Source organism: Equus caballus, chromosome 24 (genome assembly GCF_041296265.1).
Source record: "Equus caballus isolate H_3958 breed thoroughbred chromosome 24, TB-T2T, whole genome shotgun sequence".
Taxonomy (NCBI): Eukaryota; Metazoa; Chordata; class Mammalia; order Perissodactyla; family Equidae; genus Equus; species Equus caballus.
In genome coordinates, this window is record NC_091707.1 from 51,366,606 (window position 1) to 51,510,766 (window position 144,161).

The 144,161-nt window shown below is 49.4% G+C and overlaps 1 protein-coding gene across 1 annotated transcript; it reads left to right on the forward strand.

The window, feature by feature from the left end:
* Nucleotides 1-10,748: 10,748 nt before the first annotated feature.
* On the forward strand, nucleotides 10,749-52,751 carry C24H14orf132 (chromosome 24 C14orf132 homolog). The gene is made up of 2 exons (XM_023628344.2): nucleotides 10,749-11,308; nucleotides 46,123-52,751. Exons 1-2 carry the CDS (start codon nucleotides 11,282-11,284, stop codon nucleotides 46,345-46,347), a joined length of 252 nt encoding a protein of 83 aa, XP_023484112.1. The 5' UTR covers nucleotides 10,749-11,281; the 3' UTR covers nucleotides 46,348-52,751.
* Nucleotides 52,752-144,161: the final 91,410 nt, after the last annotated feature.

Here is a 144,161-nt window from a genome sequence, read left to right on the forward strand (position 1 = left end):
TTAGGAACTTTCTCCATCTCTCTTCTCTACTTTCCTTTGGTTAGCTTTGGTAGAAAGATGGCTGCTAGCAACTCCAGATTTACATTCTACCAGCTTAGCAACCTCACAGAAAGAAAGCTTCTCTTTCCAGTCAAAATTCCAGAGCTAACTCTCATTGAACCAACTTGGGATTACATGTCCCCCTCTGAATCAAATTCCCACAGTAGTGGGGTGTAGGATCAACTCCAGATGAGCCACATGGACAGAGAGCTGAGGATGGGGATCATCCAAGGAAAATTGGGGCACTGCCACCAGAAGAGAGAAAATGGATGCTGGAAAGAGACAAACAACACATGTCCACTGTCAGTTTCCAGACATAAATGGCAGCTGTACCTGGTGAGCACAGAGAAAAGGGGAATGAATAATTCTGGAACACCTACTATGTGTCTTTCACCTGCCTCGTTTTTCAACATAAATTTTTGAGCACCTATTATTATAAATAGTAATAACAGCTCATTCTTACAGAGCATTTATTGTTTACTAGGCTTCACACTGTTAATTCATTTAATCCTCACAATTCTACAAGGTGAATCCTAACTATCATCCCCATTTGCAAGAAACTGAAGCACAGAGTGAATGTCGCAGTCAGTCGTAGAGCTGGGCGTTTGGATCAGTTTCCTACAGCTGCTCTAATAAAGAGCCACAAACCAAGTGGCTTAAAACAACAGAAATATATTTATTTTCTTACTGTTCCGGAAGCTAGACGTCTGAAACCAAGGCGTCAGCAGACTCAGTCCTTCCTCGTCTCTCCCCAGGTTTTGCTGGTGGCCAGCAGCCCTCGGCGTTCCTGGGCTTGTAGCTGCATCACTCTGGTCTCCGCCTCCATCGTCACATGGCTGTCTTCTCTCTCTCTGTTTTTCTGTCTCTTTTCCTCTTCTTGTAGGGACAACAATCATATTGGATTATCGCCCACCCTAATGACCTTATTTTAACTTGACTACATCTGCAAGACCCTCCTTTCAAGCAAGGACACTTTCACAGGTCCTGGGTGTTAGCACTTCAACATGTCTTTGGGGGGACACAATTCAACCCATAACAGCATCCAAGCCAGGCCTGGTTCCAGAATCCTTGCTTATCTCTAGCCTCAGATCTAGGAGACAGGCAGTGGGGTCAGAGCAGTGAGGTCGCCAGGCGTGTCCCTTCCAGGAGCTTTCCAGTGTAGGGGCACATGGTCAGCGTGGTAAGCATGCAGGCTCCCATGAGGGTGGGCACTGGGCAGCCCTGGGCAGATCCCTGGAGGAGGGGATGTCTGCATGGAGCCATGAAGGGTGAGGAAGATGCAGGCAGGATGGGACAGGGATAGTGTGTGGGGACGGGGGGGCGGTTACAGGGAGCGTGTTCCAGGCAGAAGGGAACCGGGGGCAAAGGCTGAAGGAGAGAGGCAGCACAGCTTGGCTGGAGTCATTAGACCAGTTCAGCGCGGCCAGAGCAGAGAGGTCAGAGGGAAATGGGCCAGAGGAAGTGAGGAGGCTGGCAGGGCGGAGCTGGGAGGGCGTGGGAGCCACACTGAGATGCTCACACTCTGTCCTGGACGCCACGAGGAGCCATGGGAGGGCAAGAGCAGGCCTCCAATGGAGGTGCTGATTTTAATCAAATCCTTGCTGTCCGTGACATTAGCCATTTTACACAATGCAGAAATCGAGGCTCCCGGAGATCAAGTCAGCTAAGTGGAGGCAGAGGTAGGATGTGGCTGGGGGTCCTGAGGGACACATCTTACTCCCAGGAGTCGGGATACGAGCTGGGAGAGTGGCCAGATCACCAGGCCTGACGCTGAGTTCAAGTCCTGCCCTTCTGCTCATGAGTCACGACTTCGAGGCAGTTGCTTCTCTGAACTGCGACTGTGACATGCAGACCCCGTGCCCTGGCCTGGGCTGCCTCCCAGGGCCACTCTGCGGAGTGACCAAGAGGTAGACACAGAGGGGCTTGGGAGCTACGTGCAGGAAAACAGGAGCGGCCTGGTGACCGCATGATTGCTATCATCGTTGCTGTTGTTGTTGTTGTTTCTGGGAGGTGACTTCAGGCAGCCGCCCAGGCAGGCAAAGCTGGGGGCAGAAGCATCTTCCTGCGTCACAGCGCTGCCGCCCTCCCCAGCAGACCTGCACGTCCCCACCGTTGCTTCCCAATGCAATCAGGACTTTAATTAAAATGAGCTCATCAGACTCTGGAGGCGCAGCCAACAAAGGAAGCAGAAACAGCAATTACTTTCTGGGGACGGTGCCTGGAGCTCTGGAAGTTTCCTACAAAGTAGAGCAAGTGGGGGTGGCCTGGAAGGGTTGAGCTGGGGTTTGGGGAGAGGCAGACACTTCTCCGTGCATGAGAGATGTTAGCAGATGTGTGGCACGGATTTCGGAGGGGGACACAGGATTTCTGAGGCTCAGTGTTCCACACCCCAGCCCCCATCAAGGCCCCTGGTCCCGGCCTGGGACGCTAGGGTGCAGGAGGCTGCCATCCTCCCCAAACAGTGAGACGAGCATGTCTGGGTTTGACATGCCTCTCGGTTTTGTCTACTTGGGAAACTGGGGACTTATTTTGGTTGAAATTGACTCCTGGCTGGAGTACCTCGTCTGTCCCTCTTTCTGCCCACCTGCCCCAAGCCAGCCCATCCCTGAAAGCCACAAAGCATGCCCAGCCCCTCCAGTCCACCTGCCTCCCATCCCAGCATCATGGCTGAGCTTTTTGCTCTGAATTCTCTCTGCCTGGGCTCTTCAATAGAAACAGAACGAGAGCCACTATATGCTATTTAAGATTTTCTAGTAGCCACGTTAAAAAAAACAAACATAAAGAAACAGGTAGAATTGATTTTAATAATTTATTTTATTTAGCCCAATTTATCAAAATACTGTCATTTCAACATGTAATCAATATAAAAATGATTGTGCGTAAAACCCTGCATGTATTTTACGCTTACAGCTCTATTCAGACTGGGCATGTTTCAAGTGCTCCTTAGCTACATGCGGCCGGTGGCTGCCATATTGGATAGCACAGGTCTGGACCATGTTAACGTTTGGTGATGGCCCTGGTACATTTCGCCCCTGTGAACTACCGCCCAGTGAAGGTGTATCCATCCTCCAGGGAGCCTGGCACAGCACCTGGCTCTCGGTGGGAGCTCAGTCACTGTTTTGGAGTGAATGAGTGAGTGTATGAGGGTGCTAGGAGACGTGGGTGTGGCAATGGCCCAGGAATCCTGCTCCAGGGGCCCTGCACCACGGAGGAATCAGTGCGACCGACTGGTGAGCTTCCAGCATCAAGCATTCACTTGTTTTCAGTAACAGCCCCGATGCACGTGCTCCAGCAGAGGACAGCAGGTGAGGTCAGTGAGGGGGCAGAGGGGACTTTTACTTCCTACATCCTCCTACTTAGTTTTATTCCTTTATTTATTCAACCATAATGTTTGTTAGCTCATCGGTCTGTTCATCCAGGAAGCATTCCCACAGCACTGTGTTTAAGCCAGGCGCTGCTAGGCGCTGGTGCGTTTCACGGGTGAATAAGAAACCATCCTACCTCTGGCTCTATGATCCTCTGGTGTCCTCGTTCTAGCAGAACGTGTGTCAGAACTAGAACAAACGTAAACAAATACGTGATCCTTGTGTAAAACTAGCCCCTTCTCTGGGGCTGGCCTGGTGGTGCAGTGGTTAAATTTGCGCACTCAGCTTTGGTGGCCTGGGGTTCACAGGTTCGGATCCCGGGCACAAACCCAGCACTGCTCATCAAGCCACACTGTGAAAGCAATCTCACATGAAATAGAGAAAGACTAGCAAAAATGATAGCTCAGCGACAATCTTCCTCAACAAAAAGAGGAAAATTGGTAACAGATGTTAGCTCAGGGCCAATCTTCCTCCCAAAAAAACCAAACAAACAAAAACTAGCACCTTCTCCTCCCCCCATGGACTTGAACTAACCTTTTTGTCTCCTACCATCAACAGCATACCTACTATGTGTGAGGTGCAGTGCTCGGCACTCTGTCTGCCGTCTCATTCAATCCTCCACTTTTAGAGATGAAAAAGCTCTGGCTCAGAAAGGTTAGGTATCTTGCCTAATGTCACCTAGCTGGCAAGTGGCAGGGCCGAGATGCAAACCCGATTCTTCAGCCTCCCCAAATAGGGAGCTTTGGACCATATGGCAGCTCCCTGTCATCACTGTTGAAGCTCTGCACAGCTCCCTCGACCCTTCTAAGCACGCGGTGCCTGGCACACAGTAGATGCTCAGGAAACACGCACTGAATGGATGAATGGGAACTTGTTGAGTTACAGAATGAATGAAGAAACGAATTCTTCCTCACTTTATAATTACTTGTTCTTGCTTCCAACTAACTAAAACAGAGGTTCCTATGGACAGGAGCCATAGCATACAAGACACGTGGACTCAGAATCAGCTGGATCTGGATTCAAATCCTGACTCTGCCCATATGTGCTGAGTGACCTGAGCAAGTTTCTCAACCTCTGTGAGCCTGTATTTTCTGGGGTTTAGAGGCAACGCATACAAGATGCCACGCCTGTGTGCGGCACAGCGCGGGTGCTCAGTAAACACCTGTTAAATGGAATGGAATAGAATCACGATTTCATTGCAGGGTCCTAGGGAGGCCCAGAGACGAGAAGGCTTAATTTCGGTTGGGAGGAAGGTAAGCCGGTGTCAGTTTCATGCAGGGAGTGTGTACCATGCCAGCGCCGCGGTCCCCTTCTAGATAATCTGATTCAGGAGGAATCTGCCTTTTAACAAGGTCCCCTGGTGATCCGATACTGGTGGTCTAGGGTCATTTCTAAAAAAACACCGAGGGAGATCCGTAGTAAATGCTCAGAAAAAACGTGTCTGGCTGCGAGAGTGGACAGAGCAGGGAGTGCTGGGCCCACGCCTCAAAGGACAGCAGGATTTCCTAGGTATTTTGCTGTCCCTGCTGCTGCCCTCAATTTTCTCTGCCGGCTAAAATGGGGGATGGGTCCTGGGCTGTCTCCACCGCGGTGACGTGCTTTGAATAATTTATCAATCACTCTGTGAGAAGTTCATGAATTCTTAAACCCTTTGAAGGGCCTCCCAGGAAAAGAAAGCATCCACCCCAGGGTCTCTGCGGCCCCCTGCCTGCTCCATCTGGGTCCCAGATGAGGCACAATGACAGAGTCAGGCCTCCTGCTGTGGCCTTCAGGCCAAGAGCCTTTTAAGGAACAGAATGTTCCTCTTCACAGGATCCCAAGTTCTCTGTGTGCATGAATTATGTGTCCAGGACTTGGCACGACAGCAGCCTGGAGATTGTTCCTGGAAGCCAAAGCCGTTAAGTGTCCTGTGCAGAGATGCATCCCTCCCCTGTCCCCACGCCGAGCTGCCAGGACCCAGAGCATGCAGGTGGCCCGAAAGCCGGGATGCTCAGGGCCCGCACAGAATGCCTCTCTCAACAAAAATGAAGAAACATTAGAGAAAAAATAAAATAAGGTGCTTTTTATTTTACGGACAGTTTCCTTAAGCTAGGGAAGGCCTCCTGGGGGAGGTGGCTTTTGAAGTGAAATCTGAACCAACCAAAAGAAGACCTGGAGGAAGAGAGTGGGAAGCAGAAGGAATAGCAACGACTATGTCCCTGCAGGGAAATGCACTTGGCGTGCTCCCGGGACAGACAGAAGCCCCACGTGGCCAGAACACAGTGAACGATAGGGTTAGCGGGTGGAGAGCGGGTATAAGGGAGAAAGAAGACTGCAGGATGACTCCTGGCTGTACTGGCCCTTGTGCGGCCTTTGGGGCAATTAGCAAAGGCACCCCTTCCTCCTCCTCCGGACGGACACAGCCCCTCACCCGAGCACAGGAGTCCATGAGAATGGCTGAATTTTAACTGCCATTCGCCTCTCTGCCAGCCACCCGTGTGCAGTGTGTGCCATGCAAAGTCATCCACGGAGGGCCTGAGTAGAACCAGCATCTGCTTAGTGACAGAGCCAAGAGGAAGGGGGACATCATAGCTCAGCGCTGGCCAGGTTACATTTGAGATGTCATTACCACCCAGGAGAAGTTGCTGAGTAGACAGATGGACGTGCCTGTCTGGAGCTCAGGACAGAGGTCTGGGCGTCCTCACTGGATCCTTACACACCTGGATGAGGTCATCTGGGAGAGCTACAGGGGAGAGTGAAATTTCTAAAGTGAGATGCTTACCGTCAGTGGGTGGGGCCAGCAAGGTGCCTTGGCATCCAAATTTAAGGAGACACTCACTCTGAGGGTCGCACAAATGCAGAGTTGGCACCTGAGAGTGCGTGCCACCTTAAACTTTGCATCTCCTTAAACCTAGCCTTAGTCCTGGGTAATCCACTGGAGAAAGGTTAGTCATTACAACAAACGGTGCTGGCACAATTGGACATCCATTTGGGAAAGAAAAAAAAGAAGGACCTCAGCCTTCACTTCATACCACATATAAAAACAAAAATAGATCATAGACCTAAACATAAAAGCTGTAACTATAAACCTTTGGAGGAAAAAAGGGAGAAAATCTTCATGACATTGAGGTAGGCAAAGATTTCTTAGAGAGGTCACAAAAAGCATGAACCATAAAAGAACAACAACAACAAAAAATCAATGGGATTTTTTCAAAACTGAGAACTTTTCTTTGAAAAACACCATTAAGAAAATGAAAAAAGCCACAGGCAGAGAAAATATTTGCAGTACATATAGCTGCCATAGAACTTGTACCCACAGCACATAAAGAACTCTTACAATTCAATAATAAAAAGACAACTGATCTAATCTTTTTTAATGGGCAAAAGATTGGAACAGATCCTTCACAAAAGAAAATATACAAATGGCCAACAGTAGGCAAGCAAAAGAGATGTTCAACGTCACCAGTTATCAGAGAAATGCAAGTTTAAACCGTAATGAAGTACCACCTCACACCCACTAGGATGGCTAAATTAAAAACAATGAAAATGCCAAGTGTTGGTGAGAATACAAAGCAACTGGAATTCTGAAACACTGCTGGTGGGAAACGAAAATGTACAAACACTCTTTAAAATAGTTCGGCAATTTTTTATAAACATACAACCCAGCAATTCTACTCCCAGGTTTTTATCCAAGAAAATGAAAATAAAATGTCTATACAAAGACTTGTACAGAAATGCTCAGAGGCGCTTTGTTCATAAAAACCAAAAACTTGGAAATAACCCAAATGTCCATCAACAGGAGGACAAATAAACAAACCGTGGTATGTCCATATGTCAGAACGCCATCCAGCAATAAAAATGGAACTAAGGATACATGCAACAATACGGATGATTCTCAGAAACATCACCCTGAAGAAAATAAGGTGGATCGAGTCCCTTCCGTATGCTTCTATCCACAGAAAAATTTAGAAAAGACAAATCTAATCTGCGGTGACAGAAACCTGAACATTGGTTGCATAACCTATAGGATGGAAGCCTGAGGCTGGAGGTGGGGGGTGGGGGTTGACTGCAAAGGGACAAGAGGGAATTTTTAGAGGTGGAATCTTCTGTATCTTGATTGTAATTCTGGTTCCACGGGTGTATATATGTGTCAAAACTCTTCAACCTGTACTGTATATGTGAAACGGGTACATTTATGTAAATTATACATCAATAGAGTCAGTTAAAAATACCTCGGTTCAAGCTTTTGTTGACAACTTTTTAAATCCTCTGGTCCTCCTTGACACACTGAATGTGACCACTAACATACAATGTTTTCTTTCTTTAAGGACATTGTGATGAAATAGTTCTGTCCACTGCCAGGACACGGCAGGCATTAAAAATGGACTCAGGATTGGTGGGTCCACATCTGCCCCTTCTTTTAGAGATGAGAGGACTGGAGCCCAGAGAGGAGAGGCTTGTCGAGGACACACAGCTCAGTGCAGGTATTCACTCAAGGTGTCTCTCAGGGAGGTTTGAGTTTAAAACATAAAAACAGAACAGGCAAACCAACAGACGTCCTCAGCTCGCCGCCTGTTCCATCTCTCTTTTTCTTCAGAGCTGAGTCCTGGGAGAGAGCTGGGCTCTTCCTGAGCAAGGCCAGACCTGCCAGGCGGGGAACTGCACCAGCCATTTGTCTGCTGAGCACCTCCTCGACGAGATGCCCCCTGCAGGAGCACAGTCATCACGAAGCAGCCAGGGGTGCAGAAGAGCCAGCCACCTCGGGCAGGTCTCTCCACCTTCACCATTGTCCTGCCTGCCTCCGGGGGTCCTTGTGAGGAGCAAATGGAAACATGGGGGTCTGCCTCACCACCCATGTTGAACCTCGTTCTAGAAGTTCTGGTCAGTGCAGTAAGGCAAGGCAAGGAAATAAAGAGAAAACAAGTCAGAAAGAAAGAAAGAAAATGATCCATACTTGCAGATGACGTGATTGTCCACACAGAAAATCCCAAGGAATCTACAAAAATATTCCAAGAACTAATAAGTTCTAGGTCACAGGATTCAAGATAGACAAAACAAAACCCATGATATTTCTATATACTTGCAATGGACACCAAAATGAAAAGTTTAATACCATTTACAATCCTTAAAAAAGAAAAGAAAGAAATTCCTAGGTGTGAATTTAACAAACGTGTCCAGGACTGCATGCTGAAAACTACACAACACTGATGAAAAGAATAAAGAAAATCTAAATAAATGGAAAGATTTATTATGCTGTCTTCATGGATTGAAAGACTCACACAGCAAAGATGCAATTTCTCCCCATTTGATACATAAATTTAACATAATCCCAACCTAGTAGAATTGTTTTGTAGATACAGACAAGATTAATATAAAATTTATATAGGAAGGCAAAACACAACTAGAATGGCTAAAATACTTTTGAAAAAGAAGAATAAAAGTGGAGGAATCAGTTTAGCCAGAGTTGTCACATAGCTGGAGCAATCAGCAAAGAGAAGACACATAGATGGATGGGACAGAACAAAGCACCCGGAAATAGACCCACACGACTACGCCCAACTGAGCTTGACAAAGGTGTAAAAGCAATTCAGCGGAGGAAAGACAGTCTTTCCGGCAAATTCATATTTAAGCAAAATATGAATCTCTACCAAAGTCTCGCATCTGATATAAAAATTAACTCCAAAGGAATCATGGATTTAAGTGTAAAACTGAAAACTATAAATATTCCAGAAGAAAACATACGAGAAAGTCTCCAGGATCTAGGGCTGGGCAAAGAGTTCTTAAACTTGACAGCAGACGACAATCCATTAAGGTAAACTGACTTCATCAAAATTTAAAACAGCTCAGGGGGTCAGGCAGGGGGCGAACTCAACCTTCCTCCTCCTTTTTGTTCTCAGTGGGCTGGGTGATGTGCACCCACGTTGGGTTCGGCCAACGGCTTTGCTCAGTCCACCGATTCAAATTCTCATCTCTTCCAGAAACACTCTCATAGACAAATTCAGAAAGAATGTCTAACCATCTATCTGGGCGTCCCATGACCCAGTCAAGTTGACGCCTAAAATTAACCATCTCGGTGACGAAGTCAGAACAGCATCAATACCGGGCCAGATGAACAGCCAATGGAACAGACTAGACCTCCCAGAAACGGACCCACACCCGGATGCACACCTGGCAAATTTGGTGATGCTAATCAACACCAAACAGAAAGGGCGAGACTGGTCAAGAAAGGGCTGGGATAATTGCTTATTCACATGGGAAAAATGAAATTGCTTCCGTAACCCAGACCAAAAAATAATCATTTACAAAAGGGCTGAAATATGAAAAAATTGAAATAAAAAACTACAGGAGATTATCTTTATGGTCTCAAGTTGGGAAAGGATTTCATAAACGAGGGCTAACTGGAAAGGAAAATATTCATAAACTTTGACTAAATTAAAATTAAGAACTCCGGTTCTCGTCTCTTCTTATAAAGACACTAATCCCCTCGAGAGCTCCACCCTCATGACCTCACGACCTCATTACTTCTCAAAGGCCCCACCTCCAAATCCCACTGCAGGATTAGGGTTAGAACACATGAATTTTAAGGGGGACACAAACATGCAGTTCATACCAGTCCGTAAGGCTCTGGTCCCATTCCCACAGCCCCTGCTGGGCTCCCAGCTGCTGGGTGACCTTGAACAGACTCCTCCATCTCTCTGTGCCATAGCTTTCTTGTTCCTGACAAAGTCTGAGAGTCTGGGGGCTGCCTCCTTCACAGGCAGTTTAGGGGCTCATGATGAGCTTGGGTGAGAAGGTGCTGAGAGGGACACCGCCAGGAGGGACCAAGCAATGCTCACCAGACACCCGTCCGAGCACAACCCACACCCTACCAGTAAGACCTCAGAGAAGGGCAAAGCTCCCACCTGCTCTTCCGTGGGCCAGCCACCAAATTTGGGGTGTCTACACACCCATACACACACATAGGACCCTTTCGGCATCTCTGCTGTTCTCCTCATTTTAGCTATGGCATCCAAAAAATGTGAGATACCTGTCTGAGGTAAGGGAAGATTGGAACAAAGCCATAGGGTACCAGTTGTGCAGGTTGCACACTGTGCAATTCTAGAAGGCATCATTCACAGTTTAGTCTCTACGTTATTAGCCATGTTCGAGCTCATATTTATTGAAGACACCCATGCCAGACACATGATCTCATTTCATTCTCAGGTTCTGTTATCTTCATTTCACAGGTGAGGAAGCCCAGGTTCAGAGAGGCACTACCTTGCCCAAGTCGCACAACAGAGCAGAGCTAGGATTTAAACTTCTTGCCCAGCTCCAGAGCCCCCAGCGCAGCGGACTCTGGGCGCACAGCTGGCAAGGAAACGTGGTCACTCTGACCCTGATCCTCAGGCCCCTGAGCAAGGCGTGCCAGCCCCACGAAAGCACCGCTCCCCGCGCCCGGCGGACTCGGCCTAAGGGCATGGGGCAGGCCGCCGACAGCGCTGGACCTGAGTTCCAGGCTGGTTCCTGCACCGCTCGCCACCTCGGGCCTCAGTTTCTCCCTCCGGACGGCTCAGGGACAAGGAAGCTCGCGCTCCGAGGTTCAGCCCACCCTCGGGGGTGGGGCTGGGAGTGGTCACGTGCAGGGGCTCCGGGTCCCTGAGCCGCCCCGCCCCGCCCCGCCTACGGGCCCCACCGCGGTCCGGAGCCGCGAGCGCAGAGGCAGCCGGGGGCGCCGCGCGGGTTCGGAACGCGCCGTCTCGCAGGGGCTGGTGAGGTTGGCGCCGCCGCCGCCGCGGGCGTCCGGGGGTGCGTGCTCGCCGCTCGGCCCGCTCCCAGCCAGCTGTGCAAGCGGCTGGACCGGCAGCAGCAGCAGCGGAGACTCGAGCGCGGGCGGCAGCAGCCGCGGGAGCAGCGACACCATGGATCTGTCCTTTATGGCCGCGCAGGTAACTGGGCACCTTCCCCCAGCCAAGTTTGGGGAGGTTGGGGGCCACGATCTCGCCCTGCCCCGGGGCTGGGCGCGCCAGAAGGGTTCTGGCCGGGCGGTGGCGCCCGCCTGGGATCCACGTCCCGGTCCTTTGTCTGCAGCCGGCATCCCCACCTGGTGCGTGCGTTGGAGGAGGGGAGCGCGGTTCTCCGGGGGTGGGGCAGGCCGTGAGCCTTGAACGCCCCGGGTCGACCTGGTCTCAAGCTGCGAGGGGCCGTGCGAGCCGCCCCTCCCTGGCCATCCCCCACCTGCCGGTGCCCCGGAGCCCTCCAAGGCCGGGCAGCCCAGATCCGTGCAAACCCGGGTGGGCGGGCAACCTCGCTCTTCCCCATTCTTTATCTTCCGGATGCGCCGGGTAACCTGCGACTTTCTGGTGGCCTCGAGTGCTCCCCACCTCACTTTTCTCGCTTTTGTGCGGAGACCACCGCTCCTGCAGCCCGAGGAGGGCGGTGAGACCTGCTTTGTGACCAGCCGCTCGTCGGAGCGCGGCGATCGTTTTCCCCTTTTTTGCTTTGTGCTGAGTCTGTAGCCATCCAGTGCCCGCGCGACCATCGCTCTTCCCTCCACACAAAACATGCTCCCGATGGCAGGGGAAACATGACCTCTCAAAGCGTCGTCTTTGCTCCGGGAGCATCCCCTTGAGTTTTGAGGTTGGGTGATCTTTACGTTTCCGACCCTCAACTCCCTTGAGCCAGAACAAAGGCAAACACACACCCGCTTTCTCGAGCTGTCTGTGGGCTCTGGAGGACCCAGTGCTGGCCCACAGGCTGGCTCCAGGGAAGGGCCCCATTTAGTGTGGCAGAGTAAGTCCCAGTGTACCAGATTCAGACCTTGCACCTTCTATGAGTTGGTTATGTTGGGAACCTAGAGGTAGGAAGGCCACCGAGGTTCCCTCTGTCCCCTTGGTGTGTGGCAGGGGTCCCACTAGCTGCTGTTTAATTTTCCAGGGACTGGAGTTTGAGGGGACGTTTTCCTCTTCCCCCGACTTCATGGTGGTGGTGGCTTGTTTAAAAAGTAGCAGCAAAATCCAGTCTGTATGGACAGCGAGTCTGAGAACAAACGCAGGCATGAAAGGATGCAGAATCCCCAAGCTAGCTCCAAGGGGCCCAGGTCCCAGCTCTTGGCAGCCTCATAACGAGTTTTCTGTAATGTTAATTGCTCCCATGAGCAACGCTGGCCCTTTTTTTTGCCTAGCTTTTCTGTCTCCTATTCCTAAATCCATGTTTATACATATTGTCATGTGGACATCATTTTAGATAGTGGTGACTTTAGCTACATGAAAACTGAGGAGGATTCGCCAGATTTATTTCTAGAGGAGAGAGGCGCTCACACAACCTCTGTCTCTGCTTTCCCTGCTGGATCCCACGGAACAGCTGGCATTTCCTTGGTTACAAAATAAATTGATCACAGTTAAGCCTGGGGCTGGTCGCTGCATCACGAGTTGCTATGGTGACTTGACAAAATAAACACAGAGCTTTTCCGCACCTATAGGCAGAGCCTGCACGGAGATTGGGTTCTTTATTTTTTTGTTTGTTTACAATTCAAGTTTCATGGGGTCAGTTTGTTCCTGTTGGCAGATGTTTGTGCATTGATTACAGGCTCAGTCCTGAGCTAGCCGCAAGGAGCGGAGACATGAAGTGCCGTCAGATGGGGAGAGAGGCTAAGGTTTGCTAAACACCTGCCACATGCCGGACGCCAGGCACTCGCACACGTGATTACAGCCGATCCTTACAAATCTGTGACGTGGGCACCGTCGTGCGCATTTTACAGATCAGGATATCACACTTCAACGAGATTAAATAATTTGTCCAGGACATGCCAATAGTAGGGAGGAGAACTGAGTTTCAAATGTGGGTCTGAGTATTTGCAAAGATGCTGGATTTTCCATCTTATTCTTCACCCTGGAGACACAATATAAAGGACAGAGCGGACATATTTGAAGATGACTCATCTCTTCTTCTCCGCCCGGAAGTGGTCTTACCATGGTCCGTTGTACTGTAATGGATTGCTTTCTGGTGTTGCTCTGTTCCTCTTATCCCCGAAAGGGTGGGAACTTTTACTCCTTTATCTGCAGCATTAGCCGTGCTTGCCTGAAGTGAGGGCTCAGCACGTGCTCTGGGTGTGCAGGGATGGCCAGGTGTGTGTGACCGAGTGCCCGTCCCCACACGTCAGCAGCAGGCAGGTTGGTAGCGAAATGTTAGTGCCTCCACCCGCTTGTTGAGCAAATGTTGAGTACTGCCCTTGTGCCAAGCTCCACGTCAGGCACTGGGACGGGGACACTGCGGGACAGAGTTGAATGGGATATAGATTTTCTTTCTGGGTGCTTACAGAGTATTGGAGAAATGATGAGCCAGGCCATTCCCAGCGAGGGCGACCAAGATGCCTGGCACATGGTAGGTTCTCCACAAGTGTCTGTTGGATGATTGGATGAGGGCGAGACAAGATGGATGTGCGTGAAAAGACGTTAGCAGGAAAAGACAGTGAATTCGAGGTGTCAAGGGCCCTCCCCCCTGAATACTTGTCACCGTCAGGACTTTGAGGATTGGGGTCTGATGGATGAAATGTCACTTCCATTACACTTTCCCAGGAGCTTTTAAGAGTCCTGCTGCCCAGGTCGGACCCCAGACAATCCCCTCAGAGTCCGGGGCTGGGAGCAGCCATCAGGATTTTCTTCTCATCCCCCGCTTTGTCCCAGTGTACGGTGAAGGTCGAGACCCGGAGCTTAAACCCACACTGCAGGGCTGTCTCCCTCCCCTGTCTCTGGATGAAACAGATCCTTGTCTTCCTGGTCCCTTTTAGGTCATCAAAAGTCATGTGGTCACTGAAAGTCACCCGAGTATTGATTTAGCAACTTAAAATAGTGAGGCCCAGAATAACGTAACCTGGAAACTTGCTCCAGAATTGAGGTTCTCCCTCCAGACCACACCTGCCACAGGTGGGAAGCCTGTCATTGGGGTGGGTGCCTTTGTTATTCCCATCCAATAGACGGGGAGGAAATGGGGAGAGAGCCAGAGTGGCTTGGCCAAGATGCAGAGGAGCAGGAGTGGAGCCCCATCTGCTGACCTCAGGGTTCTCCTTCCAGGTCATCGTACCACCTCGCAGAGCAGTCCATGTGAGGGGGGATGGTGGGGACGACCAGGGACCCTCCATGGATCCGCTTCAGGGAATCATTGATCCTTTGAGGTACACAAAATGTTGTGTTTATGTACATTTTAAACAAGTTCTTAAAGAGGTGTATTCATTTCCTAGGACCACCATAACAAATTACCACAAATTGAGGGGCTTAAACAGCAGACATTTCTTCTCTCCCAGTTCTGGAGGCAGGAAGTCCAAGATCGGGGGTCAGCAAGGTCCTGGTCTCCTGCAGGCTCTAGGGGAGAAGCCATTCCACGCCTCTCTCTTAGTTTCACGGCGCTGTCTGCAATACTTGGTGTTCCTTGGCTTGGAGACACACTCCAGTTTCTGCCTCTGTTGTCACTGGTGCTCTCCCTCTGTGTCTCTTGTGTCTCTGCCCTTCTTATAAGGACACCAGTCACATTGGTTAGGGCCCACCCAGATGACCTCGTCTTGACCTGATTGCCTCTGCAGAGATCCTGTTTTCAAACAAGGTCACATTCACAGGCACCAGGAGTTAGGACTTAAATGTATCTTTTCAAGAGACGCAATTTAACCCATTCCAGGGTCTGAAGACCCATAAAGAGTGAGGATCTTGGTTCTTGTGTTAGTGGCCACTGGTCTTAGAGAAGCAGTGGACAGATCAGTTCTCTAAACCTCAGTTTCATCACCTGTGAAATGGGCACAAAATTGCCTTCCTCATGGAACTGTTCATCTAGTCATTCAGCAAACATGCCCAGTGTGCAGACCCTTCTTACACGGAGCCCTGGGGAGGAGGGGGTCACAGCCCCTGCCATGTGATATGTGACAGGGTGGAGGTAAACGGAGGTGCCCTGGGAGCCCAGAGGAGGCACCTCACCCCACTTCAGAGGTCAGGGAAGGCTTCTGGAGGTTTGAATTGAGCTGAGTTTGAAGGATGCGTGGCTGTGGTGTAGACAGAGGAGTGAGGACATTCCAGGCAGAGGGGAGGGCATGTCCAAAGGCTCAAAACAGTGTCTCCTGTTGGGAGTGGGGGTTGCAAGTTGCGGTTCGGTTGGGCTGAGGGGACAGGTGGCAAGGGAGTGGGAGATGAGGCCAGGGAGACTGGGGCCAGGCAGGTGACCTTGTGGAGCAGAACAGGTGGGGTGCGAGGCTGTGGTGACCCAGAGAGCAGGGCCTGGCCTGGGCCCGGCGAGCAGCGGCCTTGAGTCCCAGCACCTCTCTGTGCCATGTAGACACACAGGCCCTGGGCTGCGGGCGCTTCCGGGTCCTCAAGAAAACTGAGCATCCTGATTCTTACGGGCAGTCTGGATTTTCAAATGTTGGCAACTAATTAAAAATTTTTCACGAATGGACCAACCATGGTGTGAGCTGCTTCGATTACTTATTGCTTATTATTTCAGTTCCTTAGTGGCTTAAAGCAATAATTTATTTTGCTCATGATTTTTGGGACCAGAATTTGGGAAGGACAGAGCTGGGCAGTTTGTTTCTGCTCCAGTGGCATCAGCTGGGGCCGCTGGGGCTGGAGTCTAGACATCCAGTGTGGTTTCTTCACATACGTGTCTGCCAACTCCATTCAGCTTGACCGTGCTCTCCACTTGGCATTTCATCCTGCAGACGTTTCTTCAGGCACCTGGGGTATCATCCCAGGATGGTGGTGTCTTCCTGGGTGGCCCTGCTTGCCCCTCGTATAAGCATTCCCAGGTGGAAGCTGCGAAGATTCTTATGAACTAATCTTGGAAGTCCCAGAATGTCACTAACTCCTCATTCTTTTGGTCAAGAAAGTCCTCAGGCCAGCCCAGATTTTAGGGGACAGGAGTCAGGTTCCATCTCTTGATGTGGGGAGCAGCATGCTCATCCAGGATGGAGGGAAGGAGTGGATGGCGGCCATCCTTGGAGACTGGCTATGACCTGGACCAAACTGAACAGGTGTGTGGGCTGGATTCATCCTGGGGCTGCCAGTGCAATGTCTCTAGACTGGACAGGTGCGTGTAGACCGTGACAAAACCTTGTAAACCGCCAAGCCCAGGAGAGAAGTGAATTATTACTAAGAAGGTAGGCCATGATGTTATTAGGTAAAACCATATGAAGTTGCTGACGTTTGACCATTTTTTGACCCACAAAATGATAGTTTCATATTCGTATATAGTTCAGCCTAATATGTGTCACCTGGTAAGAGAGTAAGTTCCTTGAGTTTTGGAGGGAGGAAGAGCTGTGGGATGTGGGATGGGGGGATCACTACTTGCTAGGGAGACCTGAGGAGGCTCCCCCCTCCCCCCCACTCCTCCCCTCAGCCCAGCTCTTAGAACCTCGGCCTTGCTGGTGGGAGGACGTGGCTACATCTGGAACATTGTGTTGACACCGGCTGGGTCTTTCTGGGAGACACGTGTAGTCTAATCATACCTAAGATGTTGCTGCATCCCCCACGAGGCCCAGTTCCCCCACCTCTCCCTGCACCTGGCCGTTGGGAGGCTCACAGTTAATTTGCATTTTAATCATTTTTCATGGAGCCGGGGAAGAAAACACAAAAGACATCTGGTAGTGTTGACGAGGCGGTTTTGTTATCTCTTGAAATGGTGGTAGCTACACTCAAGGCCCCGTGGGGTCATTCTGAAAGAACTGCAAGAAACCAGCAGAAGTTTTCCCTCCCCAGAGGAACACAGTACTGCCCAGAAAAACAGAATTCTAGGGAGTCTGGTGATGTGCTACTTAGAGGATGTTTTCCCCAGCCAGCCACTACTCCTTTTTCGGTAAGGCAAGAATTATCATTAAAATACAAACTGTCTATTATCTCAGATGTTTTTGACCGAAGGGCCTGTCTTGTTGTACTTCAGATTCCCATTTAAAAGATTTAAATATTTTGTTGTTCTCATTAGACTTGCCTCAGGAGAGAATATAGTGTTAGATTTTTGCAGGGGTGTAATGAGCAGTTAAGGAAGAAGTAAAAATCTGTAGTGTTTTCTGTAGACCAGATTTCTAGATAGTGTTTTAGGAGTGAAGACATTCCATTTAACTTAAAACAGTTGTATATCACAGAACTGAGAGGGCATCTGGAGGTGGATCGCAAGTCTCCAATTAAATACTTTAGCGTTTGCGGAGCATGTGCTATATGCTCAGTCCTGCTTCGGGGGTCCTTCTACTCTGAGATGATGGAAACCCATCTCTTCACTCCCTCTCTGTTCTGTTCCCTCAAGATGTCCCTGTAGCTCCCCATCACAGCTGCCGTTCATCAGATGCTTAGGAGGTGCCAGGCAGGCGCTGTGTTGAGCAATCCGCAGAATCTCACTAAATCCTCATGACAGCCCCATGGGACAGGCAGTTTTAAGATCCATTTCACAGATGAGGAAACTGAGGCTTGGAAAGGCAAAGTCGTTTGCCTGGAGCCCCCAGCTGGGATTCAAGTCAGATCTCCATGCCACCTCAGCTTACTTTTTACATCCAGTCTGACAATCTCTGCCTTCTGATTGGAGTGTGTAAGCCGTTTATGTTTAATGTGATTTTTCCTATAGTTGGGTTTAAATCTACTGTCTTGATGTTTGTTTCCTATTGGCCCCACTGTCCTTTGTTCCACTTTTCCTCTTTTTCTGCCTTCTTTTGGATCAATTGAGAATTTCTTATTATTCCATGTTATCTCCTCTGTTGGCTTATTAGCTATAACTATTTTGTTATTTTAGTGGTTGTTTTAGTATTTATAGTATATATCTTTATCTTATTACCACCTATCTAGAAATATTATGCCACTTCACATATAGTGTCTGTTTCTCCCCTCTTAGCTTTTGTGCTATTATTGTTACACATTTCACTTCTACATATGTTATAAACCTCACACTACATTAATATTATTTTTGTTGAAAGTCAATTATCTTCAATTATCTTTTTTTTTTTTGAGGAAGAGTAGCCCTAAGCTAACATCTGCTGCCAGTCCTCCTCTTTTTGCTGAGGAAGACTGGCCCTGAGCCAACATCCATGCCCATCTTCCTCCACTTTATATGTGGGACGCCTACCACAGCATGGCTTGCCAAGCGGTGCCATGTCTGCACCCGGGATCTGAACCAGTGAAGCCCGGGCCACCGAAGTGGACCATGTGAACTTAACCACTGCATCACCGGGCCAGCCCCAAAAAGTCAATTATCTTTTAAAGAGATCTAAATAATAATAATAAATCTTTTATGTTTTCCCATATGGTTATTATTTCCAGTGTTCTTTATTCCTTTGTGTAGATCCATATTTCTTTGTGGTGTCATTATCTTTCTGCCTACAGAACCTTAACATTTCTGGTAGTACAGAAGTGCTGGTGATGAATTCTTTCAGCTTTTGTTTGTCTGGAGAAAAAAAGTCTTTTTTTGGCTTTCAGTTTTGAAAGTTATTTTTTACTGGGCTTAGAATTCTATGTTAACAGTTTTTTTTTTCAGTATTTTAAAGATGTTGCTCCCCCATCTTCCTGCTTGCCTTGTTTCCAGGGAGAAGTCTAACACCATCCTTATTTTGTTCCTCTGAACACAATGTGTCTTTTTTTTTCCTTCAGCTGCTTTTACAGTTTTCTCTTCACTGATTTTGAGCACTTTGATAATAATGTGCCTTAATGTAGTTTTCTTCATGTTTCTTGTTGTGAGAGTTTGGGAGCTTCTTGCATCTGTGAGTTTATACTTTTCATCCCATTTGGAAAATTTTCGGCCATTCTCTTTCTCCCCCCCGCCCCAGTTTTATTGAGATATAGTTGACATATAACATTGTATAAGTTTAAGATGTACAACATAATGATTTCATATATGTGCATATTGCAAAATGATTACCACAATAAGTTTAGTTAACATCTGTCACTTCACATAGTTACAATTCTTTTTTTCTTGTGGTGAGAACTTTTAAGATCTAGTCTCTTAGCAACCTTCAAATATCCGGTACAGTATTGTTAACTACAGTCACCATTACATCCTTAGAACGTATTTATCTTATAACTAGAAGTTTATACCTTTTGACCTCCTTTACCTAATTGCCCCACCCTCTGCCTCTGGCAACCACTAATTTGGTCAGTTTCTGTGAATCTGTTTTGTTTTTGTTTGTTTGCTTGTTTGAGGAAGATCAGCCCTGAGCTAACATCTGCTGCCAGTCCTCCTCTTTTTGCTGAGGAAAACTGGCCCTGAGCTAACATCTGTGCCCATCTTCCTCCACTTTATATGTGGGACGCTTGCCACAGCATGGCTTTTGCCAAGTGATGCCATGTCCGCACCCGGGATCCAAACCAGGGAACCCCAAGCCACCGAAGCGGAACGTGCGCACTTAACCGCTGTGCCACCGGGCCGGCCCCTGAATCTGATTTTTTTTAGATTCCACATATAAGTGAGATCATACAGTATTTGTCTTTCTCTGTCTGACTTATTTTATGTAGCATAATGCCCCCAAGGTCCATCCACGGTGTTGCAAATAGCAAGATTCCTTCTTTTTTTATGGCTGAATGGTATATGTACACCACATTTTCTTTCTCCTTCCATCCATCAGTGGACACTCAGGCTGTTTCAGTGTTCTGGCTCTTAGAAATAACACTGCAGTGAACATGGGGGTGCATATATCTCCTCAGGATAGTGATTTTGTTTCCTTTGGAAATATACCAGAAGTGGAATTGCTGGATCATAGGATAGTTCTATTTTTAATTTTTTAATTTAATTTTTTGAACCTCCATATTATTTTCCATAGTGACGGCACCATTTACGCTCTCACCAAGGGTGCACAAGGCTTCCCTTTTCTCCGCATCCTTATCCACACTTGTCTTTTCGATAGTAACCATTCTCACAGGTATGAAGTGACATCCCGTTGTGGTTTGATTTGCATTTCCCTGATGACTAGGGATGTTGAGCACCTTTTCATGTTCCCACTGGCCATTTAAATATCTTCTTTGGAAAAATGCCTCTTCAGGTCCTTTGCCCATTTTTTAGTTGGGTTGTTTGGTTTTTGCCATTGAGTTGTATGAGTTTGCCATAATTTCTTTTCATGTTTTTTCTGTCCTCCTTCTCTCTCCTCTCCCTTGGACACACATGTTAGGCTGCCTGAAGTTATCTCGACTTCCTGGTGCTTGTTCACTGTTTTGTGTCTTTTTTTTCTGTTTCTCTTTCATTTTGGATAATTATTATTGATACGTCTTCAAGTTCATCAATATTTTCTTATCAATAATCCTTCCTTGTGTATTTTTGATCTCAGATGTTGTAGTTTTCACATCTAGAAGCTTAATTTGGGTGTTTTTTGTATCTTCATTCTCTTCTCACCGTGTTCGATATTTCCTCTGGCTGTTGGGACATGTGGAATACAGCTCTAACCTCTGTTTTAATGTGCTTGTCTGTTAATTCCAACTCTGCATCAGTCCTGGGCTGGTTTTGGTTGATCGCCTTTTCTCCTCGTTACAGGTTGTATTTTCCTGCTGCTGTGCATGCCTGATAACTTTTGATTGGATGTCAAACCTTGAGAATTTTACGTCGTCAGATGTTAGATATTCTTGTATTCCTATAAATGTTCTCAAGCTTGGTTCTGGGATGTGCTTACATTACTTGCAAACAGTTTGATCAGTTGGGGTCTTGCTCTTAAGATTTGTTAGGCACAGGGCCAGCTCCATGGCCGAGTGGTTAAGTTCGTGCGCTCCGCTGCGGAGGCCCAGGGTTCAGATCCTGGGCGCAGACATGGCACCGCTCGTCAGGCCACGTTGAGGCGGCGTCCCACATCCCACAACTAGAAGGACCTGCAACTAAGATATACAACTGTGTACAGGGGGGTTTGGGAAGATAAAGCAGAAAAAAAAAAAAGATTTGTTAGGCGGGAGAAGAGCCATCTTTAGTCTGAGAGTCATTACTTCCCATTATGGAGACAAGGCTGGTCTGAGTATTCTACCCAACACCCTGTGAATTAGGAGATTTTCAAAAGGCCTGGTGGAAACAGGCACTATTTCTGGCCCTGTAGGGGCGCCAGGCACTGGTCCCTGTTGTCCTTCAGGGTGGTTCTCTCCTGCCTCGGCCGGCTTCCTCACACGTGTGCTCACTGGCCCTCTGCTGAGGATTTGAGCGGTCCTCTGCAGAATCTCCAGGGTTCCCTCTCTGTCCACCCTCTCCTCTGCATACTCTGCCTCATGGTCTCCAGCTGCCTCAGTCTTCCTGACTCTCAGACCCATCTCTTCAGTCAAGAAGTCCACCCACCTCCGCCTGGGTTCCCCTTTCCTGCTCCACAGCCTGGAAACTCCCCAGGCACAACACCGAGTCAGCCAGCCGTAGGGCTCTCCTTGTTTGTTCCCCATCTCTCAAGAGTCACTGTTTTCATTGCCGTCTTCCTATGTTTTATCCATTTTTGTTGTTGTCTCAGTTGGGAGGGCAAATCCAGTCCCCATTACTCTATCTTGGCTGGAAGTAGGATGTTCTCAAGCCTGTGTATTTAACAACTGTATTTCCACCCTGCCTCCTTTCCTCCTGTTGTGGGAAAAGGACTGTGACATTTGAGTCTGGATCTGGCCCACAGCCTCCCCTTCCCGGCTGTGGAAGCCTGGTCCAGCCCTTCTCTCTCTTCGTAATACCGGTCAACATGGCTAATGCACGTACTTAACCTCGCAGGTGAGTCTCTCCTACCAGTGTCAGAAAGCCAGACCGTGCATGGACAGACCAAACTTCTTTCCCTGTTGCCATTGCCACTTCAGGTTCCTCAGGGTGTCCTGTGACAAGATGTCCCAAGACCCCGGAGAGCCAGTTGATGATCCAGGTGTCAGGTCTGCATGCCGGCAGCCAGAAGTTGGGTAGCTTAGTGAGCAGGGCTGGCCTCTCTGAGGCTCCTGGACTCTGAGGAGCCTCATTACCCGGGAAGATGAAAGTGAGGTGGTGGGAGCACGTTGCTTCAGCCTCAGGCCCACCCAGGGTGGCAGCCGACAGCTGGGACCCTGTTTGTCCTCTCTAGACCCTCTGACAGCCTCTCATCCATCTCCTCAGCCCGGAGCTCCGGGTGCTAATTAGAAATGCATTAAGGCTTGACTCCAGCAGCTTTGAGGGGGATCTGAGAGAGGTGACTAGTGAGCTCTCCGGGTCCCTGCGCCCTGCCTCTCTTCACTGAGCTGTGACAGTGCCTCCCGCGTCTCCTGCCTCCTCTCTGACATCCTGCCAGTGCTGCTTCTCTCCCCCTGGAGATGCCACCTGGGCCTGCTGCGTGTCCCAGTAACCAGATCAGTCAGGCAGGGTCAGCCGTGGAGACACCCCTCGGGCTGTGTTGGGGGGTGTTGAGGAGCCAAAAAGAAGCTACTGCCAGCCTTTGTCATTTTTGTCACCCTCATCACGCTTTATGTACAGGGTATCGCTCCCAGCCACGCAGACGGGTGACGCAGGAGCCTGCCCTCGGGTGGAGGAAGAAGAGATGGACGTGGGGACAAATCTTGGGCGCCTGCTGAGGGCCGGGCTCTGTGCTGCCCGCCGCCCTGTGAGGGCAGGACTACCACACACTCGTTTCAGAGAGGAAGATACCGAGGTTCAGAGAGCCTGAGGGTCTGGCCCAAAGTCACCCAGGAAGAAGTGGATAAGACAGGCTGGGTCTGAGCCCAGGGCCCAGGTACCAATGCTGAGTAGCCCTGAGGGTTTGCAGAGTGTTGAAGTGGGAGAGAAGGGAGATCTGAGCGCCAAACAAGGGTGGTTCTGTGTCACCCGCCTCTGCAGCCCAGCCCTCTGTTAGCCTGCGTCTTCCTCCCCCGGGCCTGTGTGGGCTGAGTGGATTGTGGCTGAAACAAGTTGTTCCAAGGCGCAGACAGGCTGGCGCCAGAGGTGGAGCAGAGCCCACAGCAGGCTGAAGGAACTGGGGAGGGAGCCTCGAGAGGGGAAGCTCGCTCCCTCTGGAAATGGCCGTCCCTCGTCCTGTGCATCAGAGCATCCTGGGTCCGAGCTTCCTTGAGGGCAAAGGTTCACATCTGGTTTACGTCAGGAGCGCTGCTGCCCTGCCCGGGACCAGACCTGGTAAATATTTAATAAATGAATCGAGAGAGAGCCGGGAATCAATAGAAGCAGAGAAAAGCTGGGTGGAAAACCGCATCCTGCGTCAGCTCTCCGGCGCTTCCCGCTGGGTCTGGATCTCGGCTTTCCCCAAGGCCACCGGTTACTGACACCATGCAGTCCTGCCCCCACACCCCACACCCTGTCCCTCAGACTCCCCGTGCCTGGCACCCTCCACATCCCCCACAGGGTGTCTGCCATGTGCCCGCCCAGGACTGCGAGCTTTCATGCAGCCTCTTGTTCCATCCTCCGAGCAGTCCCGTGATGTGAACCTGCTGTCGTCCCCAGTTTACTGATGAGGACTGGAGCCCAGAGAGGGTCAGACTCTGCAGCAGGTAGCTGATGGGGCTTGGGTTTGAGCAGAGGGCTGACCCCTACTAACCTCCGGGCTTCACCGTCAAAACCATGACTCAGAGGTAAGGCGACCAAACCTCCAGGTCTGCCCAGGACTGAGGGGTTCCCAAGGATGTAGGACATTCAGTGCTGAAACCCAGACAGTCCCGGGAAAACCAGGACAGTGGGTCACCGCCCTCAGAGGTCATCTGTGATTCAGAGGGCTTGTTGGATCTCCCGGGGATGACCGAAATAGTGCACCTCCCTGTATATTTCACTCATATTCTTGCTCTTTAGAAATGAATGGGGATGGTTCGAACTTCTGCAGAGTCAGCACCTTCCCTCTGGCCCGTTCATTTCTCAACTGTTTCGTAAGCACCGAGTGTGGGTCAGACTCCGTTCTAGGCGCTGGGGACGCTGGGGAACAGGCACTCACATCCGTGCTCTCCAGTGGGGACAGACCCTGAACGTGCAGGTGAACAAGTGCACAGCCGGTTATAGTCAGTGATGGCATCGTGTCCTGACACCTCGTCACCTCCCGTGAAAGGTGACCGAAGATGGGGAACATACAGCCCCTGCTGTCCGCTCACCTCTATGTCCCACTGCCACCCAGAGGGTGCCCAGGAAGTGCTGGCTCCGGTTGGATTCATCGGGCAGGTGGCAGAGGGTGAGCGGGACCCGTCACACTCCTGGCCCTGCCACGTGCCATCACAGAGCCCCTGAAATCCCAGACTGAGCCCCAACAGCAGGGGGTGGTCTTGTAAGGACCGACCCTACCTCCGGGAAATTAATCCTAAGGCTCAGAAAAGTTGGTTTGCCTGACCGCCCTTGGCTCATCCAGTCTCCCACTAGCCACCCATCACCCTGAAGCCTCCCACTGGTGTGGAGCACTGTTCTGGGAGCCCAGCTAGAATGCATGGCTCACCCTGGCGATCCCCAGCAGTCCATCTAGGGAGAAAGTGCCAAAAAAAAACACAAAAAACTGATGACAGCGCTGCTGTGGTCCCGAGGCCATGGGAGGGAGCTCTCCAGGCGAGGTGAACTCAGCCCTCCCCACGGCACTGAAGCCTCAGAGCGCGTCCCTCTCTGTCTAGGAGACCTCAGAGGCTGACGGAACAAGCTGTGCCTTATTCTTTGGAGCCCCAGGGCCTGGCCCCTGGTAGGTGCTTAATAAATGCTGTAGAGTAGGCATAATGAGCCCCTGAGTCGGGGACCCTGAGTGTGAGTTCTGACTCGGATGTTTGCATTGCTCTAGGACTCTGGCCCAATCACCTAGGCAGACCTACCGTAAAATGCCGGAATCCCTCCCCAGCACTCTTTAGGAAGGGTGAGTCACCTTCTGTGTATCTTTAGCGACAGGGAGCTCACCACCTCACAAGGCAGTGACTTCCAGTCCCTGGAGTCCGGCAGAGCCGTGTGTGAGCTACTGCACAGCCGGGGAAATCGTGTCATCCCTCCCAGCCTCCACATTCTCAGCTGAGCAATGGGATGGTGGTGATAAGTTACGATAAACCTCAGGATTTTGAGGCTTAGCTATGGAAATGTGGTACCCAGTAAGTGGCCAGTATACAGGAATTATTCACTGTGAGCTTCCTTGAGTCAAAAATCATCTTCCCTTTAACTCTGCCTGTTGGTCCTAGGAAGCGAGTCTGATCCTGCTTGCCCGTGGTAGCCTCTCCTGTGGTTGGCTGGGTCCACAGAGAGCACCTGAGATGGGCAAGCACGAGGCTCGAGTTCCAGGCCTGGCTCTGCCGCTCATGACTTGGAGCAAGGTGCTTAACTTCTTGGAGCCTCAGTTTCTCTGTCTGTCAAATGGGAATAGTAGCACCTAGTTCACAGCGTGGCAGGAGAATGAACTGAGGTGATGGATGTCAAGTGCACACTGTACAGGCCTGCACAAATGTCAGTAATTATGATTATGTTGGACTGTCATCCTATATCCTCCCTTTGCATCATCTCTTTTCTTGGACCAAATGTGGCCACATCCTTCAATTATTTTCCTAAATGAATATTCCTTCTGGAATCTTCACCAGGTCAGGCTCTGGTCCATCAGTGCTCTTATAAATCAGTTTTCTCAGAGCGAGATATGATGCAAGAAGAATCTGTCACCTCCTCAGATCTAGCCCTGCTATACCCACTGATGTGGCCGCTGAGAGCCGAGTCTTGCCTTCTGTCAGGCTGTACCTTTGGCTCATACTGGTAAGAGGTCTCTCTTTCCCACTTGCTGCTGTTCAGCCAATCCTCCCTTCCAGAATTTTTGCAGCTGATGTTTTTGAACCTTGGCACAGAAATGTCAAGAACAGTGAAAGGTCTGAAATTTTACCCTGCTTGCGAGTGAGTGTGCCACAACTTAAAAGATGCTGATGGGAGACACAAGGCTCCTGGATAAAGGACTTTATCGCTCACAGCGCAGCCGGCAGCAAGGCCTTCATGTTCACATCCGTGAGCCCTATCCCACGAGTCCCGTGGGGGCCAGGCGGAGCAGCCCGGGGCAGCTCTGCATGCAGTGGGTTTGCGTAACAGGGAAACCCCGCTCTTTTAAAGGGGCCTGCTAGCAAACCTACCCAGCCTTTGTCCCAGAGGGAGACATTATTATCTCAGAGGGAGACATCATCCTGGTCAGGAAGCAGATGTGCCCTTTGCCCCAGAGGGGACACTCTCTGTTTCTTCAGGGCTGTTTACTCTACAGACGTCTTTGAGAAGATGGTTGGGAATGGGAGCTGTCAATGCCTTTACTCAGAACACAAGAGACCCAGAGAGAATTACCTCCCAGCAACATAGTCATACATATCCCTCAGAACCGCAGTGCGCACATCTGACCTTGCATCTCCCTTGGCCACTCCTGAGCTGTGTCACCTTGAGGAAACTACTTAGCCTGTCTGATCCTCAGTTTCTACAGCCTGAAAAAGGTATAATTCCTACTTTCCAGAAGTGCTGTAAGGGCTTCCTTGAAATAGCATTCCTGAAGCATCCTCGCTGTCTGGTGTCCAGAAGGCAGCAGAAGCCGTCGTCCCCAGGATTTGGAGCCCATCCTTCTGATCACTTGAGTCTCTCTCCTCTCTGTTCGCCATCTTTCCCTGACCTAGTCCTCAAGACTCCTGTCCCTTCTCTCCCGTCAAATGGGGCAGAATCACCGTCCTGGCCCCCAGCCCACCAGCCCATGGCGAGGACCCGGTGTCGGGAAGCCTGGAGCAGAGATCGCAGAGACTGCCCACATCTGGGACTGGGGCCCTGGGGGATGAATACTTTCTGAGCCTCAGTGTCCTCATCCCTAGCATAGAGCTCACCTCCTGGGGTTTAAGGAAGAATCAAAGGAGATGATAGGTGCGGAGCGTTTCTACACGTGCAGAGCCACTGGGGAGCCGTTTCCGTAATCTCAGCTCCTGGAACACAGTGTGGGGCTGAGGACCTGAGTCTGCTGCCGGGTGAGGGAAGCAGCCGTTCTAGCTGCTGCCTGGAGGGGACTGATGAAGAGCAAACAAAGGGGCCGTGGGGCAGTGAGCTGCTCTCGCAAGCCTGTCCAGATCGCTCAGCGCGCAGGCACCATTCAGTAGCAGTTCACTGGGCATTCCCGTGGCGCACCCTCCGGGCGCCTCCTGTGTGGGGAGGACAGGCTGGGGCGTCCCTCGGTGGGGCCGAGAGGTCGGGGGAACTTGAAACTGGGCCTCTGGAGACCTGCTCTCTGGTCTTGGCAATGCTGCTCGCACATTGTATGACTTTTGGGGGTGGGGTGACAAACCTTTCTGGGCTCCACGTAGGGACTCCAGGTAGCCTGGTGGGTCAGAGTTTGAGTTGTAGAGTCAGGCAGACCTGAGTTGGAAACCAGCTGGGAGTCTCGAGCAGGTTGTCTGTCTTCCCAAGCCCCGGTTTCCTCATCTGTCCAGTGGGGTGTTGACCCTTCCTGCCGCGTGGAGTTATGAGGATCAGACATAGCCATGCATGTGCAGAGCCGGACCAGTAAACGGTGCCTGTGTGATGTTGCGTTATTTTCTATTTCTTACTCTACAAAATAGGGTTGGGGGTGAGGGGTAGGGGGGAAACAGGGTCTCTTACTGCATGGAGGATGGAAAGACTCCTGGAATGGAGGTCAGAAAATCCTGGTCCAAATTCTCCTTAGCCTCTTCCTGGTTGTATGTGACCAGGACTAACCACAGGACTTCTCTGTACATCATCAATGGCACCAGCTAATCACATCTCCTTCTGCCATGTATGGCAAAAACACTAGTCACCTTGCCCAGCCCGGGACCGCGGTTGGTACTCAGGGCCCCTCTCAGCTCCAGGTTTGTCAGTCAGCAGAGCTCCTGGCCTCAGAGGGCAACTGTCTAATCAGGATCATAGCCATTAGCAAAGTGACGCAGACACAGGAAGCTGGATGAGGCCAGAGGAACACACAGACAGCGTTCTCAAACTGGCTGCAGACTGGTCCTGATGGCTGGAGCTGCCCGTCGCTCTGTCCCAACACAAGGATTAGTCCTGGGGACGTCCACTGGAGGGGCTTGGGCTGGTGGACCCGCAGTTCATTACACCCTAGTGGCAAGCAGGGCGGACCGGCACACAGGCAGATCGGCACACCGGCAGACGGGAGGAGCAGCATCTTCCGCAAAGGGAGAATCTGCTCACCTTCCTCCTGATGAATGATGTCTACTGAGCCCTCGGAGGTGGAGCTCATTTTTCATCCTTTTGGTCAGGAGAATTAAGTGATGCTAGTGGATGTTCTGGGGGAGGAGCATGCGGGCCTCCACTGCTTGGATCCTTTGCAGAGAGGAAGATGAAGACACTGGGACCCCTTCTGTCTCTCAGTTCATGTCGCGGGGGTGGAGGAATTGACCTTCCAGGAGCCATAAGTCCCTGGGGTCACTATGACAGTGCCGACCGTGATGACATCTGCCATTTGCTGGGTGCCAGGCTCTCTGCTGAGACCTTTCCCAGGTTCTGCACATCAAGCCTCACCGCCGCGCTCTGAAGGATAATTACAATGATGCTTCTCTTGCAGATGAGGCCGTGAGGCTCGGAGAGGTGAGGGAAGAAGCAGAGCTGGGATCTGAGCCGGCCCTGGGCTCCCCCGTGCTCTTCCTCACGGCGTGCTCCCCGGCTCAGCGGCTCTGCAGTTTGGCCTGGTGCGTGTTTAGACCTGAGCTCAGCTGGGGCGGAGAATCAGAAGAGTGACAGTTTCCACTGAGCTTTGCAGTTGGCAGCGCAGAGCGGGAGCCGGAGGAGCTCTCACACGGGAGTGGGGTTACCATCTTTGTTTTCAAAAGCAGAAACCAAGGTGTAGAGGGGAGAATTGGGCATCCCAGAGCCACATGGGAGGCCCACCTCCTGCCAGGGGGGATCCCGGCCCTTCCAAAGGGTACGACTAGGGGTGGGACCCAGGGGAGCTGCTCCACGGAGGCTGAGGAAATGGCCGGTGAGTGGCCTGGGAAGGTTCCAGAGCCGGAACTGGTGCTACATCTGAAGGGTGGTCTCTGTGTGCAGGAGGAGCCCTGTGGGGGGTGTGGGGGGAGGGCTGGCGGAGGGGAACTGCCCTGTTGGACGGAACAGTGGGACAGATGCCAGATCCTCTGACTTCCGTGCCCACTGGGGACAAACCCCTTGGGCCTAGAAAGCAAAGGTGCCCAGACCACAGAATGAGCAGACTGATGCCACTCAGACCTTTGTGCCAAGCCCAGTCTTCATCCCTTAATCCACTTTATTCATTCAGTAGTGGTCCCCTGGGCCCCTTCCCTGGGCCTAGCTCCATGCTAGGGAGAAGAGGTGACCATGACAGTCCTTTCTATCAAGGAGCCAGCTGTCTGGTGGGAGAGTGGAGGAGCCAAGAGAACTGACAATCCTCAGAGAGAAGGGTGGGCTGGGCCTCAGAGGAGAGCACCTCAAGCAGCTTGCAGGGGCAAGTGCTCTGGGAAGGCTTCCTGGAGGAGGTGGCGCCTCAAGCCCTGCTGCTATAGGGCTTCCTGTCCTGCTGCTCTGCTTCTGTGCACTTAAGCCCTCCGTGTGGGTCGCAGCAGCTCTGGTGTGGCCACGGGCTCTGCAGGGAACAGTCTGGAAGGTCCCCCGAGTTCTGCATTTCTGGGCTCCAGCCAGTGCCAGGTTCTGTCTGGTTTGAACATTGCATCAGTGAGGCCCCCTCAGGAAGGAAGGAGGGCCATGGCAGGGGTGAAGTCCAGGTTGTCCCCACACCCAGTGAGGATCAGAACCCCTTTGTGGATTCCCTCTCCTCATCACACCTGTAGCGCACAAGGCCAGCTGTCAGCTGCCAGCTCCCAGCCCAGGGCCCTCACGCCTGCCAGGTTCATCTGGACGTAGCTCCTCCCTGAGACCCTCCTGGGTGGGGTTCAGGTCTCCGGGTGTCTGCCCTGCTACAGTTGCCCACCTGGGAGTTTTGGTCCCCCGTTTGGGCAGGAGTCGCTAAAAGGGAGAACACGGGAGGCTCAGACAGCCAATCACAGACTTGCATCCTGCAGCCAGAAGGGGCTTGGCATCAGAGCTCCCTCCGTCCGCACCGAGCGGTGCAAGTCCTGTGTGGGGATGGTGCTGAGGCTACAGGCCTGAGCCTGGGGCGGGGCCTGCCTCCTTGGGTGGAGCCGGCCTGTAGAAGAGGTGCCCTCTTAGACCACCTGCTCTTCCTCTGCCTCTTCATCAGTCGTAGCAACTGTGCCGTCCTCGTAATACCCTGAAAAGCCTCCACTTGCGGGGAACATGCTGCTCCCCTGGGCCCCCGACCCCAGCTGCGCATCTGCCTTTGGAGGAAGACACCCCTGCCCACCAATTCTGGTTCTGCCGTCTAAGCTGCTGCGTGACTTGAGCCAGCCGCTTAACGGCTCTGGACCTGTTTCCTCAAGTGTAAAATCGAGGGAACGATGTTTGTCTGGAAGGGTTGCATGGGGATTAGGAAGAGCAAGGGTACAGGCCTGGCTCTGAGCATTATCCAGATCCAAGGAAGGGAGGCCCAGGGAGGGGAAGAGCACTGTGTGCTGTCACTGGTTCAAGGTCACAAACCCATGGCATCGGGGTCACCTGTTGCCCATGCTTGGGTCTCTTGACTACCGGGTGCTCCCTCTGACCAGCCTGGCTCCAGATGCCTAGGGCTCCCGACTCAGGCCAGCTCCTTCCCCCAGAACCTTGTCGCAAGTGTGGAGATTCAGTCCCCAGTTTTTGAGCTCCCTCCACAGGTCAGGGGTGGTGCCGGGTGGCGGGGTTAGGTTCAGCATTGCATCTGGAGCTCATCTGTCGGCCAGATTGTTTTACTTGCAAAATCATCGTGCACAGGGAAGCAGAGGCCTTGAGCTGGGAAGCAGAAGCCTTGAGCTGGGTTACGGATTTTAAGACAGCACCGTTGAGCTGATTCACGCTAGTTTAGGGAACTGGCTGTCAATGGGCTCCTTACGGCCCGGCTGGTGGAGAAAATCCTCCTGAAGCAAAGACCGTTCATAAGCTTGGGTGACCGAATAGTTTTCTACAGCTAATATTCTAACCCATGATAATGGATATTCGTAGACTCGAAGTTGTAAGTCAATAGCCCTTAGAACTGTTAAAACAAAATACTCGTAACAGCAAAGCTGATGGCTCTTCTTGACGAATAGAATGAAGCGCTTGACCTTTTGAGGACAAGATGCAGCACCTTATGGTATCGTCATGTAAATATTTAACAATCTTTCCTCTTATCTGTCTAAAGGAAGATAAACAAAAAGCCCAGTGTCAGTAGTTCCCTAGTCTCTCAGATTTCGCACAAATGTATCTGTGGATTCTGTTTTATTGTTTGTTTCTGGTTTTATTTTTTAAGTGAGGAATAACTTACGAAGCAAAGAGCACCACTCCTCAGTGTGCAGCCCGATGACCCTACATATTGTGCAGATTTCTTAACAGAACGAGCTGGACCGCTGTCCTGTGAGAGCCTGGCTTACAGAGTTGGCCCTTGGCCGGCATCTGTTAATTTAGAGCCTGGAGGGTCCCCACCGTTGTAACTGATAAGGACGGCTCTCGGTGCCTGAACTCTGTGCAAACAATACGGTTTATGCAGAGCACCTGCCTTCCTCCTGGGAGTCTGGAATCAGGGTACGCACTGGGCAGAGGGTGCCTACTGACCAGCCCCAGTAAAAACCCCGGTGCTGAGCGTCCTTAGTTGGCTACATCTTAGATGTTTTGTTGCAACCTCTTGCTGGGGACTTGGGTGTGTCCTGTGTGACTCCCTGGGGTAGGGGATGCTTGGAAGCCTGTGCCTGTGGCCTTCTCCTTTTCCCTTTGCTGATTTTGCTTTGTGTCCTGTGCTGTGATAAATGTATCCACGAGTCGTCCTAGAGAGTTCTCAAACCTGTAAGGAGGGTGGCTTGGGGACTCTGACATACATATATAGGGATCCCCATAACTGCCACCCAGATCAAGATGTAGGGCCACTAAAGACGCCCTCTCCAGCCAGTGCCCCCCAAGGACTTGGTCATTGTCACCCGTTGCTGTCACTGTCCCCATCCCTGCTAGTAGTTCTTGGAGCACGTCCTTCCCACTCCATCACCCCCTGCATCTCTGCACACAGAATTGCTTGCTTTATTTGCACAGCTTGCTTACAGACACATCCTGTCTGGGAAATAGCATTCCCCCCACCCAGTGATGTTTTATCCACCAGAACATTCCTTGATGACACCATTTCTACCTTCCCTCTTCCCTGACCCCCAGCACTTAACTGCCCCTTCTTACTTTTAAAAGCCTTGTGAATATTGGCTTATTTTAAATTATGCACCTTATTAAAACGCTCCCAGGGGTTTTAATAGTCTGCCTGCATGCTGGAGACTTCTTAAAAAGCTCGGATCCTGCGCCCACTCGGAGAACATTTTAAGGCAGAACAGGATTCATAGAGTTTTTAATCGAAGTTAACATCGTGGTTTTCTCCCCACACAGCGTGTTGTAGAGATTTATATGTGATGTTGGAAAATGCTTCTATGAGTCTGTCCTCTCAAGCAGGGAGCTTGGGGATGAGGTCCAGCAACCACGGCTCCATCTCCAGAGGGATCAGCGTCCTCTCACAGAGTGACAGGCTTCTCCTACTTAGAGCTGAAGGAGATGCAGAAAGGGTGGCATTTGCACCGTGTTGACCAGGGACAATAACAACGAAAAGTCAGCACCAGCAGATGGAGGCTCAGAAACGACTCAGTGCCTTAAAACAACAATATTCTGAAATACCGATGAATCTTGCATCAGTATAATTATTTTTAATTTTTTCTGCCATATAATTCACTTTCATGCAAACTCTGAAGAGACCAGTATGTTTCTAGCTGTCTTTGAATGAGACTCTTAAAATAAACGTGGAGCCATGCAAATACCAGCAGCTTTAGTGGCTTTTATGGAAAGAAACATCCTAATTAATTCGTGTTTACATTTCTTCATGTATAAATAGCATTTATCTTTCTTATCACTTATTTTTGGTGTGAAAGTTGAGATCACTCCACAGTTCCTCTTCTAGAACCAGAAGGAGAATGAAGAGACGAATGCTTTCCTCTTCCATTCCTTGGCCGTCTCACCCAGGACCTCAAGGACTCTAGATTAAATGTTTCTTACAAAGTGGAACCTGATCGTCACATTAGGTTAAAGTCTATGTGTATATATCTTTTATCTATAAATGAAATTTGAAAACAAGGAAAATAATCTGGACACACGATCGAGCAGACAGGATGGAAGGAAGACTGGCCTTCACAGAATTCCGGGTTCCGGTCCAGCCTCCCGGGCGCCGCTGGGATGCAGCCGAAGGGCTGCTGACGTCAGGGCCGAGAGCAGCTGCCGGGTTCTTCATCTTCCACGCGGGGTGGCTACGGGTTGCCCAGGGACCTCCAACTCCACATCCAGCCTCTGCCACGTCCCACTGGGTCCCCGAGCATCACGCCTCTTGAGTCCATTTGCACATGTGAAAATGGGCTCAATAATGCCGGCTGCCCAGGTTCGTCTTGAACACTGGATGTGCTGATGTGTGCAGACAGCTTTGCAAATACAGCAGTAGTCATAATGATGCAGCCTGGCATTTATGGTGCCCTTACTAAGTGCCCAGTGCTATAAGCACTTTATATGTGTTAATCTTCATGGCAGCCTGGTGCGGGAAGAGCTCCGAGCATCCTTCCCATTCTACAGATTAGGAAACTGAGGCCCAAAGGTTCTCTCACTTACCCAGGGCATACAAGGAATGAGTGGCAGAGGGGGACTGAAGGTCGCATTTGGGCATCCTCGTCGTCAGCCAGCTATGAATAAATTCCCTGTCAGACTGCAGCGTAACTCGTAGTATATTCTCTACCTGGGGGCAGTCTCTGCTGAGGGGACCCTGGCAGGGTGGGGTGTTTCTTGACATGGAAACATCAGTCCCCAATCCCTGTGGCACTGTTGTAGCCCCTGGCCAGGCCTCCTCTCCTGCCTGGACCGTCACAGGTGCCTCTCACCCAGTGGGTGGTCTCCGGTTCCTTCCTGGCCCGTTTTCCTTTCCTCCCCCTGCTGGAGAAGCTTTCTCCAGCTGAGGCTCTTCAGTGCCTCCCCTGCCGGTGGGATAAAGCCCCCGTCCTTGGGCTGATCCTCCATCCCCATGAGCAGACCCAGGTGCGTCTCTGAATCTGGGACCCACACACACCTTCCTGGTCCCCGCTTCAGCCAGGCTGAGTCAAGCGCAGCTCCTGACGGTGCCACCCAGACTCTCCGTGCTTTGTGCCCAAATGCCCCCTCCCCTCCTTCAAGGCCAGGTTCAGGAGCCCCTCCCAGGAAGCCCAGGGCCCTGGTCCCGCCCTCTAAGGCACTGCTCTCTTTCTGTGGCATCCTCTCAGCCCTTCCCACTTCTGTCCACTGGGCTGTCGTTGGTGCAGACATCAGGCGTGCCGCTGTAGCCCAGCTGTGCTGTTTTTCTGAGTCTCCCCCTGCAGGGAACATGGAGTGCCTGAAGTCGATTCTGCACAGAAGGTGAAGGCAGGTGGGGCTGGGGCGGCAGGCCCAGGTCTGAGCTGGCCCTCCAGTCCCCGCGGGACCTTTGGCAAGTCCTCGCCCCGGAGCCACCGTCTCCTTGACGGAACAGTTGGAGTGCTAGCGGCCCGTTTCTACCATGAGCCCGGAACAAGCTGAGCCGGCGGAGGCGGATGTGCTGTGTGGGGTGTAGAGAATTTCCGGGCCTGGGCACCTTTGTTGCTTCCGTGGAGAAACCGGTTGTTGAGTTTATTTGAGAAGATGGTTTGCATGCCCCACACTGTCTTCCTCTGGGCTGGGAATACAGGGCTCGGCTTATCCACAGGGCAGTGTCCTCTTGTCCTCTGTCTTTCTCACTCTTCTCCCGCCTCACCCTCTCACTTGCTTTCCTCCTCGGCCATAAGCCTCTCCCCTCCCACCCACTCCCAACCCCAGCGAATCTGCCCTCCACCAGTCGATCAACAAACACATCTCCGTCCAAAGAGGAATAAGCCCTCCGTCCATCACAGCAAACATGAGAGATCCAAGATGCTGTGTGGGTAGGGCGTGAGCAGAGGGTTCCCTGATCGCCCCAAGCACACCCCCAGCCCATTGCCCTAGCTCATTGCTTATTTGCTGCGGGCTCTTGAGCTGGAAGGAAAGTATTGAACTCACAATTCCAGAGGTTGAGAAAGTTCTTTCCAGAGCATGTACCATCTTAAAGTAGTAAAAATGAGACATTGCCACCACCAAGTGCTACTGCTAACAATAGTACTAGTAACACTCAGAAATATGGTAGCTCATTCAGTTATTATCCCCCAGGTGTCATGCCCTGTGTTTCACACTGTGTGCCAGGCGTTGACCTGAGGTCTTTATATCTGTCGGCTCGTGAGGTCCTCACCCCAGTGAGGGAGGTGTTTCCATTAGTCCCATTTTACAGATGAGAAAAGTAAGGCTCAGAGAGGGTGAGGGGTTGGTCCACTGTCACACAGCTCCTTGGTAGCCAAATCAGACGTGGCATACAGGTGTCCTTGTCCCTGCGCCTTCTCTCTGTTGGAGTAGCTGGGGTTTGGTGTTACTTCTTTCCATTAGCCATGTGTATTGTTGCCCCTTTTATTTTAGTCTGTAAAATAAACAGACTAAAGGAGCTGCTTGCTCTTGTTTAAGTGTTTGACAAATGGCAAACACGGCCACCAGGAGGGCCCCGTGCAGTCCTGGGGCTGGGTGTAATGAACACCTGGGCTGCAGTAGTAAATATGGGCCGGGGTCCGGGGGAGGGTGTGTGGTTAATTTACTGCCTGTTCTTTAAGTAGGACTAGTTAGCCAGCGAATTACCAGGATGTAACAGATGATGCCTTTTGGTGAGCAAGGTTTAAAGAAATAAACGCCTCAGCTTAATTCCGCAGCCTTCTCACCCGTCCTCAGTGGGACAATCATTCTGACACTTAGTGTTCTATCTCGGTACCCACATTCCTCCTCAGTGAGGAGTTCGTCACACTTCCTGAAGATAAATCCTCTATCCAGCTGGCCTGGGCTTTCAGCAGTTTTGAAGTCAAAAGCCCTGGCAGGCGGCTGTCTTATCTGCTCACTGTTTTTTCTCCAGCAGTCATCCCATTTATCCAGTGCCTGCTGTGTGCACACAACCTTCCCCACTGCCTGGCGGTCGGGGGCATTGTCCCACAGGCCAGGTGAAGAAAACGGGCTTGGAGGGAGATGGCGCGTCCCTCGCTGCACCATCAGGGGGGTACAGAGCCTGCATTTGCCCCCGGCCTGAACCCCTAGCCCTCCTTCCTGCCACGTCAACGATGTGACGAGCATCGTGATCTGATTGCTGCCAATTAATCAAAGAAGAAAGCAAGCCAGAAGGACCCGAGCATCTTTGTATCACCGTTTCATTTATCTGCTCGTCTTTCTTCCCTGCCGGTTCAAAAGCTGACGTGGAGATGACTTCCACCCACGTGCATCTGTACGTGAATCGTTTGAAACACCAGGGCTGTCTTGTCTGATTGGACACGGGGGCATTTTCTACATCTTCTTAGAGAACTTCCCTCCTCCCAGCTCCCTCCACCTGCTGCAAACGGTCAGGTTCCCTCAGTACCACCCCGAGCGGCATCCTTGGCAGACCCAGAGAGAGCAGGCCCAGGTCCCTTTTCCATACTTTTCAGCTGAAACTGGACCAGGGCTTTTCAACAGAGGATTGACGTGCTTTCTCTGCTCCTGGGCTGTCAAGCACATCCTTCCTGGGGGTGTCCAGGGCCTCGTGAGCCGTCAGAGGGCCTTTAAATACTCTTGGGGAAAAATACAGCCTTGTTTCTGAGACGATTTCTCTGCAACAGGCAGGTTTCCTGTGGAACATAATATGGGCTTGATTTCAAACAAACCAGTGAGCATTTACTGAGTACCTACTGTGTGCAAAACACTCAGGGCCAAAGGGAACAGCACAGGTCCTCCCTGCCCTGACGCACGAAATGGAAGGGTGTCAGCACATGGTAAACTATGACCTCTCTCACATAAAAAGAAAAAGCTTTTCACGTGATGCTCGCAGAATCTCTGGGAGGTGGATGAGGCCGGGACCGTCATGTCTTTTGGAGAGTTTGGTAAACTGAGGCCAGAGGGATTTCAAGCAGCTGTTGATGTGCGGCTGCGGACAAGGTCTCGGCTGTGTGAGCACCCCCCACCCTGTGGCGGAGGGCTGTCCTCAGGGTCAGAGGTCAAGAAGAGGTACCCGTCTTGCTGCACAGGCCCCTGAAAAGGAATTAAGGTTCCGTGTAAGCAGTTATTTATTAAAAACTCCTCTTGACTCGGAGAGCAGGACTGAGGGGTCTTCTTGAGAAACCACGAATGTCGCATCTCCATCTTTATCTGCTTTCCTGGATCTTAGCTTTTTCCCCCTGGACTCCATCCAGGCCTCTCTGTGGAACAGCCTTGCTCTCCCTGGCAGGGACTGCGCATGTGGCACCGGCTCCCTTTATCTTCTCCGTTCCCGTTTTCTTCAAACACGCTGGGCTCTTTCCCTCTTGTGCACAGGCAGGGATTTGACATGGCTTTGACATGGCTTCCCCGACACGGACCTGGCTTCTGAGCCGTTGGACTTGCAGGAATGCCTGCGAGTGCGGCTGCACGGGTCCCGAACCAGCCACAGCCAGAGCGTCCCAGACGGTAGCCAGCAGAGCCAGCGAAGGATGGGAGAGATCGCTGTGAACCAGGTCCGCACTATGATATCAGCAAGTTGTGGACCCGACAGCCCCCTTTCTCAGCCTGATGGGCTCCCTCCTGTCCATCTATCAGGACCCATCTCAAGGCCCACCTCCTCACAGAAGCCTTCCAGAAGCCTCCTAGGACATTAGTCATGCCCTGCCTTGCGCCACATCTGTCCCTTCTTCTGCTCACACAGGTGTCCCCATGGAGGAGGGCACAGTGATTCACCGGGAGCTTCCTTGGTGGGAGGAGAAGAGTGGTGTTTTAAAATGCGCCCCTGGCGATCCAGATCTGTGCCCCCAGTGGAGAGTCTGGCCTCTCGTTGTTTGTTTCATGTCATGATTACTACTGAAAATGACTTTGTCATACAGAGGAGGGGGAGGTTAACAAGGGGTCTGAGAAAAGGATCCGCTTGGGGAGGTGGAGACGCTGAGTGTGCCCTTGCTCCACCCTGCCTGCCTTCCAGGTCGTGCCCACCTGTTGACACCTACGTAGACGATGCTCTATTCTAATTTTCTCTCTTGTGTTAGTTCCGTCCCCCACCACTCCCCCTCTCCTCCTTCTCTCTTTCCCTTTCTCTCCCTCTTCTCCAAAAGAGGATGGGTCACGTGGTTTTTCTCTGCACCTCTGGCTTCCAGCCAGCACCCCCCCTCAGCCCGGCAGGTAGTGGATGCTTGTTCAGCTGACGAATGAATGAACGATTGAACGAACGAATTTTCCACTCGTCGCCTCAAGGCCTTGAGACTTTATTCTAGTCCATGAAAGGGAATTTAATATGGTCAGGAGGGTGCTCGACTGCTAACACCCGGTGAAGGTGGCTCTACCTTCTCACAGCTGAACCAACAGAGGGCAGCCACCCCTCCACCCGCAGGGAGCCCCGGCCTTGTGGACGATGGCGTCAGGCGGGCACAGCCAGGGAGGGCAGCCACGTCCCCAGCTGGTCTTGGCTATTTCTGCTCAAGGTTCTCAGTGGGTCTCCTCTAAAAACAAGTGATGGCCCCCTGAGTTCTCACCGTGGACATGGACACACTGTGGAGGACAGGGCCCTGGGACCCTGGACCCCCACTGTCTGGGCTCTCTGTCCCCAGGGCAAGTGCTCCCTTCGTTACTGGTATCAAAGGTAATGTGCTCTGAGGAGACCGCCTTTTCTCCTGCTGCGTTGTGCCAAGTTTCTATGGCGACGCTTTTGAAAGTGGTGAATTTGCTTCTTCCTCTTAATTCTGGTGGTGCTTTCAGGCTTTCCAAAAATATTCTTATTTTCCTGGGTCCTAGGTGGGTCTCGACATATTCGGCCGCTCTCTCTTGATGGACACCAGCAGGCTTTTCATTGTGTTTAACAAATCACAAGGGTCCCCTGGGTCCAAGGCTAGAATCCTTATTGTTGAGACAGGAAACAGACCCAGCAGCAGAAGTGGCCCAGGCCAGAGATCCGTTCCCTGGTTTTTATGTCTGTTAAAGTGCGTTAATGCCATTTTAGGGCTGTGTGTTTAAGTCTGTGTTCCTTTTAAATGTTAAGGTCTTCAAGGTCAGAGGTCAAGGGTTACCCCTTGGCATCTCTAGTGCCTGTTGAACACCTCCTGGTGCAGAGTGGGGCCTTCAGTGTTTGTTGAATGAATAACAGATAGATGGATGGCACTCTGAATCTATCCAGCCCTTATATTTGCACCATAGAGACCCTGCAAGAATTTAGAGACAAGAGAAATTATCTTTATAACATTTATAGGCCGCCTGGAAGCATCCTCGGAATTTTCCAATGAACTAGGTCACCTGGGGAGCCTGGGCCACAGATGGCGTGCTCTGATGAGACAAAACTGAGGGCATGGTCCTTGTACATATTCTGAAATTGCAGCTACTTCTCCGATGGGCCACACAGAGTTCATATTTAGCCAATAAAAATACAGGGCGCCCAGTTAAATTTGAATGTCAGATAATTTTTTAGTATAATTTTTTACTATAAGTATGTCCAATGCAATATTGGGGATTTATACTAAAAATTTATTTTGTTGTTTATCTGAAATTCGGATTGAGCTCAGTGGCCTGTGTTTTTGTGTCCTGCATTCAGAGAAGGGTTATCTGAATCCTCACCACACTGGCTCTCCTTTTAGTTCCATCTATAACTGACACAGTTTCTGGCAAGGACTTCTGAGCACGGGGCTTGACCTTAGAGATCGGCGGTAAGCGAGGCTCAGAGAGGGAGGCACAGCGAGAGCAGGGCCAGAGCCCGGTCTTCTGGCCCTAAGCGGCCCCGGGGCGTCACAGCCCACTGGGGACAAGGGACATTATGAATGCATCAAATTCTCGCTGTGGCTGGGCCAGGATGCTGCAGTGCCAGGGTCCCAAGGATGGCCTTCTGAGGGAGGGGGGTCTGGTGGAGACCAGGGGGTGCGAGCAAGCCCCACCTCCCAGAGCCACCGACAACAAATGCCCGTTGTCTGTCATTCCCTGTCCTCTCAAAGGTGGCTATTCTTCAGGAAAGTGTCTGCCTGAGCCACCGCGGGTTAGGGCGCTTTGAAGATTTCCTTTTGAAAGCATTTTCTATTCCTTTCTCCAAGAGGCCCAGCTTAGGGGAGACGTGTGTTACCCCCATCTCCTCAGCAGGAACAGATGGGGACCTGGATGCCGCCCCCCTCCTCGGGGCAGCTCTGCTGTCGGGGGGCAGGTGGGCACTGCGTACACCCCGGGGGACGGCGCCCCAGTGTCCACGACAACCGTGCCCTCCTGGAACCCTCCACACCACGCTCACCCACTGCATGTCACTTGGTGACCCCAATCCTGAGGGACGGGGACCCCGAGGGCTGGGGCACCATCCTGGCCTCAGAGAGTGGCATCATAACCATTGTGTGGGTGACTCATTCCAGTGTTCAAAGCATTGCACTTAACGTGAAGTTTAAAATTACCAAAAGTAACAGACACCTGTATGTGCCCACTGACCACAATAGACTTTTTTTCATATTTCACCATGTTTGCTCATCTTTTCTTATAATAAAATATTATAGAAAAAATGAGTCCCCTTTTGTTCCACATGTCTCCCTTTCTCAGAAGCAGTCACTCGGTGAATCTGGCTGATAGATTCACGATCTGTCATTAACTTAGGTTTATGTGGATCCATGTATAACACATGGCAGTGTTTTGTAGGCATTTTTAATTTCAGGAATGGTATCTGAGTTTATTTTGTGACCTACCATCCCCCCATCCTCACCCCTGAAAGCAATTTTCACCCAGGATGAGCGCCTCCTGGCAGCTCCCTGCTCTCAGGCAGGTTTTATTATTTTCCCTGTTTTTAAATGAGAAACCTGAGCCTCAGAGAGTAACCTAGAAATGGCCCTGGATCACACAGCGAGGAGACGTTGGCTCCTGGGCCAAATCGCAGCATGCCTTCAGGCTTCTTGGCTGATGGTCCTAGAATTGGTTGTTTTGTCACCAGGTCTCCTGTGAGTGTCTGCCATGTTCTAGGCACTGGACGCCGCGGGCAACAGGGAAGGTCTCCGCCTTCCTGGAGGTGTGGGCGGGAGGCACAGCCTTCACAGGTAACACCGTGCACATCTACGGTTGGTCCACTCTGGAACAGGGAAGGTCTCCGCCTTCCTGGAGGTGTGGGCGGGAGGCACAGCCTTCACAGGTAACACCGTGCACATCTACGGTTGGTCCACTCTGTCCCACTGTCCCCTCTTCAACAAGCCAACAAGTGTTATTCTGATCTTGACATGACATCTCCTCTGATGGGGAAACGAGCCCCCCACCCCCCACCCCCTGCCAACCCCGTGTCTTTCTGATTGTTAGTGTCTTAACTCAGCAAGAGGAAACTGGGTTTCTTGTTCGCCTCCTTGGGCCACACTCTCTTCTGCACGTTAGCCCTTCCGGCGTTTGAGGTTAGGACTCTCACCCCCACGGCTGCTCTGAGCCAAAGCCGCAGCCAAGGATTCCATCCTCAGGAATCCACTCCCAGTGATCGCACCTGCCCACTGGTGTGACAAGACCCAGTTGCCACCTGGAGGGCATCTTCCAAAGTGGCTTAAGATTAGACAGGGCTGGCTGGAGGGCCTTTCAGAAAGACTTTCCAGATGCTTCTCTCACTACCTGCTTCTGAGGTGACTTCAGCTGATGCTCCTTCATTCTGATCCTGGGTCAGCTCCTAATCAGATCTTCCCAACTCACGAATGATGGAATGGAGGCTGGCCTTTTTTGGCTTTCCGTTCATGAGATTTTGCCATTGAAAGTTATTTTCATGTCTAAGCTGTCGCTCCGAATGTATGATCTGTTTTACGAAGGAAAAAACCCGTCAAAACCAACAAACCTGAGACAGACGGATTGAGCACAGTGCTGGCCGGGCTTGGGGCATCTCTTGGCCTCAACATAATTCGGGGGGGTCGTTGGGGGGGTTGTCTGTTACAACTGCAAATGGGTATCTGATGTGGATGGAACAAAAGCCCACGACTGGAAATGCCGGGTTCCTGATTCGCTCATTTGAGCTTAAGCAGTTGGATAACATATTCATCAAACCCACACGTGCCCTGCAGGAAGGAGAGGGAGGGACAGGCGCCCCCAGGTCTCAGCAGGATGGAGGAGTGGATCAGCTCGCACACTCGGAGTCGGGAGGGCCTCCGTCTGAAAGCCCGGGCCAAGGAGGAGGACTGAGAGGCAGCCGCGGGCACAGGACAGGATTAGGGGCTCATTCTGGGGAGTCCAGAAGGGGGCGCCGGGGAGGCGGCTGTGGAACAACCCTCGGAGTCCAGGCGCGGTGAACTCCAGGCGCGTTCAGGAGCAGGAAAGCGCAGCTTCCTCCCCTGGCCTGAGCCCCGCTTTCTAAGAGGCCACAGACTAATAGTGTCGGTGGCCCCACCTGAGTCATGCTTCCATCGCGGGCGCGTCAGGGGAAGACACTGCTGAGTTAGCCTGGAGAAGGGCAGCACCCCTATGAGGCAAGGCCGGCGGAATGGGGCTGGAGCGCCAAGGGACTGAGCGGGGAGATACTGGGGAGGCCGAATCAGCCAACGTAGGAGTGACTGTTGTTTGTCCAAGGAGAGAGTGGCTGTCGTTCGTCCGTCAGTCAATAGGTATTAGGCATCGCTGTGTGGCAGACCTGTGCAGGGCTCCAGCAATTCAGTGATGAGAATAAACAGATCCGCTCCCCTATCACAGAGCTTCTAGGCCACTGGGGGAAGCAGACGGACCTGTGGCTTGCGATGGGTGCCCCCAAGGAGAGGACTTGGTCTTGGGGGCATGCAGGAGAGATGGCTATAGTGGACAAGCCCATTGGCTGAGATCTGAAGGACGAGTAGGTTTAATGGGAATGCCCAGGCCCCTCCCTGCAGACCAGAGGCTCACTGCCCAGCCCCGTGGCCCTCGGCCCCCTTAGGCCAAAATGGCCTGATCCATCTGTAACCCACCTCATCTGCATCACCAGCTTGGGGACAAAATGAGGTCACGGTCCTTTTATTTGAACTTTGAATTGTATTTTAATAGAATATATATTGTTATTCTCATTTGGGTTTGTCATTGTATTTATTAATAGATACTAGACATGTTTATTTAATTCAACATATTGATTTACTATACTATTATACCAGAACAGACACGTAAGAAAAACACATGTAAATGTGGCCCTTCATGAATTCTCACAACGTGAACACATCCCCTGTACCCAGCAGCTGCCATCAGGCATCGGCACGTGGCCTGTCCTGCGCTCCCAATAGTGGCTTTTCCACTACACCCCCAGGTTGGCAACAGCCAGGTCCCCACCTAAAGGACAGAGCTGTGTTATGGATGAAACGCTGAGCTTGACCCATCAATGGCTGTCCTTCTCAACCCAAGCAGGTGCTCCCAAGCCACCTGTTGACCCAGTCATGGGCATCCTTTAAAAAGAGGCCCCTAAGATTCCGGGGGGCCGGCCAAGCATAGAGCTGCCTGAAACTCACCCCTCAGCCATGGTGGCGCCTCCCTGGGTTAATTTTCTGATGGTTCGTATTCCCATCAGATGTTCTTCCTTTTTTTCCTTCCCTCTATCCCTCCCTCCCTGTCTTTTTCACTCCTCTCCTTCCTCCTTCCTTGCTCTCACCCCCAACTGGATAGAGGGCAGGCCCCCTGAAAGGACAAGCCTTGTCTGTCTTGCTCACCACTGTATCCAGAGTCTAGAACCGTGACACCCAGTCGATATGTCCTTATATGTATTTGTCAGACGAGTGGCTGAGTGATGTGGCCCTCATTCCTATAATCCACCGTGCAGTCCGCATCTTCCAGCTGGCGCATGCCTCCTGGGGGAAGTGACCATTACATCTCCAGGGCCCAATTCAAGTCTGACCCCAGAGTCGGGGTGGCTATGGGCAGAGCTCCACAGGCGAGACGCCCCTGGTTCTCAGCCCTGACTCCACCACGCATTAGGGCTGTGGCCTTGACCTCTGGTTACCCATCTGTAAAGTGGAGATATAGTGGTCCCCTCCAGCAGGATAGTTGAGTGATTAAATGAGAGTATTTTAAAATCTGTAGCACATTTGCTGCCCGTAGCAGGGCCTCGGTGCTGGCAGAAGCAGTAGCCCTCAATAATGCGTATTGAAGGAAGGCTTAACTCTTCCGTCTTCGTTCTTTCAGGCGCCATTCAAAGCAAACATGACTATGGGCCTCCTAGATGCCAGAGGCAACGCTGCGCCTTCAGGCACATCAGCCCCTGGAGGGGTGTGGAAGGGCCTGGATGGCCTGGACATTGGTCTCCTGAGCTGGAGCAGACCCTTCAGGGCTGTATCCAGGGTCACGGCCTCCCTACGGGCAGCCCACCCGGAGTCTCAGCAGGAAAGAGCCTTTGCCATGGGAAGAGGGATGCCAGCATCCTTCTGTGCGGCTGTCAAGGCCTCGGGGACTAGAATCACTCTTCTGGGAGGGTGTCCCCGGGCACCAGAGGCTCCGAAATGTTCATACCGTTCACTCGGAAGTTCTGTGCCTGGGAGTCTGCTCCAATAACTGCAAATGCACGTGCAAGCGTGTGTGTACACCCAGATGTATGTTCAAGGATGCTTCTCAGTGCATTCTTCATAATAGGAAAACATCGAAATTCCTAAATCTCAGTTCTAGGAGGATGGTTAAATTGTGGCTTGTACTTATGATAGAATATTATACAACTATCAAAATGGTACTTCGATGGGCTTCTTATACAGGAGTATAAAACCACATTTTTCTCTTTTTTTTAAAAAAGATTGGCACCTGAGGGGCTGGTCCCATGGCCGAGTGGTTAAGTTCACTCACTCTGCTTCAGTGGCCCAGGGTTTCACTGGTTTGGATCCTGGACGCGGACATGGCATTGCTCATCAGGCCACGCTGAGGCAGCGTCTCATGTGCCACAACCAGAGGCAATCACAACTAGCATGTAAAACTATGTGCTGGGGGGATTTGGGGAGAAGAAGCAGGAAGAAAGAAAAAGAGGAACTTTTTGGCAACAGTTGTTATCTTAAAAAAAATAAAAGGCTTGGCACTTGAGCTAACATCTGTTGCCAATCTTCTCTTTTTTAAAATTTTCTTCTTTTTCTCCCCAAAGCCCCCCGGTACATAGTTGTATATTCTAGTTATAGGTCCTTCTAGTTGTGCTGTGTGGGACACCACCTCAGCATGGCCTGATGAGCAAGCGGTGCCATGTCCGTGCCCTGGATCCGAACCAGCGAAACCCTGAGCTGCCAAAGCGGGACAGGAGAACTTAACCACTTGGCCACAGGGCTGGGTCCAGACCACGTGTTTAAACATATTCTCTCTTTCTCTGTCACACACACACGCACAGAAAAAAAGACCGTAAAGAAAAGTGTCAAAATGTTAACTGATTGTCCCGAAGCGGTAAGGTTATGATTCTCTCTTTTTTTGGTCCTCTTTTATATGTTCTTAATGTTCGATGCCGAGCATATATTACTTTTAAAATTAGAAGAGGAATAGAGACATTTTACACCCCGTGCTGTCCGGGAGGGGCCTGGCCTTTAGAAAGGGAAGGTCTGTACCTCCCAACGAGTTGCAAGTCGCCATCGGTGAGATGCTGAGCTGCTCTGTGTGATGTTTGCATCCGCAAAGTGGGCGTGAGAGTGTGTGCCTCAACAGGTTGCTGTGAGCACCAATTTTTATAGATTAAAATACACACTGTCAATTATTTCAAAAGCAAAAGGGGAGCCCTGCGAGATGCTGTGTATCTTCGCATGGAGGTGCATGACCAGGCAGATGTCCCTCTGGGGGGCAGCTCTTTCCAAGCCCCCGTGGGCCCTGGTTAATTCTCTCTCCTTCTTCACAGCTGCCCATGATGGGAGGAGCCTTCATGGACTCGCCCAATGAGGACTTCAGCACCGAGTACTCCCTCTTTAACTCCTCCACCAACGTCCATGCAGCCTCCAACGGCCCAGGCCAGCCGGAGGAGCCTCCGCGGTCCTCCAACGACGCCGTCTTGCTCTGGATTGCCATCATAGCGACGCTGGGGAACATTGTGGTGGTGGGGGTGGTGTACGCCTTCACCTTCTGAGGGACAGAGTGCCCTGGAGCTCCAGGACGGCTCACCCTATGCTGGGCTCACAGCGGGGCGAGGCGTCCCACGGGCACCATCGCTCTTGGCCTTTGGCTGTGCCCACGTTCTAGAACCAGGCGCAGCGACTATGCGTCCGGAATTTCCCCAGGCAGCCCTGGTTTCAAATATTCCATGCTGTGGTCAAGCTGATCCAGAAAACATGGGAGCATGGGCTTCCAGCCCCCGGAGGCGTGACGGGGCAAAGTCTTCAAGGAACAGACTGGAGAATTCTTGAAACTCCATTCCGAGAACTTGAGACCAGAAGGCGCAGCCAGTTAGGTTTAAAATACAGACATGGTTGGACGATGCATTGCTGGCAGTAAATAATCACTTATGTGTCTTGTTTTTATGCAGACTTATCACACCTGGCGTGTGGGGTGCCGGGGCAGGAGCAGCCCTCCAAACTTCAGTGTTCCCACCCCAATCTTGCTTTCCCACGCAGCCCCCTGAAATATTGATGGCCGTCACTTGAATGGCCATTGATGGTTCCTAGTTTGACTTGGAAAGGGCACCTTGTCACCAGAACCTGACTCCTTATGAGACCCCAAATGATCAGGAAACCCAAAGATGGCGTGATGGCTGGTGCTGCAGAGGGACTTCCGGCTGCTGGCGGTGGTGGTTTTTATCTGCTGGATGGACTTTCTCTTTTTAAAAAGAGAAGACGCATTTAAGAATCAGATCTGCCAGGCAGTTCGCTCTCCAGACCACCCATGGGAAGGTGGTCTTCTCTGAGAGAACACAGCCTTCTACAGCGGAAGAAGGCTCCCGTCCGCCTAATCGTTTGAGGGATGGGAGTGGAAGGGGCGTGGTTTGCCTGTGGTCACACAGCAAGTTGATGGAGGGGTCGATTGGAAGGGACGTGTCCTGACTCTCAGCTCGGAGTGAAGGGCTCTCTCCGTCCAGCTAAGTGCTCCCCTGAGCCGATTCTTGCCTACCCGGCTGCCTCAGGGAGAATATCCAGAGGGTCTTGAAGCTGTGTGCAAGGTGGGTGGGGCGTCCAGACAGCTGCATTTTAAACTGGGTTTGGCTTCCGTGCTCTCTTGCAGTTGAGAACGTGCTCTGTCCAAGTCAGTTTCAATATAAAGTCAGTGTCTGGGGGCCTGGCTAACAGGGGCCCCCAGATGAAGACCAGAGTGGGAAGGGGTGTGCCCGGGGAGCCGTATGGGAAGGGCTCACTCTTCTTCCGTCCTTAGGAAAGCTCATTGCACAGTACCCCCTTCCCAAGCAGCTCCCTGCGCCCAGACGAGTGGGTGGAGCTCAGCCACGGGCTCGCTCTCCTGCAGGCCAGGTGTGGCTCTCTCCCTGCGTTCTCTCTGAATTGTAGGAAAGAAAAGTAAATGGCATAGACCTCCCCTCTCTGGTTGAGAAACTTAAAAGACAGATTCAGAAGCCCTGGTGCATGTTTGGAGACAATTGCAAAAAGGCTGAATTTGTCCCTGTGGCCTCAGGAGAAATGAGTGTCTTGATGACATGCGAAGGGACATCTCAATTGTCCAGAGGCAGCCACTCATCTCTGGGAGGTGGCGCTGAGCTGCCGTGATAACAGGATTACCAGCCAACCTCCAGACAGCGCCGGCTGACTGCCGCCAGCTCTTAATGGCCACATCTGTCACTGAAGCCAGGCATCCACCCACCAATGCTTCAGCTCAAGTGGAGGTCGTGAGCACAGAGATGGAGAAGGAATGAGGGATCTTCTGCCTGGACTCCTTCTGGAATCACTGACGGGGCCCTGCTCTCTGCAGGACCAGCCCGGAGGCTGGGCTGGGTAGTCAGCCATTGCGTGCACATCTTCCCAGCCGCTTCTCCAGCAAACTGCTCTCCATCGAGCCCTGGTGTCTGCCCCGTGAGCAAGGTCTTTCTTAGACAGCTGTCTTCATGAGAAAACCCAAGAAGGGAGGTCCAGAGCCAGGGTAAGGAGACAAGGCCATACTTGGTGTCTTCATGGGCGTCACCCGGTGTCTTCATGGGCGTCACCCCAGCCCACATACTCTCTGATTCTTCACCTTCTGACCCCACCTCCCCCGGGGAGCCTGCAGCCTTGTAGAGGCAGGTGGCAGCTGCCTGTTCCCAAATGGCCTGTCGAGATGCGGTGGGAGGGAGGGTTCTGTTTGCTGTGATGAGGGGAGGAGAGAAAAGGATGGCTCTAGCTCTGAGGAGGCCCCCGCCTCCCATGGCAGCCCTGGTGGGCCCCAAGTTGGCTGGGTACCTCTGAACACAGAGATGTCCCCCATGAAGTTTTCTTTTTTTTACCCCTGACGTAAATGTCAATTGAATTCAACTTTTAAGCCTTTCCTCTTTTCGGTGTCTCGGCCATAGATGGTCAGAAGCTTTAGGGACCGTCTTGTCCAAACTCTTCACCATACATAGCACAGTGACTTGCTCAGGGTCACTCCACCTCAATCACCTATTGTGTTTTTACCTATTTTTTTTCCACCATCGCTCGGATAACAATGAGGATAGATGTGCACGCTAGATTTCCAGCCAAAGAGTGTGCTGCACCCTCCCTCCTGCCTCAGTTGGGGTTCTGTCTTGGATGTCAGGTAAAGGACAAGAGCTCTGACATCATTGCCTGAGTATTGTGTTCAAGCCCTGTGCTAGATTCACACGCATATGTTTAATCCTTATGTTACATTACAGCATCATTGCTCCAATACACAGATAAGGAACCAGAAGCGCAGAGGAATGAAGTAACCTGCCCAAGGCCACACAGCATGAAAGTGACAAGCTGGGATTTGAACCCAAATCTTCCAGCTCTAAAGTTAGGCCTTCAGTGGCTGGATAGAACCTCTGGGCACATTTAAACCAGGCCCTGGGTCTACAGAAGCCATTTCCCAGGGTCCCACGTCATGGTGTAGCCTGGGCCGGCTCTGGCTTCCACAGATGGAAATCTGACCATCCTCGAATGAGGCACAGCCATCCCCCTGCCCAGGGCCCTCTCTCTGCCCAGGCTTCAGGGGTAGTGGTTCCTGTCCCCTGCCCACCTCTTTAAAGTTAAGCACAAGTCTCTTTGTATGGCCAGAGAAGTTCCCAGAGACCAGCTGTCTCGGGACCCATGGAAAAGGGCCCCGGTTTAGACCTGGAGCCCCAGAGGGACCCACACGAGGAGTGAGGCTCCTGCAGCAGGAATTGCTGAGGAGTGTCGTGGGACGGTCCGTGTTGCAGGTTGGGCCCCAGCCTGAGCCTCCAGGCTCTCCCGAGCTGGGGTTGGGGGCGGGGGATGGATCCTCCTCTCTTGGACCAAGCCTGGGGCTCCCGTTCTGGCTTCTCCTGGATGAGGCCGGCCCCAGAGCCCACCTTGACTTGTCGAGTCAGTGCTGAGGACGGAGGGCTGCCTCTTTCAGTAGCCGCTCCTCAGAGAAAGAGTCCTGCATTTGCTGGAATGTTGTCTGTGCTTGCCCTTCCTCGTGCCCCCCCCATTTCCCCTCTGCGAGCCGTCAGTGTCCCACACCTCTGTGTGTTTGCGTGTGGGACACTTCCCTAAGCAGAGCACCACCTGCTTTATGAGGCTGGAGTCACCGTCGCTGGAGCCTTGAAGGAGAGGACACTTTAGCAGGCATGTCCTAAGGGGTTCTGCCCCCGTAGGGTTCTGGGCAAGGTGATGGTTCTGTCAGTGCCTGCCATGTCACTGCTGTCCCTCTGCTTTTCAAGGAGGTGTCCCTCTGCTTTTCAAGGAGGTCAAGAGGCAAATGAGACTCCTCTGCCCCTCTCTACCCCCTAGAGAGACGATTCCATCTCTTTTCAGGAATCCCCCAGGATCCCAGGGAGGGCAGACGAGTATCACTCGGCTGGAGCAGCAACAGGCCATTTTCCAGCCGGTTCTAAATGGACGGGTTGGATGTGTTGGAACCCCTGCCTGGAGATGAGAGACTTGGCCGGCGTCTGCTCTGCTCCCTGATTCCTTGCAGACAAATGGCACTTTCCTTCTTCAGGAGCGTGACCTCCCTTCATTATTAGTGGTGATATTATTAATAATTATTATTCTTACTGCTGCCGTTTGTTGCGCATCTTCCTTGTGCTGTGCACTCTGTTCGTATCTCATTTGCTTCTCAAATCACCCCTTGGCAGCAGGAGTGAGGGTGTAGAAAAGTGCACATTAATTATCGTCCCATTTTTCTGTTGAGAAAACTGAGGCTGGGCCATGCGCCCGAGAACCCACAGCTGAGGAGCTGTGATTCGGGTCCAGCTCTGTTGGCTCTACGGGCTGGAGAGTTACCCTACATCTCCCAGCACCATGCCCTCTGTGATGAGCCTTCTGGAATGGTCCATCCCGGGCCGGGGCTCTGAGGCTGAAGCTGTTTGGGTCCTGGAGAGCGAATTTCAAGTGTGTGTCCTGGGGAGGGATGGGCAGCCATGCACACGTATTGAGCAGTCTCGGAACCCCAGCAGTGAGAGGCTTCAGAGAGCATCCGATCGGGACTAATTTGGGAGAGGGCAGCCGAGGCCACAGGGTAAATAGTGGAGAGCTAACATTCAGGAGGTGGGAGGTAGCAGGGGACAAAACAATGCTAGCCGTAGTGATAGAAGAAGAGGGAAGATTCCCCCAGAGCGAGAACTGGTAACTAGCAGGAGCATAATTAAATGGTCAGAAGTACACAAAATTGCATAAATTTTGGAATATGTCTGCATTGTTTGTTCTGAGTCACTGTAAAAGTCAAGTTTTTATCAAGCTGGAAAATGAAAGCAGAGAAAGCCCTGAAGAGGCTGGACAACCTGCACAGTTGCTGGGACGTCTCCTGCACCTACTTTTTGACCACGGTGGCGACTGGCACCCACCCAGACCGCTCCATCCAAATGGTTGGTGAGGCCCATCGCCTTCTTCTGGGGCCTTTGTGCTGACTTCCCGCCTCCCGGGAGGAGGTTTGAGACCCTTCAGCCTTGGGGATGACTCTGGACGGATATACAAGGCATGATGCAGGGAATTCGTTTGCGGCGGCTGCTGGGGGCGTCCAGAGCCCTCATCCCTCACCAAGCCCCCATCCACGTGGCTGAGCAGCCACCAGCAGCCCCAGTGTCTGACTCACCAGCCGTCTTTCTCCCAACATCTTAACATTCCCGGAGAGTCACCACGTTTGCACTTCGAAGCATTATCCCCACAATCCAGTTGGTTCTGATCAGAGCTCAGTAAATTGGCAGGATGGGGCTTCCAAGCAAGCACTTGAGGAAACTGAGTCTCAGGAGTGTGGGAGAGTTGCCAGGTCAGGCTGGTCAGCCGGAGAGTGGGGTCTGAAGCCCAGGGCATCTATCTACAATGTCTCTGAACCACTAGGCCTGTGGTTCTCAACTGGGGGCAGCTTTGTCCCCCAGGGGACCTTTGGCAACGTCTGGAGACAGTTTTGGTTGTCAGAACTTGCGGAGGTGTTCCACTGGCATCTAGTGGATAGAGGCCAGCGATGCTGCTCAACAGCCCCTCTCAACCAAGAATTAGCCACCGAAGTGCCACGGTGCCAAGGTTGGGAAACGTGGCACTGGGCCGTACTATCTCTGATTCCGTAACTATGGGTCCCTTCCAAAGCCCCGCTTTTCCCCATTTGTGAGTGATTGAATAAATCCAAGCTCTTCTGAGCTACAGCAGTGATCGTGGGTGCCGCCTCAAGTTCGCATCATCCTGGCCGTGATGTGGGAATCTGGGCCGTGACCTGGAATCCAGCAAGTCTTGGAAAGCCACGTGACTCTCCGTTCCCTCCGTCTGGGGCTTTCGTGGGGAATCTCAGTCTCGATGGAGAGAACCCTACAAAGTGGATGGGAGGGTGGGGCGGAGCTTGTCGCATGCTCCTCCTCCCAGGAACTGTGCGTCTCTGGGACCTTCAGGGGCCTGGCCTCTCGCCACTGCCTCGGAGGTGGACCATTTGGGGAAAAGCTTAGAAGGGAAGAAGGCTGCTTAACAGCCTTGGGGAAACCTCCATCTCCTATTTCTGACCTTCCCGCGGCCGCACCCTGTCTCCCCGGTTGAAGGCGCACCAGCGCTCTTTCTACTATTTAACGTTTTACAGAAACCTTATTCTCGTAACTAGCCGCCCTCCAGATACCAGTTCACGCCGCCGAGAGAATCGGAAACGTTTCTGTCTTATGATGTTTTCATAATCAACTTGTAAATGTAGGTAGTTTACTTAATAAAAAGGTATTTTAACTATTCTTGTAGTTCTTTGCTACTCAAGCCCCCTGGTTTCCTGATGGGATCGCTAACTTTTACTACAGTGAAAAGGCTATTTCTTAACAGTAGGGTTCCAGTGTGCTCTTTTGATTAAAAATATCTAACCTTAATGGATGTGAAAATGTGGCTGTGGAATTGTGCCCCTCTGACTCTTCGCACTGTTGTTGTTTTTGTCATTTTCTATTATGATAATTAAAAAAAAGAACAAAAACATTAACTCGTAAGTGTCTGAATCCACCCTTTGCTTTATCTAAAGGAGACTGCTCATCTTTGCCAGGCTCAGCTCCAGCATCACCTCCCTTCTCCTGCTCCTTCTGCACCACCCCAGGCAGGATGACGGGACCCCCTCCTGCCCTTGACCCCTCCCGAGCTCCCCGTCACCACACCTGTAGCAAATCACACAAGCTCCGTTCACTTACCCATCAGTTTCCCCACCCTCTGAGAGCAAAGTTTATCTTGTTCAACTTTTTATCCCGTGCCCCTAGCACCGTGCCTGGCTCACAGTAAACACCCAGCGGGCATTCGGGGAATGAGTGAATAGTATCTGAAAGACCAGCCCAGTCAAGATGACAAGGGACGGTGATAGAGTTTATTCATTCATTATACGCAGTTATAGTTTTATTCATTTATGTAGTTATATAGTATAATTTATATAGTTATAACTTTATAGTTATAAACTATATCATTTTATAGAATAAAACTCTATGCAGTTGTAGTTTTATTCATTCATTAACTGATAGCAGCAGACAGCACTTACTGGGTGTTCTGTGCCGTCTGAGCTCTCCGTGTGTGTTAACCCACTTGCTCTCCTCAACAGCTGTATGAAGCAGCTGCTGCTGTTACCCTGTTTTTACAAGTGAGGAAACCGAGGCTTGGAGAGGTTTCCTGCCCAAGGCCGTGTAGCTGGTGGGCAGCAGAGCCAAGACTGGCATCCAGGACTGCCTGAGTCCGTATTCCACTGGCTTCCCTCCGCAAGGTGCCCCCTCCGCAGCTGTGGGGCACCAACTATGTGGGAGGCCCTGTGCCAGGAGCAGGGACCTGGGACAAGTGAGCAGCTCGTGCCCTGGAGCACATATGTGAGGAGGAGAGAAGCGTGATGATAGGGGGCGAAGCGTCGGGTTCCACACGAGGGTCCCTTCCAAAGGGTCCAGATCGGGCTGCAAAAGAGATCCGCCCTGGTGGCTGGAACCCATGAGGCAGGAATGCTGAAAGGGATTGATTAGGTCAATGGCTTATGTGATAGTTGACAGCTAGCGTGAGCTTAAACCCAAAGCTCTGGGCCCCAGCTTCGAGCCTGGTCATCCTAAATGGCAGGAGCTCTGCCTCCGGGGCAGGAGCAGGGGCAGGGACAGGTATGCCAGTCAGAAGATTCTTGGGTCAAGCATCAAGGGTTTAAGACCAAGAAGCCTTGGGCTGCAGAGGTGCCCCCTAACAACAGCCTTGGATGGTTCTCTGTCAGGCAGGAAGACCCTGGAGCCTCAGGGTCTCCCGAGCAGGGGTCATTCCATGCTGGACAGATAATACAGCCAATATCAGGTCCAGCTACCTAATTTGTGGGACCTGATGTAAAATGAAAATGTGGGACTCATTGAGTTATGAAGAATTTCAAGATGGCGGCCGCAGGGCATTAAACCAAGTGTGGGGCCCTTCTGAGTACCATCCCTGTGCAGCCTTGCCGGTCACATGCCCACGAAGCTGGCCCTGGCCACCGCTGCTCTGAGCTCGGCAGCCAGGGGACGACGGGCAGATTCACACAGTCCACACCACGCCATGCAGTCTTCTCTTAGGAGGCCCCTCAGGCAATTCATGCTGTTTGTGGAAGATGCAGAAAGGGCCAGAAAATGTTCCCATTCCTACGTGCAAGTTCCTGTTGCATTGTGACTCTGCAGCTCTGTCATCCCATCCAGAGGTGGAGACTGCCCCCCAACATCTGACTCTGGGCTGGCCTGCGTCCACAAGGGGGTTTGGTGGGACTGACATTGGGCCAGGCCTGGGCCTAGGCCTCAGGGAGACCTGCAGCTTTCTCTCAACGACTTTTGAACCCTGCCTTGGCTAGCCTGCTGGATGAGGAGAGCCCAGGGCCTGGCTACCCGCTGTCCCAGCCAACAGTCTGCCAACTGCCCTGCAGGTAAGTGAGCCGAGGAACGGAGAGAGCCAAGAAAAAGAAGGTGTTCCACAATGTTAAGGTCTGTACGAGGTTCCCTAGGCAGCAAGTAAAGCCAAATAGACCACTGAGGGCTGCCTGGAGGAAGCAAGACTCAATCGAGCATAGAATGTGGAGAAGCAGGTACACAGCCAGCGGGTACATGAGGGCTGGGGGGCGTGGGAGGACAGGCTGGAACCTGGAGGTGACGGCAGTAATGGGGATAAGGCTGATAATGGTATAAAACCAGCTTGAAGGGGCCTTGAATCTCAGGGTGGGGAGCCATGGTGGGCAATGTACCCAAGCAGGGCTGGTCCTCAGAGGGGGAGGAGGCACAGTGTCTGGAACAGGGAGGCAGCAAGGAAGCTGGGAAGTTACTCCCAATTTTGCTTCTCAAACCTGCCCCTCTGGCTCTCTTTCCCAGCGCCTCCACCCTCCCCACAGCTTGGGCCAATAACCCTGGGTCTTCCTCCCCATCGTGCAGCATGCAAAGATGGCAGATGTATTCACACAGCCCACCCCGATGTTCTCCAGACTGAAGAGCATCATTTTGAAATAACAAAACTAGCAGCCAGATTTTTCAAGAAAAGATGATAACAGCCACAATCCAATGCTGCTGTATTTACATTTTAAGATGCTACAGCCAGGCCAGCCCACACCAAAAATGCCCCCCGCTCCCCACCAGCACCCTCCCTGCTAGCAGTTTCATGAAATTTTTGGTTTCACAAACTTGGCTTGTAAATACCTATGTTTGCATTCTATTTGCTGCCATTCAGCCTTGATATTTTAATGGTCTGAAATGAGTTTCCTGGAGCAGAATGTCAATGTGCAGTATTGGGCCTGTAAAGAGAGAATCATTGAGGGCCAGCTCCAGTGGCCTGGTAGTTAAGTTCAGCATGCTCCACTTCAGGGATCCTGGTCTAGTTCCTGGGTGTGGACCTACCCACCACTTGTCGGTGGCCATGCTGTGGCGGCATCCCACATATAAAATAGAGGAAGATTGGCACAGATGTTAGCTCAGGACGAATCTTCCTCAGCAAAAAAAGAAAAGAAATAATCGTTCAAACAACCACAGCTCTTCACTTTTGTCCAGGAGCTGGTTGCATTGTGAGTTGGTGGGGTGGGCAGGCTCCCCTCTCCTGGACAAGCCTGCCCGGCCCACTAGTGCACTCCCTGAGGGCAAGGCCCCTTTTGGCTCACCCTTGTGTCCCCCACAATGCCCAAGCCAGACGTGGCATAGCATCATACTTCCACACAAAGGGGTGAGTAAATAAACGAGAGGAGCTGGGATGCTGGCCATTCGCTGCATCACCTCCAGGAACCGTCTGAGCCCACGGGGCGGGGGGAAGAGGGGAGGGAGGGGAGGGACAGGTCACCAGGACGGTCGTGGTCTCCCAGGGATTCAGGGAGCCGGCCTGTCCACAGAGCTCCAAAGGCCACCGTCGCCGGTGATTTTCTGTTTGGCCGGGCAGACCGCTAATTGCTCAGGTTCCTGCAGAGTGCTGGCCTAAGCAGGGCAGCAGAAATGGCGCCGTGATTAATATTTATACAAGCCAGGCTGCTGGGGCCTTTTCTGCAAACTGCTCAAATGACATTAACTGCCACGGTAACCGGCCCTTGGAGGGGCTGCCTTCAGGGTTTGCAGAGCATTTTCCAATCCAGCCTGATCCTCTGGGCAGGCGCTCAGGAGTCGACCCCTCTCGGCCAACCTCCGCCCGCCCCTCGCGCTCCCCTGCCCCATGCCACCTGTCTGGGCTGGGCTCGTAGACTCGTGGGATAAACAGGGCAGGGCCCCTATTCCCTGTCTTGAGTGGGGAGTTGGGGGGGGGTGGGGTGCAAATGATCCAGCTGAAGACAAAAGGGTGTAGGTGTGACAGTGGGAAGGCTGGGAGTAGGGAGTATGGAGGGAGTGCAGCCAGAGGAAGACCTCCCAACCAGGCTGGCACCCCAGGGCAGAGACGACGTCTCCATGTTTTAGAAAAGAAAACTGAAGCTCGTGTCCTCGCTCATTCAGTAATCTGATCGAGCACCTGCTGTGTGCCAGGCACTGTTCTAGAGCCTGGGGGTGCAGACGTGAACAAAACAAAGTGTATCTGTCACCCTCTGATGACAATGTAGACAAGAAGCCAAGAAAGAAATAGTTAAACAACGTGATATCTGCGACATAAGAAGAAATGTATAATAGTGTCCATTGCTAACAATACTGTATCATATACTTAAAATTTGCTAACAGGGTACATCTTATGTTAAGTGTTCTTACAACAACAACAACAAGAATAGTAGTAGTAATGATAGTAAGAAAAGGATGGAGGAAACTTTGGGAGGCGTGGATTTGTCTGTGGCCCTCATGCTGGTGATGGTTTCACAGGTACATTCGTATCCCCAAACTCACTGAGTTGTATACATTACATACGTACTGCTTTTTACATGTCAATCATACCTCTATAAAGTGATTTTAAAAAAAAGAAAAAGAAGTACACATTTGGTCTCTGCCCCCGGTCTCTCACGCAGGGCTCCTGAGACGCTTGGAATTTCCTGGGCGACAGGAGCATCCTTTGTTCTAATGAGTGACTCTTCTCGGGCTCCCAGGTGGCTTCTGGATGGGAGCCCGTCACTGGAAAGACCAAGCCGTGATTAGAAGCATGGAACTTTCAGCCCCGCCCCATCCTCCAGGTGGGCGAGAGGGGCTGGAGACTGAGCAAGTGTTCAGTTAACCTACGTGACGAAGGCTCCATAAAAGTCCCTAAACCACAGGGTCCGGAGAACTTCCAGGTTGGTGAACACACACATCCACCTGCCAGGAGGGTGGCGCCCCCCCAGACTCGACGGGGACGCAAGCTTCTGAACTCGGGGCCCTGTCAGACCCCGCCCTGCTCTCCCCTTCATCTGGCTGTTAATCCGTAGCCTTCAGGATTTCCTTTATAATCAACTGACAAACGTACGTCAAGTGTTCCCCTGAGTTCTGCGAACCGTTCTAGCAAATCATGGAATCGTTGCCTTGTCCCCTGGTCTCTGAGGGCCCCAGGCATTGCCCCACGGAGTCCCACCGCCTAGGACCTGACCCTGGTATTGGCCTGTGTGACTGGCATCCCTTTGGGTCCTGCCCCCAAAGAATGAGAACGTACCAGATGGGCTCCCTCGGTTTTTTCTGTAGTAGTCGAGTCGGGGGGCAGCCCCTATACCGTCCCGTGTAAGTTTCGTTGCTTTGGGGAGGCAAACGTCACCAACACACGCCCAGCACTGTGTAGTGTATGGACTTCTCTGACGTACGCTTTCTAATTTGATCTGAGAATTTGGTCCCCTGCGGTGCTCTGCCCAGATCCCCTCCGAGGGCTTTCAGGTTTTCACTTGCTCCGCCCCACCTACCATATATTTTTGCCTCCAACTGTGACCCCTGCAAACAGCCCGCAGGCCACAGGAGCAGCAGCTCTGCCCACGTGGAAGGAGCAGCCAGAAACACGCGGGGTCGCTCCCCTCCCCACCCTGGGCCTTAGCCGGTGACTGGTGCTGCTTTGCCCGGTGGGCCGAGGCTCACATTCCAGAGCCCCCCGCAGCGTTGGGCTGACGCTGCCCTCTGCCAGACTTTGCCAGACACGGCCGCCCTTGCTTTGCTCCCTGCCTGTCCCTGTCCTGCCCCCCTAACTTCCCCTGCTATCCCCAGAACCACTTCCCTTATAAATCGCTCACACATGAACCTTGTCTCGGGTCTGTTTCTGGGGAGCACATCTAGAGCAGTCGCCCTCACTGTCCTGAGAACTAGGTTCTTTCATCTCCATTTTATAGATGGAGAAGCTGAAGCTCAGAGAGGTTAGGTGACTTGTCCAATGGCACACAGCCAGTGAGTGACAAGGGGGTTTCAAACTCAGTTCTTCTACACCCCACAACCTAAGCTTCCCCCTCCTCCATTCATTGATTAGATGCCCAAGGTTGCCACCAGCAATCTGTCTTCATAAGCTAGACTTTAGTGTGCTCTCTCCCATCAGTCACACCATGGTGGGTGCTGCTTTGGGTCTGCCTGGCGCTGGCTGACCCCCAGCCTCATGTTCAGGGTCAGTGCCTCAGGGAGCTGCCTGCAGCCCGCAGTCATCACGGAACACTGCCATCAGCATCCCCAGTTCGAGTTTCATCCCCCCCTCACTTTAACCTTGTCCGTCATTTTTCTTGCTTTGTGTGTCAGTAGTGGAGATCCCAGAATGGAAGCCGTCATCTGTCCATCTCTGATAGCCCTGAGAAGGATCAAGATGGTGCGGGAATTACAGGCCCGCTTGCCATAGGGTCTGAGCACAGTTGTGACTGCTTCCCAGCCAACAGATGCTCAACACAAACGTCAGCATTGAAAGCTCATCCGTAGCTGTGTCTTACAGATACAAACGAATGTTCAGTGAGCATGCATTCTGTCGCACTGTTCCCTGCGATTAATTAGCCACGGACTCGACATATGTCAGGTGCACGTATTATTTCTAAAAACCACAAACCAGGTATGATAAATTATCACTATAGCTGTGGACTTGTTAATTTTACTACACTCTTTTGTTATGTTCGTGTAGGGAAGTCACGAGGATTATAAATTCAATTTGAGTGAAGTTTAAAACCATATCTTTTATGACAAAAGGCCTTTAACTTAAGGTGGCCGAAGCACTTGATATGAAATATTTGCCGTAAGGAGAATTATGAGTTTTCTTTTTCTCATATTAAAAGTTACTTAATAAAGATTTCTTGCCTTTAACTTGAAAAAGACAAGAAACTCTTTTTTTTTTTTAAACTTTTTGCACAAATGCTTAGAATTGACTTCTTTTTTTTTTTTTTTTAAAGATTTTATTTTTTTCTTTTTCTCCCCAAAGCCCCCCGGTACATAGTTGTATATTCTTCATTGTGGGTCCTTCTAGTTGTGGCATGTGGGACGCTGCCTCAGCATGGTTTGATGAGCAGTGCCATGTCCGCGCCCAGGATTCGAACCAACGAAACACTGGGCCGCCTGCAGCGGAGCGCGCGAACTTAACCACTCGGCCACGGGGCCAGCCCTGACAAGAAACTCTTTACAAAGCCACTTAGACAGATTTCCTTATGTGCATTTAAGACTTCCCGTGTGCTTAGGGTTTTTTTGTTTCAAGTGGGAGAGAGGAGAGGCGGCCAGGAGCCTATTTTGTGAATATGGAAATGAAAATGCAGCGTGATGGATCCCAGGTCAGCTGTGGGCACGTGAGTATGTGAGGACCCCGTGTTAATTCCAGCGGGGGCATCAGGCGAAGCCAGGTCAGAGGTGGAATAGCTGGTGGGCCACTTGGATGCACGGTAGTGACAGCCAGGCTCTTGCACCCCTTGGCCTGGAGGAGCGAGGGGAGGGGAGTCCTGTTGAGTTGGGGCTGCCTTCAGAGGAGCCGTTGGAAAGAGCCACGACTACCTCTGCCGCCTCCCCAACCTTCGGTCCCCTCCTACAGGAAGGAGTGTGTATGTCTGTGCCTGTGCTGACCCGTGTTAACTCTCACTTTTCAAGTCTCTGGAAACCCATTCAAAATCCTGCCTTGCTCAGAAAACTCCAGGTGTCCAATTAAACTGTTTAATTTTTTAAAGCATCTTCCGCTCATACCCAGGTGGTTTTTGTTTGGTTTTTTTTTTGGTGAGGAAGATTGGCCCTGAGCTAACATCAGTTGCCTATCCTCCTCTTTTTGCTTGAGGAAGATTGTCACTGAGCCAACATCTGTGGTAGTCTTCCTCTATTTTATATGTGGGACGTCACCATAGCATGGCTCAATGAGTGGTGTGTAGGTACACACCCAGGATCTGAACCCGTGAACCCCAGGACGCCAGAGCGGAGCAGGCAAACTTAACCACTACACCCTGGCCCACCCCTCCTGTGTGTTTAATTTATTCCCAAAAATTGCCCCCAGAGGGCAGCACGGCTTGAGGGCCCAAAGTCAGCTGGAAAACACAGCAAGCCAGGACCAGCAGGGGGCAGTATAATGTCAGGAATGTGAACAGGCCAAGGTGGCCCGCCGGTCACCGTGGGTTCCAGGCCCATCTCCGCCGTTTCCTGGGTAGGACCTGTGTGACCAGCACCGACTGCAGGAAGCTCCGGCAGAAGATCTGGGACGGCATCTTTCAGTAGATGATGTTCCCACCCAGGGAGCAGCCCTAAACCATGGGGGAAATCCATCAAACGCCCTTGTGTGTGCCCAGACCCCGCCCCATGAAACAAACATCAAGTCGACACTAAAGCTGGGTCCAAACTGGTGGGTGCTGGCCAAACCCAGCCCGCAAACCTCTTCTGATGGGCCTGGTCGTGGCTCTGTTTGTCTGAATGAAGTTCTTTATTGAAGCATGACATAGACAGGAAAACGCGCGTAGCACATGCCTACAGTTCCATGAATTTTCACAAAGTCATCACCCCCATAAATCACGGACTCAGGTCGACAAACCAAACGTTTTCGCTCATCTAGTAACCTCTTCAGCCTGCACAATCTTGTAAATTTCGTTTTAATTAGTTGCCAACAACAACAGCAATAGAAAATCTGGATTTCTGACCCAAGGGGAAGGGCCACACACAGTGGCTGCCTGCCCACGGCGCTGGGAGAGCTGGGGCTGGCCGCTCTCTAAAGGAAGTGTGCCCTTATCAGTTCATGACAGGCCGGGAGAAAGGGCTCCCTGCCCTGGGCCCCACGCTTTAAAGGGTCCCTCCCTGTCCTCTTCTGCATGCCCCTTCCTGTAGGGCAAGGAGGCCAAGAGGCCAGGAGGACGTGTCCATCTGGATCCTCTGTTCCCCCTTCCAGACTGCACTTCAGTGCTCGGGACCCCAGAACTCTGTGCCTTCCTCTGGGCCTAGGCGGTTCGTACATCTGCTTGCTGACAGCCGTGGGTGTCTGCACCCTTAGGCCCCAGGGCAGTACCAAGAACAGCTGTTTGCAAGACACGGAGAGGGGCATTTGATGGAGCTCAGACGTGCGGGCTCTTTGGGGCAGAAGAGGGGGGCAGGCCCCAGGCCGGAGCTTACTCTCCCTGGGGAACCCATTCCAGCCCAGAACCCCACAGAGTCTGTATTCATCAGGGTTCTCTAGAGAAACGGAACCAAGAGGCTATAGATAGGTGGAAAAGAAAGACTTATCTTCAGGAATGGGTTCATGCTGTTGTGGGGCCCGGGTAAATCTACAGGGCAGGCCAGCAGGCTGGAAGTTCAGGTAAGAGTTGATGTTGTGTCCTTAAATTCAAATTCCATGGGGCAGCAGGCTGGAAACTCAGGCAGGGTTTCTAGGCTCCCGTCTGGAGGATTCCTTCCTCTTCTGGGAAGAGCCTACCTTAGTCTTTTTTTCTTATAGCCTTCAGCTGATTAGTCGAGGCCCACCCACGTTATAGAGGACAATGTGCTTTACTCAAAGTCCACTGACTTGAATGTCAGTCCCATCTACAAAATACCTTCACAGCAGCATCAAGACTGGCGTTTGACTGGGCCACCATAGCCTAGCAAGTCGATGCATGAAATTAACCATGATCGAGTCCAGGAAGTTTACAGGCAAATCCAGCCTTCCAGGTTGTTGTAAAGGTATAGTTGTCAAAATAGAAAAATAACGTATTTTTTTCTCAATAATTCATTAGCTGTTACATGACTTTGACACATTCGGACACACTGTATGTGGTCCTCTGTTGGTACAATTGCCCTGGCCCGGCACGTGTTAGCAGCCGCCCTGCTATCACTCCAGACTGTCCAGATTGTCCTGCAGCAGCCGCTTTCAACCCCGCCTTTCTTGCCCGGCCCCTGTAGGCACTGGGTTTGCAGCTCTGGATTTAAAAACACCAGTTTGGAGAGGGGTAGTGAACCCCGTGCCCAGATAGCCGTTCACGATTATTCTTAACAGTCACGTAGATAAGTAATGTGTTATCAGACTCCCACTAGGCTTCTTACAGATAACGTCTCTGATGCTTGGGTCACCATGGTAACGGATGCTTAAGTTGTTTTCCAGGAACTGATGGTGGACCCCTCGTCCAGTCCAGGCCAGTTGAGACCACCCACCTATCAACTGGGCCTGCGAGAATGATAGGTGACCTTTGACCTCGAGGTGAAAATTCTACCTTCAGGTCACACTAATGCCACCATTCTGTGAACGTGAGTCCCGTGAAGAGCTGGGAAGCTCGACTGCGTTTGCACAGAACATCGATTGCCTCCCTCTCCTCACCTCGGTCATCTGTCCTCACACTTCAGACCACCCTGCCCCCTCTCCCATAAACATCCCTCATCCTTATTTTTGAGGAGGTGGATCTGAGACTTGTTCTCTTGTCTCCTTGCTTGGCTGCCTTGTGAAGAAATCCTTTCTCTGCTGTGAAACTCAGCGTCTCGGTGATTGGCATACTGTGCGGCAGGCAGGACGAGCCTGGGTCAGCGCATGAGGGGCGGGTGGACCCAGCAGCCTGCACATTGCTGTCCGACTGGCTGTAGCCCTGCAAAGATGTACCATCTTCCCTAAAAGCCCCACGCATCTCCCTCTTGTGGTGGGTGTTGGGCCAGCCAGGGGAGTGAGGTTATTTGTGACTCCATTTCCCAGGAATAGGATACAGGGATGTCCTACGGCTTCAGTGAGATGATGTCGGCAGCTGGCCTTGCACTCGGCACACACTCGAAGACTGCGGCACGTGTTACCGTCCTGAGGGCTCACCGCTCACCAGATCAGCTCAGCCTCCCATTAAAACCAGTCTCTCCTGGTTGGAAGAGTTGGGGCAAGTCCTGTTGTGCCTTGAAGTTGATCAGGGAGCACCCGTCTCTTTGGTCAGTGTCCCAGGGAAGGCCAGGGAAAGGAAAACGCCCACAGAGGCCAACGGGGGCCACCGTCTGTTTTTGTAAATAAAGTTTTGTTGGGACACAGCCCGCCTTTTCATTCACGTCTTGTCTACAGCTGCCTGAGCCCTGCAATAGCATGTGAGCGGTTGCAGCAGACACCACGTGGCTGGCAAAGTCAAAAATGTTTATTATCTGGCCCTTTGTAAAAAAAAAGTTTCCAACCCAGCCCTAGAAGATAAGACTGACACAGGCCTTCCTGAAGAGCAGCGGGGCCCGCCCGGCTCACCAGACAGGATGCCTCTCCTCCTGGCCTCCTCTTAGCCCCTGGGGGGAAGCTTAGGAGGAGGCAGCTCTGCGCACAGCTGGCACGGGAAGGCGGCCCCATATCCATTTGCTCCCATCTCCCAACTTAACCCCACAGAGCCCGCCCATCAGTGCTTGGTTAAAAGGGAGCATATATGCAGGCACGTCGATGGCCACACATGGCTGCACAGGTTGTCACTACACAGGGGCGTGTAGCCTAGGGGGCATCTGGGGGCTGACGTCCGGCTGTGTGCCCAGCGTGGGCTACCCCTGCCCAGGGAAAAGGGTGCCTGCTCCTAATTCTCATAAAGGGAACTGTGACCCGTACGAGCCAGTGTGGTGGCCCTGGAGGCAGCCTGGGTTTCGATTCCAGTCCTGTCCCGGACCTGAGGCGAGAGACTCAAATTCCCCCAGCTTCAGTTTCCTCATCTGTAGAATGGCAACACGAGTAGCGCTGTGATAGGCTGAAAAAGACCCTCCAAAGAAGTACACGTCCTAACCCATCAGACCTGTGCATGTGCCCCCTTATGTGGCAAAAGGGACTTGGCAGCCATAATTAAGTTAAAGATCTTGAGATGGGGAGATGATCCTGGATTATCCAGATGGCTGAGTATAACCACAGGAGTCCTTGACAGAGAAACAGAGGGTCCGTGCAAGAAGTAAGAGATGTGAAGATGGCAGCAAGAGGTGGCAGTGATGTGAGGAAGGGGCCACGGGCCAAGGAATGCAGGGTGCCTCCAGGAGCTGAAAATGACAAGGAAAAAGACACTCCTCCAGAGCTTCCAGAAGGAACCAGCCCTGCAGACACCTTGACTTTAGCTCCCTAAGGCTGATTTTGGACTTCTGGTTCCAGAACTGTAAGATCATCAATTTGTGCTGTTTTCAGCCACTAAATTTGTGGTCATCTGTCATCGTAGCAATAGGAGACACACAAATCTGTCTCAGTGGTTTTACGGATGCACCGAGACAGAACTTCAAACATCCAGTCTCAAGTACCGTGTGGAGCTCAGTCACGGGAGTGGCTGCCACTCGAATGGACCATGAGGCTTCCTCCCCTCCCTGCCGCTCCTTCTGGCCCCGGGGAGGGCTGCCATTCCAGGAAGCTCCTGGGGAGACGAGGGGTGACCTCTGACCATGTGAGGAAGGGCAGGAGGCCAAAGACAGCCAGATGGCAGAGATTACAGTAATGACATCCCCAGGCCCTCTCCAGAGGCGCCAAACCGTGGGAGGCGGGCCAGGATGGCAGTGAAGTCATCATTTACCCACTGCGCCTTCCGCAATGGGTCTCAAGTGCAGCAAGCAGGCAAAAAGCAAAAGTTGTTTTCAGATTGGTCATCGGTGCCAGCAAGCTGTGTCATTCCCTACAAAAAACCCATGTAGGAACACAGTCACCCCACACACACTTTCCCTCTGCTGGTTCAGCCCCACCGCCTCCCTTCTTCTGTTCTCTGGGCAGCTTTGCCTGATTACCCCCGCCCCAGGGTGACCAACTTGTCCTGATTTGCCAGGGACTTTCCTAGTTTTAGCACTAGAAGCTTCAGGTCCAGGGAAGCTCCCAGATCCTGGGCAAATCAGGAGAGTTGGCCTCCCAACTCAGCCCTCCACACCAAGACGGCCCACCCCACGGTGGCTCCTGCAGCACGCAGGTCCCTCTCTCCCCCAGGACATCCTTGTTTTCCTTGGGTCCTGTGGATGCAGCGGGTTCTGCCCAGCCTCGGGCCCGCCCCACGCTGACCCTCTGCCCAGAGTCTTCTGTCTTCTGGTTCATCACGACCAGCTCTGTTCAGGGGCCCTGACAACCTCGTCTGTGACAAAGCCAACATTGTTGGTGTCCCTGCTCCTGTGTCCCGCTGTCATAGGCCTTAACCTACCTTCTAAGTATATATATTTGTTTGTCTCCCTCACTAGATTTCTGCTTTATTCACCTTGAATCCTCAGTACTCACCACAGTGGCTGACATCTAGTTGGCATTTGATAAATTTCTTTTGAAGAATGGAGGAGAGGAAAGGAGGAAGGGGAGAGGGAGGGAGAAGGAAGGGAAGGAGGGAAGACCCCCAAGGTGTCTGTGTCCTTCAGATTCACAGCCTCCAGGTGACCAATGTCACAAAAACACTCCAAGCAGAAGACAGGCTGTGTGGCGTTCAGCTGGTCTGGATGACGCTGGCCTGGTTGGGTGTGTGGGTCTCACAGCGGAAGAGCACAGCAGAAGAGGTAGTGCTCCCTGTGAGTTTGGGGGACACAGGCTGCCTGCTTTTCAGATCGCTTAGACACAAACCCGTCCTCAAAACTGTCTATACTGGGACTTAGTGCTAGGCACCCTCTATGCATGCACCTGAGCCAGAGCTGCTGGGAAGTCTCCAGACCCGACCTGGACAAGCCTCTGGAGAGTAGTCGGAAAGGCCAGAGCCCATGAGCTTGGATCCTCTGAAGGTGAGCGCCCCACCCTCCTGGACACCCGTCACCCAAACGCCCAAACTTATGCTTCTGCTCCCCCAATCTCTACAAGCACATTACTCTTCATGTCCATGGCAATGACGTGGGCTTCAACGTCCCCCTTCCCATTCTCCCATGAGATGCCAGGGCCGTGTGCAGGGGAGCCTCTCAGTAGCTCTCAGCAGGGCGGGGGGGCTCGCCTTGTGGCTGGGCTGTGCACACGTGGGAGGCAGCTGTGCCTGGGCAGGGGCAGTTCAGGCCGGGATGGCGATGTCGTGTCCGCTCTTCATTCAGGGTCCCCTCCACAACGAAGCACGTGCTGTGTGCCAAGCCCTAGATGGGAGATGGACAATAAACAAACAAACAAGCTCACATAGCCAAAGGTATGATGAAGAGAAAAGCAAGACTGTGCTTGTTCCACTCCTGTCACCAAGCACAGCAAGGAGATAGCAGGCCATCACTCCCCAAGGCTCCCTCCGGTGCCTGGGAGATGAAGCCAAAAGGGTAAAATCAAAGAACAGGGATAATATATACTGGAAAGGGTACGAGGCAATGAGATGTGAGTCTAAACAGTCTCCTTTGAGGGCAGATTTGAAAGAGCTATGAAACTTGCAAATATGCGCGCAGCCCATCCCCCGGAAATTACACCTCAAGGTGTCTGCTCCAGAGAAACCTCTACACTTATGCACAGAAAATACATACAGAGATTTTCATTACAGCATTGTTTGAAATATCCGTAAACTAGCAAGGATGTCTATCGATTCTTGGAATATGAAGCAGCAGTTTGGAAGGAGAAAGGAAGTTTAGCTGCACTGAAGTGACAATTCTCCAAGATGCAATCATTGGGAGGCAGAGCAAGCAGTACAAACCTAAGTGTGCTATGACATCATTAGAAGACAGAAAACCCTGCCCCCCGCTCGCCACGGGTCCACGGATGCGAACGTAAATGCACAGAGAAAGGATGTGACCACAGCTGCCTGTGGGAAGAAGACGAGGAGAAAGGACGCCGTCCGAGGCCTCAAGGATCGACTCAGATGTGCCAGTTGCTACACACAGAATTATGCATGGGTTATGTGCATAATTTTTACTGGTATAATCAAACATTTGAAGGGAAAAAAAGAAAACCAAGTCATAGGACGATTCTCAGGCTGTATACTTCAATGCCAGCTCAGATGTCATTACCTAGTTTGACGATGAAGACAAAAGCCATAAAGTCATTTTACAGAATACTCTCCCCTACATCACTAAGATGGACAGAGAGTCGCTCTATCACTTAGCCTGTTTTGCATGAAAAAAAGAAATCATCCCAAAACATAGCAGCATAAAAACCATAACCACTTTGTTTAGCTCACCAATCCGTGGGTCAGCTGGGTGATTTTTCTGGTCTGGGCCAGCCAGGCTGATGTTTGCTGGGTTCACCCACGAGTCTGTGGTCAGCTTGCAACCTGATAATCTAGAATAGTCTAATTTGCACCTGTAAGGTGACACCTTGGTCTCTCATCCTCCAACAGGCTAGCTTGGGCTTATTCACAGGAGGGTGTCAGAGTCGAACGGAAGCAATAGTGAGAGTTGTAACACCTCTCGAAGCGTGGGCTCTGATGTTCACACAGCGTCCATTTTGCTGCATTCCGTTGGTCAAAGCAAGTCCTGAGACCTGCCCGGGTTCAAGTTGTGGGAAGCAGACGTCACCCTACCTAGCTAATAATAGGAACAGCCTCTGTGTACCAGACCTGTGCTGAGCATTTTAGATCTATTGTCTCATTATCTTCTCATAGTAACCATACGAGAAAGCTGTATAATCTCACTTTATAGAGGAAGAAGCTGAGGCACACTGGGAGTTAGGGGATCAGAGAAAAGAATCTCTCTGATGAACTCCAAGAAGCCTTTACCCAACCCACAAACTCTCCTCTACAGATGCCTAGAAAGCCACCATTCCTGATTCTCTCCTGCTATGGACTGAATGATGTTGCTCCGATATGTCTATGGTGAAGCCCTAACCCCCAGTGGGGCTGTATTTGGAGTAAGGGTGTAATTAAGGTTCAACGGGGTCCTAAAGATGGAGCCCGCATCTGATAGGATTAGTGACATTATATGAGGAGACCCTCGAGAGGTCACTGTCTCCGCCTTATGAAGACACAGCACCCATCCAGCCCACCCCCCATTCCCATCCTCATCGTGTCCCTTCCTGGTGTTTGCCAAGAGAAAAAGCAGACAGACCTGGGTTTGAATTCAGGCCCCATCATGTATCGTTTAGGTAAGTCACTAAGCCTTTCTGAGCCTCCATTCCTCAACTCTAAAATGGGTCGATTAACCAAGCTGATACACTAACGCCCCTGCTCCTGTTCCTGTGCATATGGGGAGTCAAGGACGAATGCCAGGCCCTCCTCTGCAGGCTGGTCAACACCTGTGAGGTCAATGACTCTCCCAGTGTGCTCCACTGCACCCACCAACACTTCCCACAGGGCTTGGCACACAGTAGGTGCTTAATACATTTTTAAATAGAGATAGAGTTTTATTTACAAAGTAGATAATTGTGCAAAGTGTTTCCAAGATGAATGGCCATCTTGGTTGTGTCTGCTCTTGAGAAACAATGCGTCTCCCAGAAGGGGCTCCTGCTGGTGCTGCTGGGGGCCTGGCCTGGGCGCTGGCAGGCTCGGCTCTGGGATTCAGAAAGCAGTGCAGGCAGCAGTGGGGGAGGGGGAATGTAAATTGAAGGCAGACAAGGCCCAGGGCAGGGAGATCTGCTGGGCACCCTGTGGCGGTCTGTGCCAAGAATATGGTGGCCACAGAGAGAACAGCGTGAGAGGAAGCCAGTGGGGCTTAAGGGCTTGGACCCTGGTTTCCCATCCTGGGTCCTGAGCTCCACCTGGGTGGCCTTGGGCCTCTTCCCTCATCTATAAAATAAGAGGACTGCCAAGCCCCACCTGGTGTCCATCAGGTACACGTGGGAGCCCTCCATGAATCCTGCATATTATGTGCTGGCATCACGCCTTGCAGGAGGCAGCATGGCGGAGAAGGGCACCGGCTTTGGGAACCTATTCGGCTTTGATTCTGCAGCTTAGCCTCCCACACACGTGGACCGGTGCCAGTTATTTAACCCTCTGCGGGTTAGTTCCCATCTGTAAAGGGGGGGGGGGGCGGTTACACCTATGCTCTAGGATTGTCGTGTGCATTGTTTGATACCGTAGTTAATAATCTTTATGGAGTAAATACTCAACACAGCCTGGTGTCCTTTTCCCTGGTGGGAGGCAGAAGGTCAGAGAAGAGGCCGAAAGTCCCAGAGCCTCCAGCGGCCCCAGGGCCAAGCACTTCCCAGCTCCTTGCTTCTCTCCCAACGGCCTGAGGGCCAGCTTCAGGATTCCTCCAGGGATTACCTGGGAAACTTCTTCATCTCCTCCGGGAGGCGCGAGACAAAGAGGGGAAATTAACATTTTGGAAGCAGGTTCATCAACAGTGAGTCTGATTGGAATATATTTGCAAGCCTCTTTATCCAGCCTGAATCTGTACTTTTCCAGGTCAAAATGCTTCTCACTTTCCAGTGTTTCTGAAAAAACATTTGTTTGGCCTTCTACTGAATAAATCTTTATTGTGAGCCAAGCCCTGCGCTGACCACTGAACCACCAAAAAGACAAGAGTGCCCTTCTCAGTCACTTGTTCAAAAAACGTTTTTCTTGAGTGCCTACGATGTGCTGATCACAGCTCGTAGAGGAGGAAAAATAATTTTCTTTCTACACTTCTGAGCTCTTGTCTGAGATCCGCTAGAGTGAAGAGACATTAACAAGAGGAAAACAAACAGAAGTCTGTGAGCATGTATACTCCACGTATACGTGGGAGATACCCAGCGGAAAACGAGTAACTCCCCAAGGTGACCTAAGCCACCAGCTTAAATACCATCTTCGGCTCAAGACAAAGAAAGGAGGGTGTGTGTTTGGGGATGGGGCAGTTATGGGAGATTTCCATGAAAAGCATAGTAAACAAGGGTAAGGTTATTACTCAGACTCAAGTCAGTGCCTTCTCCATTGATGAGTTTCTTGTGATTTAGAGCCAACCTTCCCTTTCTGGTACAGAGAGGGAAACACCCTTATGATGGAGATTTCCTTCATAAATCCAAATGTCCCTCATAAAAGGATGACTTCCACTCTGTTTTAGGGCTTCTCCTGTGTCTACTGTTTCTCAAAATAATCCGTATGCCAAAGAGGCTTGTTCTGGGGTGGCATATTCTGTGCAAGACCCAGAGGACACAGACATGAAACACCCAGTCCCCGCCCCTGAAGGACTCCATCGTTCCAAGGGCAGACAACGAGAAACACGACAAGCATGGAAAAATTACTCCTGTCTTCCAAATCCTCCAGAAACTTCCTTCCCACTAAGTGTTAACAACATAAGAAAAGGAGCAATGTTTTAAGCTACAAGCAATCATGGAGGAATTCCAGGCTTCCCAGTAAAGGTAACGGAAAATTTGGGTAGTGGGGGGGGACCCTCCACAAAATCTCTGAAAATAGGACCACCTAGGTGATACCTAAATGCCGATTCATCCATTCATTTGACAAGATGTATTGAGTGCCTCCCATGTGCTGGGCATGGTATCAAGAGCTTAACTAATGCACAAGTCTTACTTCTTGTTTCCTCTTCATTTCACACAGAGTAGAGACTATGGTACCAAGAACCTTCAGGCACATCCCTGCCTTTGGGGGCATTGACTCTTTACGTGGGTGCCCAAGAAGCCTGTGAGAGGCCCTTTTAAGAAAACAACTGCTTTTCTCTCAGGAGAACCATCGCCATTATTAATTCAAGAATGTCTTAGAGACGTAACTCCCTGTCAAGGATGTCAATGTAGGCATGGAAAATTTTTTCCTTCTTGTCTTCTAAGTTCTTTGGCTCATCTAATATAGTCATGCGCCACACAGTGATGTTTCAGTCAACAACAGACCACATATATGACAGCGGTCCCATAAGACTAGTACCATATGCCCTAGGTGTGTAGCAGGCTATCCCATCTAGGTTTGTGTAAGTACACGCTATGATGTTCACACAATGATGAAATTGCCTAACAACGCATTTCTCTGAGCATATCCCTGTTGTTAGGCACCACATGACTGTAATTACGTTGACCTAGGACAGATTAACAGGAGAAAAACAAATTTAATTTTGTACACATGGGAGTCCCATAAAAGTAGGGGTTCAAAGAAAGGGTCAAAGGAGGAGATTTTGTATCTTTCAGACAAAATAAATAAATTTATGAAGAATTGACAAGACAAAGGTTTGGGCTTGGGGTAGTAAATTGGTGATGAAGTAACAGGGTTTGTTCCCACAGCCTTCTTGGCCCTAAATTCCCTGTCTCTGTCCCTGGTGATGACGATGCTTAGACCCTCCTGGGACAGGGGGATTACCTGTCACATGGAGATTTACCTCCTGTTTCAGGGAGACAAAGGAGGATTAGACTGCCCTTCTTGCACAGGCTGTTTCTCAAGTAACTTTAAGTCAAAATAAGCAATATACCAAATGACATATTTTGAGGTGGGATATTCTGCTCCTTCTTCATCAGTTTGGGGAGAAAGTCACTCTCTTTCCTGTTGGAAGCCAGAGCATGCTACATAGTTATCTCCTTCTTGTCTATACAGCTTTTGGATAAATAAGCCCCAAACCGACTTGGCCTTGTCAGGGAGGAAAAATTTCTCCTCTACCCTTCTAAGTTCCTCCAGCTGGTCTAGTAATCCAACTGACGTGAGACAGATTAACAGGAGAAAATCAAGCAAAAGTTTAATGACATGCATACCTCCTGTATACATGGGAGAGACCCAGGAAAACTCAGCTACTTGCCAAAATGGCCACAGCCACCACCTTCAATACCATCTTCAGCTAAAGACATGGGGCGAGTCAGTTATGGGAGATCACCAAGAAAAGCACAGAAAACAAGGGAAAGGTCACCATGCAGATTTAAGTCTTTGCCTTCCTCGTTGATAAGAGTTTCTAGAGATAAGGTCCTCCCCTTATCTCCTGTACCAGGAGGAAGACAACCTTAAGAATGGAGATTTCCCTTACAAATGTAAATATCTTTCACAAAGCGTGACTTCTACTTGATTTTTAGAGCTTCTCCCATTCTGCTGTTTCTTAAAAATAACTAGCCTAAAATAATCCTTATGCCGAAGAGGCATATTTTGGGATGACAAATTTTTCTGCGTGACAGCCTCTGTTTTAAACTACCGAGGGGGCCAGCCCAGTGGCATAGTGGTTAAGTTCACACACTCTGCTCCAGCAGCCCGGGGTTCATAGGTTCGGATCCTGGGCATAGACCTATGCACTGTGCATCAAGCCATGCTGTGGCAGCATCCCACATAAATTAGAGGAAGACTGGCACAGATGTTAGCTCAGGGCCAATCTTCTTCACACACACACAAAAAATTAAATAACTAACTAAATAAACCACTGAAGTGGTTTCTGGCTTGAATCATACAGACGTGGGTTTCCCTCTGCCACCAGTTAAATGGTAGACGCATAGCCTCAGTACATATGTGAGAAATAGGTGGTTGGCAATGACAATTGTGAAGTCCCATGACTGATTCTTTGTTCAAATTTTAAAAAAGAAAAGAAAAGAAAGGGGAGAGATGCCAGTCAATGCAGAGTTTGCAGGTGGTTCCTGGGGATGGCACGACTAGGAATCCGCCATGAAGCCCCGGGAGGGCAGGTGGCCAATACGAGCTGAAGACACAAGCTGGAGGCGACCAGAGTCTGAGCGTGGTGTGTGACGCCTCCTGCTGCTCAGAGAGAAATTGCCAGCCAAAATTTGGGGTGTTGATGTCTTGACACAGGAAGCGGAGAGGAGAGAGAGTTCCTGGAATAGAGGCGAGGGGAGGAGAGCTCCAGAGAACAGGAGCCCAGAGGAATCCTGGGCCTGTGAGAACAAACAGGGGCCGACTGTTTCAGTAATGAAGGTCAGTAATGAAGACGCCCATTCCGGGCAGTAGAAAGGCCTTGACTTTGAGAAAGCGAAACTCCTGCCCTGCTACTTCCCCATCTTCCTGGCCATTGATTTGCAATTTAAGTAAGACAATGAGAATAGGGCTTTGGTGAAAATGCAGGCCTCAAATGCCACCCAGTGTTCTTTAGCCAGAGGATGTTAATCCCCTTTGTCCTGCTTTCTGTCATGAGGTTTGCAAGGTGCTAAGGAAAGTTTCAGAACATTCACCAGTACAATAACAGATATCCACACTGTTTCGGGCATTTAGTGAGACCTACCTGTGGGCCAGCATCAGGTGAGGCGAGTAAGGCACTAACCTCAGCACAAAATTTAAGGGGTGCAAAAAAAAAAAAGAAGAAAGCTAATAAATACTATTTTAATGCAGTGTTTTTAAAAATCCAAATTTATGCAAAAAAACATCCATGACAAATAAAAGATCACAATTTTAAATAAGGTAGACAAGTATTTAGCACCAGGCCTGGCACACAGCAAGCTCTCAGAAGTAGCGATGTTGTTACAAAACAACACAGTGTTCCCCAGAACAAGACGGGGCTCCTGCCTCCAGGAGGTTCTCTCCTAGTTGGAAGGGCCCAGCGAGGAGGCTGTGAGCCCAGGAACTATGGGAAACAGGGGAAGCTTGTTTCAAGAAAATTAGGGAAGAGAACAGTTCTTTGTGAAAATGTATAATATTGCGACTTACAAGAAATATATGTTTAGTCTTCTCATTTCTGCAGCAGAGCTCCTAAAACCCTTGGAATTTCCTAAGTGAGGAGAGTGATAAAAAGTGTCTTTTGTTATGTTAATAAGGTGACTTTTGGACCAGCACTTAAGGATGGGGCGTGGTTGCCAGGAGAACTAACCCTGTGATTGGAGGGCTGGAACTTTCAGTCCCAACCCCCTGACCTCCGGGGAGGGGAAAGGGGAGAGGGGCTGGAGGTGGAATCAATCCTCAGCGGCCAATAATCTCATTAATCATGACTATGTAATGAAACCTCCATAAAAACCCAAAAGGACAGGGTTCAGAGAGCTTCTGGGGTGGTGAGCAGGTGGAGGTTCTGGGAGAGAGGCCGCTCAGAGCATGGGAGCCCCTCACCCCTCTCCCTATACTTTGCTCCATGCATCTCTTCCATCTGGGTGTTCCCGAGTTACATCCTTTTATAATAAACCAGTACTCTAGTATGTAAAATGTCTCTCTGGGTTCTGCCAGCTGCTCTAACAGATCAATCAAACCCAAGGAGCAGTTGGAACCTCTGATCCATAGCCAGTTGCCGCAAGCACAGGTGAAAACCTGGACTTGCGACTTGTGTCTGAAGTTGGGGGAGAGGGCGCCGTTTTGAAGGACTGAGCCCTTAACCTGTGGGGTCTGATGCTGTCTCCAGGTAGGTAGTGTCAGAATTGAATCGAACTGTAGGACACCCAGCTGGTGTCAGAGAGTTGCTTGGTGGTGTGGGGAAAATCTACACACATTGGAACTGGGTGCAGCATCCTAAAATGACATCTGTTTTTGACTCAGCTCTTGCCCAGCCCTACCACATAATAGGTGCTTACTTAATGTTTGCTGAAAGAAAGACTGAAAAGCTAGAATAAGGCAGCTTATCATTGCGAGTCAAGGCCTAGTGTCAGAGCACAGTGTTGACCAGTTGACAGAGATGGGAGCCAGGCGGGTGGGCATGCTGCCCTGGTCCTCCTACCTGTTTGCACGGGCTGCCCACTGACCTGGGCTTTATACTGAGATTCTATTTATCATAGATTTTAAAAATATACATAAAAGTAGAGAGAATCATATAATGACCCCCATGTGTTTATCACCAGCTTCTATAATTACCAACGTTTTGCTCATCCTGGTTCATCCGCCCTGCCTCTTCTCCTCTTCTTTTCCCAGAGTGTTTTAAAGCAAATTCCACATCTGTCATTTCACCCATGAACACTTCAGTTTGTATCTCCAACAGATAAGGCCTTAAAAATAAATAACCACAAAATCATTATCACGTGTAATCAAATTAAAAGTCCTTAATGCCCGTCAATACAAAGCCAAGGTCCAACTTTCTCCAACTGTTTCACTTTTGTTCTAATCAGGATGCAAAAGATGGTGCACGCATTGCATTTGGTTGATTTGGCTCTTAAATCTCTTTTAATCTGTAACAGTCCCTCTTTCCTTTTGTCCCCCATGAAAAAATCAGGCCACTTGTCCAGTAGAATTTCCTACAACCTTGTAATGTCCTTTAACGGGTTTCTCTAACCTTTGAATTTCCTGTAAGCAGGAAATCCCATCTAGAGGCTCTATTAGATTCAGGTTGAGTAATTTTGGCAAAGAGTTCATAGGTGGGACTGGTACTTCCTTTTGCATCACACTCCAGCAGACACACAATGTCCCTTGTCGCAGAGTGAGTCGGGTAAGACTCCTCCAGGTAAAGTCCCTGATTAACCTTTCATCGGATGGTGTCGGCATCCAGTCATGGTTCTTAGTTGTAAAATTCCTTCTGACTTTTAGTAGACGTGATTCTTCTGAGCTCTGTCCTAGCGTCTGTTCTCGTCTCACTTTAAGGTTAGAAATTGGTGGCTCACCTTCCAAATAGCCTGAAGATGTGTTTTGTGTGATCTTCACAGTGTTTTTTAAGCAATTGAGCCAATATTTTAAAAAGGTGGGTATTGTACATTAAAAAATGCCTATTTTCAGCTTCCTTTGAAAAATCAGGACTACAGCAGCATTGGGTCAGCCCCACCACAGGGTGGCAGTCTATGGGATCTGACCAGCGCACACTCCTGGTTCCACGCGCCCCTGCCACGCCCCCCTGCACCGCCAAAGCTGAGCCTGAGCATCAGGGGCATCTACCAGGCATTTGCTTGGTTGTTTTTCTTATGATAGAGAAGTGGTTCTCTGCGCTAAGGCCTCCATCAAAAGTTGGAAACCAAAAGATATCCTGAAAGGGAAGCTGGTTTCAAGAAAATTAGCAAAGAGAACCTTTCTTTGTGAACATCACTTTTTTAAAAAATGAGAATAATAGTCAAATAAAGTATATCTGTGTTGAAAAAATACAACTTGAGATGCTAGTGGGTGACTACAGCCCATTCTGTTCATGGATCTCTAGGCTGCCGGGTTTGCACCCTGACTCACCCTCTCCCTCAGTGATCTCAGCTACCATATTGTCATGGACAGAATTGTGTCCCCCCAAAATTCATGTGGAAGCCCTAACCTCCAGGACCTCAGAGTGAGACTGTATTTGGAGATAAGGCCCTTAAAGAGGTGATTACGGTAAAATGACGTCATTAGGGTGGACTCCAATCCAATCTGACTGATGTCCTTATAAGAGGAGAAGATTAGGACCTGGAGAGATATCAGGGATTTGAGGACAGAGACAGGACCGTGTGAAGAAGCAACAAGGGAGAGGCCATCTGCAAGTCAAGGGGAGAGGCCTCAGAGGAAACCAACCCTGGCAACGTCCTGACCTCAGACTTCCAGGCTCCAGACCTGCGAGAAAATACATTTCTGTTGTCTAACCCAGCCAGTCCATGGTACTTTGTTATGGCAGACTTCGCAAACTAATACACATCTCTATGCTTTGGATCCCAAATCCATGTCCCCAGCCCGCACTGCTGCCCTAAGCCACAGACCAGAATATCCACCAGCCTGCATTACAGCTACAAGCAGAAATCTCGCAGGTTTGAGCAAAGGTGCAGAGGCAGGAATTGAGTATGGTGGGAGGATATAGGTGTAGCTGGATTCGAGAGTAAAGAGAAAGAAGTCCTGGACGTGTAAATGCCAGTGGAATTGTGAAGTGCTAAGAAGCAATTTTCTGGAAGGCACCAAAGATTTTCAAACAAAGCGCCATTTGGGGGAGATTAACTATGTAACTGTTACCTTTCCTTATTAGGAGTTGTTCACAGGCTTTAAGACTCTTTTGTTGTATTTTAATCCTCAATCCCGCCAACCAAACATAGCTGACCGCAGTAAACATTTGTTGATTTCAACTGACTCACATTATTCCACATCAGAACAAAATGGCAGCAGGGCTTCCTTTAGCGTTTTGCCAGGTTGTGGAAACAAACACTGTTTTGTGTGCTAACTGACCCGGGGGACAAAGGTCTGGATTTGGGCCCAAGTTAGGGTGGAGATGTAGCATACAAAGCCAGGGAAAAAGTGAGGTTCTGTCTGTGTCTGGTTAGGTATCAGGGCCCTGGTAGAGAAAGGGTTGTTCATGCTTGAACACCACTCCCAAATGGGTAGCGATGAGAGAAGACAGTATAAGAAAGAGATACCCAGAGGAGACGTAATGTGACTCAAAAGCATGGCATGCATCCTTGTGAACTGGGAAGAGAACAGGAATGCAAAGCTTTGAGTGGAATTCAATGTAATGGGGAGGAGGGTTAGAGGTAGACCCATAGTTAAAGCCAGGGCACGGGGCCAGGGCTTGGGAGATGACGGAGGTTCATGGAGAGGGCTCAATTCACAGAACGGGCCGGGAGAAAATGGCCCATTGCCTGTGACTGGAGCTTTCTCAGAACCTTTGGGGTAAGGAGTTGGGTGGTAGGGAGGAAAAAGGCTCAGTGGCTGGCCCAAGACCCTCCCACTCCACCATCTCTGTAACAGCATTGTGTTGTCCTTGATGTTAACGAGAAGCCAGAGCTCCAAAACCCAGTTACAGGCCAAGACTCTATACTGACAGTCCATAGAGCCAGATAGAAGCCACAGAAAAAATGCACATAGACAGGAAGAGTGAGGAACAAAAACAGATGCAAACCAAAAAACCCCAAATGTACTCTGTTTGTGAACCAAATATCAGGAATACATGAAAAAAATTGATGCTATGCAAGAGTGTCAACACATTGAATGAAGAACTTTCATTCTAGATGGAAAAAGCGTTATGAAACACTGCATGTGAGACGACTATAAAATAAATATGTTTAGGATGCTCGAAGAGTTAAAGGAAAGCATTGCATTTGCTAAGAGAGGATATAACAAAACCAGGCAGAAATTAAACAAGTTGCATGTTAAAAGGAAAAAAATGAAATCTTAGTGTCTGCTGCACCCAGCCAAGCATATTCTCAAGAAACATAGGAAAGTTAGGGGAAAAAAATGTTTATTTTATTTAGAAATCAGTATAAAATGGACCAAACTTGAAAAAATTAAAACAACTCGATGTTGATTAATTGGTGATGTTGATAAAAGTGTACCCCAAAGCAGTGTGCTAATACACACAGAAAGCCACGAAGCTGTTTGTAACTCTGGACTCAATAATTTCATACTGAGAAATTTATTCCATAAACATAACCAAACAAAAGCAAGGGGCCACAAGGCACAAACACGCTCTTTGTCATCTATGATGGCTAATTCCTGAAAATAGTCCGAATGGGCATTACGGGAAGAGCAGTTTAATAAAACACAGCACCTCAAATGGGCAGAAGACTATAGGTTCATTAAAACAATTATGATGACTGCATGAAAACATTTTTAAATATTTATGATAAAAAGATGGAAGTTTAAAAATGGATTTTTCTTTCTGGTCATGATGGAGTAACTTTACCCGACCCATCTTCCCGCCGTAAACAACCACAAAACTGAACAAAATGCACAAAGCGACTGTTTCTCAGCACTGGACGTCCAGCAGGACGAGCGTGCCAGCCTGAAAGAAGAGGAACTTAGAGAATGAGCCCCTTAGAACACCAGCCCTTCCGAGAGGACGATTTCCCAACTGTGACGCAGCAAGCTGGAGTCTAAGCAGGCCACGTAGTCCCTCTGCTCTGGGGAGGCAAAAGCCAGCCTTCAGAGAAGCTGCAGTAGCTGGAGTCTGTGAGGCAGAGCATCAGGCAGGAGGCGTGCACCTAAGTCTCTGTTTGGGGTCCTCAAAAGGCCTTTGATGAGTATCAGGCTGGGTGTGTGCAGGCTGAGATGGCCCATCATTTCCAGGTTGTGGCTGCTAGGGGTTGACAGCAGAACAGAGATACCTGAAATTGAGTTGGGTTTAGGGATAGTAGAGGTCACGCCCAGCCAGATCCCACAGAGATTTAAAGAAAATTTAATGTATGTTGTGAAAAATTTAATGCCAATAAACTTAATGACTCAAAACACTCAGCTTACCAGAACTGATTCATGAAGAAATAGATAATCTAAAGAGCCCTGTATCTTTTAAATACATTGAATTAGTTATAAAAACCTTCTCACAAAGAAATTTCCATGTCCAGGAGGCATCATGGTGAATTCTGTTAAATACTTTAAAAAGAAATAATACCAATATTGCGCAAACGCTTTCAGAAAATAGATGAAGAGGGAACATTTCTTCACTTGTTCTATGAGGCTAGCATTACCCTGAGTCCAAAACAAGCAAAGACAAGAAAAGCACAGATCAATATCCTTCATGAACATAGATGCAAAAATCCTCAAAAAATATTAACAGATCAAATCAAGAGTGTGTAACCATGACCAAGTGGAGATGGGGTTTATCCCAGGAAATCGAGTTTGATTTAATATTCAAAAAAATCCTTCAGTGTAGCCACTTTGAGAAACAATTTGGCAGTTTCTCAAAAAGTTAAACATAGAACTATCATACTGCCTAGCAATTCCACTCCTAAGTATCTATCCAAGAGAAATTAGTATGTTGACACAAAAATTTACACGTAAATGTTCATGGCAGCGTTATTCATAAAAACCAAAAACCGAAAACAACCTAATTGTCCATCAACTGGACATAGACAAAATGTGTACGTCCATACAATGGAATACTATTCAGCAATGAAAAAGGAACAAACTGTTGACACATGCTACATCACGAGTAGAACTCAAAAGTAGTGTGCTAAGTGAAAGAAGCCAGATACATATTGTGTGACTCCACTTATATATGAAAGGTCTAGAAAAGGCTAATGCGTATGTAAAGTAGATTAGTGGTTGCCCAGCGTGGGACAGGAGTTAACTGAAACGGGCATGAGGGATCTTACAGGGAGAATACAGATGTTCTAAAACTAATTTATGGTGATGGTTGCACCACTCAGTAAAGTTACTAAAAATCATTGAGTTGTGTAATTGAAAGAGGTGAATTTTATGTAAGTATGCAGTTGTTTATAACTTAAAGTTGTTTTAAAAATCAACCAATGTAACTCATTACATTAACAGAATGGAGAAAAATGTGATCATCTTAATAGATACAGAAAAAAGCATTTGACAAGTTTCAACACCTATTCACAGTTTAAAATAAAGAAACCTCTCAGAAACCAAAGAGTAAAAAAGGAAACTTTCTCAACCTAATAAAGGGCATCTATGAAAAGCCTACAGGTAGCATCACATTTAATGGTAAAAAACAGAATGCTTCCCCCCTAATATTTGTAACCAGGCAAGGACGCCCCCTCTCCTCACTTCTACTCCATGTTTTACTGAAAGTCCTGGCCAGTGCAAAGAGGTAAGCAAAAAGCATAAATATTGAAAATATAAGAAGTCAAATTGTCTCTATTCACAAATGACATGATAGCCTATGTGAAAGATCGTGGGAACTCTACAAAATGTCTACTAGAGTAAGGAAATTTTGCAATGTCACAGGCTAAAAAGCCAATGTACAAAAATATGCATTTCTACGTACTTGCATTGAATAATTGGAAAATAAAATTTTAAAATGATGTTACTATAATAGCATGAAAAAATACTTAGGAGCAAATGTAACAAAATATGTGCAAGACACATGGATAGAAAGCTGCAAAACTTCATTAAAAAAATTAAAGAAGATAGAAATATACTGTGTTTATGGATTAGAAGACAATATTGTTAATGTGTCCATTACCCTGAAATTAATCTATAGGTGTGACTCAGTGTGAAAAAAAATTCCCACAGGGTTTTTTGGGAGAACTTTGACAAGTTTGGTCCAAATCTATATAGAAATGTCAAGGATATAGGATAATCAAAATATTTTTTTAAAAGAACAAAGTTGGAGAACTTACACTCCCCAATATCAAGACACACTATAAAGCCACAGTAATCATAACAGTGTAGTATTGGCAGCAAGTGTAAACAAGCAGGTCAATGGAATTTAATAAATCTAGTGGGTTGAATAATGTCCCCCTAAAAAATTCATGTTCAGCTAGAACCTCAGAACGTGACCTTATTTGGAAATAGGGTCTTTGCAAATATAGTTAAGAAAGAAGCTGGAGACAAGATCATCCTGGAATTAGGATGGGCCCTGATCCAATGTTTGGCGTCCTTATGAGAAAAGGCGAAGACGGAGACACAGGGAGAAGGCCATGTAAAGATGGGGGCAGAGAGTGGAGTGATGCTCCTACAAGCCAAAGAATGCCGTGAGCCACCAGAAGCTAGAAGATGCAAGCAAGGATATATCCCTAGAGGCTTTGGAGGGAGTGTGGCCCTGCCAACACCTTGATTTCAGTCTTCTGGCCTCCAGAACTGTGAGATGATAAGTTTCCATTGTTTTAAGTGGCCAAGTTTGTGGTAATTTCTTACAGCAATTCTAGTAAACTAATTCAGTAGTGAATCAGAATAGAACCACATTTATGTAGTCAATCGATTTTCAACAATGATGCCAATATAATTCAACGGGAGAAGGAATCGTCTTCTTAAGCAATGATGTTGGAACAACCAGCTATTCAAATGAAAAAAAATAAGCCTCAACCTCTACCTCACAGCATACATGAAATTTATTTGAAATGGATCATAGACCAAAACGCTATAACTATAAAACTTCCAGAAGAACACAGAAGAGAAAATATTTATGACCTTATAGTAGGCAAAGAAGCAGAAAAAGCACTAGCCATAAAAGACAAAATTGATAATTACCCTTCTTAAAAATTCAAAACTCCTGCTCTTTAAAAGCACCATTAAGAAAGTAAGAAAACAAGCTACAATGAGAAAATATTCACAATACATAAATCTGACAAAGAATCTGTATCCAAAATACACAAAGGACACTTAAAACTCAATAATAAGAACACAAACAACCCAATTTTAAAGAGGGATGGTAAAAGAAATGAACAGAGACTTCACAAAATAAGATATATAAATGATGAATGAAGTCCATGAAAAGACGTTCAGCATACGTAGACCTCAGGGAAATGCAAACTGAAACTACAATGTGATACCATTAATAGGTGTGCACCTATTAGAGCAACTAAAATTAAAGAGATTGATAGTATCAACCGTTAGCAAGGATAAGAAGCAACTGGAACCATCATGCACCACTGGTGGAGTATAAAATGGTACAAATGTTTGGAAAACAATTTGATAGTTCTTATAAATATGTGCTTACCATACAACCTAATAATTATACTTCTATAACTTATACAACTATACGACCAAAGAAAAATGAAAACGTATGTACACATACATCAAAAAATAGTTATACACGTATGTTCCTATCGGCTTTATCCATAAAAGCCCAAAACTGGAAAGAATCCAAATGTGCATCAACGGAAAACTGGTTAAAAAAATTGCGGCATAGCCACATAATGGAATATTACTCAGCAGTAAAAAAGGAATGAACTAAGGACACACACCACAGTATAGATAAATCTCAAAAACATTACCTTGAGAGAAAGAAGTCATACTGAATGGTTGCATTCATAAGACACTCTGAAAACAGGTGCAAGTGATGTATAGTGATAGAAATCAGATTAGTGGTTGCCTAGAACTCTTGATGGGGGCGGAATTGACTGGAAATATGTACAAGGGAAAATTTGTGAGTATCAGAAGTGCTCTTATCTTGATCGAGGTGGTGGTTACATGGTATATGCATTTGTCAAACTCATCAAACCGTACTTTTATTGCATGTAAATTATACCGCAGTAAGATTGCTTAAAAACAGACTTCACCTGGGAGTTTTTTGTTCCCAAACTAGAAGGTGTTTTACACAATGGATGTATCGCATGTCATTTCTATGAACAGCTAAAGAGAACAAGGAGCAGCAGGAGGGAAAAAGAAGAAAGGCAGAGCCTAGACCATGACCTTGAAGGGTTTTTCAAGTCCTGCAAAGACATTTGGGCTTCACCCTGTGCTAGAGGCAGTAGGATGAAAGCTAAGTTTTATGGGTTCTTTTGGAAACATTCTATTTATGTTGTTGTCATTTCTTTTCAGGGAAATATGTTTATTTTTAAAGAGAGTCATGTGTCGGTTAACAACAGGGAGATATTCCCAGAAATGCATTGTTATGAGATTTAATTGTTATGCAAACATCATAGAGTGTACTTGCGCAAGCCTAGACGGTACAGCACACAACACACCCAGGCTATATGGCACCAATCTTATGGGGCCACCATGGCATATGTGGTCCATCACTGATTAAAATGTCATGATGCGGCACATGACTTTATAAGCTACGGACACTGAAGCTGACATGGTCTACCCAGGAGGGATGAAATTTGTACCCCAGCTGGATTAGCAGTCCATCCAAACAAATTCTGCTCATCAATATGTATCGATTCGAGTGTTTTATGTATAATATCTAATTTTATATATACAACAGCACTGAAACACAAGCATATTATATCAACTTTTACCGCATAAGAAACCACCCCAAAACTAATGGCTTAAAAAAATGACTGCTTATTTAGCCCAGCATTCTGCAGGTAGACAGTTTGGGCTGGGCCCAGCTGGGACATTCTTCTAGGCTCAGCTGAGTTCACTTATGCCTCTGTACTCAGCTGCTGGCCGACTGGAAGCTGGCTGTCTGGAATGGCCTCCACTGGAGTGGCTCATTTCTGTTCCACATGTCTCTCATCCTCCAGTGAGCCATCCCGTATTTCCTCACATGGCAGCTGAGCAGGGCTCCAAGAGAGAACTGAAGTGTGCAAAGCTTCTTGAGCCTAGACTTGAAACTGGCACCCATCATTTTTTCAGCCAAAGCAAAAGGCCCACCCAGATTCAGACAGATGGGAAATAAATACCACTTCTTTTTTTTTTTTGTCTTTTCTTTTCTTTTGAGGAAAATTAGCCCTGAGCTAATATCTGCTGCCAATCCTCCTCTTTTTGCTGAGGAAGACTGGCCCTGAGCTAATATCCATGCCCATCTTCCTCTACTTTATACGCGGGATGCCTACCACAGCGTGGCTTGCCAAGCGGTGCCATGTCCGCACTCGGGATCCGAACTGATGACCCCAGCCTGCCGAAGCAGAATGTGTGCACTTAACCAGTGAGCCACCAGGCCAGCCCCTAAATACTACTTCTTGATGGGGGGGACTCGAAAAGCACATTGCAAAGGGGGAGAATTTGGGAAAGGTGAAGGATTGTGACCATGTTTGTAATCTACTGCAATTGTTAAACACTTTTCATGTTAAAACAACAACAACAAAAAACAAGGTTCAGAGAAGTTAAGTAACTTTTCTGTGTCACATAGCCAGTAAATGACAGAGCTAACGGGCTCCAATTCCAAACCATTTCCACAAGAAAACGTGGATTTCAAGGAACTTACAGTATTTTCATGATGTTGAAACTGTTATTCCCTCTCTCTGTAATGTTACAGAATCAACAGATTGGAGGATGAAAGAACAGGAAGTTTATGAACAATAAATATTTCTGCAATGATTTCTAATGTTACAGATTATTTCCTGAGATCTAAAAAGAAAAGAATTTAACTTCCTTTGGGCAGCATCAGAGGCTAAGAATGTCCCCCAAAATATTCCATTTGACCCCACATTTCCTCATCCTTCAGAAAAAGGTGAACATAAAAAATGCCAAGCCATCTATTTTCCCAAGGCTGCTTGGGATACAAGAGCGCCTGTCCACAGATGCGGCTGCCATGCTCGCGAGCAGCCGCAGTCAGCCGCAGGGGAAGGGAGGGGAGAAAAACCTTCTCTGTAACTATGCGACCAGTTCCTGTGTAGCAATCTCAAGATGCCGGCAAGAGGCATCATGGAAAATTCCCCTACGTTTAGAAACATTATCAGATTGTTGCCAAAATAAGCCAGTTTGGAAGTGAGCTCCACAAATGGACATTTGGGCTTGAATGCCAGCAGGGGAGCCGGCGATTTCTGAAATCCCATCAATGGGATGGGGCAAAGGAGAACAATTGGAGAATGCACTCCATGAATGCTCTGCGACCCTCCGGGTGGAGACTGAGCAGCCAGGCCAGCACAGGAAGTGGGGCGGGACCATGAGAAACGGAAGGGTGGAAATGTACACCTGTATACTGCAAAGGGAGGGCGTGGCTGTGGAGAAGTGGAAATCATTCAGGTCGGGAGCTTTTGTCTATAAAGTTGCTTGCCTGTGAGAACTAGAGAAACTTTGTTACTGTTGCACTCCCAAGTTTGAATTTCAATCCTTCTTACCAAAATCAATGAAATGGTGCCGAGGATCCCAAAACTTGCCCAATCACGGGGTTCACCTGGAGAGTTTGTGCACAGTACAGCTTCCTGGGCCCCTGGCCTCTGAATAGGCCAGGGTGGGGCCCAGGAGTCTGTCTTCAGCAAGCACTCCAGGTGACTGTGATGCTCGGGCAAGCGTGGAATATACTACTGTGCACTTGTCCAGGGCTTCCCAACCCTTCTGGGGCCGAAGCATTGTTCTTGGCAGAAGGCAACATGCTCAGCACCTCTGGCCCCCTGAGGGTTGGGATAATCAGTGTCTTAGCACTCCTCTAACAGGTGTGAGAGTCAAAAGTCTGTAGTCACAGAGCAGCCCCATGGCCAAGTGGTTAAGTTTGCACACTCTGCTTCGGTGGCCCAGGGTTTTGCCAGTTTGGATCCTGGGTGCGGACCTGGCACTGCTGATCAAGCCATGCTGAGGCGGTGTCCCACAGAGCACAACCAGAAGGACCTACAACTAGAATATACAACAATGTACTGGGGGCCATGGGGAGAAGAAGAAAAAAAGTCATCGACTGCTGGGACAGTGGCTGCCGTGGTCACAGCACACATGTGCAAAGGGACATCTTATTAAAAAAAATCTGTAGTCACAAGAGGACACAGCCTCCGGCCTCGAGGACCGGAGCAGGTGCAGGAGGCTCCCCATTCTGCCCGGTGTCTGCCTCTGGTTGCTGCCCTTGTGGGAGAGTCTGGAGGACTCTGGGGAAGGAGCTGGGGCAGCAGGATAAGGCAGAGGCTTGGGAAGCTCAGGACCCGTTATTTGTCACTTTATAAGGAAGTTCAACATTCAGTACAGCTGTGCTGAGTCATCCCGCTGAAGAGCAGCCCTGCCTGAAGCACCTTCACTGGGCACCATTTGGGAGGTTTTGAAGCTATGGAAAGAGTTTGGCATCTGGATTTCCACGCAGGCGCCAACATGTACCACCTGTGCGATGCTGGCCTCAGCTTCCTCACCCGCGAAGGGAGAGTGATGACGGGTCTTCCCTCATCAGGTTGCCGTGAGGATCAAACACACGGAGGAACCCCTGGCCCTGCTGTCAGATCTAAACCATTGTAAGGTGCTGGTTCCTCTCTTCCAATCGCAAATTGTAAAGCTGTCTCAGGTGCCTCCATTCAGATGTTGTTCGGGACTTTTGTCTTGTTTTTAAGGCCATGAAATGCTCTGAGAGTTCACATACCATCCCTCACCTGCAACACCAAAGCCCAAAAAGCTCTGAATTCCGGAAGACTCCCCACGTCTCATGGGACAGTCTGACATGACCCGAACTCCTTTCCCAGAAAACCTTGGCCTGAGGCTCCACCTGCTTGCTCCAGAAACACTAATGTTCCATTTCAGGGTGTTTCTCAAACTTCCCTGGGGTGCTGCGTAATGTCTGGTATATGCACACTGTTTTCTTTCTAAAACTGGGAAGTCTTGAGTTCTGGAATAATCTGATCCCGGAGTGAGTGGTTTTAACTCACAGCACTTCCGGCACCAATATGTAGGTTTTCTTCCTCACATCAGCCAGTTCTCTGACTCTCCAGATACCACTGGGATGCCCTATAATTCAGTTCCACTCTGACGCCAGTGACCAAGGATTAACCTCAGACCCCACAGGTTTAAGGGCTCAGGCCCACAAGACGCCCCCACTTCAGAGCCAGTTGCAAGTGTTGGGTCCCCAGGTTATGTACACTTCCGACGGTCTTGGCTACAAACTTGAGGGGTTCCCACAAACCCCCCTCCCTTTGGTTTGTTAGAACAGCTCACAGAACTCCGGAAAACACTTCGTTGTTGCTGGTTTATTATAAAGGATGCGAATGAACGACCACAGGAAGAGGTATGTAGGGTGAGGTCTAGAAGGGTCTAGAGCACAGGAGTTTCTGTCCCCATGGAGTTTGGGGTCCACCACCCTCCCAGCACATGGATGTGCTCCCCAACTCAGAAGCTCCCCAAACTCCATCATTTAGGGGGACTGCGGAGATTCCACCACCCAGGCAAGATGGATTAAAGCACTGGCCTTTGGTGACTGGACTCAAACTCTGTCCCTGACCACAGGTCCGAGGGCGGGCTGAAAGTTCCAACCCTCTAATTGTTTGGTTGGTTCCTCTGGCAACTGGTCCTCATCCTGAAGCTATGGGGGGAGGGGGCCACCATGAGTCACCTGATTAGCATAAACTCAGACAAGGTTATGAAGAACAAAAGACACTCCTATCACTGAGGAAATTCCAAGGGTTTTAGGAGCTCTGTGTCAGGAACCAGAGACAAAGCCCAAATATATATGTCCTATTATGTCACACCAGGGTTTCAGAGAAGGGACTGAGAACCTGTCCTCATCCCCCTAAAAGTCACAGAATTGTTAGCCTTAAAGGAGGTCTCTGAGATCACATGCACTCATGTCAGGCATCTCTTCTACTACATTCCCCTATCAGTAGCTTCTAATTTCTGTTTGGAATGTTCCAGAACCAAGGACCTCACTATTTAAGTCCTGGAAACTCATTCCACCATGGATCACTTCCTCCCTTTAAGGACTTCTGGAGTCTGCACCAAATCTGCCTCCTTTGGTCCCCCGCAGTGGTCCCTGCTCTGTCGTCCTCAGCCCAAGGGACCTGGCAACCCCTCTTCAACCAGGTCCGGCTCTCAGGGCCAGCTGCGTAATTTGCGGGGGCCCAGCGCAAAATGGAAACGTGGGGCCCTGGTTCAAAAAAACAGGAGAAACATGCTATTGAAGATACTGAAATACAAAGTTTTTTCCTTTCTTTCACGGCCTCTCTCAATTTGTCCTGGCGGGTTTTACTTGCTATTTAATGTTGTTCGAAGGAAAGAAGAATTCAAATGTTCAATTATTGGCATGAATTTTGCTCACCTTTATATTGTGCATTTCCGGTTTTAATGCAAAGATGAGAACATGTAACTCATACATGGAATCACTGAAATGACACAATTTGTATTTTGTAGTTTGTATGTACATATCTATTTCATTCTGCCCAGAACAGTTGAAACATTGAACAAAACTAACTCAACTGCTTTCATTTCCTTTCTTGATAAGCGCACATTCTGCCGTAACCCTTTACCTTGAGCTGCTGATGAATGAGGACGGACAAAAGGAAAAGGAGCCACAGGGCGCCCTGTCTTTCCCTTTTCTTCTCTGTCACCATTTCCACCTTGAGTGGTTGGCTAATACAGAGAAGTAACACAAATAAGAAAGAACGTGGCAGGGTTTCTTGGTTGTTCCTGCTTCTTAGAAGACCATTACCTCCTTTTTGCTTTCAAAGTAAGTTCTGGTCGGAAAGGAAAGTGTGACTTATTGGGGGAGTCAGAGCCCCCCTCTTATTTGGTTGTAGCTGTGAAACCAGGGGCTGGCTTGCTTTAACTGTCCTCAGTTGTCTGTTTGCAAAAGTAGTCAGATACTGTGATACTAAACACAGTCTACAGAGAGCATCTCTGACGCCTGGGTCACCATGGTAACGGGTGCTCAAATTTTTCAGGAACTGAGAGTCGACTCCTTGTCCACTTCAGGCTGGTTGAGACCACCAACTCATCACTGGGCCTGTGAGGATGACTGATAAGTGACCCTTCAATGTCAAGGAGCTGACAACTCCGCCCCCAGATCATGGGACCGTTGCCCTTTAGTGAACATGCGTCCTGTGAAGAGGCGTGAAGCTTGACGATGCTGGCGCAGATTATCAGTTACCCCACTTCCTCCTTCGATCATCTACGCCCACACGTCAGACCACCCCGCCCCTTTATCCCGTAGATATCCCTAATCCCGGTTTCTCGGGAAGGTGGATTGAAGATTTGTCCTCCCACCTCCTCGCTCGGCTGCCTTGTGATTAAATCCTTTCTCTTTGCAAACTCGTCATCTGGATGATTGTCACGATCGTGTGGCAGGCAAAACAATCCGGTTCGATAACAGCTGTGACACACTCACCTTGTACTCACTTTGAGTCTCGCTAGACTCTTACACATCGTGGGTCCATAGGGCGTCTTGAACACTATGTGTAAATGAGGTGCAAGGAACGGGGACACACATCTTGCCTGTGTCTCCTTTCCTCACACACATGCGCCAGTGTCCCTTCGGACTTAACCTACAAAATACAAGTTCAAAGATAAAATTGTAAGTTCGAGACAGCCACCATAGAGCATTAAACCAGCGTGAGGCCTTTCTGCGCACAGGGCCCCATGGGACTGCACAGGTCACACACCCATGAGGCTCCACCTGCTACAGGGTGGGATCCACGGGGGTAGGTTACTCCTGTTCTTTCCATATTTGGGCCGTGTAACTTTAGGTCCTCGAGGGAGCCCACATCTAAGTCACCTAAGGGTTCCAAGCTGGCGGGGGCGGGGGTTCCCACGTGCACTTGTTAATGACTGACAATAGCTTCCTGTGCCGCTCCCAGCACATCTGCCTTTTTGCAGACCTTCCAGAGGCTGTGCAATAAAAAGTCTCAAAAGTGCTGGTTGCATTTATAGGTAGGTAGGTCACCTTGATGAGAGCCATTTCAATGGGATGGGGAGAAGAAGGCAAAAGTCAAACGATGCGTTGAATAGTGAGAGAGAATGAGCAAGAGGAGTTAAGGAGGATAGACAAGGGGAGGAGAGAGAAAGCCGTAGTGGGTGAGACACGAGTTCAACAGAGAAGTTTGCAAAGATGAGCCGGAGCTGAGCCTTTTCGGTGCTTCTGGCAAGGAACTGATAAGGTGATGAGTATGGGGCCAGCTGAGGACCCAGGAGAGGGGGCAGCTATGGAGGAGCTGAGAAGACAAACATTAAAGGCACAAATGAAACAGTCCGTGCTCCCCGCATGGAACCGTGCCTTTGCAGGATCTGCAAATCCACAATCTGAGGGACAGCATCTGCACCCAAAGGCACAGCCTCAAAACCACTCAGCCTCACCATCAGCAAGCCATGGAATGGGGATTCCAGAGAACACAGTGGGAAAGCTGAAAAGAAAGGAGAGCGGGGGAAATGCTCCGTCTACGTATGTGTGTATTGTCAAAAAACAAAAGTCAACAGGGTAAATTTAGAGATCTAATTGGCTTTATTCAACTCTTCAAGAATGGGGCTGCACCCCCATCTAGCAAATAGAAAGGAGCTCCAAGGAGCTGTACAAAACGGAAAGCTTTATAAGCAGAAAGAAGTGGGAAAAGGAAGTTTCTAACAAAGAGTGGATGGCTTCCAGCAAGGTCACCCGCCGTTGGGAGAAGGCGGGGCTCTATCAGGCAGACCAGCCCGCTGTGCTGACCAGGTGATTCCAGACCGCCTGGGTAAAGGTCACGTTCCTGCGAGAGGCTGAAGGAGCGATTAGGTTAAGCACGAAGTCTAGTTTTGCTGACGTGGAGCTTAGCACAAGTGACTCCATTATGGGCCTGTTGTTTCTTTTTTAACGGAATGCATGTGTGTCTGTATGCCTGCATTTTACATGCAAGTGAAAATATGGTGAATCGAAACTGCAGGAGGAACAGACACCTGGAGAGGTTAACACCTGGGATGGGGAGTGAGGCTAAGTGGACTGTGAATCCTGCTGGCTCTGCTCTCTATGGCTCTTGCTTTACTCTTAAGGCCCTGCCTCTATCAGTCAGTGACCAGCAAGCCAGATCAATAGGACCCTGAATTGACTGCTCTGGAGCTTTCCTGAGAGCCAAAGCCCAGCCTGTTTGGATCTGTAACCTGGTCTCAGGTCACATCCATGCAGAAGAGGCTGTGAGGGAGCCGTGGAGCCCTGTCAGGAGACCTGCTTCCATCCCAGCTCAGTCACTATCTGTGTGATCTCAGGATGTCCTTGCACCTTGCTGGGCTTCTGTTTCCTCATCTATAAAACGGGAGGGGTGGAGACAGGCAGTAGAGGCTCCGCAAGACCCTTTTCAGCTCTGTGGTTAAAACCCTTACCAATCCAACTATAAAATGGGCAAAGGACTTGAATAGATTTTTCTCCAAATGGCCAACAAGCACAAGAAAAGATGCTCAACATCACTGGCCATTCAGGAAATGCAAATCAAAACCAAAATGAGGTGATTCACACCCCCTAGGGTGGCTCCAATTAAAAAAACTCCGGAAAATAACAAGTGTTGGCGAGGATGTAAAGAAATTGGAACCTTCATATGTCGCTGATATGAATGTAAAATGGTACAGCCACTGTAAAAAAACGATTCGACGGTTCCTCAAAATTACCATATGAGCCAGCAAGTCCACTTCTAGACACATACCCAAAAGAACTGAAAATGGGCACTCAAATCAATACTTGTACGTATATTTATATTTATAGCAGCACTATTCACAACAGCTCAGAGAACAACCCAAATAGCTGTCAATGGATGAATGGACAAACAAAATGTGGTATACCCTACAATGGAATATTATTCAGCCTTAAAAAAGAATGAAGTACTAGGGTGTTATATTAAATGAAATAAGGCAGACAGAGAAAGACAGATACTGTATGATTTCACTTATATGTGGAATCTTAAAAAGAAAAAAACCTAAACTCATAGATACAGAGAACAAATTGGTGATTGCCAGAGATGGGCAGGAGCTTGGACAAAACGCGTGAAGGTAGGCAAAAGCCACAAACCTCCAGCTGTAAAATAAATAAGTCCTGGGGATGTATTGTACTGCGTGGTGACTATAGTCAATAATACTGTATTGGATGTCTGAAAGTTGCTAAGACAGTAGATCTTAAAATTTCTCATCACAAGAAAAAAAATTCGTAACTCTGTGTGGTAATGAATGTTAACTAGACTTATTGTGGTGGACTTTTGCAATATATACATATATTGAATCATTGTATTGTACACCTGAAACTGTATGTCAATTATGTCTCAACTTTTAAAAAAACGAATGAAGCACTGATAAATGTTACAACATGGATGAACCTTGAAAACTTTATGCTCAGTGAAAGAAGCCAGACACAAAAGACCACATATTAAATGATTCCATTTATATGAAATGTGCAGAATGAGGAATTCCATAGACACAGAATGGATATCGACGGTTGCCAGAGGCTGCGGGGAGAGAGGAGCGGGGAATAACTCCTTCATGGGTTTCCTTTGGGGGTGATGAAAATGTTTTGGAACTAGGGACAGATGGGGTTGCACCACGATGTAAATGGACTAAATGCCACTGAATTGTATACTTTAAAATGGCTAATTTTCTATTTCTGTGAATTTCACCTTAGTTAAAAAAAGAAAAAAAGGAGAAGAAATTATTCTAGGATCTCTTCGTAACAGAACAAAACCTCTTCAAACACTTGGAACCATGCTGTAGGAACCGGTGACAGTCCCTCCAGGCTACCACACCCCTCCCTCTCATCTGATTAATGGGCTGGTGGCCACTACGGTAGACAGAATGTCCCTCCCTTAATGACCAACCCCAAAGGTCTAATTGTCACTGTGCCTGCCCCTTCCCCGGGTCCATCCCAGATATCTTCATCTTTTCTGGAAGACGCCCTTCCCTTGGTGAGTAAAAGCAAACGGCTTCCCAAGCACCTATTTTGGGAAGGAGCCTGGAGCACAGGAAAACAACTGCCATCTAGGGAGACAGTCTCCTGCGAAGGCCTGCGGCTCACCAGAGATGGGAGCTGGAACAGCTGCCCTGGGGCCCGGTGCTTTGAGGAAACAGACGCTTCAAAGGTCGGCAGAGGCTGCTGTCCAGGTTTCCTGTGGCCTGCAAGGCGGTGCAGAAGTCGGTGTCCCTGGCTTTGTCTAGCCAGACGGACCTTGATGTGTGGGAATTAGTCACCCTCTGACTCAGTTTCCAAAGGAGAAGAATCTTTCACAAACTGATTCTCCACCAGTTTTCCTGGAGACCTGTGGAGAAGGGGCTACCTTCCACCTCTCTGGAGCACAGGTGTTAGGTTGGATAGCAGGGGAAGCGGTGGAGGGACAAAAAGCCATAAACTGGGAATTGATGGGGGTGCGGCTGAGCTGGAATTGTGCAGCTAACTTTTGGGCGACCTGGAGCGAGGCCCTTTACTTCAAAGCCACATTAAACCAGAGAAAAGGAGGGAAATTCTTAAATCTCGGTGCAGATGAGTTTGCAGTTAAACAGACACAGTCATGTATTTCTGTTGATGCTGAAACTGATCCTTGAGAAGGATGACACGTTTGTGACCCGGATGTCCCTAGGTCATATCAAGTGAAGGGGGTCTGGGGTCAATGTAGTCACAAAATATACCACCGATGAGCAGTAAATGCTGATTTCAAGACAAGGTTGTGTAGTGAAAAGAGCATTCAAGTCCAGCAAATCTGGGTACTGCTAGTTTTATCACTTTCCAGATGTGTGGCCTTACTTCCTCCATCTTTAAAATGGGATATATATGTATATGTCACACACACCATTCAGAGATACCTATTAGAGTCATTGTGGATATGAGAAATCATGAATGTAACATGTCTGGAACACAGCAGGCTGTCAATAAATAGCGGTTGTTATTTCTCCAGCTCAGTCCCCCGCCTTCTATTAAGGTGAGCTTTTCCTAGAGGCCAATCCGGCCATCAGGTGTCGACACCTGGAGGAAGCACGCCCTCTGGGCCTCCAGGCATGTCAGAGATGTAGGATGAACAAAATTAAGGCCTGTCCCCTGCACCTCTTCTCTACATACCAAGAGCCAAAAAATGAATCATTCTTATTAATTCCATTCCTGGGAATGTACCCAAGGGAACTTACTGGGGGAAAAATGGAAAGACCATGTGCATAGTTGCTTCTCATAATATTATTTAAAATACACAACAGAAATGTTTCCTACAAGACCAGGGAAATGACTTGTTGGTGCCATGCAATACTGCACATTTAAAATGACCAAGGTGATATCTATGTAGAAAGCCGAAAATGTATAAATGAAGCAATATCAAGTTTTAAGAACTTGGTCCCAAATTGCATATACACCAGGATAATAACTCTTCAGCTCACAGCCGAAGAGTGGAAGGGGCAGTGGAGAAAAGCAAATGGGTTACGCGATGGAGGGACGGCATTATGGGTGTGATTTTTTTTTTGATGTCATAAGGCTACTTAATAACAAATATTCTTTTTAATGATCTTTTTTAATGATGCAGTTGAGCAGATGATTTCTAAGACTTATTTCCTCTCTAGCATTCTATGGTCCCATGATTGGGTAAGTTTCACATCTTTACTCCAACTTACATATCCTTGTCTGTAAAACCACATAGTAGTTTTCTAGTCGCAAGCCCTTAGACTTCTCTGTATTAGTTATCTATTGCTGCATAACAATACTCCCAAATTTAGCAGCTCAAAACAGTAAGTATTTATTGCCTCACTCAGTTTCTGAGGGTCAGAATCCAGAAGAGGCTTAGCTGGGTGGTTCTGGCCCAGGTTCTGCCATGAGGTTGCAGTCAAGCTGTTAGTCAGGACTTTGGTCATTTGAAGGCTCAGCTGGGGCTGGAGAGTCCATCTCCAGGGTCACTCGCATGTTGCTGGCAAAAGGTTTCACTGTGGGGTCGGCCCCATGGCATAGTGGTTAAGTTCACGCACTCTGCTTCGTCAGTCCAAGGTTCGTCAGTTGAGATCCCGGGCATGGATCTACATACCACTCAACAGGCCATGCTGTGGCAGCATCCCACATGGACAAACTAGAAGGACAATAACTAAGATACACAACTATGTACTGGGGCTTTGGGGAGGAAAAAAAGGGGGAAGATTGGCAACAGATGTTAGCTCAGGGCCAATCTTCCTCAAAATAAAATAAAATAAAATGGTTTAAAAAAAGGTCTCAGTGCCTCCCCTTACAAGCCTCTCCACCAGACTGCTCACAACATGGCAGCTGGCTTCCCTCAGAAAGAATGATTCAAGACAGAGCGCCCCAGACTGAAGCTGCAAGGTCTTCTCTAGCCTAATCTCGGAAGTGACGTACCATCACTTCCACCACGTGCTATTGGTCACTCAGAACAGCTCTGAGACAGTGTGGGAGGGAACTACACAAAGGTGGGACATCAGGAGATGGGGTTCGTTGGGGCCACATTGAGGGCTGGGTATCCCGTCATACAATGAAGTTGAACTCTGTCCTGCACACTCTGCTAGTTTGTCCCTCCACGCCTCCCATATATGGGTGGCCTGTTGGACATCATGTTACCCAGCACATGGTACTAGTAGGTGCCCAAGAAATCCTTGATGACTAAGTGAGTAAATGCTTTTCTGCATTCACTAAAGGTGTGTGAGGATTAGAGACAGTGCATACAAAGTGTCTGGCCCTCCAAATGCACGCCTTGACGAGGCAGCTCCCATTGCCATCCCCACTTCATACAAATGAAGTTGGAGCTCAAGGTTACAAGCTGGTAGGTAGCAGAGCTTGGGTCCAAACCCAGGCAGACCTATCTGACTCTTAAACCCATGCTGTTTCCACAATTTGGTGCTGAATCTACAAACCACAAGGATCTTTCTTGCAGGCCTGGGTTACAATGAATTTTCACTTGGCTCAGAACTTTCAAAACCCCCTGCACACGTTGGAAGCTACCTGTGAGGTCTTTCTCTGTGCCTTCCCGCCACCCTCACCGACTGCCCGCTAGCGATGAGCTGATAAAGACTTAACCACCAGCTCTGTGGGAAGAAAGATGTCCTGGTTTGTAGCAACTGCTGATGGCCATGGTGAAACTATTTCCATCACGGCCGCTTTCAAGCTCCCAACCCAATGTCACTGACTGCAGAGTTGGGAAGAGAGGCATACAATCCACGTTGTAAGCCTGAACAAGCCACCTCGAGCACGCCGTGCCGCCCTCCCCAAGTATACGAAGGTTCCAGAAAGAACATGGGATGGTCCCCAACCTCATTTTGAATCTGTTAAAATGTTTCTGCCTTTCTGGTCGTTCCTGCTCTGCCTCCTCCTGTGTGAGCCGCCCGGTCTATGGATGTGCATGCGGAATTTGGAGCCTATTGTTGACCTGGCTCTGGATGTGCCTCCCTCTGAGCCTGGTCCATCCCACAGCACTGACCCAGGGCTTTCGTATGTGCAGGCTGGAGGCACAGACCTATTCCTCAGCCCCTTTCATAGCAGGTTTTGCACAAGACCTCTGATGTCCCTGCTACCCCCCAACCTCTCATATTGCCAGCTGCCTCAGGCTCACAGGAGAGGCTGGGGTCCTCCCAAGAACGCCAGCACCAGAACTTCCTTTGTGGGAGATTGAGGGGGCATTCACTGTTAAACATCCTAGTGTCAGGGCAGTCAGGAGCACACACAAACACACACACACACACACGGTCCAGAAGAATGTACGAAGCTCACAGAGCTTCACACTGGCTTTGAGTCATATCTTCTAACCCATAATATCCATGACAGCAGGAGTGGAGGGTCAGGAGTAGCTCTTTCACCCTTTCCAGCTGGCCTGACCCCAGCTCCTAATGCACACAAGTCTCTCCATGTCACTGTGAGGACAACTCCACCAGGCCACCCCATGGCAGACGCTAGAGAACTAAGAACCGTCTCTCTTCTCTTTATCCCTTCTGCCCACTCCCCTGGGTCCTGTCTGTTTGAATCACAGGTCAGTCTCAGCGCCATCTGGTTCCAGTTTCAAGGGAGAGAAACCTCCAGGACCTGCTGGTGGAGCATCTGAATGAAACGCAGACTTTGGGTGATCCCAGCGTGCGTCTGTGAGTGCCATGTGTTCTTTGACTGATGGAGTCCCTGTCAGTCCTCCCTGAGGTCACATTACCAAGTGTCCCAGCTCAGGCACACAGCAGGTCTCAGGAAGAGGGTGTCGGGGGTGGGAATCCAGCCTGGCACACATCCCACGCTGCTCACAACGAGGACCCAGCCTTCCGGTTTCCCGGCACCTCCCAAGAATATTTGTCTCCTTCTGAGACTCAACAAAGGGATTATGAAGCTCAGCTGGAGGACGTGGTCTAGTTTCCACTTAAGGAAAAACCCTGAGTCATTTTGCGCCTTGAGTTCCTATTTTCACACATGATCACACGAAACGATACTTATGCTTTGTTATTGAGTGCGAAGGGCAGGTTCAGGGTCTAAAATTTCACACAATCCCATTTAAATTTATACACACACATATACACACCCCGCCCCAATATCTGGGTCCTGCCACTTGTTTTTCCTCTGGGCTTCACACGAAGGATTTGTCTTGGAGAAATTCTTAAAAGGAAGCAGAAGATTTTGATTTCAAGACAAAGCCTCATGGGGCCCTTCAACATTTTAATTTAGGGAATCCTGCACGGTCTGCTGTTCCAGACATCTGACAACTCGGTTGTGGGGACGACTTCTGTGGGACCTTGGAGTAAGTCAGCTTCCTGAAGGGCAAATGTTTCCTCTGCAATTGAAATCAGCTTTTTTGCTCCTTCCAGGTAATGTAGTCCACTCACGCCCTTATTGCCTTGAAGAGGATTGCAATTGTTCTCCTTATCTGAGGTTTCCGATAAACTCTCAGAGGTGGGAAGTGAGTACTAACACGGTAAGCATCCCAGGGCCCCCAGAAGCAGTGTTTTGGAAACGGAACAAATTTAGCTCAAAGCATCATAGCCTAGACTTTGCAGCCTTAGGGGAATTGACTGGCCCGAACTGCGACTAGACAGACCAGCAGAGGAAGGCGGATGTCCTGGGATGGGTGGAACAGGCAGAGGGCCGAGGAGGAAAAAGGAGATGGGCGGACCACACACCCCAGCCAGAGTCCAGCGGTCTCCTCATTACTTTAAAATGTATGCAGGATTTTATTTAATCAGGTATGGTAAGATGCCTCTCTGGGAAGAAGAGCTTATTGCTTACACTTCCCGGGAGCAAGGGGCACGCCACGCCATGTGGGGCCACAAGGGGAAGCACCCGGGCAGGCGGGAGGCAGAAGGAGGGAGGGAAAGCGTGAGCCAGAGCCTTCATTGTGGTTTTCACAGGACAGAGTGGGTGAGGCACGCCAGGTATGCTTAGTAAGCTAGGATGGAATAGTTCGGATAATTTGGGCAGGCTTTGGGCTGTAGGTGTGGTCCCTGGTGTCCAGCGCCTGGCCCTGGGGTGATTGAGGGCAGGGCAAATTTGGGCTTGGCGCGTGAGAGTTCGATAAGGGAGGTGATTGGGGTGTGGGCCCTGGACTCACAGGCAAGTTGTTTGCCAGCTGGAGGAATGAGCCAGCCCTGAGGGGCCATCCCTCTCCAGGTCCACAGGGCCCCAAGATATCAAAGCATCATAAAATATGGAAAGCAAAAAACATGATTAATACACTCATCCTGGCAGATTCCTCCATCCGAGGCCTCTGGGGTTGAAAGTCAGGCAGACTGGGGCTCAGACACACTGGTTGGTGTGGCCACAGGAAGCTGCTCAAAGGCTCTGAGGGTCAGCTTTGTGGACTGTGGCGTGGAGGTGATAACATCACCCTGCGGTGGGTGAGCCCCTGGTGGAGCTCTGACGCACAGGGGCCACTATGGTGGGGCGTGGGGGTGGCCTGATATGGAAGGTTTGTACTTAACTCTGTTCCATCTCCCCTTGTTAACAATCCCAGCAGTGATTGTAAGGGCAAAACACTGGAAACAAACTCAGCGCCCATCAATAGGGATCAATTAGTAAATGATGCAACCATTCACACAATGGAAGGTTATAGGGTAAAATTAAATGAGGAAATGTGATCGCATGGAGCAATTCTTATGCTTTGTTACGGAGCACAAAGGGCAGGCTACAGATCTAAAATTTCACACAATCCCATCTAAATTTACACACACACACACACCTCTGAAAGAATGTATAACAAATTCTCTGAGAAGTGGTGAATGACCGAGGGGAAGAAAAAAACATCTTTTTTTAATATCTTTCTGTTTGAATTTTTACAAACAAAATACAATCTTCATATAAAATAATCAAGTTGTCTCCATTTGGGAGAATAAAAGTCACTTTGTTAGAAAGAGCCCCCATAGCTGGGTTCCTGGTTGAAGAGGGAGATTTCTGCCACCTGATGTCACCAGGGGTTCCGGCTGCCACTGTCCTCTGGGGCTGACGGGACCCACTGGTGGAGCAGTGGCTGGGGGCAGGCTGGGGAGCCCTCACTGCTCCGGGCCTCCAGCCTCCCTGCCAGGCTAGGTCGCATCACCTCTGACGTTGGGAGAGGAGGAGATTCTGGCTCAGGGGTGGTCCTCACAGAGTGGAGAAAATGATGGCTTCTCCCATCCCTCCTGGGAAATGTGATGCATCTGAAGGCTCAGCCCCTGGGGATGGGGGTCAGGGGGCTCAGGAGCCTGTGAGCAGTGATGTGGCCCTCAGTGGTGAGGGACAGAGTTCACAGGGCAGTAGGTGGAATAATCCCAAACTAGAAGTAGAGGAGGTCAGAGAAGGGCGAGTTCACCCACTCCCGCAGGCTGGGGGGATGGTGGGGTCGGGGAGGAAGGATGTGAGTTTGAATTAAAAATTCACTTGTTTTCAGCCAAAAGCAAATAAGGGACCCCAAGAAGCCACAGGCTTCATTTTCACATCCCTCCCACACTGTCCATTCTTTACTCCTCACTGTCTGCAGCAGCTCGGGCAAGCTTCTTTGCCTGGATGAGCCTCCATCTCTTCATCTGTAGAATGGGGGTGATAGTGTCTATTTCCAAGATTATCAAGGAATTAAACAAGATCAAAGAAATTATATAAACAAATGATATATATAACCAGTCCTGAGCATGGTCCAAGTATAACTTTCAAAAAGTTTAATACATGATTCTCGTAAAAATATAGAATGAAAAAAGTATATAGAATGGACATACGTGAAATATTTATTCAACTCATTAATGTGGGAACTAGTCAAGTAATAGAGCTGGTTCAAGGAGCATTTGAGGAACTGGATATTTAAAAATGTATATTTTTTAAAGTTAGGAGAATAAGACTGCTGGTCTAGATAATATGTGGTCAATGTCCATAAAGACATAATCTTTGGGGTTATCTTTTCTACTGAACCAAAAAACATGGACTTTTTGCCAGACAAAAATCTACAAACCAGCGTGTGACTTCACACACGGTGCGCGGTAGCAGCATCGATCACAGGGACAGTCTTCTTGGGCGAGGCTATTATATAAGGTCCCAGGAAACTGTTGCAAAGATAGGCCGAGCCCCCACAACTTGCCTTACTTTCAAGTTTGGGGTGACTTTTCTCAAGAGCACAGAGCAGGTTCCTACAACTGCAGAGTCTCTCTCCCGCACGAACCCTGTCTCCCGCCTGCTCTTGGACTCTGTCTGGGGGAGAACTGCTTCCCTGAGGCTGTATCACGCTTGGTGCTTCCAAAGCACTAAAATAGTCTTTGTCTCATTTCATCCCACAACAACCACGTGAAGCTGGTGTGGCAGATCTTATTTTCAAGTGGGGAAACTGAGGCACAGGGACTTGATGGCTTCTGCTCCCGCCAGAAGCAGAGTTTTCTTGCCTTCCATGAAAAATGGTCCAGGAAGGCATGGTCACTGGGGCAGAGCTCTAATGTCCACCCAGAAGATGCTGCAGCACTGTAGGGGCCACCTCGTCCCCAGCACAGCTTCAGGTACTGCTGGATCCAGGTCACAACAGGGCACTGCTGTGGCTGGCATTGGAAGAGGTCCAGGGGTCTTCTCCTTGTTTTCCTAGGAGAGTCTAGAGCAGTGGTCTTCAAACTGGGCTACATGTGCCCCTCATGGCGCAAAAAGACTCCCAAGAGGATATTCAGGCATGCCTGGTTTAAGGGAATAAATTTCCAGATTCTCAACTTCCAGTTGACTCTTTCCTAAAGCCGATCTACCCCAAAACCTGGACTGTAGCCCAAGGGGCAGGTGGCTTCTGTGCTCTCTCCTGCCGCCTCCCACCTCACAAAGGGAAGGCTGGTGGTGACTTGCCTCAGGGTGTAAACACCTCAGAGTGCCCAACAAAGGGACAGTTAGAAGTACCCATGGCTAATTGCCCTTTTCTTAGTCAAATGGTTTGTAATTCTTCCAACTAAATTGAAGAAGGACCTAATTGTGCTGATAGAGTATTAAAAATCATTTTTGACAAAAGGTAACTGTGCGACTTTTGGCACATAGCTTAGAAGATGGTCAAAGAATTGAGTGACTTCTGAAGCCAAACTTCTTCCATTCCGGTTGACTTATTTATGTGAGAACGGCTCCTCAGGACTTCCATCTATAAAAATGGAAAACAGAATGGAACCGATGCTGGCCCCCGACCCATTCTTGCAATAATGAATATGCATCCACAGACACATGGACAAAGGGAGGGAGAAAGCCCTATCCACCCAGTAGGAGATGCATTTCCAATAACATTTCACTTCTTTTGTTTAATAATTAACATAATTTGTAATATATTCTGTTGCTTAATCAACTGTGAACTAGGAATAATCGTAATGGTAACTCAATTCAGAAGACTTTTTTTAACACTTAGAGCCTATGTTCAGAGAGAATTATGGTTGTCTGCATTTCTATTTACATCCACAATTTCATGGCAGGCAAAGACATATTTATTACATTGAGAAAGATTTGGGGGAGGGAAGTGGAGTGGAAATATGAGTTCAAAGAGAAAAAGGAACAATATAAAATTATAACTTTTAAAAATGAATTGTTTATGTATTTATATAAATGTTGGATGGGTATTAAAGGAAACCAGACTATGTCATCCCAAAATATGCCTCTGTTACATAAGCGTTATTTTGAGCTGAAGACAATATAGAAGCAGCAAATGTAGGAAAAGTTCTCAACTCTCTCTCTTCCCACCTAAAAGCAGGGTATAAATTTCCTTTACTGGAGACAAGTCCAGACTCTTATCAGCCCCGAGAAGGTTCCAGAGGAATCCGCAAACAAACTTCACTGCACTAGGTTCCCACCGTGTAACTTTTCTTCCCAGAGTCCGCCACCCTTGGAAGCTTAAAACCTCTTCCCTTTGTCCTGTCCTTTCCCTACAAACGTATTGTTCTTCGTTGAAGATGCGAGATAAGCCCAAATTTTAGTCACCCCTTTGAATTACTCATCCCTGAGTTTCTCCCACGCATAAATGAGATATACGTGTACCTAAATTTCTGTCTGTTTTTCTCTTGTTAATCTGTCTTTTGTTACAGAGCCCCGGGCAGAACCTAGAAGGTAGAAGGAAAAAAGATTTTTTCCTTCCCTACATTGTATCGAAGTGCTATGGCATTTAGATTCCACAGGATACTTTTAGGAGAGAGATGTAACTGTTTTATTTTTTAAATATCAATATTTACATTATTTTGGAAACTAGAGGCTTTGTAACTATCTCAACTTAAGATGAGTTTTAGCTGTCAACCTAAGTATGTATAAAGGGATAATTTTCAAAGTACTTTAAAGAGCCACCAGCAGAAAAAAAAAAGAAAAAATGTGAAGATCTCTGCCTGGGGAGTGGTTCTCAATGATGGCTGGACATCAGAATCGCTTGGGGAGCTTTGGGAAGACCCTAGTGCCCAGGTTGGGACCTGGAGGTGTGTGACAGCTGACTTTTAGTGCCATGTGAAAGCCGATTACAAAATTTTCACAAGTTTTGCTGGATATTAGCAAACAATAAATTGTATAAACTTATAGTTAAGTAAAGTATATCTAAATCAATGGTGGAAACACTCAAAAGTCATCGTTTCTTAATTATTTGACTGCATTTTACTATTGTCTACGTCTTCGAGGTCATTCAGGTCTATTGCATGGGTATGGTGCAAATTCTGTACAACAAGGAGCTACGGCACCCCTGCTCCACAGGCTACATTCGTTGATGTCACATCAGTAGCTTGACATCGGCCCCAAGGGAATTTACACCACAGGAACGGGCAAATGCCCACCGGGGCTTGATTTGTTATTTTGTGGACTATCGACGCTTGAGAAGTTGATGGAGAAAATGTTAGTAATGCAGATCAAACTTCAAAGAGTGCCATGTTTGTAGCTGTTATGTAGTGAATTGTGCCAAAAAAAAAAAAAAAAAAGAAAGAAAGAGAGAGAAAATATTCTTCCAGTATTCAAAAACCGTTATCCAATCCAGCAACGAAGTCACTCGTGTCATGGATAGATGAGTGAAGCTCTGATTCTTCGTTGTTTCACTTGCATCCTACTTATCAACATAAATGAAAATATCAACCATTATTCGTGGCAGAACTGTATTCCTTTGTCATTCACAACCATAGGTTGACTATGGTTCAGCAAAAGCTTTCTATAAGAATCAATTGCTGTTATGGAATTGACAAGAAAGAGTATTGCTTATTTTTAACTATTTGTGAGTTGTGTCCTGCACATCCCTTATACCAGTAAAACGTATAATAAGCATATATGCATGTATAAAGATGCATACTCTTTTTGAGAGCTGATTGTTAAATATTTGCCAGCACACCACTGCTCAAGCCCCACTCCTGGTTATACTGGTCAGCCTGGGTGCTGGTATTTTGAGAGTCGACCAGCTGAAACTAAGATGCAGAGGGGTTGAGAACCACTACACAAGAAGGAGGTGGAGACGGAGGGAGGCTGCCAGCACCTGGCCCGATGGGCACTTCCCTCCTCCAACAGCTGCAGCGCAGGGTCTGAGCACTTGGGGTGAGAGGGCATAGCAGGCTTTACGGACCGCCCCCGCCCATCAGAGAAATCTGGCCTGGTCCTGATCCGTGTCCTTTGCATCTGTGGACAGAATTCTTCTTGCTCTAGCACAATCGATCACAAGATCTTCCCCCGCTAGACTGGGAGCTTCTTAAGGGCAGGACCGAGTCTTATTTATCCCTAGGAGGCCTGGCATGCGATTGATGCTTACTGGACATTTGACAAATGACTTAGTAAATGGTATTAAGATATGGTTATTCCAAACATCCAACAGTAATATTTTGGATAAATAAATTAGGAGACAATTATTCAGTGACACACTCTGCAACCGTTAAAAATGATTGCGGAGAGAACTACTGAATGCTGTAAGAAAATGCTTGTGATATGTTGTAATTGCAAGGAGAAAGCTCCAAAATAACATATAACTTATGGACAATTTTGTTTAGAAAAACATACAAAATAGATTCCATAGCTTGACAGGGGATCAATCAAATCCGGATGGAAGCAAGAACGTCGTGCCTCTGGATTTTTGCTGAAGGCTCAAGGAAAGAATTTGGCTCATGATTATTTTCATAGCCCTGGCGCAGACTAGAAAGCGGGTTTATTATGCGGGGATTAGGAGCAATGCTTTGTCACAGGGGAGTAGAAAACACCAGCCCCCACACACGTTGATGCCTGCCCTGCCGCACATCCAGGTGAGACCTCTGCCAATTTAGACATTTAGACACGACATCCCCATGGAGATGGGGAACATCCCCATGGCAAATCAGAACATGAAGAACGATGATTCTCATACAGAATAGATTAGGAGTCACCCGTGATTAGCCTTAAATTTTAATCTATGGAGTTTTCCAATTTAATTTTTAAAATTTCCATAAGATTGATCAATCACCCACAGCCATAAGGTTGAGAGGCACAGTGATAATCACCCAAGGGCCAGGAAGACTGAGGGGAAAGATTAAACAGCACCTTGAAAAACCATGTGAACGAGGTGAAATTCTTCCTGGGCGTTTCCAGAAACCACTGGTTGGGACTGAAAAGAGAGGACAGCTATTTAATATGCTTAGCAACCCTTGGAAACTCAAATACACGTTACCAAATAAATCATTCACCATTGTTCGAGGCCTGCAGCTCCCCCGGACACTGCAGAACAAACACTTCTGTGTGCATGTGCCAGGAGTGGGAAAACACACGCCAGCCAGTTCCCTCTGGGGCAATGCATTCATGGGCGGTATGTGAGATCTGCCTTGGCCCATCCCTCAGCCCCTTCCCAGCCCAGTCACTCAGTGTGTGAGGGGGGAAGTGCTTAATACACAGGGCAGAGCCAGCTTCCAAAACAGGGATAAAAACTGCCGGGCCCCCCCACCCCGCATCCTGTAGTGTACAACCACAGGAACTCAACAAAGGCAGAATGCCAACAAGTAGTCAGAGATGCAAGGAAGGGGTAAGTCTGACCTCACATTTCCCCTGGCATGCAGCGGCATGAACAAACACATTAGACATATCTGAACAAACAGATTCTGATAGAGTGCTTGCCCTTCTGGTTGACTCCAGCACTGGGGGGCCCTTTATAATGTTGAGATAGAAGTGAGTGTCTATGTTTCAGTTTCAGGGTCTGGTTCATCTCATTTTGCATTTTAAAGGACGTTGGCTGAGGGCTTACTGTGGTCCAGGTGCATGACAGATGTGTGGGACACAGAAACCAGACACAGTTTCCTTCTTCCAGGAAGTTATAGCGCAGAAGGTGAGACAGGTAAAAAGACAAATTAATCAAGTAATCACGGTCATGGTCAGCCCATCATCATCACAGCTGCCGGCATCAATCTAGCGTCTATTCCATGCCAGTGCTACAGTACCTTGCATGTATCACCTCGTTTAATTCCCATGACAACTTACGAGGAAGTTCCCATTATTAACTCCACTTCACAGATGAGAAAACAGGCACTTGGAAAGGTTAAGTAACTGGCCCAATATCTTAAATCTAACATGTGGCAAACTCAGGATACACACTCGAGTCTGTCTCCAGAGCCTCTCTTTACTTCCATTATGTTATACTGAAATAGGATGTGAGCAAACGCTCATGGGGCAGTGGTGGGTGGGGGTGGGGGGAAGCGACTCTGAGAAGGAAATCAAGGAAGGCTTTATGGAGGAGGAGGCATTGAAGTAGGGTTTCGAATGACGAGCTCAGTTCCAAAAGGTGAAGGACAGGAGAGATGGCATTCTACACCGAAGGAGCTGCCTGAGCAAGCGCCCCAGGGCTGGAGCCTGGAGGCCCTACAAGAGAAACTTAAAAGTTTGGCAATGGCAGAGTAAATCAACTTTACTTAACTGTCGACGGCCACTTAATCATTGGTCTTCAAAGAGGCCTCTCCTGTATCCACTCACTTATTCTGTAACTCCTGTCGCTTATCCAAACATCATCTCAAATTCCTCTTCAGAAACTGGAAAGAAGCCTGTGTGCGACGTGATATCACGGTGTTACATTGCTTCCCTTCACTGCCTATGTCAATTTGAGAAATAACCAGAAACCAAAGACTGACACTTCAGGAGCTGAAGATTGCCAGACAATAAGTGACACTCTTAAGTCACTGTCCCAAATGGGTCACTTTCAAAGTGCCAACACAGTTGAAGTTCTTGAGATCACTGGAGTGTGGCTTGTCATGCCTGAGGAAGGGCTGGGAGAATGAACCCCGCTCTCTGACGTCCCCATCCTCCACCATGTGTGCACTCATCAGCAGTGAGGTCCTCCGTGGACGCCTTGGTCACACTCTTGACAGGTGAGGCTGGATTAGCAGGCACGGCTGGATCCTGGAGGCCTGGAAAGCCATGCTGTGGAGTTTGGCTTTGCCCTGCATGTGCTGGGTCCCCCTGCCAGTTTTTGAAGAGAAGGGTAGCGTGATTTAAAACGTGTTTTGGGAAAGGAACTCTGGCTATATTCTAAAGAAGGCTTAATATCCCTCCCTTAACAACTGATAAAATAACTGGATACGAAGTTTGGTAGGACTTAGACAACCAGAACAACACTATTAACAATTGCACAATCCATCTTTACTTCAACTGCACATGGTATGTTTACCGAAACGGACCTGCTGCTGGGTCATAAACTAAGTCTCAATAAATTTACAATGAATCAAATCATGAAAAGTGGAAGTAAATGGAATTAAATTAGAAATCAATGATAAAAATATATCTAGAGAATCAGCAAACATTTGGACATTAAACCACAAACTTCTAACTAATCCATGGGTCAAAGAAGAAATCACAAAGGAAATTAGAAAGTATTTAAAACAGGAAGAAAATTTGTGCAATGCAGCTAAGACAGCACTTAGGAGAAAGTTTATAGCTTTAAGTGCTTATATCAGAAAAGAAAAATGGCCTAAAATCAATATTCTAAGCTTCTGCAATAAGAAAATATAAAAAAGAGCAAAGGAAAACAAAAATAAACAGGAGGAAGATGGCAATAAAGATAAAAGCAGAAACTAGTAAAATAGAAGCAGATATACAAAAGAGAAAATGAACAAATCCAAAAATTGATCCTTAGAAAAGATAAAAGAAAAAACGATAAACACCTAGTTAGGCTGGTCAAGAAAAAAAGACTAAATATAAACTATTAATGTTAAGAAGGAAAGAAGGATTATTCTGCGGACATAACCAGCCAGTATAACCCTAAAACCAAAACAGTACGTAAAAAGAAATTACAGATAAATATCTCGCATGAATATAAAAACAAAAATCTTAACAAAATATTATCATACCAAATCCAGTGCTATATAAAAAGGATACTACCTCATGACTAACTGGGTTTTATTGCAGGAATGCAAGATTGGCTTAACCTTTGAAAATCAGACAATGTAAATTGTCATGTTAACAAGACGAAAGAGGGAAGACACAAGGCAATTTTAATAGATTGAAAAAAAAGGCATTTGACAAAATTCAATCCCATTCATAGGAAAAAGAAAAGTAGGACTAAAGGGAAAAGAGCACTTATGAAAAACTACAGCAGTATTATATTTAATAGTGAAATTTCTAATGCTTTTGCCTTAAGACAAGGAGCAAGGCAAGGACACATGCTCTTATCCCTTCTATTCGATATGGTACTGGAGGTTCTACCATGTAATCGGCAAGTAAAGAAAATCAAAGGCATGAAGGTAGCAAAGAAAGAAATAAAACTCTTGCAGACAACATGATTGTACAGAAAATGCTAAGAAAGCTACACAACAACTCTTAGAATTAATGAGTGAATTTTGTGAGGTCCCAAAATACCTGGTTAACATACAAAAATCAATCATAATTTTATATGTTAGAGCAAACAACTTGAAATTTAAAATTAGAAAGCAATAGCATTTACAATATCAAAAAACAGTTAAATACTTAGACATAAATGTAAAAAAAATTTTTTTAAGATGTGCAAGTTCTATATACTGAAAACTAAAAAACTTTGCTGAGAGGGATGAAAGAAGATCTAAATAAACAGAGCTATACTATGTTCATGGACTTGAAGACTCAGTGTGTTATAGATGTCAATTCTCACTAAATTGTATATGGATTTAATGCAATTCCAATCAAATTAGCTCCTAGCAAGATTTTTTCTCTCCTCAAAACTGACAATGCACTTCTGAACAAGAACCTACCATATTCAAAGCAATTTTGAAAAGAAAGGACAAAGTTGGAGGACTTACCCTCTCTGACTTCAGACATCAAGACTTACCATAAAGCTACATTCACCAAGAGAGTGTGGTACAGACATACAGACCAAGACATAGATCAAAGGAATAGAATATAGAGCCCAGAAATAAACCCACATTTATGTAGGTTATTTGATTTTTATAATGTACCAAAGCAATCCAATGGAGAAAGAAAAGCCTTCTCATCAATTAAGTGTGGAACAACTGGATAACGACATTGGAAAAAAATGAACCTACATCCCCACTTCACATCATTAAGCAAAATTAATTTAAGGTGAATTTAATGCCTAAACAAAAAGGTTAAAATAAAAATTCTAAAAGTAAACTTAGGAAACGATCTTCATGACTTAAGGTAGGTAAAAGTTTCCTACACAGGAGAGAAAAACAATAAGCATAAAAGAAAAAAATTATAAAATTAGACTTGACCTAAAGTAAAGACTTCTGGTCATCAAAAGTCATTGTTTTTTAAAAAATGAATCCACAAGCCAAAGACTGGGAGAAAATATTTACAAAACATACATCTGAGGAAGGGCTGGTATCCAGGATGTATCGTAAAACTCTTACAACTTAGTAATGAAACGACAAACAATAGAATAAAAATTGGGCAAAAGATTTAAAGAGACATTTCACAAAAGAAGACACACAGCTGGCCAATAAGCACATGACAAAGTCTTCAATGTTATTAGACATTAGGGAAATGGAAATTAAACCACAATGAGATACAACTTCATATCACTTGAAGAGCTAAAAGTTTAAAAATCTAATAACACCAGATGTTGGTGAACACGTGAAGCAACCAGAACTCTCACACACTCATACAGTATACACATACTTTATACACTCACACAGCATAAGCTACTACTGTATACACTCATACGGCTTCCTATAAAGTTTAACATATCCTTACCATATGACCAGACACTCTGCTCCTAGATATTTACCCAGGCAAAAAATGAAAGTATATGTCCATAAAAACTCCCACACAGATTGTTTACAGTGGATTTACTTAAAATATCCCCAGACTGGAAACAACCTTAATGTCTGTCAGCAGGTGAGTGGATAAAAAAGCTGTAGTCTGTCCTTACAACGGAATGCAGCTCAGCAACAGAAGACACCACCAATATACACAACAATGTGTAGAATTCAGGTAGACATTATACCGAAAAAATAAGCCACACATACAAGACTGCACGTGATTCCTTTTCTATGACGTTGGAGAACAGGGCAAACCATCGTGTTCTATGGTGACATCAATAAGAACGGTGGTCGCCTTTGGGAGGTGGAGGTTGACTAGGCGGGAAGAGAACTTCTTGTGGAAAGGGACATATTTACTTCCTTTATTGGGAGTTAATTCCATGGATATACATATTTGTTAAAACCCATCAGATCCAACATTTAAGATCTGTGTTCTTCACTGTATGTAAATTTTACCTCAGTTGGAAAGGAATTACATCAATAGTGTGCCTAAACAATATAAAAATGAGAAAGAAATTTGCATATAGAATAAAAGAATTAAATGGTTAAAAAAAAAGAGAGAGAGAGAGAGAAAGGACAGAGCTTCTTCCAGGCAGATGGGCCCATGCAGAGGACATCACTTGGGGAAGAGAAAGCAAGCTGGATCTTAGCTCCGCCCACCCCTTGACTAGACAGTCTCGGGCAGGGTACCACCTGGTCGATTCCTATACAGGAGCTGTGGCCAGTAAGAGGAAGGACAGGGATGCAAAACCAGAATAGTAAAGCCCGTTTCCTAAGCTGGTTAGAGTAATGATCTGAATGTGGGGACCGGGGCTTTTACGACTGTGCCGTAATCCAATTGTGACCCTATCACCTCTAAATAAGCTACCTCCTGCATGCAGGGGGGCTGTAGCTAGAGGAGGAACAGGGGCTGCCGTTCTAGGTCGTTGACTCTTAGCGTGTCCTTGGGGAGCAGCATTGAAGCCCAAGAGTCCTCCTTTTGGATGAGCATCCCAGCCCCTAACGCAGGTGCTACAGGAATTAGACTTACAGAGCCCCAGGTTGCCTTCCTCTGTCCCATACTCTGTGATTTCATCCTCTGCTAAACGTAAAGGAACATCTTTGCGAGCGGTCCACGTGTTGATGAGAATGCAGCCCTGGCGGCGGGCCTAATGTGCATTTAGAGATCCCCAAAGACCAACCCCTGTCGGGGCTAATGGTAGCAGAGACATAATTACATTAGCACGGGGAAGGCAGCTGCAAAACCCAAACTGTTGTGTGCCTGATCGCTTTGGGGACCTGTGCTTCCTGGATCGTAGCTGGCAGTGGCCCAGGATGTGGGGTCAGATAGCTGAGAGCGATGTCAAGGTTCATTAGCCGGAAAACCTCCCTACTAGGAACGCTCAACTGTGCAAGGCATGGAACCCGGAAACCAGGGAAGCCGGCTCCCCACAGCACACCACAACCAGGTTCCCGGTGGACACTAGCTGGTACGGGAAGAAACAGCCCGATTACGGGTTGTATTAGCACATCGAGTAGCAGCCTCGGGGAAATCAGGAGTCTGATGGGAAAGACAGCCTCTCCGCCTGTCCATTGAAATGTCTGATGTTCTGTAAACCACTGGCGCTGTCTTGATCACCAGTCTCCTGGGGTCGTATGGAGGCTTGGGAAAAAATTACGTGTTGAAACATGGAATTGTTGAGAAATAATTTGAAGTCCCAAACCAAAGAGTGAAATGAATGGTGATGCTGAGAACGAGCAGGCTGTCTGGTCCGTGGAAGGAGGGTTATAGGTGACAGGTGCAAAGGCCAATTACCGGGTTTGGAGAAAACTGGCTTCTGCTGGGATTTGATATGGGACTTGACTCAAGAAGAGCTGAATTTGTGTCTCTGCAAATCCAAAGCCCAGCCAGGAATGAGGATGAGCAGAGTCGAGAGAGCTCAAGGAAGGGGTCTATGGTGAACCCGAGGTTGACTCCCCACGATCCATTCCAGTGCTATGATTAATTTAACCAATCAGTGCATCGCATTGCCCTGGCGACTATTATCTGACAAAGAGTAGGCATATATCCTACGTTGGCCTGCTCACACTGAAGGAACAGATTCATAAGGTTGGGAAACAGTTTCTCCTGGGGGTTGTGAATAAGGAAGCATATTGCCCCAATCGTCACTGGCCGCCATCTTGCAATCATGAGAGGGACCAACTTCAAGGTGACATTAGCGCTGAGTAGAGAGACTGGAAAGATTCACCTGGGTCCCATTGATTGAACTGTGCCTGAAGCCCACCCTCCCTCTGGACTATGAGTTATATGAGACATAAATTCCTTACTTGCTTAAGTCTTTTTGCATCAAATGTCTTTTGTTTGCTGCCCAAAGCCCACTGACAGGCACAGCATCCTATAGAAGAGGTTTCATACAGAAATGTGAGCAGGAGCCCAGTGGAGAACTGCAATGAGTGAAGCAGGTCAGGGCAGAGGAACCTACAATGCTGTGTCAAACTTGCACAAAATGTCTATTTTAGTGGCATTCCTTCCACAAAGAGAGACTTGATTTGCCTTTTAAGTGTTAGGAATATTCTTCAATTACACCAAGAAAAATATTCTCTGTTTTATGAAACTCAAAAGCCCTCTCAGTCTGTCCTTCATCTCTCACTTTTGAAAGAAGTATAAGAAATATCTCACCCTTCTCATTAAGAAAAACGATCAGCATAGGTGCAATGGCAAATGGCTACTGCCACATGGCCTCCATGTGAAGGACACAATAGAGAGCAGTGGAGACTGGGGTAAAAGGGGGAGATCCTACCCCAGTCAAAGGGCTTCAGCAGATGGTGACATGCAGGAATATGGGCCTAGGGTCACCTAATCTTCTGACTCTTCAAAAGAAGCTATAAAATAGAATTTGTTTGTGAATTCTCTATTAAAATAAAAAAGCAGATCAGCACTGTGTGAGCCAAACAAAACACATCTGTGGCTGTATACTCGTAGCCGAGGCTCAGCCTGGCAGAGCCCAAGCTGTGTAGCGGGCCCTGCGTCTCCAAGTAAACAACCAACGACATATGAAGCTGTGTCATCAGTGTTATTTATCGCACTGAAAATGTGAAAACAACCTTAACTTCTGATAAACGAGATCAGTTCAGTAAACCACGGCAAATCTACCCGGTAGAAGATTATGCAACTGTTTAAAAGAGATATTTACAAAAGTAACTCCGGACAAATGCTTATGATATATTGTAAATTGGGGTAAAAAGAGGCTTCAGAATTGTTTGCATAACTGATTACAAATCTGGCAAAGAATACAAACAGAGCAGTGCAGTAGTAATTAACTCTAAAAGCGAAGAAATCAAAGATTAACAGGAACTGTCTCTGGGTGGAGAGAGTACAGCAATTCCCCCTTAACTGCAGGGGATACATTCCAAGACCCCCCGTGGATGCCTGAAACCATGGATAGTACCAAACCCTGTATATGCACATGACTGTACAGCCACGCACCAGTTAATGACGGGGACACACTCCGAGAAATGTGTCTTTAGGTGATTCCACCATTGTGTGAACATCATTGGGTGTACTCACATGAATCCAGACGGTGCAGTCTACTGCACACCTGGGCTGTATGGTACTGCACCGTCGTATACACAGTCTGTCATTGACCTCAACGTCATCGTGTGGCGCGTGGCTTTACATACATACTTATGACAAAGGTTAATTCATAAATTAGGCACAGTGTGAGATTAACAATAACTCATAATAAAGTAGAATTATAACAATCTACTGTAATCAAAGTCATGTGAACGTGGTCTCTCTCCTGAGGTGCTCACGGATTGGTGGAGGAGAATTACCAATGAGATGGAAACAAGGAAGGAATTAGCTGAAGGGAACCCCTGAAGTCAGCCACAGCTCTCGCAGTGTGGTCTGTGAGCCAATATCCTCGGTTTCAGGCCAGAAAGAGGAGTTGGCAAAAAAGCTGGGCTAGAGCCCAGCTCTCAGGACCCCTGTGTTCCTCCTTCTGTTTAGGGGGCAACGGTGGGCTCTTTTGTCCCCTGGGAAATAAGGAAGGAATGAAATGAGGACCAGTTGCCACATGGCTGATTCCAGCTCTTCCAATCTCCACCCCATCCTTGGGAAAACATGGAGGGAAACTCATGTGCATCCTCGAGGCCAGGAGGGACAGAGGAAAGGGAGGCCAGAGGCGACATCCACCTGCCTCCTCTCCTCTCCCTCTTGGCACCTTCTCCCTACCCCTGGCCCCAGATGCCAGGACAATTGGGAGCAGGCAGGGGTGTGTGCTGAGTGACAAGGATGAGGACCAATTAATTCATTTCTCTGCCTGCGAGGACCCAAAGGCAGACTCCCACGGTTTCCATGCTCCCTCCCCGACCCTGCTTATGACCCATTGCCAGTCCTGAGGAAGCTAGGAGAAGAAAGCCCAAACCACAGGCCTTCTAGAGAATGCTCTCTGACGGCACAGTTCCTTTAACACCACATTGTGCCACAATAAAATTGCTCTAAACCCCTGACCGCAGAGGCAGCCAGACAGATCTCTTTGCACCCTGGATTGCCTGCTGGGGGCAGGAAGAATCCACAAGCTTAAACTTGGGACGAACACCCTCATGGTCAATGACGGGAAGTGAATGGCACAAAGAAATGCTGGCCCATCACTTCCCTTCAAGGCTGAGACAGAGCGAGGACACAAAGTTGGCCCAGCCCTCTGCCCAGGAAAGGAGGCGACACACTGGTTCTACGCAGCCTGAGTGACAGAACAAGGATGGAGGGGAGCCTGGTTGGCGCTCACGATAGGAACAGAGGAATCCCAGAGCAGGAGAACGGCTATTCGCAAGTGTCTCGCTTCTGTAGGGGAAAGAGCGTGCTCTGGGAAACGTCCTGTTGTCCTGCTAAGCCCGAGTGGGTTTGGACAGGTAAATGCAGGCTGCGGGGAGAGGGGTTATTCTGTGGAACAGACGGATAGAACACGGAATTTGGGGACCAGCAGGGAGGTGGGGTGAAGAGAGTGAGTGGAGGGACCAAGAGAGAGTCACACACATGTAGGCCGGCTGCGAGCTGGGTCTCGGGGAAGCAGCCAGGGACAGTCGTCTCGGTGAGAGTGGCCAATGGGCTTACAGGAGGGCGTCAGTGATGCACGCCCCGCCCCTTCTCCCGGACCCTCACTGGAGGCGCCTCCGCATGCACATGCTCCTGCACACCCTTTGTGTGAGCTTTGTCTCATTTGTTTCATTTGCAGAAACAGAGAGAGAGTCGGGGTCCATGTTGGGTTCAACACACACAGGTGGGATGGGGGGTGGGGAGATAAGCCGTGAATTGTATTCAGTAGAATTTGGTGGAACCAGGGGCTTGCGGCCAGAGGCATCTGTGGGAGCTTAAATCCCCCAGAAATATTGGAAAGTCTTTGGATTTCCTCAGGATGAGAAGCGGGGGCTCCAGAAGATCTTACCTCGATGGTACGAGTCAAGGAAGTCTCTGCTGACCTCAGGCCCACAGAGCGAAGGCCTTTCAGTCACTCATTCCCACCTGCCCGGCAGGCGAGAGCCCACAGTGCCTGGTGGGAGCCCCTTCCATGAGCGTCTGCTCAACTGTCTCACCTGCACGACCCCACTGTGGCACCATCACACTGTATCATCATCACCTGCCCATGGCCTTCCTCCTTCTCTAGACTCTGGGATCCTCAAGGCAGGGACTGCATTTGCTTGTCTTAGACCCCCCCAGACTTCGCTCAAGGCTCAGCAAAGGCTGGTGGGGGGTGGAAGAGAACGGGATGGACATTTCTGGAGTCTTCCAGGCTCTGAGGATGCAAATCGAATAAAACCGGCGACGTGTTCCCAGAATCCTCGCAGTCTTAGGGTGGTGGGCATCCTGGGGGAGGCAAGGTCCCCGTCTCTGGAGGTGTTGAGGTAGAGCCTGAGCGACAGCTTGGCAGAGAACAACAAGGGCGCTCAAACTCTGATGGGCGGTGGCCTCGATAGCTTCCGATGCCTCTTGTGGCCTTCGTATCCCCTGACCCCCTGAGAGGATGTCCCACAGGACATTGGCGCCCAGATTTCTGCTGCCCACAGTCTTTCAGTTTCCAGCAAGCGGTCTGTGAGTGGAGGGGGCTCAACGAGAGCTGAGTCACCTTTTGGAACGCCTGTGGAAAAGTCACCTCCCTTCTTAATAACCATTATAAACACATTAGCGGTCAGCTCTGTTGGCTGGCTGCGTGGAGTTTATGTTGCTGCACGAAATGCAATATCAGGGATGAGCCCACAAACAACCGACCACCCGTATTTAGTCATCTTTGTGTCTGGTCTACACGTCATTCCACATTCAGCGTGCCTATGCTGGACAGGAAGAGGAGGTGTGTGGGCAGCAGACTCCCACCCCACGGCCAGCTCACCCCTCAGGAGCCTCGCTGGCCCCACCACTGGCTCAGGGGCGTCCTCATCCCATGGGAAGCTGAGGGGCCCTTTGGGCTGGGATCCGGGCTACAGCTCTCAGCGCCCTTCTTGTGCCGGCTTCTCTAACCTCTGCTTTAAATCCCCAGCAAGGCTGGCCGCCTCTATCCTATCACTCCAAAAACAAACCTGTAAGTTATTGGGAACCCAAAGCTTGCATCGGATACCTTATAAAATGGCCACGCTGTTTCCAGTCTTGAGAAATTTGGCTTTAAAATCCCATCTCACAGATGGGGATCCAGAGGGTGAGCAGGATAAGAGATTTTTCCCAGGGCCCACTTGGCCACAGGCTGGCCTGGCTCTGGGTGGCAGGCTCTTTTCCTGCCATGCTGACCCTTTCAAACCTGTTCCCAATCATAGCTCATGGCATCAATCTCCACCTGGGTCTTCAAGTTTCCAAAGTCACTTCCAACATTGCCTTCATCAAACTGTGTCTCTTAAGATTGTCTTGAGCTGTATGTGTCAAACCCGACTACAGTGGCTTAACCAAAGAGGCATCTGTTTGTGTTGTGTAACATGAAATCTGGAGGCAGGAAGTCTGAGGCTGGTGCATCTGCTTGAGGAAATCATCAAGAACCCAGACTCTTCATAGCCTCCTGCTCCACCATCCCTACCTTGAAGTTCCCATCCTCATGGTCACAAGAAGGCTGCTCTACCTCCCAGCATTGCAGGTACATTTCAAGCAGGAAGAAAGGGGAAGATGCAGGGCAAAGGGGCATGTCACGTGAGTTTGTTCCTTTTTAGGTGGGAATCAACAGCTTTGTCTGGTAGATTTCTGTTTACGTTGCGTTGGCACAGCTGGGTTACACAACGAGGTGCCTTGTACCTTTCACCACAAGACACCTGGGGAGGTGAGCAGTCACTAGGCACATTGCTGCCCTGAGTTTCTGCCAACAAGAAGGAGGAGCATAGATCTTGGCTAAGCAATCAGTGGCCTCCCACACGGCTCCCACATTCAACCAGCCCCTGAGTCCCTTATGGTCTAGCTTCTCAGTTTCCTCAAACCCACCTCTCTGCCCCTTGCCAGGATTTCTACCCCATTTTAGGCCCATGGCAGCCTCACTCGCACTGCTGTCCACTCTCCATGCTGCCACAAGTCTTTCTAAAGCACAGAACACATTGCTTCTCTGTCCTCAAACCTCCAATTCCTCTCCAGTGCTGAAAAAAGGAAGTCCAGCTTCCTCACGCGGACACTACAGGCCTTTTACAATCCTGCCCCGATCGACTTCTTCCCTTAGCTCCCAAAACTCCTGATGCTCCAGCCACGCACCATCTCCTGACCCCTGAGCAGCCCGTCCACTGCCACGCCTCTGTACCTGTACCTCATGCCATCCCTGTCTAGGATGACTTTCTTTCCTGCCTGTCCAACTTGCTGGAAATGCTCCTTTAAGACTCAGTTCCAAGCCCACCTTTCTGGGAACTGCTTGCTGAACTGGAGGCAATCTTTCCCTCCCTGACACACCTCTTGGATAGTGTTTTGTACAGTTTGGCCTGAGTCCAGCTGGTTGTCACAGACTCTCTTTGATGACCGTGGCTGCCCAGTGCTCCCTTCTCCCCTTCCAGTAATAGCCTCTTGGGGATCCACCCTTCCCCATCCTGGTCCCGGAGGTCCTGAGGTTCTGGTGACATTCTGTGAGCCTCAGTAAAGCAGCTCCCGAACTCCCTGGACTCTTCAGTTACGTTAGACTCTAAAATTCCTTCTCACTTGCATCTGTTACTTGCGCTCAAATGAGTCTGCCCCTCGAAAGAGTTGGGCACCCCTCCCTGGCTGGGCTGAACACTTCGATGAACAAAGTCTGCAGTTGATCCCACTTTGTTCCTCTTGCCTAGCACACAGCTCCATCCCTGTAGCAGGGAGCAGTGACCTAAGATGCTGGTGACATGGAGGGTGCCTACCCCGCTTCATCCTGGAGCCTCGCATCACTGCGTGGTTCCTGACACCTCTGTTCCGCTGAACCGCATGAGCCCCGTGTGTCGTTAGCCATTCTCTGACCCCTGGATCTGTTTAGTAAAGTTACTCTCAATAACATGTGTGAAATGAGGTCTCCCTGCCAGCAGCTCTGGTTCTGAGCCTTGTTCTAGTCAAGCCGGCAGTGCCTGCCTCATAGGAGACATTTAATAACTGTTAGTTGTCTCTATTGCCAGATTCTTCGGGCAAGCTGGTGCGTAAAGCACATGCCATGATCAGTGCCCGGTAGACAGCTACCTCCTCAGCTGTGCTACGATGTTGGCAGGTAATATTGGCTGACCCGACCCTTGATTATAGCAATCAATCCGCGTGGCTCTGGTGAGCTTCCACCCCAAGCCACCACCATCTTCCCCATGAATTGTTGCAAAACGCTCCTCACAGTTCTCTGCCATTCGCCCTGGCCTCCCCCGTCTATTACGAACACAGCAGGCAGAGTGATCGGTTGAGAGGCTAAGTCAGGTCTGTTTCTTGGCTCAGAACCCTGCAGGGGTCCCCTCCCATCCCACCTAGAATAAGAGACAAAGAGAATCACTTCACCAGCTACAGTGCCCTCCACGACCTCCCCATCTCCATAAGATCGCTCAGCTCTGTGAGGAAAGCGAGGGTGGGAGACCCGTCAGGTGCTCCGCGGGGGCCAGAGGCGAGCTGATGGTGACGGGTCCCGATGGTGCAATGAGGTGCTGAGAGGTGGAGGTGGAGCCACCAGGAGTAACCAGTGGTTTGGAAGTGAGGCCTGAGGAAGAGAGGAATCAAGGGTAACCTCTGGGTTTCTGGCTGAGCCTCAAGGCAAGCAGTGACGCCATTTCCTGTCTTGGGGCAGACTGGAGAAGGAGCGGACTTAGAGGTGGTGGTGAGAGCCAACAGTTCTACTTTGTCCAGTTAGGTCTGAGGTGTCTGTTCTTCACGTAGGCGGAGACGGCCAGTTGGCAGGGAGAGAGGAAGAGTCTGGAGCTCAGAGGAGAAGTCTGGGATGGAGAAGGAAACATTAGAGTCAACACGTGATGGTACTTGAAGGCAGGGGCTGCAGGAGCTCACCTGGAGAGTGTGGGCAGAGCGGGGAGGAAGGCTGCAGGCTGGCCCGGGAGCACTCCAACATGGAGAGGGCCAGGGGAGGAGGAGGACCCAGCAGAGGCAGCAGCCTGTGAGGTGGGAAGCCTACAGAGAGGAGAGTTGCAGAAGGATGACATGGCCAGTCACATCAAATGACACCAGCAAGTCAAGGGAGATGAGGACAGGGCTGAACATTCGCTTTGGCACAATGGACGGCATTGGTTGCCTGGAAGCAGCTCCTGGAGAATCGTAGGGACAAGAGCCCAGTTGGAAAGGCCAGGGGAGAAGGAAGAAAGTGAAGCTCACAAGTCAAGACAACTCTCTGTGGTGCTGGTAAGGAAGCAGAAAAGTGGGGTGGTGGAGGGGGGAGGATGTGGGGTCATGGGAGGGTCAAAGGGTGCCATTTGGGCACATTTGGGCAGTCCAGCAGAAAGGGTATAACTGGTGATGGGCGAAAGAGAGGGGAGAATTACAGAGGCAAAGTCCTTGAGAGGGTGAGAGGGAACGAAATCCTGAGCCAAGTAGGTTGAAACAGAGACATGTCTTCCATTGAGGAACATGTGGTGACCAGCTGGGAGGCTGGGACTCGGTGATGGGACGTTCTCATCTAAATACATCAACTGACTCCATAAAATGGGAGAGAGAGAAGACCATCAGCCAAGAGGAAGGGAAGAAAGCAACGTGGAAGATGTAGAGAAGGAAGAAGTGGTAAACGAGGAAAGCGGATGTGTATGTCTCTAGGAAGTGTAGCTGGATTCATGGAAGGTTCTCCTTGCCCCTCTAGAGACCCGTCCTCCCAAATCTGAAATGGGAACAGCCAGCTCACTTGCATGATTTTTTTTCTGGCTATAATCAGCCTACAGATGCAGGCAGAGGGTGAGCAGATGGTGAGAGCAGAGAAGTTTTGGAAGGAAGGGAGCTGGAAGAATAAGAGATGGTGGTCAGAAAGCGGGTAGCTTGAAATCAAGATTGTGAATGGGTGGCTAAGACAAGTGGCAGAAAAGATGGCTGGCTGTCCTTTGAGATCAGACAACTAGGAGGTTACTTGGGGTGGGACGGTAGAGTGGCTGCTGCCCAGTTTCCAGGAGGCCAGGCTTCCTGCACTCTGCAGACCTCAGTCAATGGCAGACCCATGGCAGGTACAAAGGCTGCCTCCTGGAGATGGAACTAATTCTTTGGTGCGGCTAATGCTCCAGAACTCCCCGTGGGATCTGGCAGAAGCCGGTCTCCAGCAGAGACCACTTTACTACTTAGCTTTTTCCACCTGCCCTGTCTTTCTTCCCTGTCTCCCCTTTTCCTGGGAGTATTCTCCAATAAATTATTTACACAGGAATCCAGTCTCAGGTTCTGCTTCTAAGACAGATGGATATTCATGTGCCAAGAATGATGAAGAGCACACTGGTGGAGAAAGAGTCAGTGAATCAGTACTAATGTTACCGGTGACTAAGGGGGGTGATGAGGAGTCAGGAAATGGCAGCCACAAGAAGGAGCAAGGGTCACGAAGTCAGACAATGAACTTCAAAGGAATTAGGGGCTTTGAAGAGGAAGGAGAGAGTTTGCAAGTGGAATGAAGAGCAACGAGTTGAGTCTACTGCTCCCAGATCCTGAGATTGTGGAGCGTCACAGCAAAAACCAACCTCTTGAGAAGACTGTGAGGGAAGCAGTGTTTTCAGCAGATGGCCAGGTCTGGGTTAGTACAAGATGAAATGATCAGAACTCAGGATAAACCCTGAATTCTGCAGGACGCAGAGGAAGGGGTGGGTGGGAGAGGAGGGTAGGGCATGGGGTCAGATCAGGAATGTTCAGAGCATCTGTAGGAAGTGGGTGATCCAGCAGGCCTGGATTCTGCCAGAGGCTAAGGGGATCAGGCATTCAAGGCTTGGCAGGACTGCTTCCAGAACTCAGAGCTTGAATGGACAGGAGCCCCAGGGCACTGGGTGCAGCCAAGGGAGCTACACCAGTGTGGATGGGAAGGGGAAAATTCTCAGGCTGTTTGGCCAGGTTCATGAAAACCTAAACTCATGTATACAAACAAAACCTAAGGGTCAGCTGGGCCTCCTGGTGCCTCAGGGATTTGGAGAAATTTCACCCAAACTCCCAGTGTATGGGCTCTGAGTCCCCAGAGGGTCCTTCCCCTCTGAACCCCAAGCTCCCACCCCCAAAGTGATTTTCATGACTTCTCGACAGCCTGCTTCCTCTCCAGCTCTGCGCTTCTGTATCCTGGAGAGCTGGCTTGATACTGGCCTCTTATTCTACACGTGAAGCCCAAGATTGTTTCAGCTACATTTTGTGAGTTTAGCAATTTAAGGCATGGGGCCAGAGGAAAGTGTCGCATTTTGGGTCCGCCAACTTCTGCCCAGGTTCGGGCTCTTCCCTTCTCTCTGCCTCTCCTCCTCCTCTCAACACATACACACATCACACCAACCAGCATCCTTCCCCTGGTCTCGAGCAGGATGTTTCTGCCCTCATGCGGGTCCCTGGGGCTCAGCTTCTCTCCCAAGTGGGCTAGTCCTGGAGTTTCTTTCCAAGACATAGAATGCTCTCCTTGAAAGGAATTTGAGGCACACAGTTTTCCTCCCTCTGCACAAAGAGTGTGTGCAGTGGTTAGAGACACGGGCTCTAGGTTCATATCCAGCAGGAAGCCGGGCCTGTCTGAACCTCAGTTTTCTTATCCTGACACGGGGGCAATAACGGTGTAGCTAAGATATTTCCAGCACTTTCCTTGTGCCTGGGCACTAGGCTAAGCACTTGACAACCATCATCTTATTTAATCCCAACATTAGCCTCATGGACTAGGAACGACCCCACTGTTCAAAGGACGAAACTAAGGTTCCATGATTTTAAATACTGCCCACTGTCTTGGGACTTTTAGTTGGCCGAGCTGGGATTCCACGGAGGGTCTTTGTTACTGGGAAGACCTTGTTCTTACACTGGCTGCGCTGACATGAAGTGAGGAGTCCTGGGTTGCCCCCCAAGTTCTGCCACTAGCCTGACCCTCCTCCCCCCTGGGCCTCAGTTTCCCCATCTGCAAAATGGAAGGTCCGTTCTGCCTCTGCCATAGCTGAATCTTTGAAAATGACAGCGACGGGCTTCAAAGAGTTAACGCAGTTGCCTATAAATTCAAATGTCCTTTCTTACCAGGATCTGTCTCAAGTTTCCAAAATAGCTTTGAAGATAAAAAGCACATCATGGCTTAAACTTGATTTCAGGGAGGGCTTGGGAGGCGGCAACAAGAGCCTCAGCAGTTCTTCTGGGAGGTCCCTAAATTATCCCAAAATATTATTTTTTTCAAGTGTTATATTTTATCCATCCTAGACTTCCCCCGTGGGATCCTGGCGCTAGAAATCAACTCAGAGACCATCCGGCCTTCACGGGGGGAGGCGGAGGAGCAGACATCCTTCTGTGCCGGACATCTTCATGTACGTGAGCATCCTGTTTTTACAGATGTGAAACTGAGGCTCTGAGAGAGCCATGCAGAGCCGGGACCTGGGCAGATCTTTGAGTCCACGGCATCCTCCCTTCCATGGCACCCCCGAGAGTCTCAGGGTGCAGCTGTGCCTGGACACTGGAGCCTGGCTCTCCTGGCCCCTGAGCGCAGCTTGACCCTCCTCAACTTTGTTTTTCCAGGATTTCTCAGACAACCCTGGGGGCTGAGGCGGGCCGCCCAGTGACCAAGACCTGGGCCGCACCTGACTTCCACCTGAGCAACTTTGCTTCCATAAATGTAAGATTTTGTTTGAAAAAAGTCTCCACTGGGGGCCGGCACGGTGGCACAGCGGTTAAGTGCGCATGTTTTGCTTCGGCAGCCCGGGGTTTGGCAGTTCAGATCCCAGGTACGGACATGGCACTGATTGGCACGCCATGCTGTGGCAGGAGTCCCACATATAAAGTAGAGGAAGATGGGCAGGGATGTTAGCTCAGGGCCAGTCTTCCTCAGCAAAAAGAAGATTGGTAGTGGATGTTAGCTCAGGGCTAATCTTCCTCAAAAAAAAAAAAAACAAAAAGAAAAGAAAAGAAAAACATACACATGAAAAAAGTCTCCATTGTTTAAAAAATTAAAAAAAATTTGGAAATGCAGCTATTCTTTCCACACTTAATTTTTTTTCTTGCTCCCAAATTGGTTTCAGCAAAAATGTAATGCTCTCCAACATCAAGAATGCAGAAAAGAGAGTAATAAAGGCAGCTCCACATTTGGGGTAGGGGTTCGACTATACTGTGAAGAAATGAGTGTGTGTGTGTGTGTGTGACGGGTTGTGTGCACTTGTGTGTGTGTGCATGTGCACCACACCTACTCACAGAAAGTCTGGGCGGACAAGTCTGGCAGTGACCCCCTAACTCACCACTAAGAGGTGACCACAGCTGGCAAACATGGCCTTGTTTATGCTCCCTGGGTTCTAAGATACACAAATGACAAACCCAAACAACATACTTGCCTGCAGAGTTTCTGGCCTGCTCCAAAGTCACATCTGGAGGGACCCATGGGCTCTAGGCCCAACTGCGCAGGCAGAGCCCTTGGGAGCGCTTGACAACGGCGTGGCACGAACAAACCAGCCGCCAAGCCATCTGGCGGCTAAGAAATGAGCTTCTAAAAAGAGCCCTGGGTTGGGCACAGGTCTGGTCTCAGATCTGATCTTTGTCTCCAGGCTCCTGGCATGCCCTGGGCTTCAGCAGCTTTCTCCCGGGTCTCCCCGAGCCCCCACCTCAGCGTTCATCCAGCTCCAACCAGCATTCACAGCCATGGGCTTCAGAAACCAAGGCTGACAGCCCAAGGTCCCTGCTTCAGGGCTCCCCAGTGCCAACAGGAAACCGACTGTGGCATGGTACGCAAGGCCCTTTATGATCTGGGGTCCACCTGGCAGAAACTCACTAAATCCATTCATGGCTTTATTCCTGAATTCTTTGATGCACGAATGGGTGATCAACCCAAGGAGTCCTGGGTCTCTGTCCCGTCTGTCGCCTGCAGGGCCCCCCAGCAGGACCTGGTGGAAGGTGGAGGAAACAGAGCTTACTGAGTGAATAAATGAAAAGGAAATGAAATATGCAAGAGGACTTTGAAATATAAATAACCGGAATCATATATGTGAGAACTTACTTCTACTAGGAAGAATGCGGTTGTCAAGTGCCCCACTGGGCAACTTTTTTGTTCTTGTGATGTTTTTATGGAAATAAATCAGTTAAGAAAAATGAATAATTTTAAAAAGCAGTGTCAATTGTTTTCTCATTGTAGAAAATATTGAAAATATAAGGAAAAGATTAAATATGTGCAGTCCAAGCAACCAGATATAACCCAGGGACACTTGGGTGTAAGTTCTTCCAGTCTCTTTTCTATGGGAAGAGGTGAGAGCGTGTGTGTGTGTGTGTGTGTGTAAGTAAGTAGCGTAAGTGGGATCAACCTACACACTGCTTTATAGCCTGCTGTTTTCAGTTAACATTTTCTCATGAGTACTTTGCTGTGTTTTGACATCTGAGCTCAGGTTCCAGAGCTCTGACTTCCAAGTACAGCGATGGTGGGCGATTTGTTCCACCTCACTCGAACCCCTGTTTGCTCATCTCTGAAATAATCTACCTGGGACCGATGCAGCTGGTGTTCACCAATATCAACATTCACCTCTTTGCAGACTTTGTTGTCAAACTCTATTTCCCAGCCTCCTTTGCAGCTAGATGAGGCCACGTGACCATATTCTCGCCAATGGGATGTGGGAGGAAGTGGCGGCTGCCATGTGCATGCCTGGCCCCTGTCTTCTCTTTCTTCTGACCCCCCAGCCCGAGGCACACCAGGCTGACTGGATGAAGCAAGTGATCATGAAACGACAAGAAAGCAGAGTCACAGATGGAACACACCTGGGTCCCCAAGTCTGAGCTTGGAGAAGGATAATTGGCCTTGGAGAAAGATCCAGTTGGTAACGTGGACAAGAAATAAATCTTCATTGCTTGAGCCACTGATGCATCAGGATTTACTTGTTTCTGCAGCCTAGCGGAATCTGACAGGTACCTACCTCATAAGGCATTCTGTGCCTTTAAATAAAACACTGAAATAAACTGCTCGTAAAAGCCACTCAACAAATATGAGCCTTTAAAAATTAAAGAATAATAAATAAATGAACAAGCTGTTTGCTAAGGTTTGTGGGACTAAAAATCACTGTGGACACGGGTAAGCAGTAAGAGGAGGTGTTGATGGGGAATCTGCTAGAATGTGTGTGACTTGGATCCTGGAGAGGAACCAGAAGGGTCTTCTGGGCAGAAGATGGCTCATTCAATCAATGTGTGTTTGTTGACCACCCCGAGGCCGGAAGAGCAGTGAGGGCGATTCTATATAATTACTGCACAGGTGGGAAAGACCAGGGCAGGAAGCCATGCTCGGCTGCCAGGACCAGCCACCAGCAGACTGCAAAGGCCTTCTCTGGAGGGCCTCCTCCCACCCTGATCCCATTCTACTCTGGACCCCCAAGATTGTCCTGGAAGGAACGCCACCTGTCAGCAGTGGTGGATGTGGCCTGGTTTGCCGAAGTCCCCAAGAAGCCACAGAGTCAAAGCATCCGAAGGACCTAGCTCAGGTAGGGATGCGGAGGAGAGGGGTATTAAAAATAATCTGAATTCTGTTTTCCTAAAGGCCCAGGAGGGTATGCGGCTTATGTTTGGACACATAATACAGCACTTTAGTGTCGGAGGCAGAGCAAGAATGTAAACCAAGTGACGTCACTTTCCTTTTAACTTTCCATTAGCCTCCCATCCCACCCGGAATAAAACCCAGACTCCTGTGATCCACAAGGCCCTACATGGGCTGCTCCCTCCAGTTACCCTTTCTGGTGCTGAGAAAGAACCCAGCTAGTTTTCGCCAAACCTCTTTCCCAGCTTCACCCCCTTACATCTAGGAGAGACCAGGGACCCGAGTTCCAACCAATGAAATGTGGGCATGAGTCAAGCATGCCCCTTCCAAGCGCGTCCCTAAAACTACTGCAAATCCCAGGATCTCTCTCTTCCCTGCCACCGGCTGGATGCAGAGATCCAACGGGGGGCTCCCAGGGGCAAGGCAGGGCAACATGACATCAGGAGCCTGGGTTCCTTAAAGACTGAGGGAGCAGGGCGTCCCCTCCACCCACACGGAGCTAGGAAGTGAGCTAGAAACAGATCTTATTGTGTCAAGCCGGAGCTCTGGGAGTTATTTGTTACTGCAGCCAGGGTTAACTCCCCTGGCTAATGCAAACCTCCTCTCCTCCCACATTCAGCTGGCTGCACGCACCTCCTTTCACACCCACCCTCCACACCATTCTCCAGCGCAGCAGCTTTCTGGATGCTTCTCATCACAGACCAGGCTCGCTCTGCCTCAGGCCTTTGCCCTCGCTCTTGCCCCCGCCTGCAGGGCTCTCATCCCTGGCCTCACGGTCGGTTCCTTCTCATCATTCTGTTCTCAGCTTCAATGTCGTCTTCTCAGAGAGATTTTCCTGAGCGTTCTATCCCAAAGGAGCTCCCTCTCATCACACCCTCTTCCTCACTCTTCCATCATGCTCCTGGCATTTATTTCTATCTGGAACTATCTCGCCTATCTATCTGTTTGCTTGTTTAGTTTAGTCTCCTCCCTCTAGAATATAAGCTTCATGCGGCCAGGAACGTGGCCTGTTCTGCTCACTGAAACATCCCAGCCCAGAGAGCATCGTCAGTGCTCAAAGCACATTTGTTAAATGAGTGAGTCATGAATAAGGGTATGAGCAAACTTGAGTCCCGTGACATCCCGGCTAAAACCCACTCATCACACCACATGCTCCTCCCAGACCCCAAACATTTCAGAGCAGAGGGTTCTTTCCATCAATTCATCTGAGAGGGTGGGCCTGGTCTAAGGGTCAAGATCGATTTGTCTATTTAGCCAATTAAAGGTCTCAGCTATCTTAGTAGCCTCCTCTGAGCAAAGAGAGGTTTGCAGGCCGTGATCCTGAAGGGCCCATGGCTGCTGGCTGCTGCCGGGTCTGGTCCATGGGTCTATAATAAGTCAGAAGTATTTTCCCATTTTACTGGAAAAAGCCGGTAAATCTGCCCCTCACTGTGGGAGGCTGGGGAGGCAAGAGAAAAGCCCAGAGCAGCAGTTTGGGTTATTTACAGCCAACCCTGCACAGCCTGGCCAGGACTTGGGGAGACTGGGCCCCCACATTTTCTCCAGCCAGGTCTGCCTTCCTTCAGGGAGATGAACAGCTCAGGGCGAGTGGCTCTGCTCACGGCCTCCCAGGGGGCCAGCCTGGTCCTGCCCACCCTGCAGAGGCCAGGAGGGCCTCACCAGCTCCACCTCTAACTTGCAGAGAAGGCGTGCAACCTCTCACTTGTCTGATCCCAGCTTTCCATTAGTCAAACGGAGAGCTGATACATTTCACCCTTCACCCCAACCCATGGGATAGACATTAACAGAGTCACCCCCTTCCTTCCAGATAAGGAAACTGAGGCACAAGAGTTTAGAGAAACACCCACGTAGGGGACAGAACTTGGATTCAGACCTGGCAGTCTGTGCCCTTGACCCGTCTTGCTACTCACAGGTTGATCATGGTCTCCCTGGAGCCGGCCTCATGGGGACCTCGGGGATCAAACAGGGTGATGGATGGGGTAGGGGCTGTAAGCTACAGGGTGCCATGCAAACATGAAGCCACCTTAGAAGAGGAGGAGGCAGTCCTGGAGGGGAAGGAGAGATCTGGATTCATTAGGGTTTTCCAGAGACACAGACGAATAGGATACATAAAGGGAAAGATTTATTTCAAGGAATTGGTTCACACCATTCTGGAGGCTGGCAATCCAACATCTGCAGGTCTCTCCTGGGTCCCCGGCCTGCTGGCCCACCCTGCAGGTTTGGGACTTGCCGGCCTCCATAATCCCACAAACCAGTTCCTTAAAATAAATCTGTTTCTCTACGGATGCACATCTTATTGGTACACACACACACACACTCTCTCACACACATTAAACCTTCTAGTGGCTTCCCTTGACCCCTAGGATGAAGTTCAAACCCCCTTCCATGGCTTATGAGGCCCTTCTCCATCTCTCTGTTTCCTCCACCCCCAGACTCAGCTCTTTCACCCCCTCACCTCCCCCCGCACACACCAGGCTCCAGTCGGGCTCAACTTCTTTCAGTTTCTCACAAAAAGCCTTCTTCAGTCCTACCAATGAGCCCCACTCTCCAAGCCTCAGGGTCTTTGCACATGCTGTTCCCACCACCTGGGACCTTATCCTGCCCGCTCTGCCTGCGAACCCTGCCTTCTTCTGGCAGCAGCTTAAATGTCACTTCCACAGGGACTGGTTCCCTGTCACTTATCACAATCATTTGTAAAATTGCATGTTTAATATCTGTCTTCCCTAAAAGTCTGGGTCCACTAACAAGGAATAGTCGGAAGCTGCTTTGTTCTCACGGAGTCCCCAAAGCCTGGGACTGGCACATCACAGGTCAGCATACAATTTAAAAGGCTGACATAGGAATATCTATTATGATGCACATACGTATTTCCAATTGGGTTTTTTTTCTCATCCCTGATCACATATCGTTTGCCTGGATGACAAAGGCTCACACTCAGATATTTTCCATGGTTGCACAATCCATGATCACACACTGATTAATTAAAGCATGCTGCTTATTGCAGCAGCCGCACCCGAGACCCCTCACCCACATTGGACCATCCCCGCTGCAGCCGCTCCCAGCTTTTCCCTTTACCCCCCAGATCATCGGCCGAATGTTCCTCACCTCAGTTGCTGAAACCCCCAGGTCTCACCCCAGCTTCCACCTTTCCTTTCTAATGGGACAGCCTAATGGCAAATTCAGATTCGAGATCCAGCTCAGCTAGTAATTCTCTGTGTAACCTGGGGAAGTAACTCAACCTCTCTGGCCAGGTCCTTCCTCTGTAAAGCCAGAAGCTGCATTGGAGGATTGCTGCAGGCCCCTCAGCCCTGACTCTGTGCCATCCACAGTTGTCTAGTTCCTTCTGTATCTCAGCCCGACTGTTCCTCTCGCTGCCGGGACTTCTTTCCCCGGGAGCAACATCCACTCCTCACCTTTCCATCCTAAATTACTCTTAAGCCAACAGGCCGCACCACACCAGCCACGCCAGCCTGGAGGTAAAATCAGGACCCATAGAACATGGGATTTTCCCCCTCTTTCCATACCTATAACTGTGGAAGCCAAGTCAGCTCTCCTCAATGGGTCTTACACACACGCACATGCACAACTCACACACAGTCACATACACACATACATATACACTCACACACTGGCTGTGACACGCATGCAGAGTCACACACACACATACTCACACTCACATCACGTTTCCTTTGTTCTAGGTGGGATTTTTTGGTTATAATCCACAGAAACCGATTCTGGCATATGTAAGAAGGAGAGAAGGAGGATGAAGATGAGGCAAAGAAATTGCAAAGTCTCCCAGAATTACCAAAGTTGGACAGGCGGGTCTTGGGAAGGACACGATGCATCCAGGACAGACATCCAGAGCCAGGAACGAGCACAGGGTCTCTTCGGGATCCCGCCAGCAGCAGATCAGCCCACCACCACTTCCTGATTTGCATTACCTGAATTACCTCTGCACAAAAGATTACATTCATTCACAATATATGTGAATCAAACCATCATGCTGTGTGCCTTAACTCGTACAGTGATGGATGTCAATTATTTCTCAATAAAACTGGAAAAAACATTACACTCATAACATATCAGTATAGCGTCAAGAATATAATAACAAACTGGTCCCCACGTACCCACCAGCCAGGTTAAGAAACAGAACGTCCACAGGTTAGAAAGCCCCACGTGTCCTTCTGGACCTCCACGCCCTGATCCTGGTCCGTCCTCACATCCATCCGCTCAAAGGTCAGGGTCCTAGAGGAGATTCTGTTGGGCCCCACTCAGTCACATGTCCACCACCTGGCAAAGTCTCCATGAAACTGCATGCAATGGGGACCAAGCGGGCATCCAAAGGCCATCAGAGGGGCTCTCAGAAGCCGTGAGCTTGAGTGCTGGCACACAGCAAGACTGTCTCGTGGAGGACTCACCCCAAAGGATGCTTCCCTCTCCTGCGCTTGAGGAGGATTCTTTTGGTTTTGACTCTTTTCTTTGCACCTCCTCTCTGACTTAGGCGTCTGTCCGCAGGGCTGAGCCAGAACGATGGCTTTATGACAGACAGCTGGCTGTGCTAGGAATCTCTCCTCCCCATATCTTGGCCATTTTTGCATTGACTGAGTGAGAACAGATTCTTCCCTTAGGGTGAATTATTTCCCACGAAGCTCCTGCACCCTTCATACAAAGAGACAACTGGTGGCGCTGGCCCACAGCTGGAACCCTGAGCTCCTCATCTCAATAAAGAAGGTGGGGTGGGGATGGGGCCAAAGCAATAGCTTCTCCTGTTGTCCCGTGTGACTAAGATTGCTAATGTGGACCTGGATCTATTCGCATTATTTCTTAGTAATGGATGTGTAGCTAGGCACAAGATGCCTGCTTAGACTCCATTACCCCGCTGTCACAGACGTGATATATACTATTTTGAGGTCTAGAATTTAAGCCACAAGGAGTGCTTCCATCACATTCTCTTTCCTTTTCCCGTAAGATGGAGCCCAAACATGGCGGTAACCCAGCTCCAACCACACAAATGAGAAATACGACCTGATAATGGAGTGACAAATGGTAGGAACCCAGGTGCCTGAATGACCACGAGGAGTCCAGCCACCCTGGATGGCTCACTTCCAGACTGTTACATGAGAGCACAGGAGACAGACTGCATTTATCCACTCTCAGTGAGCGACGGAGCTTGCGGCTGCAGCAGCTCAGTTCTCACTCTAACTAACCCACCTACCAATAGAAAGGTCTTCGTCTCAGTGCCCAGCAGAGAAACATCCCTGATGGGCATGATGCAGGGCTAGGAAAAGCTCACTGGTCAACGGGTCTCAACCCAACCCACCTGCCATGTGCTGTAGGCTCTTGGGCCTTAGGTAAAAACGATGTCACCCCAGGAGAATTACCTATAAAGTACACATGAATCCTGAATGGAGGAGCACGTGTCTCTAGTATTTTCTAGCCAACATTAGGAGATCTGAGGGAATGATACCCCTAACTGGGGGGAGGAGAGTAAAGACAGATCTCTGAGACTAAAGTATATTCTGATGATGAGGAGGAGCGTTGGTGCTACTGCAGGGGACACCAGAGATTAACTCCTAAGAACTTCAAGGGGAAAAGAGAAGGATACAGAAGGAGACAGCGAGATGCATAAACGAAACAACAGATGTGAAATCAGCTTGAAAGGGAGATCTCAGATTCACAGGCAGAGGGAGAGGGACTGAGAGGCTGGGGGCAGGGATCGTGATTCACCACCTCAAAGCATTGGGTCTCCATCTGCCCTGGCGTCCTGAGTCCCATCACCAATAGGATGAAAACCATCTGGCCGTCCACACGCTACCCTCCGACCCCGGTGTTTTTCCAGCTGCCCTGCCATGTGGGGAATTTCATGCATGAGTCAGAGGTGAGATGTCAGTGGGGCCTCGATCATCTCTCCCACTGGCTTCTTTCTCAGACAGGAGAGCTGGGCTCAGAGACTGTGACCTGCCAGGGCCTCTTTCCAGAGGGTAACCCTAGCCACTTGTGCGGCATTCGAATTTGACAAAATGCTTCCACAGCACAGTCTATTTGGTCTTCACAGGCTGGTGATGTGGCCTGGGTGAAAAGGGACAATGGCTCAGAGCAGGGACGCGCCATGCCTAAAGTGATATGGCCAAGAGAAGACAGACTTCAGGTGCCCCTCCAGGGCCCTGCCACCAGCAAGACACCAGCTCCAACATGGCATCCCACTCACCCAGCTGCGGAGATGGTGGTGGGCATCAGACCTCGTCACTGCCAGCCAGCCGCTCTTTCTGCTGCTGACCTGGGGGCAAAGAGGTCTTGCGTGGCCAGGTTAGTGGGCAGGGCAGGAGGAGCCAGATGGGCAGACAGCTGTGGTGCCTTCAAACCCTATCCTGCTGGGACCAGCCAGCAGCAAGCCTTGCCAAGCCCTGGGGCAAAGCTTGGCTCACCTCAGCCCCAACAAAGAAGTCAGGAGGGTGACCTGTTACCCTCCTCATCTCTGGCTCCAGCTCCCTGGGTCACCATATTAGTTCCCTTGCCTTTTCCAGCTTCTAGAGGCTGCCTGCATCCCTTGGCTTATGGCCCCTTCCTCCATCTTCAAAGCCAGCAGTGGCTGGTTCTCACATTGCATCCTTCTGACACTGACTCTTCTGTGTCCCTCTTCCATAGACAAAGAGCTTTAGGATTACACTGGGCCCAGATAATCCAGAATAATTATTTTATGATTAGCTAACGAGCAAACTTAATTCTATGTGCAAGCCGATTTCCCTTGCCATATAACATGACATAGGACATGGACAGCTTTCTGGAGCCATTATTCTGCCTACCACAGTCACCCTCTGAGGGTGATGGGCCCAGTTGTGGGAGCACCTGCAGGTTTGGCTCACCTCAAGCCTCACAGCAGACAACAAGAGACGCCCCTCTCTCTTTCTCTTCTAGGATCAGAGAAGGGTGGGAGAGCGGACTGAGCAGACGGCTTCCTAACGTGAGTGGGTACTGATCGCCTGTGCCCACGGGACACATTTTCTGAGCCCATCACTCATCTGGTTTCTTACAGCACCATCTGCCCAGAGCTGCTGTCAGAGACCAGGGCATCCTTCCAGGCTAAGGGCAGGCCAGGGGCACGAGGAGCCCATGTGGGCACTCAGATACCAGACCAGGGGTCAAATTCTGGCCCCTCCACCTCTTAGTTGTGTGACCTGAGGCAAGTTACTGCTCCTCTTTGAGCCTCAGTTTCCCCACATGTAAAATGGGACTAATCGTAGCTACTTCACAGGTGTGTTTTGAGTACTAAATAAAATAACAATTATAGAAAGCCTTAAGTGTACATCAGTCGAATAGGAGATGCTGAATAATAGCTTGTAATCACGTGTTATTATTGGGGGTGAGGGCGAGTAAAAGCTTCCCAGCCGCTCAGTTGATGGTTCTTCAAGGCACGTCCCCAGGCTGCACCTGCAGGTGGGTCCTGGTCCCCGTGGAGGTCCCCCAGATGAGGTGCTCAAAGCCCCAAGCTGTGCATGAGCTCCCACGACCTCGTACCTCAGAGAAGGAAAGGTCTTGAGCTGTCCCGATGCGGGAAATGAGAATGTAATTAAATAAGCATAATATTGGAGAAACGTGACGGGGTCCCAGCGCGACCTCGGGAAGCTGGGCAGGGAAGAAAGCACACGCCACTCCCACCCCCCCCCCACCCCGCCTCGCCCCCCCGCGGCGACTGGCCTGGCCTCTGCACAGGTATGTCGCTGCCTCCACTCGTGCCTTTACCGCACTGACTCATGTCTGTTGCTTTACCCCCCATGGATGGTTGCAAGAAGGCAGTTCCAGAAGCTTCCCGCTGCTGCCCACGATCAGGGAGCGTTTAACCCTGGACCCAGGATAACAGGGGTTGAGAGAAACGTGCGGGGCACCGTGCATGCGCTGCCCGTGAAATCCTTAGACCAGCCCATCAGCCCGGTGCTGTTTCTATCTGCATCTGCGGACTAGGAAGCAGCGACCCGCAAGCTGAGGGCCTGGCTGCAGACACACAGCAGAGCCAGGGTGCGGAGCAGGCACCCTCCCTCCCGGGCTGCACGCCCGCCACGCGGGGTCCACGGCCTCTTTTCGAGGTCTGCAGAGGGGCCGAACGCCGGCGCCCTGAGTCCTGAGATGGACCCCCAGGTAGAGAGCCCACTCCCAATTCAGTCGACTTCTGCTGGGGGTCACGCTGGCTTCTGGGCTGGAGGGGGCGGGTGCGCTCCGGTGCCTCTGCCTCTCCATTCAAACTCTGATCTTAGCACCTCTGCGGCTGAGGGTGGAGACGAGAAATCCATGCGCCCTGAGGGGCAGCCGCCCAACCTCTGCGAGCTTCCCTTTGCAATTTGAGACTTATTTCTGTGCTGGGAACGGACCACTCTGTCTTTTGTAAGAGAATGTGGGGCAGCAGGGAGCAGAGTGGTGAAGTGTGGTGGTGAGGGGGACGCCCAGAGACCCCACCCCATCCAAGGAGACAGGAAGGCAGCAGGAGGCAGCCCACAGCCCCTCGGCAACGATCTGCTGAGCACCCACCACGTGCCCATTCTGAGGGCTGCGGTCTGCTGGTGAGCAAGACAGGCTAGGCCCTGATGTCCAGGAGCCTAGGTTCTAGAAGGAGCAGGCTTACAGTAAGCGAGGAACCAATGGATGCGCAATAGAATGAGAGAGTGAGAGAGCTAAAAGAAGCTAAGGGGAAAGGGGGGCTGTGTGTGTGCATGTGTGTTTGTGGTGTGTGCATGTGTGTGGCGTGTGTGTTTATGTGTGTGTACATGTGCATGTGTGTTTGTGTATCTGTGTGTGTGGTGTGTATTGGTGTATGTGTTTGACAGGTATTTGTGTATGTGTGTCTGTGTCTGTGTGTGGTGTGTGTGCATGTGTGTGCATGTGTTTGTGTGGTGTGTTTATGTGTGGTATGTGTGTTTGTGAGTGTGTATCAGTGTATGTGTGTGGTTTGTGTGTGGTGTGTGTATGTGTGGTATGTGTTTGTGAGTGTGTGTCGGTGTATGTGTGTTGATGTGACATGTGCGCCGTGTGTACTGGGGTAGGTGTGTGTGCTTGCTGGGGCTACTTTAGATGGGGGGTCAGGCAGGCCTCTTGGAGAGGTGACATTTGAGCCTGAATGACCAGAAGAGCTGGCCACAGAAGACGAGACACTCCGGGGGACCATCTGAACGGGCCGCCCACAGGCTCGGGAGGCCCACAGCTCTGGTGTGTGGTGCCCTGTTGCTGGGGTCACCACTGAGGAAGGACGTGAGGGGTGTTGTCCCCTTCAAAGGTCCACAGAGGAGGGTGGGGGGCACCCCTGAACCTCATAGAACTAGGACTACTGGCTGAGCTTCCACAGAGCCGGGAGACCCCGGCCCCAGGGCCCTTTCCTTAAACCAGTCACTGTTCTAGACTGCCTCCTGCAGGGACCGGCCCCAGCGGTCCTCCCCTTTCTCAGAGCCCTGTGCCCTGAGGGACCTTCCCTTTGGGATCTGCCTGAGGCCGATCACCCACACGGCCCTGGAAGCCAGACTCTATTTTGCACCATAAAACTGCCCCACAAAAATGTAAGTCCCACACCTGCTGGCCTATGAGCTCCCTTTCATCTATCAGAGCGTAAAACAAAGCGAGCTTGTTGATATGGCCTGATGTAGGTCAACTGGGTAAAAATCCACTCATGGAAGGATGGGTGCCCTCATCCGCCATTTCTTGAGCACCAACCACACTGGATGCTGATCTGTAAAAGATGAGGCCGTTGCCTCCAGGACCCTCTGGGAGGGGAACAAAGACACATATGCAAATAACCAGTGAGCCTCTATGCAGCTCCAGGTGCCACGGGAAGGGGAGACGCTCTCTCCTGGCAGACGCAGTCTAAGACAGGGAGGCACAGGGGCTGGAGGTGCTCCAGGCGGGGCCCACGGCCCTGTGGTCTGGGCTTACAGGGAAGGCTCTCGGGGGTGCTAGACCGCTAAGCTGAGGCCTGCAGGGTGAGCGGCGTCACTAGGTGGTGGGAGGGTTCCAGGGCTGGCAGAGTGAACATTCCGCCAGTATGCACTGGTTATTAAAATACAGACATACTTCCAGAAGCCTTCATAAATAGGTTCTTTCCCACATGCCCACCCCCTGCACTCTGGTCATCCCAGGCCCTGCTTCTAGAACCCTCCAATCTCCCTCTTGTGGATTAACTTGTGTCCCCCAAAAAGATTTGTTAATCCCAGTGGCTGTTAATGGGAATTAGGAAGTAGGGTCTTTGCAGATAATCAACTTAAGATGAAGTCACTGGGGGGCCAGTCCAGTGGTGTAGTGGTTAAGTTAGTGTGCTTGGCTTCAGTGGCCTGGGGTTCGCCAGTTCGGCTCCTGGGCACAGCCCTACACACGGTTCATCAAGCCATGCTGTGGTGGCATCCCACAAAGAAGAACTAGAATGACTTACAACTAGGATATACAGCTGTGTACTGGGGCTTTGGGGAGAAGAAAAAAAGGAAGGTCGGCATTAGATATTAGCTCAGAGCCAACCTTCTTCCCCAAAAAAAAAAAAAAAAAGATGAGGTCCTTAAGGTCATTAGCTCCCATCCAATATGACTGTGTCCTTATCAAAGGGGAAATGTGGACAAGGACATGCACACCGGGAGAAGGACCTGTGAGGATGGGAGTTAAGCTGTCATAGCCAAGAAGCCGGGAGAGAGGCCTGGGACGGGTCCTCCAGCACCACGTCTCAGCCTTCCAGCCCCCAGCACTGTGAGGCGGTGACTTCTGCTGTTTTGGTCCTCCAGCTTGTGGCATTTCGTTACAGCAGCCCAAGGAGCTAATCCGTTCCCAACGGCACAAACATTAAAGAGATAACTCCTGGGAGAGCAGGAGGCCTCTGCTGTCTCACAGTGCCCTCGGTAATATTTTAATATCCCCTGGAGAAAAGCAAACATAAAATGCTCCTTCTGGGACTGACAGAGAACTTGAGTGGAGAGCAGAGCGGGGGGAGTTGGGCAGGATGACGTCAGAGGGGATGACAGCGGGCCAAGGACCACAGGGTTTGGTCTTTATTCTAGGAAGGGTTTGAAGTGGTAGATGCTGATTCGTGTTTTCGGAGGGGCGCTTGGACTGCTGGGAGAGACGGGATGGAAGAGGAGAACTGGAGACAGCATCCAGGCAGGGAGGGCGGTGGCGAGCCTGGGGTGATGGGCTGGGGCGCCCTCATCCTCTGACTTTGGTTTTCCCTGTGAGGTGGCAGGAGGGCCATTTGCTTGGGCTGAGAGGGAAGAGGGGGCTTTGGCAGTCTGAGGGAAAGCAGAGGGACCAGTGGAAGGGAGCCATGGGAAGCTCTGGGCAGGGTTTGGGGCCCCACGGGGGCCGCGATTCTGAGTTGACAGCGGTGTCAGGGTGTTGGACATTGTCAGCCTCATAGGCTTGGTAGAGAGGGCACAGAAGGCAGTGAGGGGCAGGGGTACAGGGAGGGGCGATGGGCAACGTCCCAGTGAGAATGAGAAACACTCAGAGAGAGAAGTCGAATAAGTCATACGGAAAGAAGGGAGGTGATTGGCAGAAAGCAAAAGACCGATATTGTTTAAAAGTGGCAGTTCACCCTCCATGGGTCTCCTCCTTTTCCATAAAATCCCTTTAAAATGCTAGTTAATACAAAAAAAGGTATTAATCTACAAAAACATAGAGGCAGGAGAGGCTGCAATAGCAGCTGAGAGTTGAGGAATTTTCAGTTGACTGAAAGCAACAGAAGGACCTGGCAGAGTGGAGATGGTTTCTGCCTAAGGGGATGGAGAGGGGACCTCATAAAAACATGCCACCTAAGCACAGAACTCACGGGGGCCCCAGGATTTTGAGGCACCAGTTCCCGTGAAAGGAGGGTGTTTGATTCAGGATGAAAAAGGGGAGAGATTGGATGAGAGTTTCTCTGCAAAATGATTGGGTCCCCAGCCCCCTGTCTGACGCCAGCATTATCTTCTGCTTTCTTCCCATGTCACCTCCAGCCCCAACACATGAGGTTTATTCTTCAAAAAAATCAAATAAGAGAGGGAAGAAGTGAGGCATGAAGCTGAACAGCAAAAGATTCATTGAAATCTGCACATTGAGCTCTGGCATACCCATACTTTCCCCATCCTGTCCCCAGAAGGCCAGTGGCCAGGCTCTGGCCTCCCCAGGCAGGGGACCGGAGGGTTTTTCTCTGGGAAATAGAGTGGCTCTAGAGGAAACACTGACGCATTGACATTTGGAGGTTCCCCAACAGCATTCCCGGCTTGCTGCTGGATTGTTCCTCCATGAGACACACTTGTCATCAAGGCCAGCCCAGGTATCAGAACCTAGGGCCAGCTCATGCTTCAATATAAACAGACAGCCAAGGGCACTGGCCTTTTAAGGAAACCGCAAACCTAAAAGGAAAAAGGAAATGAGGCCAAGGATAAGCAGTGCAGAAAATAGAAGAAATTTTAAAAATTATAATTAATAGCCTTACAGGGATAAAATGATGCATTCATTACACAAGAACAAGATGCTGTAAAAACAAATGGGGATAAGCAGAGATCTTGTACATTAAAAATGTCATAACTAAGACTAGAAGAAAAATCTCTGCAAAGTATATGCCTATCTGATAAAGGACTTGTATCCAGAACGTATAAAGAGCTCTCAAAACCCAGCAATAAGGACACCAACAACCCAATTAAAAAGTGGACAAAAGATACACAAAAATTAACTCAAGATGGATCACAGACTTGAAGGTAAGACCTGAAACCATAAAACTTCTGGAAGAAAATATAGGCAGTACACTCTTTGGCATCAATCTTAAAAGGATCTTTTCAAATTCCGTGTCTATTCGGACAAGGGAAACAAAAGAAAAGATAAATAAGTGGGAGTTCATCAGACTACAGAGTTTCTGCAACACAAAGGAAAGCAGGGACAAAACAAAAAGACAACACAGCAATTGGGAGAAAATATTTGTAAATCATATATCTGAGAAGAGGTTAATCTCCATAATATATAAAGAACTCACACAACTGAACCATAAAAAAACAAACAGCCCGATCAAAAACTGGGCAGAGGATATGAATGGACATTTCTCCAAAGAAGATATACAAATGGCCAACAAACACATGAAAAGATGTTTAACACCAATGATCATCATGTAAATGCAAATCAAAACTACACTAAGATACCACCTTATACCAGCTAGAATGGCTATAATCACCAAGACTAAAAATAACAAATGTTGAGAGGGTGTGGAGAGAAGGGAACCCTCATACGCTGCTGGTGGGAATGCACACTGGTGCAGCCACTAAGGCAAACAGTACGGAGATTTCTCGAAAAATTAAAAATACAAATACCATATGATCCAGCCATCCCACTACTGGGTATCTATCCAAAGAACTTGAAATCAACAATTCAAAGAGACTTATTCACCCCTATGTTCATTGCAGCATTATTCACAATAGCCAGGTTAGGGAAGCAACCCAAGTGCCCAGTGACTGATGATTGGATAAAGAAGATGTGGCATATATATATACTGGAATACTACTCAGCCACAAAAAAGACAAAATCATCCCATTTGCAACAACATGGATGGACCTTGAGGGTATTATGTTATGTGATATAAGCCAGCCAGAGAAAGACAAACACCATATGATTTCACTCATATGTGGAGGATAAACAAACACATGGACAAAAGAGAACAGTTCAGCGGTTACCAGAGGTATGGGGGTTGGGGGTAGACACAAATGGTGAAGGGGTGCACTTATATGGTGACTGACAAATAATAAACGTATAACTGAAATTTCACAATGTTGTAAACTATTATGACCTCAACAACAACAACAACAAAAAGCAGACAAAAGATTTGAACAGACACTTCACCAAAAAAGATATATGATGGCAAATAAGGAGATGGAAAGACACTCAACGTCATTAGTCATCAGTGAGATGCAAATTAAACTACAGTGAGATGTCGCTACACCTATTAAAAATGGCTAAAATTAAAAAGACCAATCTTACCAAGTGCTGGTAAAACCATGGGCCAACCGGGACTGTCGTGGTTGCTCGTGGGAATGTAAATGTAACTGTTGGAAAACAGTTTGGTAGTTTCTTAAAAAGTTAAACACATACTTACCAAATGATGCAGCCATTCGGCTCCTAGGTATGTACCCAAGAGAAAAGGAAATACGTGTCCACACAGACTTCTCCATGATGGTTCACAGTGGCTTTGGTTGTAATAACCCAAAACCAGAAACAACCCAGCTGTCCATCAACAGACGAATGGATAGGCAAATTGTGGTGTATCCATCTACACAAGAATAAAAAAGTAATGAACTGATCTACCCAGCAACATGGGTGAATTTTGAAATAATTATGTTGAGTAGAAGAAGCCAGACATGCTATACGTTTCCATTTTTATAAAACTCTGAATAACATAAACTAATCTATAGTGACAGAAAGTGAAGAGAGTGGAGGTAAAGGGCTTTGAGGGAGGGACTCCTAAGGGAAAGGGTCCCCTGGGGTGACTGATGTGTTTGTTATTTTGACTGTGGTAATGGTTTCAAAAGTGCATCCGTACGTAAAAACTTATCAAACTGTGCACTCTGAACATGCACAGTTTATTACATGTCAATTATACTGCAAGAGAGCTGTTTAAAAATAAGATAACTGAAATATAAATGTTCCAAAGAAGTTCCCCAAACATGAACAACAACAAAAATAATAATAATAACAGGGGTAAAAAATTCTATGAGTTAGAGACTCAATCCAGGTGGTTCAAGACCTGAGAAATAGAAGTTCCAGAAAAAAAAGAAAAAACAGAAGCAAACCAAAGGCAGGAACTTGTCAAAGAAATGATCAATGAGACTTTATTTGGAAAAATATTTATTTGCAGACGCGATTAAGATGAAGAGATTATTCTGGGTTGTCCAAGTGGGCCCTAAATACCGTCGCAAGTGTCCCTATGAGAGGGAGGGACACTCAGAGAGGAGAAGGCCACGTGAGAGGCAGAGAAGGGAGGGATGTGGCCATAAGCCAAGGGTTGCTGGCGGCCACCAGAAGCTGGAGGAGGGAGCACAGCCCCGCTGACACCTTGAGTTCAGACTTCTGGCCTCCAGAACCATGACAGCACACGTTCTGCTGGTTTAAGCCACCATAGTTAGGGTAATTTGTTTCAGCAGCCACAGGAAACCAATAAAACCTAACCACCCCACAGCTCTTGGCTCCCCAGCAGCAAGAGAACCACATCACATCGCACAGGCATAACGACATGAAAACTGATGATTGATACAACCAAATTTTTTATATAATCATATTGGGAGGATGGGGAGGGGAAGCAAGAGGAAAAAAATGTATGTATATATTAAGAGAAGGAAATCCTTCCCCATATGGGAAGCCGATCGAAAGTCTGAAGTTAATAAATCAATACACAGCAGCAGAAGTATTCTGTGCAGAACACGGAGGGAGGGGCCGGAACAAACAATTTCAAGAGTTGCCGGCAGTTGCCGGTGGGAAGCAGGTGAATGGAACGAGGAGTGGGGTGCCAGGGCTCTGCGAAGCCTGCAGCACGCGCGTTTTGTTTTCATTTTAAATCTGTGATCGTCATTTGACTTTTTAACTATGTGACTCTACGCATGATTTTGATAAACATGGAAATTCATTAGAGGAAGGAAACTAAGCTGTCTGAATCACTGTCTCGTGGCGAGTCTGGGTCTAGTGGAGACAGCCATGTGCCCCTGGGAAGGGACAGTTGAAGCGAGGTGGCGGGGCGGGTCGCAGGAGTGAGGGGTGCCAAGTCCCGTCCCTGGGGAGAGCTGTGTTTCAGGAAGAGCAGAGGGGGGACTGGAAGAGCGTTTGCCAGACCTTGAGTCGGGGTCTGAAGGGCACAATGGAAAGGCAAGTGAGGAAAGGGAGAGTGGGTCTAGACTGGGACAGGCCACCCAGAACAGTGGCCCCGCCACAGGGACAGGAGGCCTGCTGGGTCTTGCCAGAGAGTCATGGGGCCTCACTGAACCCAGCTTTGGCCCAGCAGGGTGAGGTGAGCCTTCCTCTCTTCCTGTCTTCCTGGCAGTGGTGTGGACAAGCGGCTTGGAGGGCCAGCTCTGGGGAGGTCACTGCAGCAGGCAGTGGCCGGAGAGTGAGCAAAGGTTTGCCGAACTGGCGCCCGGGGGTGGGCAGAGACCCTACACCTGTCAGCTCTGAGACTGTGCCCCAAGGGTGACATAGAGCTGGGAGAATTTGGAGGAGAGAAAGATTCCTTCCAGCTGTGGAACTCCAAGAAGGCTGCCTGGAGGAGGTAGCATCGGCACTGAGACTTTCTAGGAGGTGGCATTGGTAATTCACAAGGATGGGGAGAGGTGCAGAGTAGAATGTCATGCCAAGTACAGAGAACAGCACAGCAAAGGCTCAGAGGCATGGCAACTCAAGCTACAGTTTGGCCTAAGAATGGGATGTCCGCAGGGGAGTCTCACAAACATGTTATTCTTGTTGGTCTCCCTGCATCTCTGAACACCCTTGCTGAGTGTGGGGGGCTCCCCACCCAATGAGTCTTGGAGGATGGCAAACGCTTTCCCCGCCTCTCTTGCAACTAGGGTGCAGGCATGTGACCAGGATTCCCAGTCGGATGTTCCCACACGGGCCTTTGACTGAGAAGCCAGCGAGCATCTAGGAAGCCATCCCAGGAGGGTGGTGGCAGCTGCACCCAGCTCCCCGATGCACCAGGGGCAACGTGGCCTCCAGTGCCAGGCCTGGGAGCATCAGCAGTGGCAGCGGCCGGGTCTGTGCCCAGTGAGGCAGCAGCAGTGTCTGCACAGAAGCAGCCCCAAGGTGGTTTTTGGGCACCATTCCTGTCTGCATGGTCCCCACCCTCACACCCAGAGGCTGGAGCCACTCCATCCCTGCCTTTGGCGCACACACCTGCCTCTGTTCCTATTGTCTGTCTCCAAGTGCTCTGGGCGCACAGGGGCCCGGAGGGAATGCATTTGTTTATTCAATCAGCAACTGTTTATTACACATTTCCCTGGGCCGAGCATCATGTCAAACTCCATAGTTTGACGTAATCCACTTTGGCTTCCATCAGATTGCTAAAATACCCTCAAATGAACCCTGGCATCAAACATGTGACCCTCAGAGAAGGAAAAAGTCATCTCTCTTTCTGAATCACTCCTGGCTGGAAGGGAGCACAGCTCGGAGGCGGAAGGGCGGCCAGCCCCCACCCACGCGGTGTCTGCCTATTTCTGGCAGCAGGGAACTCCGCATCCTGCTCCAACCTTGCCGTCTTCAGGTTCGTGACAAGGTGGTACTTAAGAAGGTGGCGCCCACTCGTGGGGTCGGAACTACAGGAGATGCTTGCTCACTGTCACCCTGATGTCAGCCCCAGAGCAGCCCTCCCCCACATCTCAGGATGCTTTTGTGACCTACCAAGAAAACACAGGGCCCCGCTCCTCCCTGATGGGGGTGGGAAGGCAAAAGTCAGCCACAAGGACCCTGGTTTTCCCACAGGGCACCGAGGGGACCTCCAGCTCTGAGGTGCTCCTCCCCTGCCCCGTGGTCTCTCATGAACCCCCCAGGCTCCAGGCTCCCACTGCCCACCCTAGGGCTCAATGCAAGGGACCGTCCTCTTGCCCCATCTCCTGCCTCCCCCGAACGGCCTTTCTCAGAGAGTGCTATGGGCTCTATGAGGACAGGGGCGCCCTGTACTGTCTTCAGCTCCTGCTCCCCCTGGGCAAGTCATTTTCCCTTCCACTGCTAATTCTAGTGTCACTCACCTCACAGGGATGCAGGGAGGCGGCCACGTGAGGAAACGGGTGGGAGAGTTCCCTCCCATCTCTGAAGCATGTGGGGCGGGGATGAGAAACAGGGAGCAGCCTTTCCCAGCTTCTGTGAGCCCTGGGCTGGCACACGGGGACAAAGCTGGCCTCAGTGGGCATTTGATGGATGGACAGATGGACTGATGAGTGAGAATTCTGGGGAGGCCACAAGGCATCGTGGAAAAGGTGCAGACTGGGAGTCAGAAACTGGGTTCGCAGCCGTCTGCCGCCCTCCTTCATCTCTCCAGTGAGCGCGTCCTGAGCCCTGGGGTGTGCCTGCCTGTGGGCTGGTGGATAGTGTGGACATGGCCCCTACGGGTCACGGAGGACACAGGCCACGCACAACCAAACCAACACACACACCGTTGCGCACTGTAGGCGCCCCTGGAAGAGCCCGCAGGTGACACAGGGTAACAGGCAGGTGGCGTCTAAGGGATGGCATCTAAGCCAGGATGCGCGGAAGGCCCCCTGAGGAGGAGGGACCACTGAGGCTGCCACGTGGGAAGGAGAGGAGTTGGCCTTGGGAGCAAAGGGACAACATTCCTGGGGGAGGGAGCCAGAGTCCTGGGCAGGGAAGCCTGGGCGGTGAGGAGGCCTGGAGCCGAGCTTTATTTCAGAGGCAGTAGAAGCCAGAGGCAGGGGCTTACCTTCTTAAAAATCCCTCTGGACAGCAATCAGATCGGCAGCTGCTGGAGAGTAGGGATGGGGGTGGGAGGGTGGGGAGGTGGTCTGACCCCCAAGGGGTCACACGAGGCCCTTTGGGGGCACCTGAAGTGTTCTGTGAGGCACGGGGGTGGTAGATACATGATTCTGCATTTGTCTGAACCCACAGCACCGGACACCACGACCAGCAA

Coding starts and splice junctions, on each gene's coding strand:
- C24H14orf132 (XM_023628344.2), top strand. CDS start 11,282: ATGGATCTGTCCTTTATGGCCGCGCAG. Junction 11,309..46,122: donor TGTCCTTTATGGCCGCGCAG/GTAACTGGGCAC, acceptor CCTTCTTCACAG/CTGCCCATGATGGGAGGAGC.